Genomic DNA, 142,199 nt, shown 5'->3' on the forward strand with positions numbered 1-142,199 from the left:
ATAATGTGGATAAGCCTTGAGGACATTATGCTGAGTGAAAGAAGCCAGTCACAAAAAGACAAATACTGTGTGATCCCAGTTACCTGAGGCACCTCGAGTAGTCAGACTCATAGAGACAGGAAGGAGAATGGTGGTTGCCAGGGGGGTGGGGAGAGGGGCATGGGGAGTTATTGCCTTACGGGCGCAGGGTTTCAGTTTTACAAGATGAGAGAGTTCTGGAGGTGGATGGTGGTGACTGTTGCACCACGTCATGAAGGTATTTAACGTCACTGAACCGCACACTTAAAAATGGTTAAGATGGTAAATTTTATGTTATGTGCATTTCACCATAATAAAAAATATTGGGGGCAGGGGGTTAGGAGAAAGACCCCGGACCAGGACAGGAGTCATGGGGCTTGAGTTATAGTCCTAATTTTGTCTTTAACTAAGTGTGTGACCCTGTGCAAGACAGCGGCCTCTCTGGGGATGCTAAGAGGTCTGTCTGAGTCACACAGTGATGGAGGGGAAGTGACTGCAGTCACTGTGCAGGGGAGCGAGCTCCTGGGGCCTCAGCCACAGAGGCTGGAGCAAAGGCTGTCCCAGCAGTACCCCGGGACTCCTGCTGCCATCTGCCCCCAAATGTCCCTGGTTTCCTGGGACAACTCATTGACTGGGTTCCCAAAAGACCCATGTTCAAATTCCAGCTCGTTCCTTACCAGCTGGGTGCCTAACCTCCCTGAACCTCAGACCCCTCATCTGTGAAATGGGATAACACGCACATCTACAGCATGGGGCTGTTGAGGACCAGATGCGATAGAGCACGAGGCCGGCACACAGTAAGCACCCGGCCAGCCATCCGCATTCTCTTGCGGAGAGAAGAGCTCTCTTCCGGCCAGCTGGCTTTCCCTTTGGGGTCTGAAGCTGCAGCCCCTCCCCCACTCCACGTTCAGCCCCGAGGCTGCCAGGTGGTGTTGGGGACAGGGTGCCAGGGTGGGGTGGTGGAGCGGGTACAGCTGCTTGTTTATTCCCCTGCCTGGAACGCTGTGGTCTCCTTGCCGGACCATCTATCTCAGTGGAAACCTTTGCTAGGATTTATCATCCTGTTCCTGCTGGCTGCAGACTGTGAGAAGGTAAAAAATGTCCTTTTTGAGGCAATAAAATAGAAAATGGAACCCAATTTCTCTCCAGGGTAAGAATCATTATGTTTGACAATGGTTGTAAAGTGTGCCTCAGTGAGGGGTGGGGTTGGCAGCCAGGGGCCTGGGTGGAGGAGGGGCATGGTGTCACCGCTGCAAGACGGAGCAATTATGCAGTCACCAAAGTGGGCCTGGAAGGACGCCAGGGACCAGGGAAGCCGCCCATAGCCCACTTGATGCCTGGGAATGCTCGAGGTCCTCATCCTTTGAGGCCCCATGTGGATTCAGTCAACATTTATCAAGTGTCTTCACTGGGCAGGAAGAGCTAAGAAAGCCGCCCTGCTTGCTGTACCCAGCACTTTGGAGAGAAAAAAATAAACATGAAATTTTATAAACAATAAAATTTATTTATAAAAAATAAATTCAAGTCAACTGAGTGTTAAGGAGTTTGGATCTTATGCAGAGGGCACCAAGAAACCAAGTTTTAAGAGTTTGTGTGTGTGTGTTTACATTTTTTGAGATATAACTTATAAAGCGCTCAAGTCTTAAGTGTACAATTTAATAAATTTTTTCATATGAACATGTCCATGTGATTACCACCCAGATCAAGAGGGAGAACGTTTATAGGCTCCGGGAAGTTTCCTCATAAATGCTTCCCAAGAGAACCACTGTAGATGCATTTCCTCTCTTCTTGAATGTCATTTAATTGGAGACATACAGCAGGCACGCTTTTGAGTTTTCCCTTCTTTCACTCATCAGTAAGATTCATCCATGTTATTGTATGTGGCAGTTCATTCTTTTTTTTTTTTTAAGTTTTTAATTTTTTTTAGTTCATTCTTTTTTATCACTATTTATTATTCCACATTAGAAATATATCACAATTTATTCCTAATGATGATGTAAAGCGGCAGTGAACATTCTTGTACATGCGTTTCAGGGGATGTAGGGAAATTCTGAGCAAAGGAGTGACGTGATCGGATTGGCTGTTTTGCCTTTCGCCCCTTGTGATGGTTAATTTTATGTGTCACCTTGACTGGGTCATGAGGTGCCCAGATATTTGGTTAAACGTGATTCTGGGTGTGACTGTGAGGGTGTTTTGGATGAAATTAACCTTTGAATTGGAAGACTGAGTAAAGCAGATTGCTCTCCCCGAGGTGGCGGACTTCATCCAATCAGGTGAGGGCCTGACTAGAACAAAACCCACTGACCCTCCTGCAAGTAAGGGGACCCCTTCTGCCTGACTGCCTTGAGTTGGGACATTGGTTCTTTCCTGCCTTTGGATTCGAACTGAAGCATTGGCTCTTCCTGAGTCTTGAGCCTGCTGGCTTTTGGACTGGAGCTACGCTAGTAGCTCTCCTGGGTCTCCAGCTTCCTGACTGCAGATCCTGGGACTTTCAAGCCTCTCTAACTGTGAGAGTCGATTCCTTATTTTTTTTCTTTGCTATTTCCTCTAAACTGTTTTTTTTAAAAAATTGAGGTATAGTTGATTTACAATGTTGTGTTAGTTTCAGGTGTGCAGAAAGGTGATTCAGCTATATATATTCTATTTCAGATTCTTTTCCATTATAGGTTATTTCAAGATATTGAATATAGTTCCCTGTGCTCTACAGTAGGTCCTTGTTGTTTATCTATTTTATGCACAGTAGTGTGTATCTGTTAATCCCAAGCTCCTAGTTTATCCCTCCCCTGCGTTTCCCCTTTGGTAACCACAAGGTTGTTTTCTATGTCTGTGAGTCTGTTTCTGTTTCGTAAATAAGTTCATTTGTATCATTTTTTTTTAAGATTCCATATATAAGTGATATCATATGATATTTGTCTTTGACTTACTTCACTTAGTATGACAATCTCTAGGTCCAACCATGTTGTTGCACATGGTTTTCTTTCTTTTTTATGAGAGCCAATTCCTTATAATCTACCTCTCTCTCTGTCTCTGTCTGTCTGTCTGTCTCTCTCAATATATGTGTATCTCCTAAAGATTCTGCTTCTCTAGAGTACCCTAATACATCCCTCTAACTTTTTATTTGGAAAGATTTTAAATTTATTAAGAAGTTAAGATGGTAATACAGTTGTGGTGAATTGATTGCGTTAATGACACTTACCTCCCCACTTCACCCTCTTTGGAAGTGTCTTCCGGTGCTGACCCTGGGCTTGGCCATATGTCTTTCTTTGATCAATGGGCCAGCAGTACCACTGATGTGAGCAGCGGCTTGGAAGCATGTATTCCTTTTTCTCTTCCTCTCTTGGACTCCTGCCACCGCCATGAGGACACTCGTGGGCCAGCCTGCCTGCAGTACACGAGAGACTTGTGGAGGAGAGCTGAGCTGTGCAAACCCTCGACCAGCCAGCCCACAGCCCACTCCACAGCTGATGACAGACTCCTGAGCATGCCCAGCTGGGTCCGTGGAATTGCCTGGTCAATGACCCGTGGGCTGACAAGAAATCATAAGTAGCTATTGCTTTAAGTTTGGGGATGGTATGTTAACACAAACAACAGATATAACAACAAACATTTATCCTTTACCTGGATTTACCTATTACTAACATTTTGCCATATTTACGCTATTGTTTTTTTAATACTTCTTTTCAGGAAATATTTGAAAGTTGCCGACCTCATGACACTTTCACTCTACCTACTTCACATCTGTCTCCTAAGAACAAGGTCACCCTCCTGCGTAACCATCCATCCATGATCACACCAAGGCACACTTAATATTGTTACAATAATGTCATCTAACATAGAGCCCCTATTCAAATTTCCCCAATCACCCAAAAATGTCCTTTATAGCTAGTTTATTTATTGTTTTAGATCCAGGATCTAATTAAGATCGTCCCAGTACTGCCCACTTCCACAATCCAGTCACTGTACATGGATGACTGTAGGCCCGGCCCAGTGTCCAGCCATGAGAACTGAGGCAGGGCAGCCATGCTGTCTGGGTTCAAATCCCTGCATTGCTACTTCCCAGCTGTATGACCTTGGAAAGTTGCTTCATGTTCCTTGGCCTTGGGTGCCCGAATCTGCAAAACAAGAATGTTACTATCATCTACCTCACAGGGTTATTGTAAGTATCAAATAAATTACACACGGGGGGCGGGGGCTGATATGGTAAATCACTGTGCTTATTCCATTAATGGTCATGGTCCGCCCCCCCTTCCTTCCCTCCCTTCTTCTTTCTTCCTTCTTTCAGTTTAATTGATTGAAGGTATTTTTCCCCCCTCATTCCATTTTCTCCCTATTCATTTGGAAGTTATAATACATTGCTATTTCTAGTCTCTTGTAATTACCCTAGAAAATTTAACACGTGTGTTTAGGTTATAATTGTCATCTATAATTCCTATCTTCACTCTCTTCCCACACAATTCCAAGACCTTAAAAAGCTTTGACTCTGGTTGCCCTGTAGTTTGAGTCTCTCTTTTTTGTTTCTTTTAACCCCACAAATTAAACATCTTAAGTCGTCAATGTTTGTTTAAATTTACCCAGATGTTTGCCATTTCTTTTTTGCCCACTATTCTTTCTTGCATCTCAGACCTTCCTGCTGGGCTCCTTTTCCTTTGTTCCTGAAGTTTGTTCTTTAGAACTTCCCTTAGTGAGGCCCTTGGCTGTAAACGCTGACGGTTTTTGTCTGAAAATGTCCTTATTTTGTTCTCATTCTTGAAAAATAGTTTCAGAGGTTATAGAATTCTCAGATGACAGTTACCTTCTCTCCTTTTGGAAGGTGTTACTCTACTGTCTTCTGGCTTCCAGAGTTTCTTTGAGAACCCTGTCATCAGTCTATTTGATGTGCCTTTTTTGGGTAATCTCTTTTATCTCAGGCTGCTTTTAAAGTTTTCTCTTAGTCTGTGATATTCTGTAGTTTCCCTGAGGTGTGTTAGGTGGAGATCTCTATTTGTGCTGCTTGGGGTCCACTGAGCTGTCTGAATCTGAGGATTTGCATCTTTCACAGTTCTGGAACACTCTTAGCTATTTTCTCCCGGAATTTGACTTTCCACTTCTTTCTCTAACATCTCCTTCTGGAACTTTAATTAGACACATGTTATATCTTCTCATTTTATCCCCTCATGTTTCTTAATCTCTTTAACAATTATTTCCAGTTCTTTGTCTCTCTGCTGCCTTCTGGGAAAGTTAGTCTTATCCTTTTTCCAGTTTACCAATTCTCTTTTCAGCTGTGTCTCATCTTCTGTTTTACTCATTAATCAAGTCTCTAATTTCAATTATTATGCTTCTCATTTCTAGAGATTTTATTTGATTCTTTTTCACATCAGCCTGGTAGTTTTTCATGATCTTATTTTCCGTTTTCATACTTTTGGTATTTCCTTCTACATTTAAAAAAATTAATTAATTAATTTTTGCCTGTGTTGGGTCTTTGTTGCTGCGCACGGGCTTTTTCTAGTTGCGGAGAGCAGGGGCTACTCCTCGTTGCAGTGCACAGGCTTCTCATTGCGATGGCTTCCCTTGTTGTGGAGCACGGGCTCTAGGCACGCGGGCTTCAGTTGTTGTGGCTCGCGGGCTCTAGAGCGCAGGCTCAGTAGTTGTGGCGCACAGGCTTAGTTGCTCCGCGGCATGTGGGATCTTTCCAGACCAGGGCTCGAACCCATGTCCCCTGCATTGGCAGGCAGATTCTTAACTACTAAGCCACCAGGGAAGCCCCCTTCTACATTTTAAACATACTTATGTATTTATTTTATATTCTATATCTGATTATTCCAACATCTGCAGTCTTTGCGGGTCTGACTTGTAGCTGTTTTTGCTGACCCTTGCTAATAGTGGCCTACTTCCTTGCGTGTTTTGACCTTTTAAAAAATTGTGCACCCATATTTCTTAGGATTTTTTTCTATAGGAATTCTGTGAGGCCTGGGTTTAGAGGTATTTGTTCAGAGAAGATTTGCATATGCTGCTGCCAGGTGCCACTACCAATGGTGGGTCAATTTTCTGCTTGTGTTTTTTTAGGCCACGTGAGTAGAATGAACTCTGGCCCAAGCCCAAATTAGGGTGAGCTTGTGGGTAAGAATTCTCACACAGAGAGATTAGTTCCTCCGTGTTTTCCCCTTCCCACCAGAGCCAAGGCAAGCTTTACTTAGTTTATGTTGGGAAGACCCCACTTTATGCAGGGGTGGAAAGATTGAATTCCCACCTTGCCTTGTTCAGGCTCACACTTTCTCTCCTGTCCCCCTAACATAGTGTGTCAATGTGCAGGCTTGAGGTTGACCAGATGCCCCCAGGGAAACGCTCACTTGCTTCTCTGGAATCGCATTTCTTGTCCTCTCTGAGCTCTCAAGGTTTTCTTTACTTTCCCACAAATCCATCCGTGCATTAAAAATATTTTAAATAATTCATCCAGTAATTTTAAGTTTCCTGTTTGGGGAAGATTTCTTGAGATTAGAAGTCAGCCATACAGCCCAGTTTTATTTATTCTTCATTCATTCACTTATGCAACAAACATTTCCTTGAGCACCCAGCCAAGTCCTGGGTTAGACAAAGGGGACATGGATATCAATAAGACACGTTTCCTGCTCTTGGGAGCTCACCGTGACGCAAAGGCCCTTGAAAAGGTAATTGGATCGTGTTTGGAGAAATAATTCAAATTATACAAATAATTTTGCCATTTATGGAGCTCCTTGGCTGTCCAGGCGCTGTGCCAAGTACTCTACATGTATCATTTCATTGACTGCTCTTGACAACCCCCTAGGGGAGGCAGTATTATTAACCCAGTGATGGGGAAAACTGAGGCTCAGAGAGGTTAATTAACTTTCCTGAGGTCACATCATTGCAAGAGGGTAGAGCCATACTTGGAAATCAGGCTGTCTGGATTAGGAAGTGGACCTTAACCTTTGTGCTAAGGGATGGTTCCCCACCTTTCTACCCTCCTGCCTTGAAGACATCCCCTTGCCTCCCCCCTCAACCACCTGGCTCATCAGGGACTTCCTGGTCCTGCCATGAAATCTGGGCCAGATATGTGATAGGGCATGACTCCCTCCCAGGCAGTCCTTAGAAAAACATTCTTCCTGCCAAGAAGCAGCTCTATAAAAAGGATATGGTGAGGGCAGCCTCATTAATATTCTTTCCTTCTGTCATTTTGGCAGGAAGAAGTGTGATACCGGGGGAGGAGGGCTGTGCACTGGGCAAGAGGAAGGATCTGGTAGCTCATTTAGCTCAGCAGAGGGGTCAGGCTGGGTGGAGGGATGGGGGTGTCCTCAGGAGGGGTCCCCAAAGGATGGGGAGTGATGGCCTGGAATAGATGAAGGTTGGGGGGACTGGGTACTCACCCCAGGAGGTCAGAAACAGGGCCACCTCCCAGCTGGGGCTGACTTCTTTGGTCTTATAGGGGTGGGGCATATTCTTTATGGCCAGCCTGACCCGTCCTGCGCTATGTGTGTGCATGTCACACACACACACACACTGTGTGCACCCTAAGGAAGGGCCCAGCTTCCTGAGTCATGTCCCCAGCACACTTAGCTAAGAGCCTGGCTCCCAACCGTAAATACCTGTGAATGGATTCTGATGACAGGCATTTAAATAAAAAAAAATTACATATATTATATATGAATAAATGCTATTGTGTGATTTAAGCACGAAGGAAACATAATATGGGGAAAGAGGAAAATCCCACCCCCTTTCCTCCCCCTCAAAGGTAACCACTGATAGCAACTTAGTGTGTCTCCTGCCAGATGGTTTTCCAGGATGCATGAATTTGTTCTCTCTCTCTCTCTCTCTCTCTCTCACACACACACACACACGTATGCACACACATCACGTGTGTGTCCTCTCCACCCCACCTTTGCTGAGGCACCCATAGATCTTGAAGGACACCTCCCCCCTTTCCCGCTTCCTCCTGTTGCTAGGTCATGCTTTCTCCAAACCCCTCCAGGGTCCTGGGCTCGGTAGGGTCCCTGAGCAGGGTGGCAGGTGCTGCCCCCATTCCCAGCAGTCCTCCTCTGCCAGAAGGAGGGGATGGGGCAGGGGAGGCTGGGGAGTGGGGGAGGGGTCCCCAGGAGGGGATCCCTGAAGGGGAGGGAGAAAAATCAGCAGACCCCAGAGTGTCCTCATTTTCAGCAGAAACTTCTTCCCAGAGGTCTCCCCTCCTCTCCCTTCTCCCTCCTCCTTCTCATCAGCCCTCCCACCCTTCACCCCTACAGGGTCCCAGCCTCGCATCGCCTGCTCCGATCTGGAACCCTGCACGGAGGTCTCGGCTTGCTCTGCAGGCTTGTCATGTCTGCGTTTAATGAAGTTTAATTATCTTCCAAGATTCAATGAATAATTATAAATCTTTTCAAGATGCAATCACATGGGTTCATGCTTCATTAACGGTGGAAAATCAATTGTAATTCGCCTAATTCCTCTCTTCTGGAGATCAGTCTGTACACGCTCTGCCTTCTCATCCCGCTTTGTCTCCCCCAAGAAGTACATCAGATGCCTGGCTTTTTCCTTTAGAACTGATGATTCCTGGGGGTGTGGTGTGGAGGGTGAGGCCCAGGGGGAGGAGGACGGAGGAGGAGAGGGAAGGAAGAGAAAGGTGGTCCTAGTGGGGCACAAGGTAGCTATTTATAAGAGGCTGGGAGAAGGGAGGGGAAGAGAGAGAGGAGGTCTCTTCAAGTCCACCAGAAAGCAGAGTGTTTCTTAACCTTTCTGTTGGGAGGGGGTCATAAAAAGGTGAAAATCTGATGAAAGCCACTAACACCAACTGAAAGATACACAGCAGATGGGAGCGGGGCCCTATCTGGGTCTTCAGGGGCCGCGAGAACACAGGGCAGTCTGCATGAAGTCAGCCAGACCCATGGAGGGAGCCAAGGGAAGCCTTTTTGCAGAGATCTGGGCTCTTCAAAGTGAACAGAGGATGAGGACCCATGACCCTCCCCTGCTGGTCCACTTTCCTCCCCTGAGCGGTAGTTTGAAGTCTCTAGGCAGCACTGTTAACAGAACTTTCTGTAGTGATGGAAATGTCTCACTGTCCAAGACAGTAGCCACCAGCCATATGTGGCTGTTTAAGTCTAAATTAATTAAATAAGAGAAAATGAACAATTCCACTCCTCAGCTGCATCAGCCCCATTTCAAGTCCCATTATGCTCCATGGCGGGCATGATGGACAACACAGATGTAGAACGTTTCCATCATTGCAGAAAGTTCTACAGGACAGGCAGGGCTAGGGTCCTCATGCAGGATAGCACCCCAGCAAATATCACAAGCTGCCCCTAGACTTTGTGTTTAACATCTCCGATTTGGCCCTGTATTAGGTTCCTATTGCTGCTGTAACAAAATACCACAAATTAAGTGGCATTAAACAGCACAAATTTCTTACAGTTCTGTGTCTTATTCCTTTCTATATCTTCAGACACAGTGTCTTGCCCAGAATGGGTGCTCACTGAGTGTTTGTTAACTGACTGTTTGTGACCTTTGCTGGTCCCATGAGGTGTGTTCTATTATCCCCATTTACAGAGGAAGAAAGTGAGGTTGAGAAGGGAGTAAGACCCGGGACACAGCCTCATCCTGGAGACTCATTTTCCCAAGAAAAGATGCCCTGGCAGATTCCCAAACTCCAACAGGCTGAGGATGAGGGTGGAACTGCCCACAGCTGCTTGGATATCTGAGTTAGATGAACAGGAACTGCAGTTCCTGCCTAATGAATGATTCCTTTTCCACACATACGTTTCTGGTAATCAGTCGGCGTGTCGCTGGCCCACGGCAGCGGTCTCAAGTCCAAATGAAATGCAAATGGAATTGGTTTCCTTAGGTCTGCTGGGCAGGGCCTAGCCATGTGCAGGCTTCCCTCTCAGGAGGGGGCCAGGCCCCCTCTCCCAGACTTGAGGAGGCTCCAGACTGCAGGGCCTGCTCAGTGCACTGGCGGGAGGCTGGACCGGGTTTGGGAGAAGTGAAATAACCCACCCACACTCACCCAGTGGCTGGGGGCAAGGCCCGGACTCCAAGTTGGGGATTTGTGGGGTGGGGAGGCAGAGAGGACAGGGGTCCCCATTTGCTGCTGGCTTGGGCAGAGATGGGGCCAGCGGACCTCCAGTGCCTGAGGAAACTTTCCCTCCACCACAAGACTTGCTGAGACCACCATGTGGCCCATAGGGAGGCAACATGGGCCCATGGAGTCTGGGATCCTCTCCCATCACCACACCACTTGCCAGCTGTACCGCTCGGAGCCTCACTTTGTACAGGGGACGTGACATCACCTACCTTGCAGGGAGGTTACATGGATGATACGCGATGTGCCTGTGATGCCCTTTTCAGGGTTGGAGCTTAACAAACAGATGTTGTGATGTAATGATGATAATTTCTCAAATTTGTTAAGTGCTTACCTGTGCCAGGCTGTGTTCTGTTTTGCATCCATTATTTCATTCCATCCTTTTAAGGATACTGTAAAGTAGGTGCTATTATCCCCATTTTACAGATGAGGATACTGAAGCATGGAGCGATTAATTTACCCAAGGTCACACTGTAGCAGGTGGGGGAGTCAGGATTGAAGCCCAGGTTGTCTGTCTACACAGTCTGGGCTTGTCATCTTCACTAGACCACACTGTCTCTGACCACGCATCCTCCCCTAGGTCCTGGCTAAATGTCCTTGCTTTCCCCCTTACTCCCCGAGACCTGCCAGGCTGAAACTGTCTTCTCAGGTCTGTTAACTGCCCCTTGGGAAACAGGTGTGACCCTCCCTGCTTCTGGAGTCTGGTGAGCTGACCCCACAAGAGTAGTTTGTTGGTGGGTCACACGGTCTGAATATCAGTCATTTGATGGGCAGATCTTAATTTGTCCCCAGAACCCTAGCTGCAAGGGAGTCTGGAAAATACGGTTTAGGTTGTACAGCTTCTACAGTTCAGAAACCCACACTAGAAGGAGGTGGAACCTTGCTTTTGGTTCATCTTATGCAAAGGAACAAAGAATCTCTGCTCCCTCCAGCATCGTTGGCTCCTTGGCTCTCTCTGCCTCTTCCCTCCCCCAGCTCTTAGACTTTGATATTAAGTGTGGCAGAGCCAGAGCTCAGTTCTGGCTGGCTCTGCCTCTTTTTATCTGTGTGACGTTGAACGAGTCACCTGACCTCTCTGACCTCATTATTCTTATCTGTGAAATGGCAATAATAGTACCCTCCTGGAAGATGTTCGTGTGAGCATTAAATGAGATAATGTAACGCAAAGCACCCCCATCAGAGCCAGCCCAGAACTTGCACATGTGCCTTTTCCTCCCTCTGGTGGTTACTCCATGGGTTAAGTGGAGAGAGCTTTGAGCCGTTGCTGGAGCTGAATTATTAAATGTTTCCAAAGTGGTAGCTGTGGCTTGATTGAATTCTCTCTCTGCCCCAAGCCCCTTCCTCTGAGTGGCTCTATAGGGCAGGGGACAGTGACAGAGTCTGTGATGGTTTCCGGGAGGGTGAAGGTCAGAACTCTGGAACTGCTGGCAGTGTGGGTCCCTGAAGCAGCTAGGTCCCTGGGGAGGAGGAAGGTGGTTCTGGCTGGCTTAGCAGGTGGTAAAACAGGACAAATTCAATCAAATCCATCTGCTCAGCTATTTGCTAAGAAATAAACAGAATCACATGGTCCTTCCTCTCTAGCTGTCCAAAGACTTCCTGTCTTCAAGGGTCACCTGAGGGGCTGCCTCCTACAGGAAGCCCTCCTTGACTGCCCAAGCTCATCTCAGGTTTTTGATTTCTTTTGTTTTTCCTAACTAGCACCACAGTCTGTTTGCCACCTCGGGATGCAGTTTGGTTGTGCGTATGCGCAAGCAATGTGTCACTAACAACCATTGAAGTACCAACCCCGGTGAGTAATTTGCTTTTAAAGAAATATCAAACGGAGTAGATTTAATGTTATCTCTCTAATGAGTTCGCTGTCACTCATCCCATGTGCTTCCTTGAGGGGAGGAGAGCAGAGGCATTATATCTGGGAACTGCATGGCCCCCAGGGCTGCTCATCACTTTGGCAGCCTGACGGTCATAAACCGTCAGGGCAATTGTGAGTGATCGTGGGGCGTGTGCGTTGAGATTTCATAGCTACATCCATTTTCTTTTACATGCTGGATTTTATTAAACTCTGGATGAGCTCCGATGGGGGAATTATTGGACTGCTTATAATGAGTATAGTTAACCCCTCTGGAGCACTTTCCCACATCCCAGATACTGCGTTCAGAATTCTGTGTGCACAATTATCTTCTTAATCCTCCCACAAGCCTATAAAGCAAGTTCTATTATTCTTCTCATTTTAGAAAGGAAAACTGAAGCTCGGAGAAGTTGAGAAACTTGCTCAAGGTCACCCAGCTGGATGGTGGAGCAAGGGTTTGAACCTAGGTTTATCTGAGTCCAGAGCTTGCTTTTTAAAAATTCTTGCAAAATGTTTGTCCTTTGAGCCCCTTTGTATCCATTCATTCACCCACCAAGTGAAAATTGGGTATCGTGCTGGGTGCTCAGGAACAACAGGAGACAGGCTGAGGGGGCCAAGCCCAGCGGCCCCAGGGTTCCCTGCATCCCTGGGGAAAAGTTCCTACCCACCCAAAGCCCTGGTGACCCATCCTCTCTCCCCAATCAGTGCTCCACTGATTCTCTCCTCCCGCCCTCTCCTGCATCATCTATCTCCCCTCTCTATTGGGTCATTCCCGACACCATAAAGCATGCCATGATTTTTCCCATCTTAAGAGAAGAATCTTCCCTGCACCACACCTTTCTCTTTCCTGCCTCCCTATTTCTCTTTCCTTTTATAGTAAAACCCCTCGAAAGAGTTATCTTGCTGTATCCACTTCCTTCCCTTCAGTGCCTCTTGAATCCACCCCATCGGGCTCTCATCCCCGTCACTCCATCAGAACTGCTCTCATTACGCTCACCAGTGACCTCCTCGTTGCTAAATTCAATAGTCAATTCTTAATCCTCTTTGTACCTGTCCTATTTGCTGCCTTTGACCCCAGCAGTTCCCTCCTCCTTGAACCTGTTCTCTTGGCTTCCAGGATACCTCTTCTCCCAGCTCTCCTCCTATTTACCCCTGGTTGCTCCCTCTCTGTCCCTTTTGCTGGTCCTTCCTCATCAGCCTGACCTGAGTGCCCCGGCACTAGGTCTTCAGACTTCTCTCTATTTACACACACTCCCTAAATGTTCTCATCCAAGTTCCTAGTATCAAATGCCATGGAAAGGCTGATGATTCCCAAATGTCTATTTTTTTAAACTTTTTATTTTATATTGGAGTATAGCCTATTAACAATGTTGTGATAGTTTCAGGTGCACAGCAAAGCAACTCAACCATACATATCCATGTATCCATTCTCCCCCAGAATCCCCTCCCCCAAATGTCTATTTCCAGCCCCAATATGTCCCCTGAACTCCAGACTTATATATCCGACTGCCCACATGACATCTTCGCTCAGATGCTCAAAGACACTCAAACGTGTAACACACACAAAACTGAGCTTCTGATATTTCCCTCAAACCTACTCCATCTCCTTCCTCTCCACCCTGGATGATGTTAACTGCATGCTTCAAGCTGCCTAGGCCAAAAGTTTTGGAGTCACTCTTGACTCCTCTCTATCCCTCACCCTCCATATTCCAGCCCATCAGCAAATCTTGTCTGCCCTGCTTCCAAAATATATCCAGGATCTTGTCCCTTCTTACCACCTCCACGGTTACAACCCTGCAAGCACCCATCATCTTTCTCCTAGGTTATTGCAGTGGCTTCCTGACCAGTCTCTCTGCTTCTGCTCTTGCCCCCTTCACTGTATTCTCTACCCAACAACCAGAGGGTGTCCTGTTGAAACATAAATCAAACCATGTGACTTCTAAAAACCCCTCCCATGGCTTCTCATCTCACTCAGAATAAAAAAGTTTTATTATGACCTGTGAGGTTTCACATGATCTGGACCCCCCCTTTCCTCTCTGACCTCATCTCCTCCCATTTGACCTTTGATGGCTCCAGACCGACTTCCTTGCTTTTCCTCAAACAGCCTAGGCATGTTCCTGCCCCAGGACCTTTGCACTTGCTACTCCCAATTCCTGCTGTTCTCGTTCCCAGAAATCCACAGGTCTCGTTCCCTCCCTTCCTTCAGTATTTTACTAAATGATCCTCTTCAGTGAAGCCTTCCCTGGCCTCCTAAAACGTCCACCCCCACCATTACTCCTATCCCTTTTGTACACTCTACTTTTTCTCCTTTGCACTCATCGCTAACCCAACATACATTTTGTTGATTTGTGGGTTGATTGTATCTCTCACTGGAATATCAGCTTCATGAGAGCAGGGACTTTGGTGCTTTTTAAAAAAAACTGCTGCACCCCAAGTCTCTGGTACCCAGTGCTTGATATATATTTGTTTAATGAACGAGTGAATGAATATCCTCTCCCACCCAGCATGAATAGATCCAATTAACCACAGCGTCCATGCCACCCAGGTGTGGGGTGGGGTTGTAGAAGAGTATCCCTAGACGGCACATGGGCCCTGAATATAAGGGGATTCTCCACTTTCTCGAGGAGAACATTAAAAAATTTTGTTGGGCCAACTTGAATTTATATTTTCTTATGCCATTGGAAAAAAGTGATTAAAGATCTACTTATAATATTTAATTGACTAGTTTAGTGCCATACATCTACTTAAAAGCACGTATCTAAAATAAGGTGTGCTAATTCCGAAATGTGAGTGCATTTCATGAAATTAGTGGTCTTCAGCTCCTCTCCAGGGCCCCCCGTCAGGACTGGGGACTTGTCAGAGCCCTGATCCCAGGGGCCTTCAGAAGGCGGACTGCTTCGTCCATCTGGGGTGTCTGAGACCTGTCACCTTTTGAGGCCTTGTGTGTCGCTGCCACTGAAATTTCAGCCAAAGTTACAGGTGCCTGTTCACCTCAGAATAAGAAAGGTATTTTTGTCATTCATCCACTGGGTGACCACAGTCAGTGGTCTGTAAGAAGTTGACTGACTGTCCTGGCTTGCCTGGGTCTTTCAGTCCCGGGAAAACCAGCCCAAGTTGGTCACTACTAATAAAGGGCTAGTTCACAGCCTCGTCCTTGCAGTTCAGAGGTCACACACCCAGGAACAGGGAATACATTTGGGTCAGTTTACCTTCCTGCTTTTTATAAGTTGATCCGCCAGGAGACTGTAAGTATCCCAAGCTCACTTTGATTGAGACTAATGTGTTTTTCCTAAACAGTACTGCGTGGGCTGAGATAAAGAATTGAGAGAGGACTCCAAAAAGAGGCTGTTAGGACCCTAATATAACCCGAACGGCCAGGCCTTCTTCGGGTTGTTGTGAGGCTTCGATAGCGGGAATCTCCTCATCTCCCATCACCCTCCCTGCTGCCACTCATCCAGTGGGATTTAGAGTAAATCGCTCACTGCCCCAGACTCGCCACCCGAGAGGCAGGAATAACAGCTACTACGTGCCAGGTTCCGAACATGATTTCGGGTCCTTATCTCTGTTTCAGAGATGGGAAGACTGAGGCTCTGAGCCTTGGTCGAGGCCCTATATCTACTACCGTCCCTGCTCTGCGCCTCCAGGGTGGAACTCACATAAGAGACTATCCCCACCCACCTGGCCACTGTGTGGGTGACTCGAGGCTCATCTAGATTTACCCTCCAGCTGGAACAAAGGTAAGGTTTTTCCCGGCATTTGGCCCCCATTCCTGGTGTGCGGGCTGTGACCCAACCTCAGACCTTTTGCCTTTGGGGATCCAGTCCCTGAGGCCCCAGCTTCCAGAAGCCCCAGCTGGGGACAGGGTGGAATAAATGGTTTTTCATTCGGCTCCCAGGCCCCTGGGCCCACATGCCCCCCAGCATTCATGCTGAGTATACACAGAATTAAGTAAATTAGCCCCAGTTTTCTTAACTGGCTTTTTTTTTTAAATTAATTAATTTATTTTTGGCTGTGTTGGGTCTTCGTTGCTGTGCGCAGGCTCTCTCCAGTTGTGGCGAGCGGGGGCCACTCTTCATCGCGGTGCGCGGGCCTCTCACTGTCGCGGCCTCTCCTGTTGCGGAGCACAGGCTCCGGACGCTCAGGCTCAGTAGTTGTGGCACACTGGCTCGGTAGTTGTGGCTCACGGGCTCAGTTGCTCTGTGGCATGTGGGATCCCCCCAGACCAGGGCACGAACCCGTGTCCGCTGCATTGGCAGGCGGATTCTTAACCACTGCGCCATCAGGGAAGCCCCTTAACTGGCTTTTAAGTCGTAACTCTCAGCTCAGCCCTTCATACCCACAACTGACTGGCTCCCTCCTGCTTGGGAGGGGCTGAGAGGGGAGAGCCTGGCCCAGTAGCCAGGGGGAGGCAGGGTTGGGGGCTTGGGAACACAGGTGTGTCTGCAAGCATTTTTTTGAGCTCCTATTGTGTGCCCAGCAAGGCGTGCCCACCCCACTTCTCCCACACCCACCCTAGGCAGAAAGCAGGGCTGTGTGAGCTGGGAGGGGTGTTAGGACCTCCCTGCCCCTGCCCTCACCCGCCATCCCTGTCCCCCACAGTCCTGATCCTGTTTCCATGGCCTCTCCCTGCCTCTCTTCACTTAAACTCTTCCTGCATTTTAAATCCCACCTCCTCCGGAAGCCCTCCCTGACTGACCCAGCTCACAGCTCTCCTTCCTGGTGTCCCTACCACATGGTTGGGCAATGAGCCAGAGAAAGCAGGGGCTCCTGGAGGGTGGGGACCAGGTCGCTTGTTCCCTTTATCCCCAGAAGCAATAGCCCTAGGTCTCTGATTTCAATAAATTGGAGAATCAAAGAAGGTCCTAGATGGAGGGAAAAACTGAAGGTCAGAGAGGGGCAGTAACTTGCCTGAGGTCACACACAACAGGTTAGTGGCAGAACTAGGACTAAAACGCTTCTCTCTAGAGTCCTTCCCGCTCGTTTTGGTAATACCCAACCTTTCTTGTGCATTTTTATTTGTCTGGACCTGTCTAAGCACTAAGGCACATGGGCTCACCTAGCTTATCAACAAGATCTTCAAGGAAAGTATTAATATTATCATCCCCCTCTCCACTTACAAACACGCTACTTGAGGCCTGGAGAAGCTCCAGAACTGGCCTCCAGATCCCTCATAGTCAGTCAGTGACGGATCAACATTCCAACCCAGGGGAACGGCTCTCAAACCCATGCTCTTTACCACTGCATCACATCATGGATTCAAAGTTCATCCCGGGGAGCTGGATAGGCTTCGGGGGGCTGTGACCCCCTGAAATTGTGTGTGTGTGCATTTTGGGAGGAAGAGAATCTATGATTTTTTTTTATCAGATTCTCGAAAGAGTCTAACCCCCCGAAACTAAGATTCACTGTTCGATGTGACATTAATTGGATGGTTTACTCACAAGGCTGGCAATGGAGATGGGCTTAGGAGGTGTGAGAGGGTGTGTGTGTGTGTGCGTGTGTGTGTGAGCTGGGATGGAGGTGAGGGACAGGTGCCTGCTCTCTTCATTTTCCTGTCCTGCCCCCCCCGACGTTCCCTATCGACGGGCCCTCCCGTGCCGGCAGCCTGTGGACACCGCAGGGCCGGGCTGGGTACCCGCGTGTGCTCCCACATGCAGGGGCTGCACTCAGAGCCCGTTTCCACGCCATGTTTCATTTCTCTTCTGCCCATCAGCCGGACCTCCCCAGGGCCTAATCTCCATGGTTGTTTTATGGAAGGTGTCAGCACCCCGCTCTACTCTCTGGCCTAATGTAGTTATTAGGAACAGCGACAAGAAGAGACAAAACACCAGGCAAGAAGGTGGGGCCCAGGGTCCTGGAGCAGCTGCTGAGAACGTGTAAATCCCTCATTCCTCGTGTCACCGACACAAATTCTCCCGTCCTGCCATCGCCTCCTAGTTAGAACTGCATGATGATTAGGTTGCGTATTTGGAAACAATTACAAATAAGCTGCCAGCATGCGGCTAATTTCGCTCAGGCCGCGATGATCATATTAATCCAGAGGAAGGAGGGGGGGTGGGAGGCGGAGCCCATGTAAATCACCAGGAACCAGGCGGCTCTGGTTTGGCGGCTGGTCTTCATCCAAAGGCCCCCCAGCTACTCCCTGGCCTGGGTCCTGGGCCTGGTGGAGGCAGAGATGGCTCAGGCCACCAGCCAAGGACCCTGGTGGTCAGCTGGCAGGGCGGGCTGGACGGGAGGACTCACCTCTTCCACGTGTCCTCAAGAGCTGAGTCCCATGGACCCCCTCCACTCGCCCTTGGCCGGTTCCCCTGCTTCCGAATTCCCCAGGGTTCTGCTGCTCTGACAGGTGTCTGTTGTTCCGAGACATCATATACCCATGATGCTTTTATTCACCTTGTGCTTTGTGAACCATGGAGGTCCCGAGTTTGAGTCTTGCCTCTGCCTCCGATTTCCTGGGTGGCCTTGGCTGAATTCCTTTCCCTCTGTTCCCATCACTCTCCCTCTGCTGCTCCAGACACAAGAGGATCTCAGCTTTGACCCCAGACAGAGCTGGTTCAAAATCTAGCTCTGCGCCTCCCCAGCGCTATGATTTTGCGCAAGCCTCAGTTTCTTCATCTGCAAAATGGGGATAACAGTACCTACCTTCTATAGGTCATATGAGGATGAAACGAGACCACCCATGAAAAGTGCTTAGCGAAGAGCCCGGCTCGTGGTGAGTGTTCAGTAAATGTCAGATGCTATCATTACGCTGTTCGTTCGCCCCTCTTGTCAGAGTTTGGCCACTTGTGAGTCCTCCACACAAAGAGACTTGTCTCTGTAGTTCGCTCTCCCTGCTCTGTCCTGGGCAGTGAGCTCTGAGAGGGCAGGGACCAGGTCCTGGGGGCATTTTGTGTCCCCCCCATGCCCCACCCTCAACACTCAATGCATATTTACCAAGTGCCCTCCTGGATTTTTTTTTTTAAATATTTATTTATTTAATTTATTTGGCTGCGCCAGGTCTTAGTTGCACATATGAGATCTTTAGTTTTGACACACAGACTTCTTAGTTGCGGCATGCATGTGGGATCTAGTTCCCTGATCAGATATTGAACGTCGGCCCCCTGCATTGGGAGCACGGAGTCGTAGCCACCGGACCACCAGGGATGTCCCGCCCTCCTGGATTATTGCTGTGGTCTCGTAACCTCCTCTCTCATTCCAACCTTCCTCCCATCATCTGTGTTTGGTAAAGCAGACACCAGCTCACATCCCCCTGCTGTTCAGAGCCCTCACATTGGTTCCCGTTTCACAGTGAATGCTGGTGTCCTTACTGTGGCTTCCATTCTTGTTTCCTGTGGCTACAGTGATATATTATCACAAATGTGGTGGCTTTAAACAACAGAAATCTATTCTTTCAGAATTCTGAACCCCAGACATCCAAAATCAAGGTGTTGGCAAGGCTACACTCTCCATAGGGGCGAGTCCTTCCTTGCCTCTTCCGGCTCCTGGTGGCTGCCGGCACTCCTTGGCTTACGGCTGCATCCCTCTCCCCAGCTTCACATCGCCTTCTCCTCTGTATCTGTGTCCTGTCCTGTTCTGTCTCTCTGCCTGTCTCATGCAAGGACACTTGTCACTGGATTTAGGGCCCAGCCAGATAACCCAGGAGGATCTCCTCAAGATCCTTCATGTAGCTACACGCAAAGGCCCTTTTTCCACATAAGGTAACAGTCACACGTTCTGGGGATTGGGATGCGGGCATATCTTTTCGGGGGGCCACCATCGAAGCCACTCCACCCTGATAGAGATTCTTTCCCTCTCCTCCCCCCCATCTCCCCCTCGCTCACTCGCTCTCTCTGGCCACATCAGCCTGCATGCTGTTCCCGAAACATTCCTGCCTCAGGTAACCTCTGCCTTCCTACCTCCCAGGAGGTAGGAAGGCAGAGGTTACCTCGTTTCTTTCCAGCCTCTGCTCGGATGTCACCCTTTCAGGGAGGACTTCCCCGGCCGCTCTATTTAAGCCCTATTGCAACCCCTGCCCTCTTTCCTGTTTTATTTCTCTCCAGGGCACTTATTGCCTTTAAACATTTACAAACATTTTACTTATTTATTCGACGATTGTTTCTCTCTGCCTGGGAGAATGAGCCCCCGGGAGGACAGGGACTTTGTCTGTTATGTGTGTTGATCTATCCCCAGTGTCTAAAAGGCACTCAAAAGCCGTTTGTGGGATAAATGAATGAAAGGTCGAAGCACTGGGCGGGGCTGGGGACGCCAGGGGGACAGAACGAGCATGCCCCCCACCCTGCCCGTGCCCTCGGAGCTCACCACCTGGGGAGGGGTGGCTTCTCCACCGATGTTTACTCTGCTCCCCTCTCCCCAGGAGAAGGGGGTCAACTGTGAAGAAGATACATGGGCTGAGGGTGCAGAGAAGGATTTTCATCTTCTTTAGCTGTGGTGTCAGGGGCACCTCCTATCGCCCGGTCCTGAAGCTGCAGCCGGGTCTTCACAGGTGACGAGATGTGACCCAAGAGGGCAGCTGCCTTGTCTTGTTCCGCTGCGTCCTCGTGCTCAGCCCCTTCAGGTTCTCAGCAGAGACTTGCTAAGTGAATGAATGGCTTATCTCTGCCCTGACCTGAGACTACACGATTGGGCCAATCAACAGGAGGGTGGAGTATTGGCCCAGAATGCAAGTCCTCAGCCTGTAAAACCAGTGTGCCCGGGGCAGGGGTCTGGGGTCCACAGCAAGCCCTCTGCCCTAGGTGTAGGTTGGGGAGTGGGTTGCCGACAGGGACTCTGTCAATGTGGCTCAGCAGCAAATCCCCCTGAGAACTGGCTGATGTCCCCATTGGTCGTGGGACTGCCCAATGAGCAGCCCAGACCCTCAGGCTTGGTCGACCCCAGGGCAAGTTGCCCACGCCACCGTGGAGCTTGCCGTCCACATTGCATCAGCTGGCTGGTGAGTACCGCCCCTGCCGGGAGGCCCACCTGGCAGCTTTGGAACTCGTCTGCACAGGGGAGGATGCTCCGCTAATGACCGCTGGGCTGGGAGCTGCAGACTGAAGGGCCTGTCATCCACTAAGGGTCCAACCTCTCACTCAGGAACACACACATCACCACGTCATCTGTCACCCACTCCGCCACCTGCAACTGCTGGCTGCATCTGCTCCCCAGGGATCCTCTCCTACAGCTCACGGAGGGAGGTGTGAGGGGCCTGTTTCAGCCCCCAGTGAGCAGAGAGCAAATGGCTGGGACGGCACAATGGTGCTCCCTGCGGCTGCCCATCGAGGGTACTTCCTCCATCCCCACCCAGGCCCCCATCCAGCACTGGTGCCGGGGAGGACCGAGGCAGGCCCAGCCGCCTGAAGCACTGGGCCCAGAGGTCCAGAGCCAGACCACATGCCCCTCTGGGGAGCAGCTGGGCAGTGCATCCTGGTAACGCTTTCCTCCCAAACACCCCCAGGCTCAGATTCTGTCTCCCACTGGCTCGCAAGCAGCAGGCGGTCTTCCTCTGGGCAAGCAGGGCCTGGACGTCACCCGGGGCTCTCCCACCATCATCGCCCATCATCTGTCCTGCCCTCAAAGGGGGCCTGGCTCTGCGTCTCCCACAGACAGGATGTGAAGCTTCCCACCCACCATAGCCTGGCAGGCTCCTCAAAGGCAGTCATTGTAGGGAGAAATTTCCCAGCAGAGTGAAATAAAGGGCCTTGAAGGTATAAAGAGTTGGAGCTGCCGATAAGAAGCTGTTTCATATAGACTTTCATTCTCCAGATGAGAATAGAACACAGGGGTTTGTTTTTCTTCATCTGAGCCAAAGCCTTTATGCCCGAAGAGGCCAGTTTGGGTGCAAGAGAGATGGATGGTGGGGCAGACAGGGGCGGGGGAGCCCAGATGCCCAAAGTCCCCATGGTGGCTGGAGAGCTTCCTTCAGGGCCTCCTGTCCCCCTGCTGCCCGGGCCATACCCCTCCTTGTGTCCACCCCCTCCCACCCAGCTCCTGAACAAGGGGGCCAGGGCCAGGCAGGCCCAGGGACCCCGCTCCTGCTGCCCTCAACAGGACACAAGGGAGGGAGAGTGAAATTCTCTACTGATGCCCTGTGGTTCCCTCTCCTCCACCTTGAGGTCCCCCTCCTTTTATATAATTTGGTTGAAGTGACACATCTTTCCGGTAGAATCTTGAGAAAAAAGATGAGCACAAAGGGAAAAATGAAAATAGCCTGTGAATCCTGTCACTGTTTACCGTGTGCCGTGCCTTTCTGGGCCTTTCTCCTTGAGTGTTTACACACAGGGGCTCCTACTGTACACGTTCCTTCTGTGAGCTGCTCTCTCCCCCCATCCCCGCAACTAACAGTATATCATGAACACATTCTATGAAGCCTCTTGATTCAACCTCCATCTGGTCCACGGGGTCTGACCTGACGCTGGCTGTGCTTTCCCCCTCTTTGGTTGAGAGCATTCCATGTGACAACAAGCAACTATGAATCCTGCCAACACGCACACATGAATTTATCCTTAACAAATCAAGACAGCATCTTTATACGCTTGAAAACGGTCTTGCGTAGATGGGCAAAATACTATCTATTTAATCTGCAGGCAATCTGTGAATGTGTGTGTGGACTCTTGTAATCAGTCTTAGGGTCCATGGCTGGTTTGGGTGGGAAGGAGCCAGTGAGCATGCCCAGTGGTGTGTGTTGAAGTTCAGAGAGGGATGGTTTTGGACCTACCATGTGTCCCACGTGTAGACTGAGCCACTGGAGATGTAATTTGTGATTTGCTGTATTTGCTTCCCAATCCCCTCTCCCCTTAGAGTCACTTCCTTAGGTTAAGGTGGTGTCTCTGGACCTCTCCTGACCCTCCCCACCCTACGAATGACTGGGACAGGTAACCCATTAACCCCTTGAAATCCACCCACTTAGACATCAGCAGAGGTGAGCTGCGTAATCAGTCGGCTGGATATCAAGGAGGTGGCACACAGGAAATGTCAGTTTTGATGAGTGAGAGAGTTGGAAAGGATGTGGGGCACGGAGGACCTAGGAGGGTCGGCTGGGATGGGGCTCAGAGCAGGAGCTACAGTGGGGGCAGCAGGAGAAACTTTGAAGTGAAAGGAGGAGGCTCCCCAGGTGGAAGTAGCCAGAAATAGAGGTGTAAAGACACAGGGGTCCAGCCTTCTTCAATATTTGACCAGGAACCAGCAAGAATACAGAATCATAATGCTGGGCTCACCAATATCAACACTTTCCTAGAGAGAAATAAAAAACAACAACCCTTCTTTCGTGGCCCCAGCAGGGAACTGTCCAGCTGGTGATGAAGGATCTTTCTAAAACATAAATCAGACCCTGTCACTCCCCTCCAATGGCTTCTACTGCTCTTAGACTCAGATAAACTCCTGACAATGGTCCACAGGACCTGGTGAGATCTGCCCCGCCTGCCTCTTCCACTTCTTTCTGTACCTCTTTCACCTCCCTAGGCCCCAGCTGTCGGGCCTCCTGTTGTTCCTCTAACACATCAGTCTCCGCCCTGCCTCAGGGCCTTTGCACTGGCTGTTCCCTCTGCCAAGGATGCTCTTTCCCCAGACCTTTGCATGACCACCTCCTTCCCAGTATTCAGATTTCTCCTGACATGTCACCACCTCAAAGAAGCCCACCCTGTCTACCCAAGCTAAAGTAGCCAGCCAGTTCCTTTCTCACCCATCATTCTGCTTAATCATCTGCATCATTTTTCACCACCTGAGATATTCTTGCCTTTTAACTTGTTTATATCTTTACCATCCATCTCTCTCCTTACTATAAGAGCCACTAGGACTTCTGTCTCCCTAAAACTGTGCCTGGCATACAGTAGGTGCTCAATGAATATCTGTTGACCAAATGAACAAGGTTGGGATTCTTACTCCCAAGTGAGGCAGTCCATTGCATCTTGGGAAATTTATGTTTGTTAGAACCAACAAGAGATGGTCAGGAAAGGTTTCATTTCACATACCAGGGCCAATTAATTGGCAGGGCTGCCTGGAGCACTGGGTTGAGAAAAAGTTTGAAGTCACATTTGACCTCTATAGGAGAGAGTGACAGCCGTGATTGATTAGTAATGTCTGCCATGGTCCTAATGGCAGAACTAGTGGTATGTGTGCCACATATCAGCCACATCCGGATTAGACTAGAAGCCCCCTTGAAAGGAGGTAGGGCCTTCTTATTCTCCTTTACAGTCCCCCAGTATCTGGCGTATGCTAGGTGCTTGGTCATGACTGATGCTGGCTGGCCTGCCAACAAGGATCATTCAGCTTTGAGGCCCAGGCTCCTGAAGAGATAGGAGAAAACATCTAAGCCAATGGTTTTCTTTTTTTTTTTTTAAACTGCAGTGTTCTTTCTTCAAAGGACATCTTACATAAAGCCTGTTATATATTAACAGACAAAAGTAAAGCTGCTTTGGCTGAAGCTGGGTTTGGAGCTCAGAACCCCACCTGCCTGTACCCTCACCACCAGAGGGAATCCTGAGACACCCTTCAAGAACCTAGTGGTTCCCCAGAACCCAGTCTGAGAACCCTGGATGAGAAAACCTAGGTCCAGAGAGAGAAAGTGACTTACCCAAGGTCACGCAGCAACTTAGAGCTGACGATGGAGTATCAGCCTCAGGACTCCCAGTTCAGTGCTCTGTCTGCCACATCTCCAGGGTCTCCCATGGGGCAGGTGCCCTCAGCTCTAGGCTGGCCTTGAAGCCAGGATAGGACATTCTCCACCTCCGTGGGGGGCAGGGGGTAGACACCTGAGCAGCCGCCCCAGCGCAGACCCCGGGAGAGGAGCATCGCCCCTCCTGGCATCGGCACCAAGCGGCTGGCTTCTGCTTTGTTTATCTTGCCTCCGGAGCCCCGGGGCGCGGCGTCAAAAAACAGCTCCCTCTCCCTGACTGTGCTTTATTAATTAAAGCGTTTCCCCTCTTTGGTAGCAGCGGCTTCGAAAGAGCTCAGCGAATGTTTAATTCATCCGTTCAGAGCTTGTCCCCCCAACACCTCCTTCCTTCAAAGTGCTTTCCCGGGAAACCCTCCGGGCACGAGGGCTGTTTCCCTGCTTCTCCGCGGAGCTGCCTTTACCACCGCGCTGCTGCTCGCTAGGTGAAGGTGATCAGTTATTCGGCTCGAGAAATCTGTAAGGAGTGATCAAGGCCAGGTGCAAGCCCGCGCTCTCCTCCTTGAGATGGTTTAAAAGGCCACGATGTGTCGAATTACTACATGAGTATTTAATGATTATCTTCCTCAGCCATTTAGAGGCAAAAAATGAGGGTATTGATTACCCAGTGACGTTGATTAGAGGCCGTAGCTCCTCGTGTGTGTGTGTGTGTGTGTGTATGTGTGTGTGTGTGTGTGTGTGTGTGTGTGTGTGTGTGTGTGTGTGTGTGTGGTGCTGTCTCTGGGAGGAGGCTGGGGAAGAAGCATCTGGCAGACATTCCCCCCCCGCGGCCCCGCCCCATCCTCTTCACAGCTGTGGTCGGTAGAACAGAAGGGTCCTGTGGCCCAGGGTCTGACTGCAGGCTCACCTCCAACGGGGCCACACGGGACGCGAGTAGGGGCGGCTGTCTCCTGTGGGAGCTTTCCAGTCCCCAGCGATGGGCTTGTCTGCTCATCTGCACATGCACGGAGGCCCGCACCCCACCCCGGTTTCCTGAGCTCTCAAAGATCCCATGTGAGCTTGGTGGTCGGATGTATATGAACCCTCCTGAGACTGCGGGAAGTGAGCCCCTTTTCCTCCCGCCTGTTAGGCTTGAGAAGGGGAGAGATGTGTGTGGCCAGCCCTCTCCTCCTTTGGCCCCGCCTCGAGCCCCCCAAGGCTGTGGCGGCCTCCATGCACGACCCCTTCCATGGGTATGTCCCAGGGTTATGTCCAATTTCTCTTTCTCTTCCATCCAGGGAAGCACGACAGAATGTGGGAGCATCGTAATGCCAACCGAATTTATAATAAGAACTACATGCTGTGCAAACATGGGAACTTCAGGGTATCAGGAGCAGACTACCTGGGCCACGCCTCACCAAGGACAGGGACACAGCCGGGGCCTTCACCCTGGTATTGGGACCCTCTGAATCGGTGGGCCTGGCCCATAGTCCCATGGGCACCCCAATCACTACATTTGATCTACCCTGGTCCACCCAGCAGGTAGCCTGGCAGGGCGGCCCTGCCACCTTTGAAACACTGGGAATATTTATTAGACAAACGGCCATTTACTGAACGCTTGGCACACAGAGGTGCTGCGCGGCTAGAAGCGTTAGCTCACTGGATCCTGGCCCAGCTCTAGGAGGCAGGCCATTTCATGGATGAATAGACTAAGGCAAGTTGAGAATGCGTAAGGCTCAGACTCGCTCAGCATCAGGAGGTAAGTGTGGGTTTGCGCCCGGGCCTGATCCCTCACCCACACCACTAACAGAGATTGCTTCATCACATCCGGCAGCGCAGCTCTGCATCAACTCCAGCCAAACAGGGTGAGACCCAGGCTGGTCATTCCTGGGCAGCGTCAGACCGTGTCAGAGCGCAGATCTGGGGTCAGATCCCGGCATCTCACCTAACGCCTGTGTGGCCCTAGGCGGGATACTGGACGTCTTTCCTTCTGCCTCAGTTTCCTTGTCAGTAAAGTGAAGATAATGACAGGGCTTACCTCCTAAGGTTATTATGAAGATTCCTTTATGGAGACAATAAATATTCATGGAGCGCCTAATATACTTCCTGCCTCCATCTCGGGGTGGGAGATAGACAACACACATACCAGGCGAGTTCACGCTGTGGTATATTTAAAGGACAAGGGAAAGAAGGGCAGGACAAAGAGCCCCCGGAGGGTGGAGGAAGGTGTGTGTGTGTGTGTTCCCACGCGCGCGCACACACGCACACGCCCCATGCACCATGGAGCAGCGGGTTGCAGGATTAATGGGGGACGGGGGTCAGGGCAGGCTGCATGGAGAAGGGGATGGAGCAAAGTGGGCCGAGCAGGTGTCCAGGGAAGGAGCATTCCGACCAGAGCCAGCACAGCGCCGGCAGGGGCACACTTGGTGTTGGCTGAAGGTGAAGGGGGTCAGATTGGGGGTAACAGAGGCAGTGGGAGGGCGCGTCACGGGAGATGAGGGAAGACCCCGTGGCGTCTCAGGGGTCTTCGTAAGGACTCTGCCTTTCCTCCGAGTGGATCGGGGACCAGTGAGAAATCCAGGCGAAGCACTGAGCACAGGGCCTGGTGCAGGTAGTGTGCACTAAACAGAAGGTATTCTTTGTTATTCCTTAAAAAGAATTCTCTTTTTTGGTAATGGGGCTGAGTGGAGTCCTGGTGTGCCCTTGGAGAGAGGCTCCCCCTTGTTCCTGGAAATAAATAACCTAATCAGATGCTCGTCCCGTTGCAAGGGAGCTTCTTTTCCTGTCTGCACGATGGAGACCCGCTCCTGTGTCTGGCTTCCTACAGGGAATGAGTGGATTCAGCAAATTGAGGGGGGGCCTCGGGCAGGAGGGGGTGACAAGGAGGGGGAAGGGAGGAAAGAGAGAAAGAGGAGAAGGGGAAAGAAGAGGAGAGAGGGAGAGAAGGAGGAGGGGAGGAGAGAGGAGGAAGGGGAAGGAAGAGGGGGAGGACGGAGGGAGCCCCAGAGAAGGGTCAGCCAGGGGGATCCCCGAATGGCTCCCTCCCAGTGAGGCCCTGCCAGAGTCTCGAAGAGGTGGTTATTTTGGGTGGCAGCGTGATTGGGAGCTTGAAAAGCAGGAAATTGAGAGGTGATTAAGGTGGTAATAAGTTGACAACATCAAATATCATTACCCCCAGAACATGCAAATGATCCCATCTTTACCTGGGATTTGCCATGCAAATACCAATTAGCAGAGAAAGTATTTGCCTTGATGGTGGGGGGCTGGTTCTCCTTCCAATGCCTCCCTCACTGCCACAGAGGTTAAACAAACAGGGGGGGCACAGTGGCGAGGTGGAGGAGGGGCTGGGCTTGAACGTCACCAGCAGAGGAGAGGGGATCCACAGGGTGACCACTAATCTTGTGAAAGCCTGCCAGAAACTCTGGCCTAGACCAACCCACCACAGCCTCTGGCTCTTTCAGGCCTCAGGGGCTGCTAGAAGCTTCTTGAACCAGCCCCCGGGGCAGCTGGTCTCTGCCCCGCCTATGTCCCAGCCGGGAGCAGACCTGTGCAGTCTTGCAGCGTGGGCATCCTCACGCCATCCAAACCCATTTTCTGTGTCTGGGAGCCACATAGCTGACGACGCCCTGCAGAGGAGGGGTCTGCGATGAGCCACGCAGGGTGGGTTTCAGGCTGCGGCCCCAGAGCGCTGGCTCTGCTGTGTCTTAGGGATAGACCTCTGAAGGGTCCAGGGCAGATGGCTGAGAGTCATTGGGTAGTTTCCTTCTCCTGGCCAGATATTTACTCCCTGCTCCCAGGGCAGCTGGTACCGTGGAGGTACCATTGCTCATACTGAGATGAACATGGCATAGTGTCTGCCCTCAAAGAACTTCTGGTCCCATTAGGCAGGTGGAAGTCACTGTTACCAGAGACTGCAGACGATGAGGTGTAAGGAGAGCGGTCCCAACAGAAGCATCCTAGACTGTCCGCAGAGATGAACTCGCCTTTTGCTGTGATGGCATGAGAAGATGCTACTGAGTCTGGGCTGAGCCTTGAAGGAGGAGTAAGAGAAGCGGGGACTGGAGGGAGGCAGCTCTTGGTGGCAAGAGTGGCAAAGCCAGGGGCTGGAGGTTGGAAAATGCATGCTGTGCCCTGGGGTCCGTCAGTTTGCCATCCGCCCTATCAAACCACCCAGCTGCCAGCCCCCATCCACCCATCCACCCGACACAGCAACACCGCACCCAACGCCCAAGAGCCTCTCCACACACCGCTCAAGCCACCAGGCTGACTGCTCCAAGCCGCCAGCTCACCCACCCTCAAGTCCATCAACTCACCACCCAGCCTCCTCACCCGGAGCTCAATCCACTTCACTCTCATGAACGCACTTACCCACCCGCTACCCAACCCAGCAGCCCGGGTGAAAACCATAAGCTCTGGAGAAGAGGGCCAGACTTCTTTAAAAGGGGGTGACGGTTACATGTGGGTCGTTGTGAGGAGCTGACGCCACCTTGGGCTAAGGCGCATCGAAGGCTTGGCCCAGTGTCTGGATTTAACAAGCGCTCTGTATATGGCGGCACGTACCATTTAGGTTCATGTGACCTTTTCCAAAGCCGATAGGACCCACTAGGCAGGGGAGTACTGGGGTTGAGCTGAGATGGAGGAAGTTTAACCTGCAGGGAGTTATAAGTGGGATCGGGGTGGGGGCAGAGCCTGGAGCTGGGCGCCCAGTAGGCCGTTTGTGCGCTCCTCCATCCGCCTCAGAGGGGGACCCGGGTGGGAAGCTGGGCACCCCAGAGCTTGTCAGCAGGGCGTTTGTTATTTATTCTCAACCCTCATGTCTGAAGCTTCTGCTCATGGCCGCAGCCCCAGCAGGCTGACCCAAGCAGGGTGGCAGGGGACGGGCTGTAGAGCTGGAGATCTTGTGGCCCTCTGGAGTCCCCAACTGGCCCATCCCCTCGTCCGCCCTCCATCCCACCAGGCTCCTGCAGAGGGAAAGGAAGGCTTCCTGCAGCCCACATCCATCCAGAAGCTTCCAACGGCTTCCATACAACCACCTCCAGAAATGCTTTTGATCATCTAAATCCAGGTTGTATTAGTTCTCCAAATCCCTTAAATTCTCAGGGATTTTCTCTGATGTCTAACGGACGTCCCTTCCCCAGCTTCTTGGGCCGAGCATCCTGGGGCCACTCAGGGCCCAGGACATGGAGGAACTTGACAGGAGCTTCTCAGGCAGAAACCCGGCCGCTGTGGCCACCCCTCACCTCCCACTCCTACGCTGGGCCCAGCTGGGCAGTGCGGGGCCTGGGTTGCCCACCCTAGAGCGCCCAGGAGCGCCCGGGAGGGTCAGGGCTGACCCAGTGGCTTTTTAGCCCCTGGCCACTGGTTGGCAGAGCTATTACAAGGCACAGTGCAATTTCATGCCCTGTTTCCTCCTTCCTTGGTCTGCAGTTTCTGCTCTATTTGTCCAAAATGAACAGAGGTGAAGTGAAGTGAATTAGTCTCTCCCTCCCCTCGCCCCTGCCCCCTCCCCTCTTTTCCTCCTGGGCATTCCCCAGCCCTTCGACTCCGCACCAGCTCCTCTGTCTGTTTTCTCTCCTGCTCCTGATACCTTAGGCTCTGCCTCTCCGCTCTGTGCGCTCTCTCTCCCTGCTCTGTTAACATCTTCCACTCTCTCTTGCTCTTACCCACTCATTCGTGCAAACATTCACTGAGCACCGGCTATATACCAGAGAACGCACCCTGTGCCGTTTGTCTGGCTCCCACCCATCCTTTCCCTTCTGCCATCCTGCCTGGGCACAGAGCTACCTGGTCGATCTCCAGGAGCCCCCAGGAGCCCCGCTTACTCTCTTGGAGTAACCTGAGGGGGCAGCTTACACTCTTTCTAGCTCTGAGTGCTTCATCCCTACTTTAGCTCAGGTGGTTATAGCTGGACCTCTGGCCCTAGTATACCCCTAACTGTCAGGGTCACTGTCAGTACTAACCCCTCCCCTGGGTACTAACTTTGACGCCCAACCACAGCCTTACAAGGCCTTGGAGTAGGTGTGTCTTGGGAATGGTCCAGCCCAGCCCCTCTTCTCGGAGAACTGCACTGACACTTGAGAGCTAATCCTTGCGCTGCCCAGCTACCTGGGGTGGGGGAGGGGTAAACCCGGGGTATGGGTGATGGTCCAGACCGGGCCCCAAGCAGCCCCCTGGCAGAGGTTTGGAGTTGGGCCCCGGCCGATCGTGCTCAGTCTCTGAGAGGCAGACACTTGCACTGGATGTGATGCGGCCTCCGTGGGGCAAAGGGAGAGCTGGTCTGCAGAGCAGAAGGACCGAGCAGACCTGCAGAAAGGCGCCCGGGAGCTGGTGCTGCAAGCCAGGAGAGCGCAAGACAGACAGCCAGAGAGAAGAAAAAAAAGAGAGGGAGGAAGACAGAGTGCTGTCGGCAGAGAGAGGCCGGGGAGCAGAGAGAGAGGGACACACAGAGCGGAAAAAAGACAGGAACAAAGACAGACAGAGACACGGAGACTGAAAGAAAACTGTGAAGGACAGCGAAAGGGACAAAGAGAGACAGGTTGATATATACACAGAGAAAGACACAGGGGCAGCCCCTCGAGTCCTATCGTTCAGTGTCCACCCCCCACCCCTCCTGCCCTTGGCTACCAGGAGGCACCTTTCAGACTGTAGAGTAAATTCTCCTTTTTTTTTGCAATACGCGGGCCTCTCACTGTTGTGGCCTCCCCTGTTGCGGAGCACAGGCTCCGGACGCGCAGGCTCAGCGGCCATGGCTCACGGGCCCAGCCGCTCCGCGGCATGTGGGATCCTCCCGGACCGGGGCACGAACCCGTGTCCCCTGCATCGGCAGGCGAACTCTCAACCACTGCACCACCAGGGAAGCCCTAAATTCTCCTTTTTGTACAGGTCAGCATGAGCAGGTGTCTTGATGTGAACTTGATTCCTTCAGGCTCATACAGGGAACGCAGCCCAGCCCTGCTCCCGGGGCCCCTCTGCTGCTGTCCTCCTGTCTTGCTGCCCCTCCGTGGCCCCCCTCTTACTCCGGCTCCACCTCCATCCCCACTGCAGCCTCAGCCCTCTCCTCCCCTCCCCAGCGGTTCTCAGTTTCACGCAACACCCCTATTCTTCTAAATTCATTTCAACAGGTCCTGTCCAGCCTTTACTGAGCATCTGTATGGTGCGGAATATGCTGGGCCTGGGGCTTAATTTCTTCCTTCCATCATCCCTGTGAAGTCGGCATCATTCCTCTCATGTGCAGAAGAGGAAAACCAGTTCAGAAAGGTTACACGACTTGCCCGAGCTCATACGCTGGTAAGAGGAGAAGCGGCTTTGCTTGTTTTCCCGCTCCAAGTCCACAGCTTTTCTCTATTGTACTCCAGTTAAGCCCCCACTATAGGTGGCACACCGTGCAAGACACCACAGGGTCCCTTTCTCAGAAGAGCACTGAGTGACCCTCCCCCCAATCTGAGCTACCTCACCATGGCTGCCTCGGTCCTGGGTGGAGTTTGGGGCCATGGAGCCGAGCTAGAGCATTTGTCCAGATGAGCTGAAGTTCAGAAGGACCCAGGAGCTGCCCAAGGTCACCCAGCAGCTGCCCCATCCAGGGGCCACGGCTCCCGGCTCTCCCTCCTAGCTGGACATGGGGAGGGTTTGGGGATGATGGTAGTGGTGGCTAGTCAAGGACCAAATTACTCATGAAAGTGTCCAGCAAGACCCAAGACCCCCCCGCCCTCTCTCACAGCAGTCTCTGGTGCTAAGGCTTCATTTCTGGAACACGTGTGCTTTTGGAGTTAGCTAAAACATGATGGGTTGGGTCTTCCCCACCTAGGAGGTCGGTCTGTGGGCAGGACAGGGGAAGGTAGGAGCTACCCCTTACCCAGGCATCTCCCTTCTCCTCGATCAAGAGCTAGCCCCCTTCTGGACTTCTGCCTCCTCTTAGCTCTGCAATTCCAACCCTCTTCATCCCTACACTTTCCAAATTCTAACCCAAGAGCCGCAAACTCAATGCCTACAGTGCTCAGACAGGTGAAGCAAATGGGCGTGACATAATAGGGCATGGTGGGGACTGTGGTTAACTGGAGATGAATGCCTGTCTCCAGGGGACCACATCACTCAGCCCAGCCCACTGTTACCATGTGGGATTGTGGTCCCACACAGCCATGTTTCTCCACTGTTCAAGAAGAATTATAAAGCTGGGTTCTTCTTTTTTCTTTTTTAAAGATTGTTTGATATGGATGATTTTTAAAGTCTTTACTGAATTTGTTACACTATTGCTTCTGTTTTATGCTTTGGTTTTCTGTCCCTGAAGCATGTGGGATCTTAGCTCCCTGACCAGAGATCAAATTTGCGTCCCCTGCGTTGGAAGGTGAAGTCTTAACCACTGGACTGCCAAGGAAGTCCCCTTCTTTTTGTTTAAACACGATGCAGGCCAACTTTTTAAAAGAGGCTTGCAGGCCAGATTTGGCTCAAAGGCTGTCGATTTGTAGCTATTATTCCCAATGCCCTGAGTTCTAAATGTTCCAGAATTCTCCAGAATGCCAAACTCACCCCTGTGCATGTTGACATCCAGGATGGATGGATCCCGTTTGCTGGGCTGAAACTGTTTCCAAACTGCTGCCTTCGACAGCAGGGGTAGTAATTACACTCTGACATTAATACTTAAACCGCAAACAGAATTAGTGTGCTAATACCATCCCTGAAGGCTTTGGACTTGTTTAAGTTTTATCCTTGTGAGACCTAATTATTGTCAGCAATGAATCCTGTAAGGCTGCAGGATTGGAGCCAGGGAAGAGGAGCTAGGCAGATCCTTGGGAACTTTGGCTTATGGGACTGAGGTATATGGTGGGAGTGGGGGGGGCCCATGGACCTGAGTGGATGCCCACTGGTCATGTGGGCCATCGGAGAAGCCTAGGAGGGGGGCAAATGGCTCCTTGTGTCCTCCTGACTATCCCCATAACTAGGGAGTTTGCTCCTAAACCTTCCCCCGTGAGGATGGGGGCACATATGGCCCACACTCTGGGAAGGTCACAACAGTCTCTGACCTTTGACCTCTCGGCCCAACTGCTAGGTGACTGTGGTCAGTCACTTAACCTTGCTAGACTTAGTTTCCCCCTCTGTAAAATGGGATCATTTTTGGGATGGGGCTTGCGGGAAAGAGAATATACGCAGGGAGGGCTGGATGGGCGGTCCCTGTTAATCTTATTTTAATGCTAGTGGTTTCTCCCTTGGGGACCACGTGCTCTGCTGAGGACACTTTACGGGGAGCAGAGCAAATGGATTGGGGCCCTTCTCCTGTTGGTCCTTGTGCCCCATCACAGCACAGGATCCACCCACCCAGGCCTGAGCCCACAGCTGCTCCCCACATTGCCCTGGTGGTCTCTCTTTGCCTCCCTGCTCCCAGCTTGCCCCAGACGATGCTAGGCTGTGAATTTTCTCAGTTCATTTGGGGGAAAGAAAGGCCCAAGATAAATACCTTTGGTTGAATCTACTCAAGGAACGAATGGGGCTGTAACTTTGCCGAGACCTTCCCGGGAGGGGGAGGAAGAGGCCCAGGCTGTAGGCCGGGGGTGGCGGAGACTGAGTAACCCCGGGGGACTAACTAGAGAAGGGGCTGAGCCTCTCCCAGGCCTGGTTTTCTGGCTCAGGGGCAAGAGTAAGATCTTCCAGGGGCATCCATTCCAGCAAGGAGGACAGCAGCTGGGGAGTCACCACCTGCTCCTCTCACAGCCGTGGAGAAACTACAGGAGACCCTGGAGAAACTGAGTCTGGCTCAGCCCCTCAGCCGACATGCCCTCCCTGAAAGGTGGCACGTACCTGCCCTCAAAGCAGCATCCACCGTGGGCCAAGCCACCTCTTTGGAGGGTGACTAGAGGCATCTCTCAGGATTTAAAACGCACAAATCCTTTGATCCAGCAGTTCCAGTCCAAGAAATTCACCCTGCAGAGAGATTCACCGTGTGTCCAAAGGGCAGCATGTCAGAGAGACTGGAAATCACGCCACGCCCATAAACGGGGCTGGTCGGATAAAAGGTGGCTCAGCCACATAGCATCAAAGTGAAGTTCAAGACGCTGTGAGGCAGTGCTGATGTGCAGGCGGGGAATCACTGCCAAGATCTCCTGCTGACGGACTGAGGGATGGACACACGAAGAGCTGGGAAGCGTGGGCGCCCTAAGAAGTGGGGCGGTGTCACGGAAGGACAAATACTGTGTGATCCCACTTATTGGAGGCTCCTAGAGGAATCAAATTCATGGAGACAGAAAGTAGAATGGTGGGGCTTCCCTGGTGGTGCAGTGGTTAAGAATCCGCCTGCCAATGCAGGGGACACAGGTTCGATCCCTGATCCAGGAAGATCCCACATGCCGCGGAGCAACGAAGCCCATGTGCCACAAACTGAGCCCATGTGCCACAACTACTGAGCCTGCGTGCCTGGAGCCCGTGCTCCGCGACGAGAGAAGCCACTGCAATGAGAAGCCCGCGTACCGCAATGAAGAGTAGCCCCCGCTCACCACAACTACAGAAAGCCTGCGTGCAGCAACAAAGATCCAGCGCAGCCAAAGATAAAACAAATGAAATGAAATGAAATTTTAAAAAAGAAAGTAGAAAAGGTGGGTTCCGGGGCCTGTGGAGGGGGACAATGGGGAGTTAGTGTTCAGTGGGGACAGGGCTGCAGCTTGGGAAGATGAAAAAGGTCTGGAGACAGTGGTGGTGACGGCTGTCCAACAATGTGAATGTACTTAATGCCACCAAACTGTACACTTAAAAATGGTTGAAATGGTAAATTTTGTGTTTACAGATAGCTTACCATGAAAAAAAGAGAAGGAAAAGGAGGGAAGCAGGGCTATGGTTGAGGAGAAGCTTACTCTTCACTGTCTATTCTCTTTCATACCACTTGACTTTTTAAAAATCACATACCTGTATTATAAAATTTATTACCCAAAACATTAGTTATGCCACAGAGATGTCTCTTCTGCCCACACCGGCCATGCTCGGCACAGCCCGCCTAGGCCGTGGAGGTAGAGGTCGGCGTTGGAGCAACGGGTTTGGAACAGGACTAACGGTCCCAGCTCATGCAACACTTGCTGTGTGAGTTGGGAGAGACCAGCGCCCTCTCTGTGCCTCATCAATGCAAAGAGGAGGATCCAGGCAGCTTGGCTGGCAGAGCATACCCGGGAGGGCTGGATGAGAGGGCCTTGCACGTGGAGGCTGGCGGCAGCCCTCGGGGGGCGCTCTGAGAAGAAGGAACGGGCCTGAGCCACATACTGCCGCCGGCCCCGCCGGGCTTCATCCTTCTGAGCCTCGGGCTGAGTGCGAGCCCCGCCTGTGCCCCGCCCCCTACGACAGAGGAAGCGAGGCCCTCCGCCTTCCAGCTCCGTTTCTAGCCTTCCAGCGGCTCCTCAGGACTGGGCGACGCCGCCACCAGCGCACACGGACCTGAAACAGAGTGAAATAGAAACGGGTGCCCTTCCTGCAGACCAGGTGCTGCCGGGGTGTGAGTTTGCCCCTCTGTATGGGCGGGGCATCTATGGCTCCGGGAGTGGAGCCATCCGTCCTGGGTGGCCCGGCCCTGTGGCGATGACACTGAGCAGGGTCTGGGCTCCCGCCCCCATCCCCCAGGCCAGGTGGCTTCCACTCCACCAGGCCCAGACGCTGCTGAGCTGTGACTGCGTGGGGAGAGCGAGGAGGGGGTAATGGGGCAGAGTCATGGCACCTCCCGCCGGAGACGCCAAGCGCCTGGGCCTGGGCTGGGGGGTGGGAAGGGGGCGTGGTGGCAGGAAGATGACAAAGACTCATCACCTGGAGGGGGGAGGGGGCGAGAGCTGGAGATGCCGGTGCGCGGCTCCCGAGGGGCCAGCTCTGGAGCCAGGGGGCCTGGGTGCGAGTCCCCAGCTCTGCCTCAGAGTCCCTGCTCCTGTCTGGGCCTGTTTCCTCCCTGTAAACTGGCAGTACACTCACACCCACCACTTAGGGACTTGTGAGAAAGGAGATGAGCGTGCAAAGCACGGAGCCTCGTGCCTGTTCGTCACGGGAGCGGGAGCGCGAGGCGGAGGCTATTACGATCACTGTCATCATTGTTGTCCTTACCTGAGACGGTGGGTGGTTCCAGCACCTGGAGGGCTGTTTTTTGAGGTGCATTTGGAGAAAAAGGAAGTACAGAGGGCAAGAGCTAGGTAGGGGCTGGAACCGGATAAGGGTGATGGCAGGGCAAGGGTGGGCTGGGAGGAGGAGGAATTTGGCTCTCGACTCAAGGGCAGGATCTGAGAAATGGGACACGGGGACCCCTCACCCTCCTTAGGTGCCCTCCACTGGTCTTCCGGGCTGCACCCCCAGGCCCCCCGCCCTGCTTTTTGCGGGCTCCAATCTGCCCTCCTTTCCAGGATCCATCCATTCACAGGGCACCGGCTCAACATTCCCCAGGAGGGATTTGAATGGGAGCAGGAATTAATTGCGAGAGAGGTGGTACCCGGTGAGCCTTGGTCAGGAGCTGGACGGAGCTGGCACACTGGTTGACGGCAGGGTGTGGACCTCGTGCTCAGGACTCCCCCAGGCACCTGGCTTGCCTCTCACTTCCGCTCATCCCACCTCAACTGCAGGAGAGAGAAAACTGAGGTCTCGAGAGACCAAAGGTCTGGTTCAAGGTGGAGAGACAGACCGTGGTCTGCGTCCCTGGGCAGAGCAGGGCCGTGTGGCGTGAAGGAAGGAGGCAAGCTCTGGGCAGGCGACCCAAACGCTTAGCCGCAAGCTCCTTCCTTGGAGATCTCGGCGGTTGGGGACCGTTTGTTTAGGAGGGTGTTGATCAAATGTCTTATGAAAAAGAGAAGGGTTGGGCTGTGAACGGGTGGCTCCGCTAACATCCCAGACTCTGTTGAATGAATCATGAATTGAACTGAATCTCAGAAAATAGCTGAGGGGAGGGTGTGTCATCCTTACCCCCAGATAGGTACGTGACTGACCCCTCCTGCGCACTTGCTGTGTGCTTGGCCTGTGTGGGGGCTCTTCCCTGAACGTGGCGGGGAGTCGCAGGCTCGGACAGGCGCTGGGCAGACCTGAGTTCAGATGTCACTTCTCATGGATCTGGTGCCCTGATCAGCACCATTTGACAGAGAGGGAAACTTGAGTCTCTGAGAAGCTGCTGGCTTGTCCGAGGGCCCACGGTCAGTGGGGAAGCTGGGACTTGAACCCTGGTTAATCTGACTCCAGAGCTTGTTCCATTCGCCAGGGCACTGCCTGGTCAGCGTGGTCTAAAGGAAGCTGGTGACATCTTTGGCAGAGCACGGAAGGAGGGTGGGGGTCCCTGTGTCCCATTTCTCAGATCCTGTTCTTGAGTCCAGAACCAAATTCATTGTCCTATCCCCAGCCTGCCCCTGCGCTACCATCACCCCTGCCCTGTCCCAGCCCCTGGCTAGCCTCTAGCCCCTTCTGTGCTTCCTCTGATGTGGAACAAGTTTGATACGGGAGACAGCCAGGCATCCCGGGCTCCAGTCCAGGCTGCAACCGTGACCTTGAGTAAGGCGCTTCCTTTTCTGGTCTCAGTTTCCACATCTGTGAAGTGGGGTCTGCATTTGACTCAACTAGGTGGTTCAGACTCAACACTGTGGGAAGGAAACTGACCAAAAGATGCCTCCACCCATTATAAAGGGCCCAGAGACTCAAAGCAGAGGCTGCGGGGAGTGGGAGGGGAGGGGAGGCAGCTCTTCCTCCCCCCACCGCCAAGCTCCGTGGCCTTACAGGTAGCTCTTACCCCACGGGGTCTGGCACACGGACCAACCAACCCCAGACAGCCAATCATTCTAGCTGAGCCTGAGGATGCGTTCCACCGTCATTGCTAACACTTGAGTTACCCCCTAATCCTCCAGGCTCAGGAGGCTGTTCAGGTGAGCCTGCCTTCCCTGAGCGGTCAGGGGAAGAACTGGAAAAGAAGCAGAGGCTGCGGAGGTCAACGCAGGCTGACATCGGGCCCTGGGAGGGGGTTCTGCAGGCCGGGAGTGAAGAATGTGGACTCAGCCCCGTCTGACCACATGCTCCCTTGGGCAAGTCCCTTCCCATCTCTGCCGGGCCTCTGCCGAGGGCTCCCCCTGTTCCATCCAGCCTGGGCACATACCCAGCCCAAACCTGCATGCAGCAGCCGCCCTGCCCATCTAGCTCACTCCTGCAACCCCTGTACTCGGCTCTCGGAAGGGTGCCAGTCCACATCTGCCTCTGATGTTCTCTCTCTCCTCCCCCACCCCCCCATCCCATCCCTCACTTCCCACCTGAACCAGGGTGCCTGTGCATGCCTGGGTGGTCCGAGCAGAGGATGACATGCCCGCACTTTGCAGGACTCCATCCTTTGCTGGTGACCCAGGACCACCGGATGGTGTGAGCCCCAGGGCGGGGTGAGCCGTGTAGCTGGACAGTGACAGCGGGAGGACCAGACGACCTTACCCAGAGCATCCTGGGCTGCCGGGCTTTAATTTATTTAATCAATTCCAGCCCCCAGGCTGGGGAAGGGAAACTGCAGGATATTAAATCTGTCGCTCTCGCCAATCTGTCAGGGATGTCGGAGCACATTGATTCCCCTCTGCCCGCCTTTATTAACTATCTCCTCCAGGGGCCGCTGGCCCAGCCTGGACCCTGCCCGGGAGCAGGGAGCAGACTGCAGGTAGAAAGGAGGGGCGTGGGGGGTGGGGACACAAGAACCTTTCAGGGGACAGTTACAACAAGAAAATGTTGGGAATTGCGAGGCAGGGACCTTGAAGATCATCTGTAATCCAAATCCTTCTGTTTGCGGATAAGGAAACTGAGTCAGGAGAGCAGAGGGCGTCACCTCAAGTAGTATAGCTAGTTAGGGGCAGAATGGAGCCAGGATCTAAGACTCCTGGTGCCCAGGCCAGGGGTCTTTTTATTCATTGAATCAACATATTTTTCTTGGGTGACTGCTAAGTGGCGATAGTATCGATTGTTCAGTGGGCCCTGTATTGGGTTCTTATTACTGCCGTAACAAATCACCACAGCTTAGTGGCATAAAACAATACAAGTTTATTATCCTGCAGTTCTGGAGGTCAGAAGTCCGAAATGGGCCTCAAGGGCTAAAATCAAGGTGTTGGCTGGGCTGTGCTCCATCCCGGAGGCTCGAGGGCAGAAGCCACCTCTGTGCATTTTCCAGCTTCCGGAGGCTGCCTGCATTCCTTGGCTTGCAGTCTCCTTCCAGGTTCAAAGTCAGCAGTGGCTGGTCGAATCTTCCTCACATGGCATCACCTTGACATTGACGCTCCTGCCTCCCTCGTCCACTTCTAAGGACGCTTCTGATTACCTTGGGCCCACACGGATAATCCAGCTTAATCTCCACGTCTCAAGGGCAACTGATCAGCAGCCTTAATTTCATCAGCAGACTTGACACCCTCTTGCCACATGAGGTGCCACATTCACAGGTTCTGAGGATTCGAACGTGGACATCTTTGGAGGCCATTATTCTGCCGACCACAGGCACATCCTCATGGACCACGCACCAGGCTGAGCATTTTACATTCGGCAGCTCACTTCATGCTGACAACAACTTGATGAAATCGTTGCTAGCTTGCCCCCATTATACAGATGAGAAAACTGAGCCTCAGGGAAGTTGAGACTTGCTAAGCCACACAGCTGGTTGGTAGTGGATCTGGGATTCAGACTTGGGTCCAGTTGAACCCAGAGGCCAAACTCTCCCTCCCCAAACCATCCGGGGAGGGGTAGCTTGGAATCGCATGCTGTGAGTCTAGGCAAGGAGAGCAAGACGCAGCCTTGGCCCATAGCGCCAGGTGAAGGAGCACACTTTGAAAGAAGGGGGATGTGGACAGAGCCCCAGACTTTGGGAGACCCTTTCTGTCCTAGATAATTGAGTGCCCTGCCCTGCCTCCCTCTCACCAGCCCACTCTCTCTCATATGATTTATTTGCTCATAAAATTGAAGGCCTTCTTCTCTGGTACCATTTTCTATTTAGCTTAGACAAATATTTAGCATCCAGACCTGACTTTAATTTCCTTAAATATCAGGGACCCTGGAAGATGGAGAGCCTGCCCAGTGGGTGAGGACACCGGCGAATCTGGGGTGGGGAGAATCTACCCCTTCCCCAGGTAAGGACCACATCTCCCCGTGACCAACCAGATACATGGCTCCTCCCTCTTCCCCCCACCTATCAGAGCTCCCCACCCCTGAGGCTGCAAGAAGAGATGGGATGCATACGGCAGGGTCCCGGCCACTCTTGGTGCCTGTTGGAGCTCGCCTTCTGGACCAGGGTCTCTCTGCCCAGGGGGTGATGGGGAGCGTGGCTGCGGGGCTCCCTCCCCTGTAGGGTGTGGGCTGGCGGAAAGGGGAAGCAAGAGTGGCCAGAGGGAGGGTGGGGGCCTCATGCTGTGGTTGCTGGGGGGGGGGGGCGGGGGGGAGGGCTGGTGACTGTCATTTGCCCCCTTTCCCACACATGCATTCATTGACTTATTTCATTCATTGAGAAATGTTTCCCGTGCTGGGCCTGAGGATCAGAAATACAAGTCCAGTGCTGCTTTGCAGGGGCTCGTGTCCTGGAGGTTGGCCAGTGAAAGGAGGTGTATAGAGTCTTGTATGAAGTGGGGGTCGGGGGGAAGGGGAGAGGTCAGGCTGTCCTCATACAAGAGGAGTGACCAAGGTGAGTCCCGGAGAATGAGTTAAACAGGCTCCCTGCAAATGGCCGCATGTCTGAAGGGGGACGTGGGACGGACAGGACGCAGGGCTGGCGATGCTGGCGGGGCCTGGAGGGTGCAGCTGGGAAGCCACATGGCTGATGCCATGGGGGGGTAGGGGTCCTTGGGTCCTCTTCTCAGATCCTGCCTCTGAAGTCCGCTGCCAAGCCCTCGTCCTCCTGCCTGCCCCTGCCCTGAGCCCGTCCCTCCCTTCTCTTCTCCCCATTTGAGTAAATGGGGCCATTTGGGGAGCAAGGCCTCTACAGGCCAAGGAACACTGAGGATTGCCGGCCGTCTCGAGAAGCTAGGAGAGAAGCGTGGAGCAGACTCTCCCCCCAAAGCCTCCAGAAGGACCCAATTCTGCCAACACCTTGATTTTGGACTTCTAGCCTCTAGAATGGTAACAGAATGAATTCCTGTTGCCTTATGCCGCCCAGTTTGTGTTGATCTGCTACAGCAGCAACAGGAAACTAACGCACTGCTGTTATGATAGAGGAAAACCTCTGAACATGCGTCTGGGTACACACACTGGTGCTCAAGAACTCCAGCTCCCTTACGTCTCCTTGGTGCTGACCCTCTGCCTTTGCCATCTCCTCCTTCTCTTCTGGCACCTCCATGCCCTCCCTCTCTGGCTTCTCAGGCCAGGCCGGTCTGGGCTGGGGGTGACTCAGGCCCGAGCGGCTCCTGGTCCCACAGACACCTCATTATCAGGTAGAATGTAGCGCAGTTTCACCCATGGACAGCGTTGAAAGCCAGGCCTTTGCTGGGGTAATGGAGGGGCTGGAAGCTTCGATTGGCGCCCATCCCGGGCCTGGCAAATCTCTGAAGCACCCAAGAAGCTGGCACACATCACGCTTCACAGCTGAGGCGCACAGATAAACCTCAACAGAGCGCTGGGCTGTTTGGTCCCGGGCCTGGAGCAAACATCAGGAAATTAATGGGTCTTTCTGTGGGCAGTGCCTCTCACTCTGCTCGGCCCCTGCCCCCAGACCTCACTCCCGCCTGCCCATCTCCCCCCTCCAGCAGCTTTGTTTCCTCTTTGCGATAAACATGATTCATGCCAGCCCAGCAGGGCCCTGTCACCCTGCCCAAGGCCGGCTGTATATCTCATGATGAGCTGCTGTGGCTGCCGCCACGGTCGGTCTCGGGCACAGCAGTGAGGTCCCGACGGGAAGTGGCACTGGGGGCGAAGGCAGAGGTGATGGGGGCGCAACAAGCAGGCAGCAGGGCGCCAGGTCTCTGTGCAGCGCTGCTGAGCACCAGGCAGCAAGGGGGACACAGAGAAGTGGTTGTGGCCGGGCTCTTGGGGGTTAACCCTCTCCACCCTGAGAGCTGTGAGTAGTTTGGCTCCTGGGTTACTTCCTGTGGCTGCTGTAACGAAGGATCATCAGCTGGGGCTTATAACACCAGATGCTCTCGCAGCTCCGGAAGCCAGAAGCCCACTAGCGAGGTGTCCGTGGGGCCTCGCGCTCTCCGGATGCTCCGGGGAAAGCTGCTTGCTTGCTGCCTTCGGGGGTGGCCAGCGATCCTCTGCATCTGAGGCTGCATCACAGGCCTCTGGCTGCACCTGGCCTTTCCTCTCATGGGTCTGTGTCTGCACACGGCATTCTCCTCCCCGTGTCTCTCTTCTCTTCTTATGAAGACACCAGTCACATTAGAGTACCCATTAGAGGGCCCACCCTACTCCAATACGCCCCCATCGTAATTAATTACGTTGGCAACGATCCCATATCCAACTAAGGTCACATTCACAGGGACTGGGTGTTAGGACTTGAACATATCCACGTGACATGCGGGATCCTGGTTCCCTGACCAGGGGTCGAACCCGTGTCCCCTGCAGTGAAAGCGTGAAGTCCTAACCACTGGACCACCAGGGAAATCCCAGGACTTCAACATATCTTTTGGGGGGGACATGATTCCACCCATAACAGCTCCCAGGGCTCCCCGAGGTCTGGTCCCTGCCTCCCCCTATGTATCCGTCTCTCATCACAGCCGCTCACACACCTGACCTCGGCCATCCTGGGTCACTTGCCAGTCCCTAGATGGGCCACACCTCTCTATGTGTCATTCCTCTGCCTGGGTGCCTGCCTCGTGTTTAGCTGCCCACCTGACCCCCCAATACCAGCCAGTTGGTGAATGCCTCTTCATCCATCAAGATTAGCTGTGACCTCTCCAGGGAGCCCTCACTGACCCTCTGCCTCTAGGCTCCCTTAATGCCCTGTGCTTACCTGCACTGCAGCTCACGGCCCACAGGGTGGTCTTTACCCATCTGCCACTCCTCCTCAGGCCCTTAGCCTATAGGCTCTGAGTCGGCAGGATCTGCATCTCCCCTCTGCGTCCCCAGCACGTGCATGCCCAGTGAATTACTGCATGAAGAATCCTACCCACCGGCATTTTCTGAGCACTTATGAGGTCCTAATGCCAGACACTGTCCTGAGCCCTTTATTTGTATTAGCCCAGTTTACCCCCGCAATGACCCTACGAGGTAGGTGCTATTGTTATCCCCATTTTACAGATGAACACACTGAGCTCAGAGTGGTTAAGCAACTTGTCCAAGGTCTGATGATTATTAAAAAACTGCAGAGGTGGAGATTTGACTCTGGCAGCACGAGGGAGGACCCTACCCTTCCTTGAAGGGCCACGCAGATGAGCAGCAGGGAGGGAAGCACGTACTTCCGGGTCCAAGGAGACACCCAGGAGCATTGGTTTGTGATGTGTCCCTGGACTGAGGAGGTAGTATTCTCCCACATCACCAGGCTGGGGCCCTTCGTCTTATCCCTGAGATTGTGAGCTCCCTGGGGCAGGTCAGGGCAGTGATTCCTCCTGCACCTCCCCACCTGGTTCTTACAGAGCCCTGCCCACTTCACAGCAGGCAGAGCCTGGCATCTCAGGCGTGGTTCCTAACCAGCTGGGCCTCTGTGTCCTTCTCCATCACACCAGAGCGACCCACCAGTGAGGCTCAGAGAGAGGCAGCTGAAAAACGCCCCAGCTCCCCATGGGAGGGAGGAAAGCTTGGCTTTGGGGTCAGACTGACAGGTGTTTCAAGCCCAGCACTACCTCATATCAGCTGTGTGACCCTGGCCCAGTCACTTGAGCTCTCTGGGCTCTCGTTTCCTCAGGTGTGCAGTGGGGAAGACAATGAGGGAGGCTGTGACAGACAAGTAGGGAGCAGGCCCAGAAAGCCAGCAGGCAGCCGACGGCCGCCATTACCGCCTCCCGTGGTCTCTGCCTCCCGTGATGCCCAACACCATCCTCCACGGGGTGACGGATGCAGCTTCCATTGCCTTTGCATTTAACTTACTTACTTACATTTTAACAATTTTTTTTTAAGAAATGAAGCAAAACAGATAAACAGCCATTTAGAATCATGACTCCATAATTCAGGAATTCTCCTTCCAATGCAATCTGCTCAGCAATTATTTTGTGAGGTGGGAGGGAGAGCATCATGGGAAACAGCAATATGCAAATTCCCCGGGGGATGGGAGGAGGGGAATGTCCAACTTCTCCAGATTGGTCTTTTCTCCCCCAGAAACGTAAGGCTGTTTCTCAGTTTGGAAATATGACATCCTGAGTCTCCATGAGCTTCAGGGGAGAGGTGTCTGCATGCCAGGTGGGGAGTGGGTGAGGGGCAGCCACATCAGGACAAAGGCTTCAGTTTACTCTTATTAAAATGGCCAGTGGATGTCCTCGGGGACAGCCATGCACAGGGGCCCAGGAATTGGCCTGGGTCATTCATCCAGTGGCCTTGGAAACAGCTGGGCTTAGGGTCAGGCTCTGGCTCTGTCACTTGCTGGCTGTGCCGTGCTGGGCAAGTCCCTTAGCCTCTCAGGACCTCAGTTTCCTTGGCTGTACAATGGGTAACAGCAGTACTTACCTGGTAGCTGGGTGGTGAGGACTGAGAGAGGATGCACGGCAGTACTGGGCATCATTTCTGGCCCCCGGGAAGGGCTGAACACACAGCAGCCTGCTGTCAATAACCCCAGGCAGAGGAAAGAACCAAGAGTTCTGGCCGACAGAGCGGGAAAGGCTCCTCATACTAGACGGCATGTCCATAGCGTTCCCCTGGGAGATGGCATTTGAGCGGGGCCTTGGAAGAGGAAAAGCTGGATCCCTGTAGGGCAGGGAGGCACAGGATGCAAACCCAGGTCAGGAAGCTGCCTGCAAGGACCGTTGTAGGGTTAAATCCCCACACAGGGCTTGGTATGCAGTGGATGTTCAATGCACGTCGCCCTCACACAAGACTCGGTATTCGGCCATGTTCAGTACATGCCCGTGTCTCTCCCCTCTCATCCCTCTTTAAGAGCAGGGGCTGCATCTCCTCTTCACTGCCCTGCCCCGGTGCATCTCTCCCATGGCTGAACACACAGTAGGTGCTCAGTAAGTGTGCGCTGAATGGACCTCGCCCCTCCTCCCTCCCAGAGGGACAGAGCCCAGCGATGGGAGGTGTGCAGGTGAGCAGAGAGAGGGCAGCTTCTCCACCTCCTTGGAACTGGCCTTGATGTGTGGGCGTGACTGCAGTCCTGGTGCCTACTTCCCCAGCGCTCTGGGGTGAATAATCTGACTGCAGCCAGCGCCTCACTAACCTGCCCATTAGCTCCTTGCTGGAGACGCGGGGATGTCTCTGTGGCCTCGTTCCCTGCCTCCCACTTTCCTGGGAAGGAGCCAGGCCGGACGGGCTGGGCAGTGCCCCTCTCAGCACCGTGCCAGGGCCAGTGCTCAACTCTGAGTGACAGAGGATTGGCAGGTGGGAAGTCGGCCGATATGCGGTTAGAATGAGGCACAGAAGACACTGTGACTGGGAGCGCACTGGACCCATGCGGACACCCTGCCCCCGACACTGGGAATCTGGGCGCCTCATTCAGTCGCATTTGTCTTGAGCAGCTCTCCTTCCCAAGCTCAGGGCTGCGTGCTAGGGATCCTGATGCTCCCTGATTTCCAGGAGCTGCAGTCCACGGAGGGAGACAGATTGTAATGCCGAGGCGTAACGCAGGTGGGAAGTGCACCCATCTTCAAGGAAGCGCAGTTGTCCCTACCTGGAGACGTGGGGCGGGGGGGTGGGAGGGGGTGTCACTGAGGAGGTGACATTTGACCTGGGCCTTGGTGGCTGCAAAGATAAGTCCAGAAGAGGAGGAGGCAAAGAAGAGTGCGTGAGATGTGGCAAAAGACTCTGCAAAGCGTGGAGGTGTGACAGGGCATGAAGCTGGGGGCGGGTCACCTGCCTTCCAACACCCGCCTTCTGACCCATGCGGAGGCACCAGCTTCCACAGCTTTCTTAGAGCCGGCGGAGGAGAAGGGGGAGGACAGAAAAAGCACCAGTTCCAAGGTCTGAGGCCCACACTTGCCATTAACAGAGGTGGAGGCATTCTCAGAGATCAGGGAGCATCTGGGGTCGCAAAGAGAGTTTAATTTTGGTGCCAACCCTGACCACCTGGGAGGGCTGCACTCCCTGAGGGTGGCGGAGGCAGGGGAAGGATGTGCTGAGAAAAGCTCTCTGGTCAACCGAGGCTCAGTGGGAAGCAGTGCTGGGATGGATTAGCAATGTCTGTCAGGGGAACACTGTGTGGGCAGGGCAGCCCTGATCTGGTCCAGTCCCCTCGGTTTCCACATGTGGAGATGGAAACCCGAGGACGCACAGAGCTGGGGGAGATGCCAGATCTCCTCTCCCAGTCCAGGGCTCTCTCCATTATACCAGCAGTTCTCAAACTTGAGCACGTGTAGGAATCACCCGGAAAAGCCTGTTAAACCACAGGTTCTGGGTCCCACTCCTAGAGTTCTGATCCTGAAATTTACTTTTCTAATAAACTCCCAGGGGATGCTGCTGCGGCTGGTCTGGGGACCTCACTTGGAGAACCCCTGCTCCACACCCTCCTGCTGGGTTGAAAAATGAGAATAACCTCATTTCTGAAAAGTGGAGAGAACCATACCCTCCTGAGCTCCTAGGGTTACAGCAAAGAGCATAGGAGGTCAAGTTGGGGATGTCTCTGTAAAGTGAAAGCAATGGTCAACCTCAGCTGGACATTTGGGTCACCTGCTGGACATTAGAAAGTCCTGCTTGAAAAGAAATGGCATTGATGTGTTGTGATGAAGGTGTTAGCTAATGCTACCATGGTCATCACTTTGCAGGGTATAAGTGTGTCAAATCAACACGTTGTACACCTTAAACTTACACAATGTTAGATGTCAATTATATCTCAGTAAAGTCCTGCTGCCCAGGCCACAGCTCAGACCAATTAAGTCAGAATCCCCAGGGTATATGCAGGCATCAGGGTTTTCTAAACCTCCTCTGCTGATTCTAACATGAGGCCAGCCTTGGGAGAGAGTGGCGGACCTTGCTGAAGATGCAGCTTCGCGTTCAGTAGGTCCAGGATAGGACTGAGAGTCTGCATTTTTAGTACATGCCCAGGTGTTGCTGCTGCTGCTGCCTGGACCACGCTTTGAGAAACAAGGTCCAGAGGAGAGGAAGAACCTGCTCTTATCATCTGTGAGGCTGGGCACATTTCGGGATATTTTAACTAGGCAGTTAAGCGTTCATTCTCATGTCTGCATCCTCCCTTCCTGTTCCCAGTGTTACCAGCATGCCACGCTGAATGAACCGTTTCCATCCTCTCTGCAGCCCTGACTGGGGGGAACTGGGGACCACTCCAGAGCTCATTGCCAAGTGCAGCCCCTGCAGACCCCACGCTGCTTTGTCAGGCGGGAGCGAAGCACACCATTCGCCACCCCTCATTTCCATTCTGATCTTTAGCAAACGGCATCAGATATGATAGATTTTTTGTTTGCAAACCCAGTCTCGAGGCTGGAAATGGCCATCTCCCTTTCTCCTCTTGCATCCTTTGTATCCTACTGCCTTTTTGCCCATGATTCCTCCTTGTCAGTTGCCCACACGGTATTTCAGCCAATTCATGCATTGATTGAGCACCTACTGTGTGCAAAGGGGATGACAGTTCGCTCTCTGACCTTGAGCAAGTCTTTCACTCACCCTAACTGAGCAGCTTATGGGTCAGGACCTTATTTTAGTCACCTTAGTGTCCTCAGAGTCTAGTGTAGTGCCTGGCAAGGAGACTGCTCATCCATTTGGTAAATGGTGCTGCTGAATGAGTGAAGTCAGGACCTCTCAGACCTCGGTTTTTTGCCTGTAGAACGGGAGTGGTAAGGCCTGTTTCATAAGAGTGCAGCGAGGCTCATCATTAGTGGGGAGGCCTCCAGGTTACTGTCAAGAGACACAAGAAGCAAGTCGCTGGAGAGAGTGAAACTAGAACCCAGGTCTGTTACACCCAGGAAACTTCATTCAGAGCAAAAGAGCCATTTGCTCTCAAGGAACAGTGGCCAGACGGGAAGTGAAGCTGGATCCAGGAGCTGTGGCCAGGCAGGAGGCCCTGTGAGCTGGGCCAGTGGCAGCTTCAGCCCTGGCAGAGGGATATAGCCCAGGAGCCAGGTCAGCCGTTGGTACTTTTGAAAATTGTCTCAGCAGGTAAGGAAGCCAGAGTGGAGCGTGAGCCTTCATTTCCCTTCCTGAAATATCTGCTCAGAAAGGTTAGCCAGCAAGAGTGGGCACTGATGCCACGCTGGAGGCTGGCACACTGGGGCCAGGCCCCTGGCACAGAGGAGTCCAGTCTGGGGCAGGCTTCTCTGCCGGCCAAACGCAACCCTTCCAAGGGGCGTCCTCACTGTCTACCTCTCCCTCTGTGCCTCCCTTGTGCTCTCCAGTCCCTTGTCTGTGGCAGCCTGTCCTAGCAACACTGCTCTCATCGCCCCAGGTCAGCTCAGACCGCATCTTCTCCTTGAATGAAGGGCTGAGAGAGTGCCTTGTAGGAGCACAAACATGAAAGGCTATAAGTTGATGTCATTGCTGAGACCAGGAAGCTGGGATTATGCATCTCATTCCACCCAGCCCGCCCGGGCCAATCTATAGTCTAGTGTCTGGTGCTGCGGGAGATCCTGGTACAGGACAAATGTGCTGGCATCAGTGGGGTTGCCTAAAGATACCTTGGTTCCTCCCCTTCTCCACACCCATAGCTCCGGGACCCTCTCCATGTTCCTCTAAGTCATGCTTAAAGTCTAAGGACTTCAACTCCCTGGGATTCAACAAACTGATGATTCGAAGCATCCTTGGCTCTAGATGTCCAGTATTTTATGATTAAAGGAGTCCAAGTTTACTTGGACGCTTTCAGTTGTAAGTGACAGAAAAACTGTTCCACCTGGTCTCATAGCTGAAAAACCCAAAAGCAGTTTAGGACTTCAGGCATAGCTTGATCCAGGAGCTCAAGTCAAGTCTGTCTCTGTCGCTCAGTTCATGGTGATGTTGGCACACTTTATGCTTGGAATTGACATGGTGGCATTGCGGTTGCTGGTAACACAAAGCCTATATCCTCTAAGTTCCAAGTCCTGCAGGAAAAGCAGTTCCAAGTCCTGCAGGAAAAGCAGTCTCTTTCTGGCTTCCTCTAACTCCTCATATCAAGCCCAGCAGTTTGACAGAAAGCCCAGGACTGAATTCTCATTGGCCTTAATTTGCTGTGAGTCTGTCCCTGAATCAATCACTGTAGCCACGGGGTGATGGGATGCTCTGGCCTAGGCCTGGGTCACGTGTGCGTTGCCCTCACCGAAATCACATGGGCTGAACGGGAATGGTCGTTCTCTGTTGGAAACCGGTGGGTAGCTATCAAAAGGGTGGTGAACAGAGGCAGGAAGGCAAAAATTAAAAGAGGTTCTGAGGCTACGTAGATTAGAGATCCTATGAGAACTTGACTCAAAGCTTTGAGGGATCCCTAAAGCTCACCTTTCAGATTTGGGACAATGGGTGGGGCTGGAAGGTGAGGGTGGAGATAACTCCACTCTTCCAGGTTAAACAAACCACATGCCTCTTTACTCTTCTTTTACATTCAACTCGTGGAGACTGAGTGTTCTCTTTACATCTCTCCTCTGCTGTTATTTTGAAAATAGCATGGCTAAGTTGCTGATGGGGAAGGTGGAGAGTGAGCTGAAGGCTCTGTGATTAGTGGCTGTCAGGAAGGAAGCTGGGGGGCCTGTCTCGTGGCTTTGGGGGGCAGTCGGTTATCAATTTGAATCTGTAAGAGGAAAGGTAGAGGCACAAGCACAGCACAGAGGATTGAATCATTGGCCTCAATCCTTCACTCTCCTGGAGCAGTATTTCACATTCACACCCTTGCCAAGGCTACATGAGTCTACTTCCTCACCACTTGACCTTGGGCTTGACCAGGTGACTTGCTCTGGCCAACGGGATGGCAGCAGATGTAATGAGAGAAGAGGCTTGAGATGTGTTTATGTGGTTGTGCTTGCCCGCTTGCACTCCTGCCATGGCCAGAAAAGGAACTTAACCGGGATAGCCACGGCCCCCAACATGACACACGGAGCAGACGTGAGTGGGCTCACAAACCGAAGCAGAGCTCTCAGCCGCGTCTAGACCTGTGAGCAACATAGAAGTGTTAAGGTTAAAATGCCACTGAGACTTTGAAGTGGTTTGTTTTGCAGCATTATTGTGGGAATAGCTGACTGATAAAGGTAGCAAGGAGAACGGGAGGCTCTGGGTGACAGAGAAAGAGTGTGCGCCACAGCCCAGCCCTACAACTGGGACTTCGGGGACCCCACCGGACTTTGGGACTCCGGGGTCTACCGTTAGGTCATATGGAACTATCCCACAAAGTGCCATGTGATCATGGGAAAGTCATCCCTTCCTTCAGTGAGCCTCAATTGTCCCATCTCTAAAATGAGCAGAAGAATGCCTGACTCTGACTTCTGAGCTCAGCATCCAGGTCCCGGTAGAGATGGTCCCGGAACTCCAGGTTCTGCTGCTTCTCATGATCTGCCCCCGCCTGCCCCCAGCCTCAGCCTGGGAAGCGGCCCCCCTGCGGAGTCTTCACGCAACCTTGCACTCCGTGCGTGCTCACACAACACTCTATATAGAAAACAAGTCAGACTGTGACAAGTGCAGAAATAGATGTGTGAAATTGTTCTAGGAGCAAAGAAGAGAGAGCGTTGAAGACTCTTTGGGGGAAAGGGTGAGGGTCGGTTTGGGAGTGACCTCATCATGGAAGGGATGAGTTCGGCATTGAGTATGAGTGATGTTTCAGGCAGAGGGAGGGATGTGAGTCAAAGCTGAGAGACACAAAGGAGCCTGGTGTGCTTGAGTGATGAGGGGCTAACTCTTCAGCTAGGACCGAGTCAGGGCTGCTGCGGGGGAGGATTGGACGGCCAGTCGAGCAGGTTGGAGAGAGGCCACTGAGGAGAGAGGGCCTTGAGTGCATATTCAGGGCCAGGACTGTGTCGTGCAGGCAGTGGGGAAGCGTGGAGCAGCAGACTCTCCTGCAGGGAGTCGCAGGTGTCATCAGGGCTTCCTGGGAGCCCCGAGAGCTCTCCCGGCTTCCCCAGTCCTCCCGTACCAGGCCCAGTAGAGGGCAGGGCCCAGTAGAGGGCAGGGCCTAGAGTCAGGACCTTCATAGGCTGACCCTGGGCTGCCCAAATACACATTGGGAATAGAAGGATGAGAAGGTACAGAGAACGTCACAATTCAGGGAGGGAGATGAAATCAGCTTAGAGTTTTAAAGGAAAATCAAAAGGAAAAAAGCATTTGCCAATCAGTCCAGTCAATGTCAATCAATCAGCAGGTTGCACTGCATCTGGCCCGCTTGCCCTACATGTGATGAGGTGCTACTGTCCCCAGCAGAGCAGAAGGACAGGAGAATGTGGGCTCAGAAGCCAGCTGGGCCTTACAGACTCCGACCTCTCTGAGTCATATTTTCCTCAAAAGGGAAATAATTACTCTCCAAGGGCTATCATGAAGATGAAAGAATATGGTGCATGTAAAACACTTGGTATGGGCTTGTCACACAGTAAGTGCTCGATATATGTTTACTGTGGCCATTATCAAGGGAAGGAAGACATGTAAAGGAGGAAAGGTGGGGAGTTTGGGCGTGCTGGGGGAGAGATAGGAAAGAAAACAGGGAGGAAAAGGAGGAGGGGGGAGTAAGGGAACATGCCATCAGACTGCATCCCCAGACACACCCAGCCATGCCAGCCTGGCCCGGTCTACTCCCCAAGTGGCCATTAAGACCACTCACGCATTCCCCCTGCATCCTTCTGCCACATCTGTCAGATGCGGCCCTGGATGCCAGCAAGAACAGCTGTCCCCAGACGTGCCCAGCTGCAAAATGAGGACCCAGCGGTGTTGTGAAGGACACAGAGGCCTTGGAGGGGTGGCCAAGAGGACAGTTCTGTCAGGAGGCAACCACACCACTGCGATCACTGCACTGGACCTCAGTCTCCCCAGTGGTAAAGGAGAAGCTAGGAGATGACGCGGCATTTCGTATCAAGGGATGCCAATCCCATGACGTGTCCACAACCAGAGACCTTGGCCCCCACATCTTGTCCTGGAAGGTATAGGTATGACCCCGCCCTCCTGGGCCCTGGGAACTGTCTTGCCATTTTGCCGGATAGCCCTTCTAGTTTGCGTGGAAGAATCTCATCAGACAGAACAATTCGCAGATTGGAATGTAAGCTCTGTCTTAGGATTTTTTTTTTCTTTTTTCTTTTTGGTAGATTGGGGCTCACAGAGAGAGGCAGTGACCTCCCTAAGGATGAATAGGGAGGTGAGTTTTGTTGTGTTTTAGACCTAGGATAAGACCTAAGTGCCACAGCAGGGGTCTCTGAGAGTGGTATCTTAACAGGGACCAAGTTCATCGGGGAGCAGTAGAGTAGAGCAGATAAATGTAGTATCTTAGTTCGAATCCTCTCCATGGCTGCCTCTTTCTGTGACCTTAACCAAGTCCCTTATCCTCCCCAACTCTCAAGTTTTCCATTTGTAAGATGAGAATAAGAATGCGGTAAAGAACTTGAGCTATGGAATCAAACGGCCTAGGGTTGAGTCTTCAGTACTTACCTGCTGTGTGACCTAAAGGAGCTTATTCTCTGGGCCTCACTTTCCTCACCTGGAAATGACAATGGTAAGAGGGCTCACCTCATGGGGTGAGTTTAAATGAAGTGATGCACATACAAGGCCTGGTACTCAATAAATGGTAGCCACTCATTATTATTGGTGGTGATGTTGTTAGCAGAATCCCTTGGTGCCCAAAATGTATTTATTTATTTATTTATTTATTTTTGCAGTACGCGGGCCTCTCAGTGTTGTGGCCCCTCCTGTTGCGGAGCACAGGCTCCGGACACGCAGGCTCAGCGGCCATGGCTCACGGGCCCAGCCGCTCCGCGGCACGTGGGATCTTCCCGGACCGGGGCACGAACCCGTGTCCCCTGCATCGGCAGGTGGACTCTCAACCACTGCGCCACCAGGGAAGCTCCCCAAAATGTATTTTAATTGCCTGGGCACTGATGACCTGTCTACCAGCCCTTCATTCCAGCTCAAGGACCCTGGCCACAGAGTTCTCTGGCATGGAATGTTCCTTGCCCTGCCCACACTGGAGGCGCTGGAATAGGAGCTGGCACTGGGGCAGCCCATCAGAGCTGCACAGATTCCTGACTGGGAAAATGCCAGAAAAGCTCTTTCTTGCTGCCACTGCAGAGGCCCAGGTAGAGCCTGATGGTCAGTGTTAAAGCTGGCCCCAGCCAGGCTGGTAGGGGCAGGGGGAGCTGCTGACCAGCCTGTGCCAGGAAGCCGAGGCCAGAGGGATAAAAGGGCAGGAAACGGTGGGAAGATGGGGCTGGCATTCCATGCCGAGTCATGAAAGAGCTCACACACAGGCGGGAGCATCCGGAGCCTTAGGTATTCCTGGCGCACCTGCCTATACATGACCCCACCCTCTAATGCTCGCGCAGCCCCACTGGGTGCTCAGAAAGCTCCATCAGGTGTAACTGAGTTATTCCGGAGCCTCAGCACTGCTCACCCTGAGCATCACACCACCTCCAAGGGGCCAAAATGTCCTCATCCCTCTGCCCTTGCCTCAGCTACGGCTCGGGTGTTTGGAAGATGTCGTCAGCCACTAGCCGTTCTAAACATCCCCAAAGATAAGAACTGCACTGGGGACTTCTACTCAGCCTCTCCCAGGAGCTCTGCACCAGGCGGTGATCTTTTTTTCCCTGTGTTGATCGAAGGGATGTGGTTTCTTTTACTGATGCAGAACCAACAGACTCTAGGCTTAACTGTGTAACTGGTTTCATGTTCTTTTGGCAGTTCCATCACATTTACCATTGCTGCCATTCACCCTCTTGAAGAATTGGGGATTCCATACTCCCCACAGCTTCCTACCCACCCTACACTCATTCCCTCTACCCACACTCTCTTGGAAGATCATAGTTACAGGGGCTCTAGAGCTCATCTAGTCTCATGCCCTCATTTGTCAGGTTGGAACAAGAGGCCAGAGTGGAAAGGGCACCGAGATCACACTGTAAGTTGTAGCAAACCTGGGGTCAGCATCCGGGTGTCCTAACTCCCCAGCTACCTCCTCCCCCATTACCCCACACTTTCACTCCCCTGCCCAGGGACAGGGGACTCGCAGGAAGCATAGACTCTCCTTCCAGGGCTCCTTCCATATAGAACACAATAGCTGCCATTTATTTCCAGCTCCTCTGTGCCACTAGCTGTGCTACTATGTGCTACTGTGCAGTATCTCCCTCCTTGGGGAGGTGTGGCCGCTGTGGCAGGTTTATACGTAAGGAAACGAGCTCAGAGACATGAAAGAATTTTCCCAAAGCCACAGTGCTAGTATGTGACTGAGCTGGGATTTAAAGGAGAACTTTTTGGGTATTTCTGACCTCTCCCTTTCAAGCCAGTTCTAACAATAAACCCGCACGGAATCTACTTAAAACCCACAACCTGGAGGTTATACTTTCTCGCTCACAACGAGACAGCCTCTGGCTAGTGCCGCACTGTCCACACCTGTGGCAGGGTCCTGCCCTTCCCTGCTAGTGCCTTAGCCCCGCTGTGTGCAATGCCCCTTGGGGTCTAACCCCTCATTGACTTTCACTCTTGAAGGCCTCTGCTTGGTCTTCTCCAGAGGTTGAAGTCCGGGCAAAGCCCTCTAGAAACCTGGATGGGGAATGAGGCGACGGCGTGTTGGGAGAGGATTATGTGGCAGCGTGAACACTGATGATGCTGTAATTGGCTCCCTCTTTCCAAGCCGAGGTGTCAGCCGGCCCAGGCGCTGGGGCTAATTGTTGCAGGCAGCTAATAACTTGGATCGTATTCACTCTGGCATAAGTTGCCTGCTTCCTTGGAGGAGGCAGGCAAGGCTGGGAAAGGAGTGCAAAGCCTGCTGCTTGCGAAATTCTGGAGAGGCAGGAGTGAAGGACTGCCACCTGCCCAGCCTCCCCCAGGCCCTGTCTGCAGCATCCCCACCCCAGCCTGGCCCCATCACCTTTCCCCAGACCTCTTTTTCTTCTCTTGAATTATTGGCCCCTCTATCCTCTTCCCCCCATAAACTCACACTCACCTCCTGAACAGAACTTCAGGGAGAACGGGGCTGGGGAGAGGAAAGACGCTGTCTTTGGAGAAGCTCGAGACTGAAGGAGGCCTGGGTCCAACCCAAACTATTCCACTGACCTGCTACACGACCTGGAGTCAGAAATTCATTCACCATGAACTTGGGCAAGTTTCCTGAGCTCTTTTGCGTCCATTATATCACATGATGAGCATCGATCTTGAAAGTCATGGAAACAGGGATTGTTCATTCTACCTAGCATATGGCTCTCCGACTATATATAACTATATATATGACTAATTACCTAACTGTTTTACCTATAAATCTGTGCTCCACCTCAGCTGAAAAGATAATTGCAGGAGTATTATAGGCAGAGTTCATTATTACTCCCATTTTGCAGTTGAGGAAACTGAGTCTCAGAGAAATGAAGTGACTTGCCCAAGGTCATACAGTTAATAAACAACACGTAGAAAAATCAAACTCAGTTTCCTAAATCTAGAACTCTTTACAACACACCCCAGTTCACTTGCCTCTGGGCATCCTGGAGAAGGTGAGATTAGAGGGAAACCTCTAATCTCTTTGTGTTGGGACCAAACTCAGTGTGTTAGCAGACTGAAGAAGGAAACACCTATAAATATAGTTACTCTATTCCTTGATGGGGGCGATAATGGAGAAATTGCTTAATCTACTGCACTGTTAAAAATGAACACCCCATCCGTCACCATATACTCTTTCCCTTAGCTGCTTAAACATTTAGTGGGAGGACTTGATCTGCACACAGTCCCCCTCGCCAGGGGTGGGGCAAAGAAGTGAGAGGTATTATGGTCACCTGTAGGTCACTCTTGCCCAACAGGCAAGAAGAAGAAGGGGGAGGGGGAGAAGGAGGAGCAAAAGCAGCAGCTAATATTTATTTAGAGCTTTCCCATGGTCACATAGCTGCTAAGGAATGGAACAGAAATACGGCTTTACTGGGAGTAGTGGAATCAGATGCTGGGCTCAGAGGCTCTGCTTCAGACATGGTTGGAGAGAAAATAGAAATAAAGGGATAAGAGCTAAGGACAAAGCAGCCCTTTATAGCTCCAACTTCTTACAGAAGAAGGCCTTTCAATTAGTCGTGAAGACAGAGAACAGGGGAAGCAGCTTATCGGCACCAAGAGGCATTTAAATCAGACCCTGGAAGAACTTCCAACAGACATCACTAGAGTGGGGGGCCAGGGGAACGCAGAATCTCATTCTCGGCAGCCCTGCAGTTGGGTGGATCATTTGACTATCGGAGTCATCTTTAATTAACACCTGGAGGGAAAGAAGGCTTCAGGGAGGGGCCCCGAGGTTGGGCAGGGATCTCTGAGTCCAGCATTCCCAGGCCCCTGTAAACAGGCATTCTCTCCTGCAGGCAAAACGTGGAGTAGAGGGCAGGGGGGAGTCCAAGGATGAGGCTCTAGGAGGGGGATTCTTGTGACTTTCCACACCGGCGCCAGCTTCCGCTGCCACCACCAGTTCCACTTTATGGCAGGCATATTTCAAAGGCTTAGTTCCATTTGCATTTTTAAAACCCCGCTGATGGCCTGAGAAAATTGCATGCTTCCAGTGTTCCTGGGTACCACACTCCCACCTCCTCCTTTACTCCGCTGGGCCTCTGCCTCTGGACCTTCTGTTCCCAGAAGATCCCACATCAAGGGCTGACCAAACCCAGCCCCCGCTGGAGATCATCTGGAGGTCCCAGGAGGCCAGGGAGGACTCCAAGGAGGGTGTGGCCGAGGGGCCACAGCTATGACCTGCTAGACAGCATGAAGCTAGGACCCAAATCCACTAAAAATAGTTCCCAGGGAAGTGAGGGCTGTGTCCCCAGGCATGGGCTGAGGGTGACACACGGAGCACATCAGTATCGCTCCCTGTGGATTTGTCCAACTGGGAGGAACAGTGAATGAGCCCTGAAGAGCTTTGAGGAGGCTCCTGGAAGAGCCTTCAAACCAATGGAAAAGCGTAAGGCATTCGCCCGCAGAGAAAACCCTTTGCTCTCAGCTGGGCTTGGGAACACACTTTTGTGTCTCCCTTATAAACAGATCTTCTCCTGGTTCTCCTTCCTCCCACCCTCTCCCATGGTGCCACGTTCTCTGCCCTCCCTCTGGGATGTGGCAAGAGAGACTAGACGTTTGCAGGGCCATGCTGAGTCTGTTCCTCCGTGCGCATATGTCAGATTTGGCCTCTGATCTGGGGGCAGTCACACACGTGCTCTCCACTTCTCAGGAAAGGTCTCCTGTCTCTCTCTCCGCTCACAGCTCAGGGAGGCACCCTTCACACAGGAGCTGTCCTAAACCCTAATGTCTTCGAGGCCAGATGGGACCACTGCGAGTTCCCTGATAGATTTGGCCAGCCTGGCAGTCGTTCCCATGACGATCTTGAGTACATAGAGAGTGAATGCCAGGGTAGGGACACCGGCTCGGGCCATTCGCTTCTGCACAGATGAGCTCTCAGTGCATCCACAATCATAAACGTCCATGTGTCCGGGTGGCAGCCAGCCACTGGGAACAGCCCCCAGGGGCTGCACACCAGAGAGACAGAGCAGGGATGGAAGGTGAGGAGCAAACAGAAGCTCCACTCAGCCCTTCTATGTTAGAGGTGCTCCCAACTCAGTTTTCCTCTTTTTTTTTTTTTTTTGCGGTACGCGGGTCTCTCACTGTTGTGGCCTCTCCCATTGCAGAGCACAGGCTCCAGACGCGCAGGCTCAGCGGCCATGGCTCACGGGCCTAGCTGCTCTGCGGCATGTGGGATCTCACTGGACCGGGGCACGAACCCGTGTCCCCTGCATCGGCAGGTGGACTCTCAACCACCAGGGAAGCCCCAGTTTTCCTCTTTTAAAAAGAAAGGCTGCGGCATGGATTGAGCATCCGTGTGTGGGTATGGGGCCTGGTGTTTCATTTTAGAATTCAACCGTGTTTCTATCTGCCCTGTAAGCTGGGAACTTCCTAGAGACAGGGGTTGCATTTCGACCCCCTCTCTACTTCCTCTGTTCTGCTCTCAGCACACACTGAGGATGTATCGTAAACTCCCGGCTCACCCCTCACACAACAGTAGCAATGGCCTCCCTTCGTTCTGGCTTCTATAAGTAAAACCCCTCCATCCGGCTGCTGGGGGCTGGCAACCGGTCCTCTTTCAAGGCATCCCCCTTGGCTCTCCCTGGGTGACACCACTGCTAATGTCCTCTGAGTCTTTCTCTCCTGATGGAGAGAAATGAGCCAGGCAATAATAGCCTTGGCTCCCTGGCCCCTTCTCCTTGTGGCCCGCGAACCAGGGATATAGGCAGAGCGTGTACTAAGGCTGGAGGGATGCCCGGTCCCAGGCGCTGGCATGGCTCTGGGCTCTGGTGCCAGAGAGATGAATGGAGATGGGAGGAAGGGACGGCGCCAGGAACCTGGGCTTGGCAGCTCCCTCCGGAGAAGACCTGAGGATGCCCTCCAGTGTCCAAGAGGCTGGTGACCTGCCAAGGCCGGGCGGACGGGGAGAGGAGCGCGGGCTAGGAGAGAGGTGGGAATCTAGGAAAGGGGGGGGGCGGGGCAGGGGACCCTGTCAGGGCCGTTTGCAGAGGCGGGGACTGACCCACAGGAGTCGCTGCGCCCCTCGCAGTCCCCGCCCGCAGGCTTTGAGAGCCCGGCTATACCACAGCGCGGCTCTCGCAGGGGGTGCGGCGGCCACCGTGGCGCCTGGCGGCGGGCTTTGGAGACAGCAGCGAGCGGCGGAGCGCCAGCCTTCGCCGGCTACTGACTCAAAGCCGGGCGGCGCGGAGGCCGGCGGCGCCAGGGTCTGGGGGACGGTGTGGCCCCAGAGTCTGCCCTGCACACCCCCACGCCCCGTGGTAGGAGCCCGGGCCCAAACAAAGGCGGGCGGCGAATAAAAGGCGGCGGCGGCGCAGCGAGCTCCCGGTGCGCGCTGGGGAGCGAGACACACAGCTGGCTGCGCGCAGTCTGTGCGCTCTGGAGCGGAGCGGGCAACGCCGGCCTCCTGCAGCTCCGAAGAGCTTCTCCCTGCGACTCCCGCGAGGGGACAAGTCCGCACGGCAGGGTGGCCGCAGCCCTCGGCCCCCTACGGCGCGCCTCCCTCCCGCGCCCGCGGCTCAGCCAGCTCAGCTTGGCCGGCCGAGGTGAGTGCGACGGCCGCTGGGCGCCATCTGGGTCGGGGCAGGGGGATGCATTGCTCGGAGGAAGGGGGGCAAGCCCTCCGCGCCGCCCCCACCTCGGCCTGCGCGGCTCTGTATGTGAAGTTCTCCCGCTGTCCAGCCAGCCCGGGATGCGGGCCTCGGACCCTCCGGGAAAGCCGGCTGGTGGGGCGCAGAGCCCAGAGCTATAGTCCCCCGCGGCCGAGCTCCCTCCTCACCAACTCCCCGCGGGGCCCGAGCAGCCTGGGTCTGCACCAGCCTGTTTGATGCCCACAAACGGCGAGGCTTTCGACCTCTAGTCCCCTGCTAGTCCCTGCGGATGGATGACTGATTCCGGAAAAGTTGAGCATCAGTCTGAAGCCGCCCGGGATCAGTCTCTCACCCCAGCTGGAGCTCAGGGAGGGGACTGGAAAAGATAATGACCTCCTCTCCATCCACTTTCTACCTTAGCGCACTCATGCTCTCGACTGGACCTTCCCGGAGTGCTGGGGCCCAATTAACCTGGCAACCGGTCCAACCGGGCGCGCGGGAGCTCTGGGGCGGACCGGGTAGGCTCTGGAAGCTGAGCACGAGAGGGTCTCCGGGCCCTGCTGAGAACGCTAGTGAGTGTGGAGATGGGGTGGGCAGCCAGCAGTGGTGGCGCTGAGGGTGTGGGGAAGACTCTCGGCGCGAGTGGCGCCGACTCCTGGGAGCAACCCCGCCACTGGGAGAACTTTTCCAAACTCCCTGGGGGGCCCGCAGCTGGGCTAGGAAGGCGCCTCCTAGGAGGCGTCCTTGCCTCGGCCCCTCTTTGCTCCACAGTTGGCCCCAGGTTCCTCTTGAGACTGGGCGCAGGTGCCCGCCCGTCCACGCCCCGGGTCAGTTCCGCGGACAGCACCTGGAGGCGGCCTTGGAGACTCACAACCCCCGCGCACGTGCCCACGGACCCAAGAGCACACAGACCCACAGTCCATGCACACACTGACACGGGTCTACCCGCAAACCACAGACCCGCAAACAATCCCCACAGACTCATAGTCCACTCACGTGATATACATCCACCCACACTCCACACAATCGGCACATGGAGGGACGATCCACACGCACGTGAACAAACACAGATCTTCCCACAAGCACCAGCAAGCCAAGCAATACCTTCCCTCAGGTCTTGCTGTCTCTGGACACCTGACTGAGCCTCAGACTTCAGAGCTCCCCTCCGGGTGGTCACAGAGATGCCCAGTGACTCACAGAGCTGCTCAGGCTCCCTCCCTCAGCCTCAGCCCTCCCCTCCCCCATGCACACACACCCTTTGAGCCAAGCAGCGGGTCACAAAGAAAACCCTCCCCCCACCCCAGTGCAGACTTGGTCAGGAACCTGGGTATGTGCCAAATGGAAGGAGTAGCCTGGCCCAGTGGAAGCGGCAAACAGAACCCCAGCCTTACAGAATCTTGGTATTGGGCTCAGAGTCCATTTTTCTCAGCTCACCACCCTCATGCCTGCTCCCCTTTCTTACTTCAGACAAAGCTCCTGCAGCCAAGGTCCACATCCGTCTCTCTGCATATTCTTTGCTCGCACTTTCTGTCTCTTTGTTTCCCTGCTTGGTTCCCTCCCCCATGTTTATCTTACACACACACACACACACAGACACACACACACACACACACACACACACACACACACCTTTTGTCTTTCCCAATTCCTCTTTCCCAGCTGCCTTCACTCTCTCCCCAACTTTCCTGCAGCCGGGGTCTGATCCAGTCGGTCTTTGCTCCAGATCCCTCACAGTCTCTCCAAGGGGCCAGGATTCCTCAGTTCTGGAATCGGGGAAACTGAGCTGAGAGAGGAAGAGTCACAGAGTGATGTAGTGGAAGGAACGCTGGAGTGGAAGTGGGGAGCGGCGAGGCAGATCCTAGATTCAGCGTGGCCACAGGCTCCCAGTGTGTCCATGGGCAAATTCCCTTCTCTGAGCCTTAGGCTTCCCCATCTGTACAAGGACAGGGCTGGTGGAGGTGACCTTCAAGGGTCCCAGTTTGGCTCTAATAATGTGGGACACTGGCTTTCTCCCGAGTCTCCCGAGTCTCCTTTCTCCTGAGTGTGGGTGGGATTGAAAATTGTGATTCTAACCCCAGAGTTTATGGTACCTTTCCCCTTCCTCAGAGCACCCACCACCGGTGAAGGCATCCTGTCCCCTGAGCAATGGATGTTCAGATGATTTCCTTTATAGGACCAGAGATGTCGAGTAATTTTCTTGAGGTCACACCACTGAAGCACCACCTCCACTGGGGCATTGATGCTGCTGTCAGCATATCCTCTGCATGAACCACTGGTTGTGCTGGTGGCAGCTTGGTGAATGAATGAGTGAGTGGAAGGGTCAAGACTAAAACCTGGATCCCCTGACCCTCGGAATCTTCGAATTATGGTTTAAGCCCTTTTCTCTGATAGTTTAGACATGTTTCCCTTGTCTCCTCATTTCCCCTTCCACTCACCTGGTCATTCAAAGGCGGATGGAATTGTCTGAGTCCCTTCCCCCCGTTAAGGCAGACTCTGGGCTGGTTGCAAATGACCACAGAGAAGGGCTAGCTGAGAGCAGCCTTAGAGACCATGCCTGGCGGGTAGAGGCTTGGCAGTCAACTCCAAGTCCCGAAGACTCTACCGAGTAGGCTGTCCACGGGCAACTGGCCAGGATCTGCAGCCGGGTGGGAAGACGCTCATCGCTACCGTTTGGCTAAGCAACCACTTCTCACAACCCCACGAGCTGGGTACTGCGAAAATCACCTCTATCTACCGATGAGCGAAGCGAGATGCTGAAAGATGAGGTGCTTTCCCTGAGGGTAATCAGCCAGCCCGCTCTCAGTCATAACAATAGGTGCCCCAGGGCTTCCCTGGGTCATATACTATTTATATGTATACAAAAATACATATATTTTGGGGCTTCCCTGGTGGCGCAGTGGTTGAGAGTCCGCCTGCCGATGCAGGGGACGCGGGTTCGTGCCCCAGTCCGGGAGGATCCCATGTGCCCGGAGCGGCTGGGTGCGTGAGCCATGGCCGCTGAGCCTGCGCGTCCGGAGCCTGTGCTCCGCAATGGGAGAGGCCACGACAGTGAGAGGCCCGCGTACCACAAAAAAAAAGAAAAAAACAGGTGCCCCCCGAAGGGTGGTGGTGGCGGCAGCAGTGGTTGATAATGACGTTATTGGTATTGATCATGATGTGACCATTATGATGCTTGAAACTCAGTGATTTACCTCTTTGGTTCCCTTCCCCCTCGTTGAAATTGCTCCCCACCCGAACCTCTTATATTCTTCCCCCACCTATAGTTGGAGAAACCGAGAGCTTGGACAGTGAGGCAGGGGTGTCTGATCATCTGTCACTCTTAGCCAAGGAAGAGGGCTTGTCATCTGAAATCTTCCTTCTCTTGCCCACCCTTCCCACACCTGAGCACGTCTCCAGCCAGAGAAGCCTGGAGCAGCGTCAAAGTCTGTCAGAACACCCTAGCAAGCTGGGTTCCAGATGCAAAGCCCAGGGAAAATAAGTAAAGAGGGCAGGGTTGGCCCGAAATAGAAACACGCACCAACTCACAAATATGCATGTTTTCCAAAAGTTGCATTTCACGGGCAAGACAGCGTTGCTCACGCTCCAGCTGTTCGACTAAGGCCGGAAGCAAGTATGCTGCCAGGACTGGTCCAGGGAAAGTGGCAGAGCCTCCCCCACGAGCTCACTCCCTGCCTGGCCCTGGGAGACCAGACGGCGCTCTGTTCCTCGCCAGCTGGAAGGTACACAGGTGGGAGGACTGAGATCATGTGTCTCTGGCAGTCAGAGCTCTTTGGAAATGGGCACCAAGCAAGGCTGATGGCCTTGGTTCCTCTGCCTTACAATGGGGGCAGCAGGCTTGTAATTACAATCCTGATAGTAACAGCTGTCATTTGTTGAGCACCTACTATGTGCCAGGCACCAAGCATTTACACGTGTAAATGGAAGGGGTCACTTAACCTCGCAGCCATCTCATGGCATGTGGATTTAACATGAGGGGAAACCAAGGTCGGAGAAGTCAAGAGGTCTGCCCAAGGCCACACAGCTAGAAGGGGCCAAGTTGGGGTCAGATTTTCATCTGAATGAAGCAAGAGCCCCTATTTTGCCCAGTACTCTGCATTGTTTCTGCCATTCATTCATTCATTTATTCAATACTTTTTTTTTTTTTCAAGAAACCCACTTATGTGATGGTTTTCAAAAGAATGTAAATTCATCTGCCGGCTGGGCCAAGGGGAAAGGGCAGACTTTTCCATCCCAGGATCAATACTCCAGGCTTCCAGGCTGGGGCGGGAACTGGGTGTCTTACCTCTGCATCTTGGGCTGTGTCCCCAACCATGAGAGCCCAGACCTGTCTGCCTGGGGGTTGGGCTCAGACGGGAGTCCCGCTGTGATGCCTGGACTACGAAAAACAATTTAACTCCATAAGAGGTTAGGGCTGCGAGAGGCCTCCGCAGATGGGGAAGTTACTTCAGAGAGGGCAAGTGAGTTGCCCAGCATCACACAGCATGTTGGTGGCAGAGCCTGAATCTCAGAATCCCAGGCTGGCGTGCCATGTGGCCAGGCTGGCCTCCTTGAGTATGTGGGAAGTGTCCACATGGCCCCAGTGAAGGGGATTGAACGGGTGCAGGCAGTAAACCTAACACTTCCCTTCCAAGCACAGAGGTGAGATGCAGCTGGTTTTCACTGCCAAGCCCTCTCTTCCGCATCCCCTCTGATATCAAGACTGACCCTGCTGACCTGCCCAGGTCCCCCCCGTTTGTCACTGTGAACAACAGCACTAACAGATACAGAACATTTGCCATGTTCCAGGCACAGTGCTAGAAGCTTGACGTGGGCTAATTGATGTAATCCCCACAACGACCCTGCAAGGTGAGTGTGTACTTATTCCACTTTGCAATTGAAGGACCCGGGCTCGAGAGGTCGACTCACTTGCCCAAGGCCACACAGCTAGGAAAGAGGCATGTGGAGCCCCGCAGAGCCCCTGCTAGCAGGTTTACTCTGGGGGTGAGGAGGGAGAAGGTTTGGAACCAAAGCCAAGGGGACGGAGGAGCTCATGGGCAGCAGCAGCCTATTTATATCCCACCTTTAGGCCTCGTCACACTTGCTGGCATCGGTGCCAGCAGAGGCTGACCCTCTGCCAAAACCTGGAAGGAAGAAGCCCAGCGCAGGGTCCTGGGACCAGCCCCTGGGGGACGTTAGCGAAGCGTAGGGTCTGGGTATGTTTCTCCCTGAACTCAAGGGAAAGAACCCGCTAGGCATGTGGGACTCCCAGAGATGCCCTTAGTCCTGGCATCCTGCTTTCTCTTTGCTCCTCCCTCTGAGGGAACTAGACTGGGAATCTGGGCAGTTTGGAAAGGGCCGTTGGGTGGAAGATTTGAACTTGACCACTGGGAACGAGGAAGTAGTGGTGACAGTGGGAAGGACTGGCTTGGGTTTCGATACCAGCAGGTACCATCCGGGTCTCTTATAGGGAGCACTCCCTGCAACTAGGGAATGCGGTCCTGGGATACAGTGTCCAGAGGCTTAAATCTCCTCTACCAGAAAAAGCCTTCTCCTTAATCCCCCATCCCACGAGTGTCTGCCTAAGCAGCCCCACTGTGCGCCAGACATGCAGAAGTGGGAAAGCCTCAGTCTCCGTCCTTGTAGAGCTCCCCAGAGTCTCCCATCCCTGCCCCAGCACCGCCTACCTGGACCAGAGGTGATGGATGGTAAGTAATAGCTCACCCAGGTCCCCCACCAGAAGTAGAAGAGGGACCCAGGCGCCCTCTGGGGCAGGAGAACATGATCCAGGCCAGTGGTCATTTCACAGTGAGAAGGGAATTTCCTGTGGGTGGTGCCTGCAGTACCCTCGGGTGCCCTCCCCAGCTTGATGTCTTGGTGGGAGAAGGGGTACGGTAGGGAAGGCTCATTTCCACCCAGCCATCTGCTTGAGGCATCCAACACACATACTAGCACCTGGACGGTGCGTCCTTTGCCAAACCTTGTTAGTAGAGGAGACGTGACTGCCCGCTGGAAGCCACTCCTGTCATGAAGGAGAATGTGGTGTTCTTGTCTCGGAGGAAGGCAGCTTAAATGGGGTCGGAGTTGGAACAGCTGTGGCAAACTGGAGTTCCTGGGGTGTTTGGGGAGGAGTATGTGTTTCACCCCGCCCCCTTCCCACTGTATTGGCCTTTGCACTGTCCTGGAGGATTTCTCGTGTTCTTAGTCGAGAGGGTCTGCCGGGTGATCACCCCAATGATAACGATGATTATCATAGTGGCCAACGTATTTTGACTGTTTACTACCTGCTAGGCACTGGGCTTAGGGCTTTATAGGTATTATCTTATTGCATCTTCATACCTGCTCTGTGAGAGAGTTACCATTATTGTTCCATTTTAAGGATGAGAAATGTGAAACAGACTGAACAGCTTGCCAGTAAGCCGCGGAGACAGGACCCAAACCCAGGCAAGCTGGCCTCAGTGCACGGTCATGACCACTGTGTGATGACTGTGGCTCGTGCTTTGGCCTTTATATCAACTTGATTTGGGTCCTTACAGATGAGTATGATTGAAATCAAACGACCCTTTGGATCCTTCAGTAATCTGGGTAATTTGTACTTATGGGCTCGGTCTGCATCCTGGTTGACAGGGTGACGTGGATTGACCATTGGCTCCTTGACTACCAAGCCACCGAACAGATCACTTTTTGGATATCCAGATGTGGGCAACATCTGGCAGGGCTCTTCTGGCTTCATCCAGAAGTTTCCCCTTTTCATCCCATGTAGACACAGCTGGGACTTGCATACCTCTGGACACGATCGTATGTGAGAACTTTCTGTTTGAAATATTATTTGCTGGTTTTATAATATCATCTTGTGACTTCACAAAGGCAGGATGCTGGGTTTGGTTCCTCTCTGCAACCCAGGCCTGGGAGACATTCAGCTAAGCTAGAGAGAAATCAGGCTTTGATCTCTCAGCAGCCAGAAGAAAAGTAACCCCCTTCCCTTCTCCAACCGGAGAAGCTGGGAAGAGGCTGGCTGGCGAAGAGCCTTGTAGTTTAGTAGCTGCTGCATGTTCCCTGCAAGGGTTCCTGACTTGGTGACCTGGTCTTCCAGAGGCTTTGAGTGGATGATCCCAGAGTAACAGAGCCAGAAATTCGTGATAAACAGGGACGAGTCAGCCAAGAGGCACTCTTGGGCATTAATGCTCATGAGAATAGATCTGGGATGTGAAGGTTCATGGAGCCTTACAGAGGAAAGGAGCTCAAGACACCACAAAGTTAAGACAATGATGATTTAACAGAAAGTCCTTATTTTATATAGCAAGCACCAACAAGTGAATGAATGAAGACGATGAATGAATGAGTGAATGAATGCATAAACGCAGAATTGGTGAATGGGACCGAGAGACTTTGACAGCCAGGACCTGGCTTTGGCCACCACTGACACCAAGTACTGACAAGGGAAAGGATTCTGTTCTTGTCCGCCGGAACACCCTTCAGCTCAGAGTCAGGGAGACAGAGTCTGAATCCTTGAACCTTGCCCTCTCACTGCATGTCCCATCCCCACCCCGTTGTGCAGGGCCCTCTGGTCACCGGGCTCCTCTGGCTCCTGGCCGTGGCAGGGATTGGAACCCAGGAGACTGCAAAGCTGATGGAGGCTGCAGCCCCAACACCCTGAAAAATCTGCAACCCTCTTCACCTTCCCAGCTGCTTCCCTAGCCCTAAGCCACCCCGTCTTCTCTGTTATCACACTTCTGTGTCCTGGCTTTTTGAGGACTGAAGGACAGAGCTAGGAAATACGTGAGATCTCATTGAGTCCAGCCCTCCCATTTTACGGAAGGGCAAACTGAGGCCCGGGAAGGAAGAAAGACTAGCCCAAGGTCATGAGCAAATAGGAGACTGAGCCCTATCATCGTGGGAGGATTTGAGGGAAGCTCCTATGAGGCCTTGGAGAACACTGCATCACAGAGCAGGGTGGGGGTGGGACAGAGGGGCCCGACATTCTGGAGCCCAGGTGGCTTCATTGGGTCTTTCCTGGCCTCTGAAGCAGGGCCAGGAGCAACAGTTCTGAGTTCCTGGGGCCTTGAATCTCCCAAGCATTTCATGGGAAAGGAAGCAGAGTTGGGGAGGGGTGCTACTTGGGGTCTGATCTTCATCTTGGACCCTCTGCTCCGGCAGCTGAGCTCCAGCCCTCTGTTTCTGTCTCTGTAGGCAGCTACGCCACCATGGAGGGTGGGCTGAGGGCCAGGGTCAGACTCCCCACCCTGCCAGGGGCCTCTCTGCTGGCCCCGGCTGTGGTAGGGCTCTGAGTGCAACTCCTGGACTGACCCCTCCCTCCCAACTATACGCACCTGCACTGCCAATCAGCAGGGTAGCCAGGAAGCACTTCCCCGTGCAGGCACGGAAGGTGCGTTTCCACCCGGCCAACCAAGATGATGAAGTTGGATGTCACCCCCTGGTGCTTTTTCTCTCCTCCCTTCCCAGGAGCCAGGGTTGTTCCTGTGGCCAGAATGACTCCTGGGGGCAGAGGCTGGGCGGGGGGATGGGGGGCAACACGTGCACACACCAGTGGGGATGGGAAGGCAGACTCTAGTGAGAGTTTTCCAACACGTGAGACTCAAATAAAATCTAGTATAATGAGACGAGTACTGAGCTCATCAGAAGTCAGGTTCCAATAAATCCCTTTACTTCTTTTAGCCTCAGTTTTCTTGCTTGCAAATTGGAAATAATTCCTAAGACTAGAAAACCTATATGAAAATCACCTCCAAGCTGTAAGTTGCTACAGAGATGAAGCATCATTCAATCCCTCAGGATGAGAGGATCAAGCATAGGATCAAGGCTATGGCTTAGGGACACGAGAGCCCCAGCAGTCGCCAACGTCTCCTTGCTGAGCTGCTTCCATCTGGGGCTGGCCCCCTTGGCCTTCTACGAGCCCAGGCAGCAGGGGCTGGGGGAGCCCCAGGTTCTCAGAAGGGGAGATCTGTCCTAAGCCTTCTCACTTTCTTTCTGGGCAGTGAGGGTGGGGATACAGCCCTTTTCTACAGCTCCATCCCAAACCAGTCGTGGTGGCCCTTCGGTGTGTCTGAGCACTTTGCGTGTCTGCTTTCTATCTTTCAGCTTCCAATTAGCCCTCGAGCTTCGCTTTTGTGGTATGGGGCCAAGAAGAGTCTTGGAACGTCCCCAGACCCACAGATGTGGTCTGGGTGCGTGGGGGGAGAGGAGGGGTAGTGGTCTCCGAAGCTTTCCTCAGAGCTAAGGACTGGCAGGTTACCACCTGCTGTGTCCCAGCGAAGCCGATGGCACCCAGCCAGCACACTTTATTCGGCTGTTCCTGCTTCTTGGCTTGATGATACATCAGGATCCAGCCTAGGTGTCCCCACCCCCATCCAGTTATATGTTAGCTTCTGAATAGGGATGAAGGGGAACCCCTCCCCTTCCTCTGCCTCCCCTTCTTGGGCAGCAGCTAACAATCAGAGGTGGAGAGTTTACAGAGCATCTCTCCCAACCCACGGTCTGACAGATGGGGAACCACTCACCCAGAGATGTTAAGTGACTTGTTCTAGGTAACACAGCAGGCTGGTGGCAGGGCAGGTCCCTACTCCCAGCCTCCAGGGCCACTGCTGCTGCCCCAGGACCCTCCCCCACTGACGCCTCCTGTCTCGCCCCTGGTCTTGAGCTCGCAGGAGGAGCCGGCTGGGGCCGGAGAGGAGATGCAAGGGGAGTTGTTTTGGGTCTCAGAGAGAGAGAAGGGCTCTGAGCTCGTCAGCCAGGAAGGAATCCCATTTGGCTTTTATGGCCATTGTCTTTGGTTGTATTTTGTGGGGATCTTTTTATTTTTTATTAATCCAGCGGTCTGGGGGCTGGGGAGCTGACCGGCTGCTGGGCCCCGTGGGCCCTCCTGCTCCCACGAATTCCAGGCAGCAGCCAGGACTTGGGACTGGGGGTGGGGGAGAGGTGGTGGGAAGGGGTGGCCTGGACAGGTTGACCAAGGTATGCAGTGAGGATTTTCAGGAACCTTCTGATCCTTTGGGCGAGGAGTGTCTGGGGCCCTGGCTGAATTTCACAGGCTCTGTAAGTATCGCTGGGTTTATTAAGCTTTTTTTTTTAATATTAATTTATTTACTTTTGGCTGTGTTGGGTCTTCATTGCTGCGCACGGGCTTTCTCTAGTTGCGGTGAGCGGAGGCTACTCTTCGTTGTGGTGCGTGGGCTTCTCATTGCAGTGGCTTCTCTTGTTGCGGAGCACGGGCTCTAGGCACACGGGCTTCAGCAGGTGCGGCACGTGGGCTCAGTAGTTGTGGCTTGTGCTCTAGAGTGCAGGCTCAGTAGTTGTGGTGCACAGGCTTAGTTGCTCCGCGGCACGTGGGATCTTCCCGGACCAGGGCTTGAACCCGTGTCCCCTGCATTGGCAGGCGGATTCTTAACCACTGCGCCACCAGGGAAGTCCCCTTTTAAGCTTTTATTGACTTTTTCTCAGAAATGCAAGACTGCTTGGCGGGCAGGGCTGATGGGTCTGGGCTGTGAGGCCTGAGTTGTGCAGGCGGAACAAGGTGGGGAGGGAGGGGACAAGAGTGGGTCAGTGAGTGGAATTCCCTTGGGCAGTGGAGCACAGTGGCTAAAAGGATGGGCTCTGATTCAGGCCTGCAGAGGCTCAGATCCCAGCCCCACTCCTGCTGCCTTGTAGAGCTGAGGCTGGATCAGACAAGGCGTAAACAAGTAAAGCACCAGTGACGGCACACAGCAGTGCTCGGTGGATGGGAAGCCCCTTCCGTAGGGCCTTCTATTTTCTTTCGCTGCCTGTCCCACCAGAAAGAGCTGGGTGGCAGAGCTGGATGGCCTGTGTGTGTCCTTTCTCTGGACATAAAGTACTATTCCTGGCCCAAATGGCATCATTTCTCCCCTCCCCATGGCTGAAGGAAGGGGTGCTTGGAGGAGTGAGCCCTGGCCAGAAATCCAGGAGCCTGAGTCCATCCCTAGAGCCGGGGGTAGGACAAGCCTGAGGAGAGGCTAGTGTGAGCCCCAGCAAGGGGAAGGCCAAAGGCAAGGTCACCTGCTGGAGGAAGCCACTGGGAATAGGCGAGGGTGGCCAGGGCAGCAGGGTCTTTCACAGAATAGTCCTGGAGTACCTGCAAAGGAATCACCTGGGGAGGTGGTGTAAATAGATTCCTGGGCCCCATCCCCTGAGCATCTGATTGATGGGATCTAGTGTCTGGCCCAGGAGTTTGCCTTTTAACAAGTGCACCTGGTGACTGATCCGTATTAAAGTGTGAGGGCCGATGTAGCAGAGAATAGAAAAGTCAGCTCCAGCCGACTGGTAGACCTGGCCACGAGCAGGGGCCAGGTTTGGGGCTCTTCCCATCTTTGAAGCTCATCATGACCATACTAGCTGCTGTGACTCAGCTAGCAGGGTGTCACCACCCCATTTTTCAGATCAGGAAACTGAGACTTGCCCAAGGTACCCAGTTAGTGGCAGAGCCAGGGTTTGAACCCAGGGCTGTCTCTCCCCTTCCCCCCAAAATCAGGCCCTGGTGCTCTTAATACCTGACATCCCTCTTAGTGTTTGGGGACCAGTTCTGTTCCACTGAGCCCACCAGAGAGAGAACACACAGAAAGGGGGACGCTTAGGCCGTTGTGACCATTAATGTTGGGTTCCTCTGGTGCTGGCTGGGATGGTTCCCCGGGTGATATATTGATGAGATCAAAGCTGGTTTGCCTGATATATATCGAGCTGTTGGGCTTCCGAGTCAGTGCCCACAGTTTCCTGGCCGGCTGTCAACCTGGGGAGGCCAACCGTCCTTCCTGTGATCCGTCTCCGCAGCCTGCCCTTCTCTGAGAAATGAGGCGCCTGGACGGGCTCACCACAGAGCCCCTCTCCCAGATCCCTTCCCTCTCCCACCCGACCTGGGCTCCCAATAAATAAGCCCAGACTTTCTCTGGGGGGAGAAGTGGTCGTGTACATCCCTCTTCCTGCCTTCTGTTGGCAGATTTAGCCGACAGAATGGTATTTCTTAGGGGGCAGGAGGTCTAATGGGGAGTAGGTGCAGGTGTTTGCTTCAGCTGCGGCTGTGAAGCCAGATTTCTTCAGGGCTGGGGCAGGGAGGATGGGGGTGATAGATTTAGGGTCTTCTTGTTGGGGAAAAGGCTCAGAAAGCCACCCAGCCACACTCCTTCCTCTGTGGATTTGAAGGGCATTCCCTGTCTCTGTTGCCATTTTCATCTGAGATTCTGGATAGGACTTGGGGCTTCTTGAGAGAAGAGTCCAGGAGGATCCTAGGATCCAGCTGCTGGGATGGGACTCCCTGCTTCACCCCCACTTTCCCTCTGGGGAAATTATATTAGTGGGGGTCCTCCAGAGAAACAGAACCAATAGGATGTTGATTAGGTAGAGAAGAGAGAGAGAGAGAGAGAGAGAGAGAGATTGAGAAGAGTTGAGGCACCCCGACATCTGCAGCTGGCAAGCTGGGGCCCAGGAGAGCTAATGGTGTAGCTTCAGTCTGTGTCCAAGGGCCTGAGATTCAGGAGAGCTGATTATGTAAGTTCCTGTCTGAAAGCCAGCAGACTCGAGACCCAGGAAGAGCCAATGTTTCAGTCTGAGTCTGAAGATTGGAAAAGACCAATGTTCCAGCTCAGGCAGTCAGCAGAAAGCGTTCCCTCTTACTCAGCCTTTTTGTTCCATTCAGGTCTTCAACTGATTGGATGAGGCCCACCCACACTAGGGGAGGCCGTCTGCTTTGCTCAGTCTGCACATCCAGAATCATGTTTGGGCAAATGTCTGGCATCCCATGGGCCAGTCAAGCTGACACACACTATTAACCGTCACGTCCATGCTTTCCTTGAAGGGAAGGCCAAGCGTCCAAGGCTGGTGGAGACTTCCTTTGCATCACGCCCTGAGCTTCCTGTCACCTGCTAAAAGCAGAATTGCTGAGACCTGCGTGCTTTCAGGTCTTACGGGGATGCTACAGGCTTGCTAAAGGGCAGTGGGTTTCCTCAGTGAGTATTTACATCTCAACTCTCAAGGAACTCAAAGGCTGCTTGGAATGGTGAAAAGAACATAGGCTTCGGGCTTCGTAGACCTGAGGTTCAAACGCTAGTTCCATGCCTTATTAGCTGTGTGACCACAAGAGAGTCCCTTAACCTCTCTGATTGTTTATTACTCTGTAAGATGGGGATGCTTATAAAGCCTCCCTTGCAGGGCTGATATATGAGGGAAGGTGCTTGCACATGGTGGGTGCACAGCTAATTATTATGTTATGATTCTCTTCCTGGGTGTCAGTTTCTGCATTGAGCTAGTTGGGTTTCCGGCTTCATCCCATCTGTGTGATTTTGACCCAGTTTTGTTTTGTTTTGTTTTTTGCGGTACGTGGGCCTCTCACTATTGTGGCCTCTCCCGTTGTGGAGCACAAGCTCCGGACGTGCAGGCCCAGAGGCCATGGCTCACGGGCTCAGCCGCTCCGCGGCATGTGGCATCTTCCTGGACCGGGGCACGAACCTGTGTCCCCTGTGTCCCCTGCATCAGCAGGCGGACTCTCAACCACTGCGCCACCAGGGAAGCCCCTTGACCCAGTTTTATCACCATGTCTCCAATGTATCTGCATCCTCCTGGCCTGAGATGGAGTACTCAGGTATCCAAGAAGAATTTGGAATTCTGGATAGCAGGCACATAGCTGGGGCATACGGAGGCTGGCAGACTCTTAGAAGATGGGGTATTAGGATTTAGGACAGTGACGCCTAGTAGGGACGAAGCCCTCGTCTTTCCTTTCCTCTCTTCTGCACCTCTGATGAGCTAAATTCACCAGAGGGCTAGATCCATAACCAGAGAGTGGAGAAGGGCACAATGTCCCCACTGTAGCACATCAGGAGGAAATGGAGCTGTTTGACTCAAAATATCTCATTTTGAATTTCTGCCCAAATCTCTCAGCCCAAGAGTAGGAAAATCAAAGACCCCAAGATGTTTCCAAGAACCAGAGCTGAACCAGGGAGGCAAAATACCCCTAGACGGGAAGAAAACGCTGATTAGCTCCTAATTACCATTAAATTATATATACATATACGTGCTTTAAGCCGAATCTGCAAGGCTAATGCGATTCTTTTATTACATTTTAATAGTCTGGCTGGGATGGGGAAATGAAGAAGGAAGGGTTCTGTTACCCTTCGTCAGAAGGAGGGAAGTTGTAAACAGGGATACAGGCAGCTCAGGCATGGGGCCACATCCCTTGGAGGCCTTCTGGAGAGGCGCAGAGCCCCGTGAGGGGCTGAGGGTGTCTGAGACAATACCGCCTCCCGCCAAAGCGGAGGCGTAGTGGATGGGGAAGTCCATCTGGCTTGTGGATGGGGAAGTCCACAAGTCGGGAAGTCCTCCGCGGCATGTGGGATCCTCCTGGACTGGGGCACGAACCAGTGTCCACTGCGTCGGCAGGCGGACTCTCAACCACTGCGCCACCAGGGAAGCCCTATTAATGGGATTTTTTAATGCATATATATGTAGATTTTTTTTTCTGTTATAAAATTGGGATAATGCTGCAAATGTGGCCTTGGGTTGCCCCAAGCCTGGCCCTTGAAATTGGGCCAGGTTCTTTCTTCTGAGGCTCCTCAGGGTCTGCTCTTCTCTTGTAGGCTGCTGTCTCATTTGCTTTTCTCAAGAGGAGGGAAACCATGTTCCAAGGATGTGTGTCCACCTTGGTTCATGGGCCCCCGGGAGGCCCAGAGTTTTGACTGTCTCTGAGTGTGTGTGTGTGTGTGTGTCAGAGACAGATGGAGATGGAGGGAGAGAGCAAACCTGTCGGTCACTGAGCAGGGGCACCCTAAGGGGAGATCACGAGGCCAGGGTGACAGTCCCCCGTGATCACAGCCCTATTTTGGGCTCTTTGTCTGAGTCAATGAGAGGTATTGAAGGCACCATCAGCTTAGTGCAGAGCTCCAGCATGGTGCAGCTGGAGCTCTTCACTAAGCTAATCAATTCCCATAATTTGAGAAAGGCAAACACATTTGCAATTTGCTGCCCATCCTGGGAGGGGCTGCTGAGGATGGGGTTGCCAGCTGAGGCATTGGTGTCAGACCCCAGCTGCCAGCCGGGCATCCCTTGGTTTGGTGGAATCTCTCAGATTGCACCCACCCTCCCCTTGGCCTGCAGACTAGGGCTTCTCAGAGAGTCTGGAGGTGTCAAAGCTGGAGGGACCTGGGCTTTCACCATCCCACTGCCAGATGGCAGAGACAGGGTACCAGGAAGGGATGGGACACGCCCAGGGCCACACAGACAGCTGGAAGCTGAGCTGGGTCTGGAGCCATGTGTCATTTCCCACCTGGCAACTTTCCTTTTCAGGGGTAGACTGAGAAGGCGGGCATGGTGGTGGAGGCGGGGAGGGGCGTGCTAGACAGCTCATCAGGTCCACTTCCTCCTCTTCCATCTCATCCTCTCCAAGATCCTTCCCACCCCAGGCAGGAGAAACCATACTCTCTGCCCTATGCTTATACTGTTTGGTGTCTGACTGTCCTCTGTCCAGGGGAAAGTTCTACCTAATATCAAACCCAGCCTCTTCAGAGATTCCCTTTCCTTCCTTCATTTAACAAATATCTGCTAGGCACTAACGTCCCTCCCCAGAGTATTTTAGGCCACAGGAACACAGCAGGGAACATGACAGCCAAGTCCCTGCTCCCTTGGAGCTCATGTCCACCGAGCTGTGGGGCTCTCGCTGGGAGGCAGAATGGGTCACTTAAATCTAGCAAGTACAGCCTGCAGGGCACAGAGTCATACATATGCGACAGGGCTGCACTGCAACTGTCCAGTTACTGTTGCTATGGAGCAAACTATCCCAACACTTAGTGATGTGTGACAGCTGATATATTATGTTCGTGGATTCTGTGGGTTAGGATAGGGCAGGCACAGGAGAGGGTGGCTTAGCTCGACTCCACGGTACCTGGTCCTCAGCTGGGAAGACTAGAAGGCTGGGGGAAACTTGATGGCAGGGGGCCCAGAATCACAGGAGGCATTCATTCATATGCCTGGTGGTTGATGCTGGCTGGCAGCCAGGTTGTCAGCAGGAGCTCCCACATGTGGTCTCTCTGCAGGGGCTAATTTGGGCTTCCTCACAGCATGGTGGCGGGGTTCAAGGATGAGTGTCCCGAGACAGCCAGGTGGAAGCGGCATCTCCCTTTTTAGCTAGCCTCAGAAGTCACAGAGCATCACTCTGCTGTGGCCACAGCCCACCCAGATTCAAGGCAAGGAATGCAGACATTACTTCTTGATGGGAGAAGTCTTAAAGTCACAACATGAGAAGAACATGTGAGGTGGGAGATACTGTGGCCATCTTTGGCAAATACAATGGGCCCCGTGGGTGTTTTAGGAGTTCACAGCCTTTGGGGAGAAGCAGAGTGTTAAAGAATAGTAGCTGTCATTTCCTAAGCACTTATACCTACCAGGCACTGTGATCAGCCTGCTCTGTATATCATCTAGCAACCTCGATGGTGAGTACTGTTAGCCCCGTTTTGCAGATGGAAAAACTGAGGCTCAGAAATGCTACACTGTCTGCCCTAAGTCATACAGCTGGGATTTGCACCCAAATCTGTCTGCCTCCAAAACCATGGCCCTTAACAATCTGCTACACTGCCTCTCCCTCCCTGTCCCGCAAAGTGTGGTGAGAAGCTTAGACAAGTAGCTTGGGGGTGGGGGGTGCGGGGTGTTCAGATCTGGGAAGGCTTCTTGGCAGAGGTGACACTTGAGCAAGGCCTTGAAAGATGTTTTAAACTTGGACATCTGGGGAAGGGAGTAGCATTCCTGATGGAGTAGCAATGGGATAGAGGGATCACCCAGGGAGTGCTGACAAGACTCGGAATCCTGGTCTTAGACGCACTCACACACCAACACATTGTAAACTGTGCCCTGGGCAAGGCAGGCTGAGGCTGGCGGCCAGTGGATGAACTTAGTCCCCAGAAAAAAAATGCAAAATTGGCCCCTGTCCCTTTCCACCGTATTACCATCAGCTTCCTCCTTCAGCGGCTGGGAATGGGGTGGAGGTTCCCCCAATCCCCCACCTCCACATGCAGACCTGGGTTTGCCCTTTGGAGATGGGGTGAGTCTGAGCTGCCTCTGGTTCACTCGCACAAGTTTTTGCTAAAGCAAATTGGGCCTCAGTGCAGGTAGCGTCCCCTCGGCAGGCTTGTGTTAGGGCCTAAGAAATGGGAAGTTAAGTGTTTGCATCCGTAGGAATCTCGAATATTACAGAAGCAGTTCCCACCCCTTCCAGGCCTCTCTCCCTTTCAGGTCTTCCTCTCCTACCCACCCTCGGCACCCCCTCCCTCCTCTTCTGTCCCCTAACTCCACTCTCCTGTCCCTCTCCAGTTTTCATCTTTCTCTGTCTCGCATCTCTCCCAAGTCCTGTCTCTCAGTCTCTGTTTTCCTCCTTCTCCTTGCGCTCTCTCCTTCACTCTCTTTGGGCTGAGGGGAGCCCCCTCTCTTCCCGGACAGACAGTCTAATTGAAGTGGAGCATTCTAGAGAATGTTAATAGGAAAGACAGCATTAATTAGCCAGCGCTGGCATAATTAGCTTCCCCTTCTCACTGCCTGGCCTCTAACTGGATAATGAGTCTCTCTCCGTCCAAACAGAGGGCAGGCAGGACAAGGGGACGGGCCATGCCCGGGGATGCCGGAAGGCCTCTTGCCTTTGGACCACCCTGCTGGAGTCCTCAGGCTGCCCTCTCCTGCCAGGCCCTCCTGCTGCTTGTGCCCACGTCTTGGGGAGACAGATGCCCGGCCCCTGTCTGTGCCTAAAGGTTTGACGTCCCTGGAGCTGCATATTAAGTGGTCGGAGCCCGACAAACAGTGGCCACAGCTGCAGTGTCCCAGAGAGGGGGTGGGGAGCTATTGAGAGTTATTGAGCGGAACTATGACAGGCATCTAGCCCTGGAAGAGCCGCATGGGCACTGGCTGAGCACATTACAGTCCCCAGAGAGAAGCAAAGAAATCTGCTCAAGTGATAATATACTCCACAGACTGAACGTGCTTCCACCCTTGACACGCCCCACAGCCATGTGAGGCAGGAATGGCCACCTCTGTTTTACAGATGAAGACTGAGGTTCAGGATGCAAACTAGGGTCTGACTCCAAAGAGCATGCTCTTTCCCTTCTACCCTGATACTTTTGGATGCCTTTACAGTTGCTCGTTAAATAAAAGTGATTGCAGCAAAGTCACACCTCACATTGGCTTTGAGTTCTAAAATCAGAGGATGCAGCAAAAATTGGGAAATCATACATCTTCAAAATTCCCCTCGAATATCCCTTACACGGGGAGGAATTTCTCTTCTGTTTGCAACTGGGCTGTGATTCTCCTTTTTCTGTGACCTTGAAAGCCCTGATCTAGTTGGGAGATGTGATGGGCAAATAATAGGATTTTTCTTTCTGTTTTGTACACATGTGGTTGAATTCAGTTAAGTGCCTGCTTGATGCAATTCCATTGTAGTATTTGTCTTGGTTATGAGTGGGCAGGGTTAACGCTCAGGGTGGGCGACTGCAGCTACTGGGCACCATCCTCTCCTTCTCTGCAGCCTGCTGACCCTCTCCCTCTCCTGTAGGCTATGGACCCGGAGGATGACCCCTTGCTGCAGGATGTGTGGCTAGAGGAGGCGCAGGAAGAGGAGGAGGAAGCAACGGGTGAGGCCTTTAGGAGGGCCCAGAAGCCGGGGCCCCAAGCTGGGGCAGGGGGGCAGTGTTGCTGGCGGCACTGGACCTTGCCCTCCCGGCCCCCAGCGTCAGGCTTTTGGAATACACTGGGCTGGGCCTTCACCAATCCGTGCTGTGCGGGGCTGGTGCTCTTCCTCGGCTGCAGCATCCCCATGGCTCTTTCAGCCTTCATGTTCCTCTACTACCCGCCGCTGGACATTGACATCTCCTACAATGCCTTTGAGATCCGCAACCATGAGGCCTCCCAGCGTTTCGACGCCCTCGCGCTGGCGCTCAAATCCCAGTTTGGGTCCTGGGGCCGCAACCGGCGCGACCTGGCCGACTTCACTTCTGAGACGCTCCAACGCCTCATCACAGAGCAGTTGCAGCAGCTACATCCAGGCAATCGCTCACGGCCGGCCACCCGGGCCCCGTACCAGGTCCCTGCCGCGCTGCGGCTTGGCCCAGGACTGTGGGACACCTCCACCGCTCAGAAGCCAGCAGCCAATCGGAGCGGGCGTCTTCGGCGAGCGACTCCACCCCTGGGGAGCCTGGCAGCCAACCAGAGTGAAGCCCAGGTGAACCAGGGACTGGACAAGAATGGGCGGCGCCAACCCAGCGCCCCTCCCCCCACGGCGGCTGCGGCCAATCAGAGCCGTGCCCGCCGCGGCGCCTCGCGCTGGGACTACTCACGCTCCTATGTGAGCGCCAACACCCAGACGCACGCGCACTGGCGCATCGAGCTCATTTTCCTGGCGCGTGGCGACGCAGAGCGCAACATTTTCACGAGTGAGAGGCTGGTCACAATCCACGAGATTGAGCGCAAGATCATGGACCACCCGGGCTTCCGGGAGTTCTGCTGGAAGCCCCATGAAGTGCTGAAAGACCTGCCGCTCGGCTCCTACTCTTACTGCTCCCCGCCCAGCTCGCTCATGACCTACTTCTTTCCCACTGAGAGGGGTGGCAAGATTTACTATGATGGCATGGGCCAGGACCTGGCCGACATCCGGGGTGAGCAGCCCTGGGTGTGGGTGGGGTGGGGCCTGTAGGGACCAGGTCTGAAGGAGGCTGGAGGCGGGGCTTGTAAGGGGTGGGGACTGAGGGTAGGTGGGGCTTGTAAGGGAAGGGGGTGGTTAATGAGGCTGGGAGCGGGGCTTGGAGGTTAAGGGAAGGCTTGATTCTTGACTCAGTGCTTTACAGACTGGTCGGAGGATGGGGTCGGAGTTGGCTGTGAGGTGGAGTCAGGCTGGAGCTGAGTGCTGGGCAGGCCTGGGGGCCATCATTGAGGAAGGGCAGGGAGCTGGGGTTGGGTGTAAGATGGGATCTGAGGGAGTTAAGGAAGGTTTGTGTGCACACCTGGATTGAGGGAGACTGGGAGTTATGCTGTGGCCAGAGTTAGGCTTGGGGTGGGGCTTGGGCGTGAGGTTGGTTAGAGGGAAGGTGGGGTGTGGTTACAGAGAACTGGGCATCTGGAGAGAGGCTGGGGTTGCAGGAAGATCAAGGTGCATTAGTTTGAAGTACGTTAGGGATGGGACTTGAGAAAGGATGGGGAGGGGCCAGAGGTTGGCTGTGGAGGCGGGGCTTGGGTTTGCCTTTTAAGGGGCACATGGGCGGGGTTCTAAGCAGGTGGAGGTGGGACTGGGATGGGAAGGAGTTACAGGACTGCAGAGACTGAGCCTTTGAATTAGGTGAGGTTCAAGCTGAAATGAAGGTGTAAACTTAGTGGGAGCCGCCTGAGCATATCTGGGGGGCTGCTCCCCTTGGACAGCTGTGATTTCTCTAAACCATCCGTTCTATTAGAGACAGTTGGAGGTAGCCCAAGCTGGGACAGTTTTCCATTTCCTCAGAAAGGGGGTGAGGTGTTGAGGAAGGCAGGATGTTGGAGGGTTGTTGGGAGCTGACCCACTGAGCTCCTTGGACCCCTTGACCTGTGCCCCTGCAGGCTCCCTAGAGCTGGCCATGACTCACCCGGAGTTCTACTGGTATGTGGACGAAGGCCTCTCTGCAGAAAACCTCAAGAGCTCCCTCCTGCGCAGCGAGATCCTCTTTGGAGCGCCCCTGCCCAACTACTACTCGGTGGACGATCGCTGGGAGGAGCAGCGGGCTAAGTTTCAGAGCTTTGTGGTCACCTATGTGGCCATGCTGGCCAAGCAGTCCACTAGGTAGGCAGTCCAGCTGCACCCGGTGTGTGCCTGGCCTGTCCTTGTTTGTACCAGGAAAGGGCTGTATTAGCATAGGGAATTGGTTTCCAGGTGGTTCTTTTCTCATAAACCCCAGATCCCCTTACCTGCAACCTTTTCCCTAGGAGATCTTTCTTTTCAGATCACGGGCAGAGCCAGATACATCCTCATCATCACTCTGACAGATGAAAGGACGCTTTTCCTGATCAGTGCTGATAGTTTAGTGAACATGACAGCTTTGGAGGAACTTCTGCCCTCGAGGTCTTTGGTATTGATTTTCTCCTGAGGTGGTGCTAGAAGGCTTTGTGGAAAGAGTATTGACCAGGGCATAAGGAGTTCCTCTCTGCTTCTACTATCCAGGGAGATAGTGGGCAAGTCACTTCACTTCTCTGGGCCTCTGATACTGGTAAAACGGGGATGATGACTCCTGCTACCCTTCTGCAGTCATTAGGAGGAGACGAACTAAGAGATATGAAAGAGCTTTTGGGCAGTGGGTGCTTTGATCATCCTCCAGCCCTTGGGATGTGTGTCTGAGAATACAACTGGGCCTCTCGCCACCAGGAAAGACCATTGGACAGCTCATCTGTCAGTCCTGCAGGGCAGTAACTCTAGTGCCTCTTGGTCCTCTGCCCTGACAAGTCATCCCCCGGCACAGGAGGAATGAATCTGACTGAAATACCCTCGTTCCTTTATTGAGCAACTACTGTAATAATCAGAGCTAACATTTATTGTGTGCTTACCCTGTGCCACACACTGTTCTGAGCCCCTTATACACACCATAAGCATCTTAAGCATATTAAGTTATTAGGTTATTATGGATAACTTGTGGATTTGTTTCTTTGGTCTGTTCTTTCACTTGGTTTTTGGTCATGTAGTCCTGCCTGTGAGTATGCCTGGTAATTTTTACTGAGTGATGAACATTATATATAAAAACATAGAGGTCCAGATGATGTTATTTCTTCCAGAGAAAGTTTATCCTTCCCTCCACTAGGCAGATGGAGTTGTGACTGATCACCTTAAATAGTCAGCAGTTACACAAAGTCGAGGCAGGTTTGCAATACTGAAAATTCTCAGCCTACCTCTAGTTTGCCCTTGGTTCTCTAAGATGTTCAACTGAGAGCCTGGAGTATTCTGCAGAGCCCCTTCCCCTGACAGGTTTCAGACCCTAATCTTTGTCTCTCGAAACTGCTAAAAATATCTCTACTCTGGTTTTTCAGAGCCTTTCTGCTTAGCTTTGTAGCCTCATACTCCACACAGCCCCAGTATTTGGCAGAAGTGCTGAGGAAGAAACTGGCTTTATGCTATGCTGGTCTGCAAGACTCTGCCCAAAGCTCTGCTAGTTTTTCTGACTCCCCGCCTAGATTTTTACCCTCATGCCTGTGTTCACAATCAGCAAATACCTCTAGGGTAAATGCAGCTGTAGAAGGGAAGCTTACCTTTTGTAGGTTCTCTGCTTTCTGGAGTCTTAGCCCTCTAGTTCTCATTGCTTCAGGAAGTCTCTAATGTCATTAAACAGATGACTTCTCAATTTTATCTGACTTTTTAGTAGTTCTAGGCAAGAATATTGTTCTTGCATGAGCTATTCCTTTCTACTTGAGAGTAAAAGTTTGGGCCCATGTCTTTTTATAGCCAGTAACTAAGACAGGACCTGGAACCTAGAAGGCATTCTATAAAAGCTATACAAATGAATGAATGAATAAACAATTGATTGAACTTTCAGTTTTCTACTCTAATGAAAGATCAATTAATCCATTTAGTTCAACAAAGTAGATAATCCAAAGATCTTTTCTACTTGGTTTTTAAATGTCCTGTTTGGCTTTTTAAACAGCTTTATTGAGGTATAATTGATATACAACCAGTTGCATATACTTAAAGTTTACAATTTGATTAGTTTTGACCCATGTATACACCATGAAACCTTCACCACAATCAAGATAATGAAGAGACCCGTCACCCCCAGAAGTTTATTCATGTCCCCTTGATAATCACTCCATCCTGCCTCACCTTGCCTTCCCACTGCCACCCCAGGACCACTTTCTGTTTTTTATCACTGTATATTCATTTTCATTTTCTAGAGTTTTATATACATGGCACCATATAGTATGCACGCTTTTGATTGCTCTCTTTCACTCAGCCTAATTATTTTGAATTGTATCCATGTTGTTGCATGTGTAGATGGTTTATTCTTTGTAAATGCTGAGTAGTATCCATTGTGTGGAGGTGCCACCTTTTGTTCATCCACTCAGCTGTTTATGGGTATTTGGGTTGTTTCCAGGTTTGGCTATTGCAGATAGAGCTGCTATGAACAAGCCTTTGTGTGAACAAGTGCTTTCATATGTCTTAGATAAATACCTAGGAGTGAAATGACTAGATCATATGGTAGGTGTGTGTTTAACTTTTTAAGAAACTGTCAAGTTGTTTTCCAGATTGGTTGTACCATTTTGCATTCCCACCCAGCGTATAAGAACTCCAGTTCCTCCACAACCTCTCTAACACTTGGTATGGTCAGTGTAAAAAATGTTAGCCATTCTACTAGGTGTGTGGTGATATCTCATTGCAGTTTGAATTTGAATTTCCCTAATTACCAGTGATGTTCACATGCTTATTTGACATCCATTTATCTTCATTGGTGACTATTTAGATCTTTTGATCACTTTAAAACTGGTTTTACATTTAGATCTGTGATATTCCATTTTTAATTAATCTTTGTATATGTGCAAGGCATACACTATAAACACTCTGTATATATTGTAACATGCCGATATTTATTTATTCTTTTTATATGACTATCCAGTTGTTCCAGCATCATTTGTTGAAAAGATCATTCTTTCTTCACTGAATTGCCTTTGCATCTTGGACAAAAATCTTTTGTCCGTATATACGTGAGTCTGTTTCTGGATGCTCTGCTCTGTTCCATTGATCTATTTTTTATTTGCACACCAGTATTACACTGTCTTGATTATGGTGGCTTTATACCATGTCTTGTCCAAGTGTTAGTCTTCCAGCTTTGTTGTTCTTTTTCAAAGTTGTTTTAGTTATTCTAGGTCCTTTGCATTTCCCTATGAATTTTAGAATCAGCTCGTCCATTTCTCCAAATAAAAGTCTGCTGGGATCTTGATTATGATTGTGTCAAATGTCAGTTTGAGGGGAACTGACATCTTAACAATATTAGTCTTATGACTAATGAATGTGGTGTATGTGATGTCTTTTGTCAGATTTATCCCTATTTCATATTCTTATGCTATTGTAAATGGTATTTTTTTAAAAATTTCATTTGAAAAGTGTTAGTTGCTAGCATATAGAAATATAATTGACTTTGGGTCCTGCAACCTTGCTAAGCTCCCTTATAAGTTCTAGAAGATTTTTGGTAGATTACATTTGATTTTCTACATAGTTAATTATGTCTTTTGCTAATAAAGACAGTTTTACTTCTTGCTTTCCAATTTGGATGCCTTTTATTTCTTTCTCTTGCCTGAATGCACTGGCTAGAACATCCAGTACAATGTTGAATAAGTGATGAGAATGGAGAACCCTGTATTATCCCTGACCGGATTATGTAGGTTTTTTTGTACATGTCCTTTGTCAGGTTAAGGAAGTTCCCTTCTATTCCTAATTTGCTGGTGTCTTTTTTTTTTAATCAGTAAGGAATATTCAGTTTTCTCAAATGTTTTTTCTGCATCTAGAGGGAGATCATACAGTATTTCTTTTTTAGTTTAATATGGTGAATTACATTGATTGAGTTTTTAATTTTAAGCCATCCTTGCATTCTTAGGGTAAATCCCCCTTGGTCATGATCTATCATCCTTTTTATATAGTGTTAGATTCTATTTGTATTCTTTGTTCATTGGTATATGTTCATGACGGATACTAGGCTGTAGTTTTCTTGTAATATCTCTGTTTGATTTTGGTATCAAAATGTTTTACAGAATGAGGTGGAAAGTATTCTCCTCTCTTCAGCTGTCTGGAGAGTTTGTATAGAACTGGTATTATTCTTCCTTAAACGTTTGATAGAATTCACCAATGAAACTGTCTGGATCTGGAGTTTTCTTTATGGGAAGGTTTTAACTACAAATTCAATTCTTAAGTATACATATAGGGCTATTAAAGTTATTTCTATATTCTTGTACAAGCTTTGGTAGTCTATTTCATGAAATTTGTCCATTTTATTGAAATTGTCAAATGAACTTGTCAAATGACATTTCATTAAAATGTCAAAGTGATTCACAATATTCCCTTATTATCTTTGAATATTTATAAAAACTGTAGTGATGTCCCTTCTTTCATGTGTGTTTTATCTCCTTTTTTCGTGATCAGTCTGGCTAAAAGTTTATCAATCTCATTGATCTTCTCAAAGAACTAGCTTTTGGTTTCATTGATTTTTCTTTAGTATCATTCTGTTTGTTTATTTATATATTTATATATTTATGCTCTGATCTTCATTATTTCCTTTCTTACACCTACTTTATGTATAATTTCCTCTTGTTCTTCTTTCTTGCAGTAGAAGCTGAGGTCATTGATTTGAAAGCTTTCTCCTTTTCTAATATGGGTGTTTATTGCTATAGAATTACCTTTGAGCATTGTTTTAGCTCATCTCACACTTTTTGACATATGCTTTCATTTTCATTCAATTCAGAATACTTCCAATTTTCCCTTTTGATCTGTTCTTTGGCCCTTGTATTATTTAAAAATGTGTTAGTCTCCAAATATTTATGAATTTCCCAGATAGTGTTTTGTTGCTCATTTTGAATTTAATTCTATCATGGTCAGAGAACATGCTTTGTATGACTTAGGTTATTCTAAATTTATTGAGTTTTGTTTTATGGTCCAGAGTATGGTCTGTCTTGCTAAATGTTCCCTGTGCACTTGAAAAGAATGTATATTTTGCTGTTGTTCGGTGGGGTATTCTATAAATGTCAATTAAGTCAAGTTGGTTGATTATGTAGTTCAAGTCTTCTATATCCTTACTGATCTTCTGTCTAATTGTTCTAGCAATCATTGAGAAAAGGGGTTTTGAACTGTTCAACTATAATTGCAGGTTTGTCTATTTCTTTTTTTATTTCTATCAGTTTTTGCTTCATGTATTTTAAAGCTCTGTTGTGAGGTCCAAAGCACGTAGTATTGTTGTATTCTTTTAATGAACTGAGCCCTTTATCCTTTTTAAATTACTTTCTTTATCCCTAGTAATATTCTTTGCTCTGAAATTGATTTCATTTGTTATTAATGTAACCACTCCAGCTTTCTTTTGATTCATGTCAGCGTGGCATATTTTTTTCTGCACTTTTGTTTTTAACCATTTGTGTCTATATTTAAAGTGAGTTTCTTGTAGGCAGCTGTGTCTTGATTTTTTAAAATCTAATCTGACTGTCTCTGCCTTTTAATTGGGGTGTTTAGACCATTTACAGTTAATGCATTGTTAATATGGTTAGACCTAAGACTATTTTATTTTATTCTCTTTGTCCCATATATTCTCAGTTCCCTTTTTCCTCTCTTCTGCCTTCTTTTAGACTGAGAATTTTTTATTATTCCATTTTATTTCCTTTGTTGTTTTTTTAGCTCTAAATATTTAGTTTAGTGGTTGCTTTAAGGTTTATAGTATACATCCTTAAATTATCAGTGTATCTTCAAATGATGTTAAACCACTTCATGTATAGTGTGTACTATATATGAATAGTATACCACCATTTCCTTCTTCCTGGCCTTTATGCTATTGTTGTCATATATTTTATGTTCATATATGTTATAAACCCCATGCCACATTATTATTATTTCTGTTTAAACAGTCAGTTATCTTTTTAAAAGATTTACATAAGAATAAGAAAATTTTGTACATTTATTCATGTTGTTATCATTTCCAGTCCTTTTTATTCCTTTGTGTAGATGTATATTTCCATCTGTAATCATTTTCCTTCTGCCTGAAGGACTTCCTTTAATATCTCTTGTAGTGCAGGTGTACTGGAGATGAATTCTTTCAGCTTTTTAAAAAATTTATTTATTTTTGGCTGCGTTGGGTCTTAGTTGCTGTGTGCGGGCTTTCTCTAGTTGTGGCAAGTGAGGGCTATTCTTCATTGCGGTGCGCAGGCTTCTCATTGCGGTGGCTTCTCTTGTTGCAGAGCACAGGCTCTAGGTGTGCAGGCTTCAGTAGTTGTGGCATGCAGGCTCAGTAGTTGTGGCTCCCGGGCTCTAGAGTGCGGGCTCAGTAGTTGTGGCGCACGGGCTTAGTTGCTCCACGGCATGTGGGATCTTCCAGGACCAGGGCCCGAACCTGTGTCCCCTGCATCGACAGGCAGATTCTTAACCACTGTGCCACCAGGGAAGCCCCCTTTCAGCTTTTGTATACTGAAAAAGTCTTTATTTTGCCTTTGTTTTTGAAATATATTTTTCAAGATATAGAATTCTGGGTATAGAATTCTGGGTTGACTTTTTCCCCAGTTGGTAAAGGACCTTGCTCCATCGTCTTCTCACTTGCATTGTTTCTGAAGAGAAATCTGCTGTTATCCTTACTTTTGTTCCTCTGTGTGTAATGCATCTTTTTCCTCAGGCTGCTTTTAAGATTTTATCTTGGTCACTGATTTTGAGCAATTTGATTATGATGTGCATTGTTGTTTTATTCATGGTTTTGGGGGGCTTGGGGTCCATTGCTTGAGCCTTTTGAATCAATGGGTTTATAGTTTTCATCAAGTTTGGAAAACTTTCAGCCTCTTTCGAGAAGTCACTAACCCATATATTAGGCTGCAGTGAAGCCTGGAAACTCTCTCAAGCCAGTAAGTCAGGGTAAGCATAGGGTCCATTTTGCTTCTCACCTCTCAGCGATCACCATTCTTTGTTATCTCATGTCTCATGTATTTTCTTATGGTTTTCACTAGTTTCACTGGGAAGGTAAATCTAGATTTCACCTTGTTACTCCATCTTGGCCAGAAGCAGATCTCACTCCTGTTTGTATTTTAAAACCCAACTTGACCGGCTTGGTGAAGTTTTTCTTATTAAGAACAACTGCTGTTAAATGCACACTAGCGGTGTAAAACAGTATCTGAAAGCTGGTTTGAATTTAGAATTTTGCTGTGGATAATTGAGAATTGGGAGGTGACATAGAATTTGGCTATAATTGATGATTATTTGTGTAGAGCAGTGGCCTCAACCTCACTGATAATTCAGTCCCACCCCAGACATTCTGATTTCATTTGTCTAGAGTATGGCTTGGACATCAGGATTTTTGGAAGTCCCTCAGGTGATCTTAATGTACAGCCAAGGTAAAGAGACACTGGTGAGGTGGATGGCTCCCAGACCTCCTCTATCTCTGATCCACTCCGTCTTTCCTCTCTCTGTGTCCTCCCTCCTTCAGCAAAGTGCAGGTTCTGTATGGGGGGACGGACCTCTTTGATTACGAGGTTCGCAGAACCTTCAACAATGACATGCTCCTGGCCTTCATCAGCAGCAGCTGCATTGCCGCCCTCGTCTACATTCTCACCTCCTGCTCAGGTAGGGTTTCTTCAAAACCCCACGTGGAGCCAGCCCCTTCTCTTCTTCCAGTGTGCTTCTCTCTGGACAAAGTCTTCCTGCTCAGGAATGCCAGAAATGGTCTTGAATCCACTATGTCAGAACTGGTGGGGGGAGGGGTGCTCAGACATCACCTTCTAACCCCAGGCAGGTAGACTGAGGTTCAGAGGCAGGTTGGGCCATGCCCAAGGGCCCCCATCCCCATGACCTCCCACAGTTGAACGTGTTTCCCTTTGACCATCTTTTTCTTGCCGATAAACTTGCTGGTAAGTTTTGGGGAGTCTGGAGTATCGGACACCTTATGAATTATTCTGTAGCCTGTTCTATAGTCCCAGTCAGCTGCCCTTGGTCCCCCAGTTTACTTTTCCACCACCATCTCCCCATATACCCTAGCTGCTTCTTTCTGCATATACAGTAGGTACTCCCGGTTGCTCAAGTGAATGAGAGATTGGTCATACCTTCAAAAATGGAAAAGACATTCATTCATCCATGTAACAGATATTGATTGGGCACCAACTATGTACCAGATGCTCTAAGGTGCCAGGGATCCAGACACATGGTGAACATCACAGACACACTTCCCACCCCCATGGAACCTCTAGTCTACTGGGGGGACAGATGTAAATATGTAACAATTCCCCACTAGCACTTGAGACAAGTTCTGCAAAGATGAACCTACTCAAAAATGGCTTCATTTGCGCCTCAGGCCTCCTGCCCAGCCCTTTCTCTGGGTGCAGAAAACTGTGCTGGGCTCAGATGGGGTGGTAGAGGTACTCCCTGGGGTTGGGGGTGTGTGAGGCAGGACCCAGCAGGGGCCAGGGACACTGAAGAGGTGCGTTCCTCTGGGTCCACCCACTCCATCCGTCCCCTGTGCCTCTTGCCCTGCCCAGTGTTCCTGTCCTTCTTCGGAATTGCCAGCATCGGCCTCAGCTGCCTGGTGGCACTCTTCCTGTACCATGTGGTCTTTGGTATCCAGTACCTGGGCATCCTCAATGGGGTGGCTGCCTTCGTGATAGTGGGCATTGGTGAGTTGCCTCTGTTGCCATGGTAATGGGCCTTGGGAACTTGGGAACTCTGTCCCCAAAAGGGCCTTCTTCCAGGAGGCAAAGCCTGGCTTCCATGGGGGCTCCAGAAAGTCCCCTTCCAGACCTCGGAGCCTTGGAATTGGGGTGGTGGGTGGGTAGAATATGAGTGGTGGGGGATCCTTGGCATATGATAGGTGGAGCCCCCACGGGCTGGAAGGAATGGGTAGCTCTTCTGGGTGGAGGTTAAGAATGGTGGGAAAGGTGGGAAGGGGGCTGAGGTTTGGAGGAAAGGGCCTGGTGCTGGTGGGGACGGGGGTGAGGAGCCAGGAGCATGGAGGGTGGGGCTTGGGTTCCTGGCCCAGGCTGGGTCTGACCGTGGACACAGCAGAGTGACCCTGAGCCCTGCTGGCCCGGGGCTCCCTCCCACAGGCGTGGACGACGTCTTTGTATTCATCAACACCTACCGCCAGGCCACCCACCTGGAAGACCCGCAGCTGCGGATGACCCATACCATTCAGACGGCGGGGAAGGCCACCTTCTTCACCTCCCTGACCACGGCCGCCGCCTATGCAGCTAACGTCTTCTCCCAGGTGGGAGCCCGCCCTGCCCCCGCCCTGACCTCCCCGTCCCTCCCGTGCACGCCTGGCCCCTGGTCTCTGCTCTTCCTACCCGCCCCTTCTCTTGGGGCCACGCAGCCTCTGCCTCAAGGCTCCTGCCACGTCCCTCGAGTCCATTCTTTTCTCATTTTTAAAACAAATTTTAATGGAGTATAGTTGATTTAGAGTGTTGTGTTAGTTGCTGGTGTACAGCAAAGTGAATCAGTTATACATTTACATATATCCACTCTTTTTCAGATTCTTTTCCCATATAGGCCATTACAGAGTATTCAGTAGAGTTCCCTGTGCTCTACAGTGGGTCCTTATTAGTTATCTATTTTATATATAGTGGTGTGTATATGTCAATCCCAGTCTCCCAATTTACCCCTGCCCCGCTTAGAGTCCATGTTTGCTACTAGTCGTCATTACCAGAACTTAACCAATGGGAGAATTATAATAATACAAATAGTGTTTCTTACTGATGCTCATTAATGATAATCCAACCTCCGTCCTCAAGGGCGTTTGGCGGTTTCCAGAGGCCCCCGGCTGGTAAGTGGTGAGCCTGCCCATGTCTCCTGAGCGGGGTCCAGGGCCCTCTCCACCCACTGGCTTCACGCCACAGGGTCATGCCTCACACTCACTTTTCTCTCGCTGACCCCGCGCTCCTTCACGTCTGAGTTGGGTTCAGGAGAAGGATCTTCGGCCAGGTCCTTGGTGCCAACAGAGCCTAGAGGACAGTGAGCCTGCCTGAATCTGAGAGGTTTTGTGACCTGGGCTGAGGATCCTGTCTAGAAACCACTAGGTGCTTTGGGATTCTCCAGGCCTGCCTAGAGAACCACATCCAGAAAACAGGCAGAGCTGGGTTCACATCCCACCTCTGCCATTTTCTGGCTGTGTGACCTTCAGCAGGTTGTTTAACCTCTCTGAGCCTCGCTTTCCTCATGTGTGGATCATCAGGGACTGACATGAGATGACTGTGAAAGTGTTTCACAAACAGTGAAGGCCTGTCTGCTTGTGGGCTACAGTTTCCTTCTGACTGCCACGCCCTGTGCAGGTCCCTGTGACCCTGGGCAGGGAGCACACCCAACCTCCCTATTCCCATCACAGCAGCTTTCCCTCCCTTCCCCCTCGCTGAGCCGTGGCCTGCTCCAACAGGGCACGTCTTCCTCTGTCCTTCATGTAATCACAGTTATGGAGCGCTTGCTCTGTGCTGAGCACTGTTCCGGGCAGAGGGCTGCAGTGTGGACCAAAGGTGGGACTCTTCCTCCCCTGCCCTGCCCCTGGCACCAGCCTGGCCCTCTGACCACCTCCTAGGCCAGTGCCTCTGGTCCAGCAGCCCCGGCCTCCTCATCCTGCCTCAGTCTGAGGGTGGTCGGGGGTCCTGAGTGCCTCGCTGCAGAGCCCCCAGGCCCCCTGGGCTCCAGGCCTGGTGGTCCCACATCCCCCCTCTACTTCCCCATTGCCAGATCCCGGCCGTCCACGACTTCGGCCTGTTCATGTCTCTCATCGTGTCCTGCTGCTGGCTGGCTGTGCTCTTCACCATGCCTGCTGCCCTGGGCATCTGGAGCCTTTATATGGCGCCGCTGGAGACTGCCTGCCAGACCAGGTGAGCCAGGCAGGGGGGCGCGTCCTCCTCTCACAGAATATCCGTAGCAGGCCCTTGGGGGGCCATTCAGCACACCCTCCTGTCTCCCAAGAGCCTCGTGATTCACCATTGAGCACCTTCCGTATGCCCAGTCCTATGCTGGGCACTACTGGGGGAGCAGAGGAAGAAGAGAATCCTGTCCAGTAGTTACACCTGACCACCTCCTATGTGCCAGGAAGTGGGCAATGAGCTTTCGTACGAGATCTTACTGCCACCCTCCCCAAGGACCCTGGCAGCTGGGTCCTCTTAGTTCACCCATTTTATGGACAAGCAAACAGAGGCTTGGAGCAGTTGGGCAACTTTCTCAAGGTTGCCCACTTAATAGGCGTGGAGCTGAGATTTAGGTGCAGTGAGTGGTGTGCAGAGTTGAATGGATCAGCCCGGAGCCGCTGCTGAAGGTCTAAGGGTTGGGGGTCTCGTGGGCCAGGTGGTCAGTGGCGGGGGGTGCGGGGGCGGGGACAGTGACCAAATGGAATCCAGCCTGGGTGGCTGCCTGGGTTGGGAGTCCTGAGGAAGGATGGAGGGTCTGGGCTTGGGGCAGGGCATGCATGGGCAGGACTGTCAGGGGTCCACGACAGCATCCACCTGACCATGGTGAGCCAAGGAGGGGCAGCGAGGAGCTCAGACTCGGGCCTGGGACACGCTCAGCTCTCCCCCACACACCTCCTGCTTCAGGGCCACCAGGTATGGTGGTACGGGTTGGGCACTGGACAAGGGCACTCTGGCCGAGGCACAGCGGTCTGCACTATAGACGTTCAGCTTTGACTATTTCTATGACAGTTTTGTGACATAGAAGCAAAGTGTCTCGGGTAGAGGGCTCCTTGTTTATAATCTCTACAGAGACCCCAACTAAGCCCGCCCTGTCCCGCCCCCCAGTCTGGGGGCAGTGGGCGCAGCAGTCTTCCCAGTCCTGGGCTCCAGCCTCAGCCTCTTTGCCTGGCGGCTGCGGACCCTTGGACATGTTACCTAACCTCTCTGCATCTCAGCTTCCTGTTCTATAAAATGGGTACATGTCACCCCGTGAGGATTCATGAGAGAATCTTACTCACCGCCTGGCACGTAGTATTCCTGGCACATTCACCGCGTGCATTGTTCTTGTCCCCAGTCCCTAGGGTGAGCCTTGTCTCCCTCACATTCACTCCAGCCGAGGCCTCAGCTACGTCCTCAGCCCAGCCCCGCTTCCCCGTCCTCCTGGTGTCAGGGCCCTGGGCACACGATGTGGGAGACATGATTCCCCTGCTTTGGTCACCTTGATGCTTGGGCTGCGAGTCATCGTCCCCTCTCCCTGGGTAATGGCTGCTGTCACCATTTGTGTCCCCAGAGGAAGAGTGGCACCCAAGGGCCCCAGGGCTAGAGAGGACTCAGGTGCAGGCTCCTGGAAACCTGTGATGAGTGTCCTATGTGAGCTGTCGGCAGCAGTGTGATACCTGGGTTCACATGTAGCCGGGACCTTCGCCCCCTTCCCTGGACACCCAGGACTCACCCCCTCCTCCCACTGTCTCCACAGCTGCCACCAGAAGTGCGGCTGCAGGAGCTCCCTGCACTTCCCCGGGGACGTGTTTGCTGCTGCTGAGCGGGCTGGGGGCAGCCCTGCTCAGGGCCCCATGCCCTACCTGGATGATGACATCCCCTTGCTCAATGTGGAGGAGGAGCCAGGTGAGAGCTGGTGCGGGCCTCCCGCTGAGCCTGCCGGGACCCAGGGGCTGCCTCGGCCAGGGGAAGTAGCCCTTGGCGAGCTGGTATGAGGACAGGCTGGTCCTGAGGGGAGGGCAGGACGAGATCCCCATCGAGCGTTTGGGCTTCCCTGGAGAGGGCAGGGACCAAGGTGGGCTCTGACCCACTTCTGGGCCGGCCCTCTGACAGGCCGCTGCTCTGCCCTGGCAGTGTCGCTGGAGCTGGGAGACGCGTCCCTGGTGTCTGTGCCCCCCAAGGGCCTGCAGCCAGCCCCCGATGCGGGCAGCCGGGGGCAGCTCATCGCCCAGCTGCAGGAGCTGCTGCACCACTGGGTCCTGTGGTCGGCCGTCAAGAGCCGTTGGGTGATTGTGGGTAAGTGGGCTCTCCACTCTCCTTTCCCCCATCTTGCAGCTTCTCCCAGTGCCTAAGGCGTGGGGGACAGACCCCACCCCATGCAAAGAACGTGCAGCCATTGGGAGCCCACTCCTGTTCCCCAGATGAGCTAGAGGTCAGAAACCTGGGCTGGTGTCCCTCACTCTCGGAGCTTTACCCCACTTCCTGTGTAGAATAAAGCTGCTTCCACGATAGCTGTTGCTTATTGAGCACCTACTATGTGCCAGTCGTGAGGCTGGGCAGCAGAGCAGAGCGCCCAGTGCTTGGGCTCTGGATTTAGACCAGCTTGGCTAAGTTGGAATCCTAATTCTGCTGTGTACTAGCAGTGTCACCTTGACTGTGCCAGTTAGGCTGAGCCTCCGTTCCCTGTCCTATGAGTGAGGATAAGAATAGTATCTATCTACTAAGGCAGTTGTGAGGAAAGCCACAGTGTGTGTAAAAACTGAGCCCAGTGCAAGGCATGTAGTAAGTGCTCAACGAAAGTTAAGTGCTGCTATTGCTATTATTAGCATTATTATCATCACTGACTGTATTCAGGTCTGTGTAAGATCGAGTGGATATGCTGGCTGTTTACAAACTGTTAAGGGCTCTAAGGTGGTGGCTGGTTCTTGTCCAGGAATGTGAGCTTATAGCTTACAGTCTGACCACCAATGACACATGTAACAACCAGCCCCTACCTCCAAGGGACGGACCCCTAGCAGCCTCACCCACAGGCTGGCACGCTGGGCCTTTGCCTACTCCCTTGGGATACTTGCCCCCCCCTTCCCCATCCTGTCCCCATAGAGGGAGCAGCTCTTTCCCAGGGCTCTGGAAGCCCCAGCTGCGAATGCCTCCACCCCGCCCCACCCCTGGCCCCAGCCCTGCCTAGCGCAGCATCCTTTCCTCGCAGGGCTCTTTGTCTCCATCCTCATCCTGTCCCTGGTGTTCGCCAGCCGGCTCCGCCCCGCCAGCCGGGCCCCGCTGCTCTTCCGGCCGGATACCAACATCCAGGTGCTGCTAGACCTCAAGTACAACTTGAGCGCCGAGGGCATCTCCTGCATCACCTGTTCAGGTGAGGGTTTCCTGCCAGGGTGTCCCCTGTGGGCCCCTGCTCCTTTTGGAGTCCACGTCTCCAAGATGAGAGATGTGAGATCCAGGCTCCCCATCACAGTATGACCTCAGGCAAATCACCCCACCTCTAAGCCTCAGTGTTTTCACGTTTCATTAAACGAATACTTACTGGGTGCCAGCTGTGCTGGTGCTGGGGAGGCCGCAGTGGGCAGGACAGACTTCTCGAGCTCAGGGAGTTCATTCCACTGCTGGGGCAGGCCATATAATAGTAGATCTGAGCTGTGGTGGACTAAAAGGAGGGTGACTGGGGAGCTCAGCATCATGGAAGGCTTCTTCCTGGAGGAGGGAATGTCTAAGGCAAGACTGAGCCTGCCTGGGTGGCAGGGAGGGAGGGAAGGAGTTGACCAAGCTGGGAGAGGAGGGGAGAGAAGCGGTCTAGGCAGAGGCGATCACCAGAGTGGGAGAGACCAGGGCCAAGTCTGATGGAGGTAGTTGCAGGAGCTAAGGCTAGCCAGGCGGGCTGGGCCAGGGCCTGCTGGGGTACAGTGAGGAGTCTGGATTGTATCGTAATTGGCACTGGAAGCTAGTGGAGGGCTTTAAGCAGAGAAGGGCCAGCTGCTGTGTGGTCGGAGGGCCAGCGTGGAGCGTGGCTGGGAGCCCAGGTGGGAGTCTCGTGCAGTCATCTAGACAAGAGACAGTGGGGGCTGGAGCCGGTGTGGCCGATGGTGACAGTGAAGACACGAGGTTTTTAGGAGGTGACCCACAGGACTTGGTGATGGAGCGCGTGCCGGGGATGAGCTAAGAGGTGAGATAAAGATGTCTGCTTGCCTTAGAGTTAGTCTGATCCAGGCTCTCGTCTTACAGAGGGGAGCCTGAGGTTGGAGTTGGGGCGGGGGAAGTCGACCCAAGGTCATACAGCTTTGCCGGGTGGTTAGAAATCAAATGAGAAGACGCTTGGGTGACTGCTTCCAGCTCCCGCGGGAAGACCCGCTGACTGCTGTAATTGCCTTCATGTAATTAGGGTGGTGTTCAGATTAACCTGGCCTTCCCCTTGGTAAATGGCATTAGCCGAATGCATGATAATTGGCTGCAGCTCAGAGAGGTGCCTGAGGAGCCCCTCCTAAATTGGCCACATCCCCGCTCCTCTCCCACCTGCCTGGGCATCGAATTTCGCTCCAATGGCACTGCCGCTGCAAGGCCTCCCACCGTCCCTCAGGGCCTGTCTGCTCCCACTTCACAGATGGACAAACCCTGGGATGGTCCCGAAGTTCCTGGAAACATCTGGAGAAGGGCCAGGACCCCAGCCCCAGCCCCTTGTATCTCTTAGCCTCTGAACTGCCCCTTAAAGGGGCCCTTCAGGCTGTAGCAAAAAGATTTTCGGCTTTAGGGGCAGACAAGACCCATCCTGATGGGGCTGTGCCTCTCACTTCCCCTGAAGGCCATGTAACCTCCCTGAACCTCTGCTTGCTTGGGGCAAAACAGGAGGTCTCCCCTGTCTCTGCTAGTTGATAACATGCCGTTTCTAATTATTCCTGTTTATCAAGCATTCATCGCAAGCCAGACACGTTGCTAAGCGCCTGAGACGCAGCATCCCCTTTTGTCCCTCACCCACCCTCTGGAGGTACCCTCTGGGTGTCATCCCACCTGACAGAGGAGGGAAGTGAGGCGTGGCGAGGATGAGCAGGGTGGGCTGCGAGTGTCCTTCTCTGGATGGGGCTGGCAGGTTCCTTTCCTTTGCCTCAAGATTCTTGTAAATTCAGCATTTGGCCTTTCTTCAGTTCCATCTAGTTTCTTTCAGACCCTTGACACCACCCGCTTCCCAAGCTGAGGGCCCTGGGGCCCACGTCCCTCAGGTCATCTCTCTCCCAGCCTTGGCCGGGCCCAGCCAGGGAGGCCCTGCTGTCTGACACGGTGCGGGGGTTGGGGGGGGGTGGGTAGGTCTGTTCCAGGAGAAGCCCCACAGCCTGCAGAACATCCGGACGTCCCTGGAGAAGAAGCGGGGCTCGGGGGTGTCCTGGGCCGGCTGGCCTGAGGCCACTCTACAGGGTCAGTGGGGAGTGTGCACTGGCTGGGTGGGGCAGTGGGAGGTCCTTGTACAAGGGTGCAGGGGCCCTGTGGGGAGAGCACATTAAATCCATGGTTTGATTCTCCTTCGGGAACAAAAGCCTGTGTTCTTGGGTCACCGTGGAAGGGTCGGTGCGGGGGTGAACCTGAGGCCCTTTTCCTTCGTCCCACCAGCTCTCTTCAGCCAGAACAGGGCGGTCCCTTCTTGCCGCCACCGCAGCCTGGCTTGTGGTGCACTGTGAACCGCCTTGTGTGGCAGATCCATCCTGAGTGTCTGGGGGCGGGCGGGGCGTCCTAAACACTGGAGGCGGGCTTATCCCTGCTGGGGTCTCCATCAGATGTGGGATGCCAGGATGCACGTGGGAATAAACCCCCCACATGGGGCAGTTCTGCGTGTCCTTGTCATCACACGCCATCGTCCCCCCTCTGTGCCCACCATCCTCACCAGCAACACACCCGCACCGTTCACGCCAGGCCTGGGACATCGATGTTGGCGTCACCTCCACTACCCTAGTTCCTACTGGCACACCACCCCATGGCTCCCACCATCTCTGTCACTCCCTCTACCCATGCTGCCACCCCATCCAGTGTCCACCACCACCTCCCCTCCATCTATACCTGCACCCCATCCAGTGTCCACCACCACCTCCCCTCCATCTATACCTCCACCCCATCCAGTGTCCACCACCACCTCCCCTCCATCTATACCTGCACCCCATCCAGTGTCCACCACCACTTCCCCTCCATCTATACCTCCACCCCATCCAGTGTCCACCACCACTTCCCCTCCATCTATACCTGCACCCCATCCAGTGTCCACCACCACCTCCCCTCCATCTATACCTCCACCCCATCCAGTGTCCACCACCACCTCCCCTCCATCTATACCTGCACCCCATCCAGTGTCCACCACCACCGCCCCTCCATCTATACCTCCACCCCATCCAGTGTCCACCACCACCTCCCCTCCATCTATACCTCCACCCCATCCAGTGTCCACCACCACCTCCCCTCCATCTATACCTGCACCCCATCCAGTGTCCACCACCACCTCCCCTCCATCTATACCTCCACCCCATCCAGTGCCCACCACCACCTCCCCTCCATCTATACCTGCACCCCATCCAGTGTCCACCACCACCGCCCCTCCATCTATACCTGCACCCCATCCAGTGTCCACCACCAACAACTAGTCCCCCATCATTGCCATGAGCTCGGTCCGGTAGAGAGGAACAGAGCCACCATTCAGAGATGACCCCAAGGTCAGGCTCAGCTCCTCAGTCAGCAGAGCAGAGGCTGGGCTGTTGCAGGGTTAGGGGAAGCCAGTCGAGGTGATTGTCCCTCCTCCTCCCCTCATTTGTCCCTAGACTCCCCGGGCACTGTGTACGTCTCCAAGGTGAAGAGCAAAGGCCACCCAGCTGTCTACAGGTTCTCCCTCAACGCCAGCCTGCCTGGCCCTTGGCAGACCGTGTCCTCTGGGGACGGGGAGGTGCCCTCCTTCCAGGTGAGCCTGGCTGTTGTTAAGTGAGCTGCCACTACCAGGGGAGGGGGCCCTCAGTGCCACACTGGTGGGCACTGGCCACATGGGGGTGGGGGCAGGGCCTGCGAGGATGGAGCTGCTCCAGGCAGGTGAGGACCCTCTCCCACCGTCAGCCAGGCCTGCGGCAGGGACCTGCAGAGTGGTGAGAGCACGGGCTGCCGAGTCAGCCAGGCCTGGGTTCGAGTCCTGGCTCTGCCATTTATAACCTGTATGTCTTTGGGAAGATTATGTAGTCTCTCTGAGCCTCAGTTTCCTCATCTGTGATACGGGGACATGAAAGGTACCAGCCAGGGATGTTGGAGGTACGTGAGGCAAGGCCTGTGCGTTCTGTAACATCTGGAACATAGGAAGTGCCCAGTAAAATGGGAGCTGTTAGTTAGGTTGTTGTTCTCAGCCGTCTGTTCTAGCGCCCCAGAAAAGGGGCTCCCAGGGCCAACCCAGGCCTCTGATTTTTCCTCTCAGGAATGATTTGTGTTTCTTTAACATGTTACACCTCCTGGGTGACAGTTCCACATGTCAACTCATTTGTTCGGGGTTTATATTTCCATTCGAAAGATGGGGTGTGTGAGGCGTTCCCTGGCTGTGACCTTTGCACTGCGGTTCTCGCTGCCTGGAGGGCTTTCCTTCCAGCTTCATGCGTGGCTGGCTCCCCATTCAGCCCAAATGTCACCTCCTCCTAGGACCCTATCCTGACCATCCTTGCCAGTTTGGCCTCCTCTTCCACTGCCCCATTCGTCCTGTGCCTTATCGGCCTCATAGTTAATTCAAGGCCCTTCAAAGAATCTGAAGCCATCATAATTGGCAGCTCCAGGAGGGCAGGGACCAAGCCTGTCTGGCTCACAGCCACATCCTCAGAGCCCAGCTCAGGGCCTGGCTTGGAGTAGATCCTCAGTTGTAGGAAGGACTGAGGCTCAGAGAGGTAGGGAAGGATTTGCTCCATCTTTAAACTTGAACCCAGGCCTCCTGCGCCTCTGCCCAGGTCTCTACCCCCCCACTCTGGGGGCTGGAATGGGGGCAGGGGGCGGCGAGCGCTCCGAGGAGGGAGGGGACCGAGCCTGAGGCTGGGCCCAGGCCAAGGCAGCCTCCCAGAGTCACCTGTCTTGTCTCTGTCAATCCACTGCTTAGGTGTATAGAGCGCCTTTTGGTAACTTCACCAAGAAGCTGACCGCTTGTATGTCTACAGTAGGGCTGCTCCAGGCGGCGAGCCCCTCCGGCAGGTGGATGGTGACGACCTTGGCCTGCGACACCAAGCGGGGCTGGAAGTTTGACTTTAGCTTCTACGTGGCCGCCAAGGAGCACCAGCACACCCGGTAACAGCCTCGCAGATAAGTTGGTTTCCACCAGCCCGGCCCACTCGTTTGCCCCTCCCACGACACCTTTCGGAAACCCCAGTCCATTTCTACCCATCTGTTCAGATGCTTCTCGCCCAGGACTGGGGATCCGGGACGCCAAGACGCCAGGCCCGCAGTTCGCTCCCCCACCTGCAGCCTTCACTCTGCATGGCTCCCGCGGGAGGCGCAGCGGCTGTCTGGCCCCTCAGCACGCCAAGCAGTTCCCAACGCAGAGCCTTTGCGTTTGCTATTCCCTGGGCCTAGGCTGCTTGCCCCTAGCTCCTCCCGGGATTGACTTGTTCTCAAGATTCAGGTCCTTACCCAGATGCCTACCCACCCCCAACAAGGTTTCCCTCCGTGGGGAAAATAGCCGCACCCGCCTCTCCCCATACATCACCCCGCTGCTCTCATTCTGGCTTCTACCACCACCTGGAATCATACTGACCTACTGGTTTAGTACCTGTCCTTGCTCAGGAGCGCGCAGGCATCCTGCGTGAGCAGCTTACCATTCTGTGCTGTGTCCCCTCACCCGGTGCTAGGTAGCGGGTGCTCAGGAAACACTTGCTGAGTAAATGAAGGAATGAATGAGTACACTCTGCATTCCTCTCCAAGGCACTACCCACGCTCTCAATACCTACAGTTAATTCAGAAAACAATTATTGAATGTTCCCCCTCCCTCGGACTGTAAGGTGATGGGAGAGAGCCCGTGTCTGTTGTCTTTACCTACTGAATACGCACGCCCTACCTGGTGCCTGGCATGAAGTAAGTCCCCGTGAACACCTAATGATCAACTGCACTCCGTGCCCCGGGGGTCTCTGAGCCAGCTGGGGCCATCTTTTCCCAGGTTCCCCCCGCCACGTTCTGACCACTGAGGCTGTGTCAGCCGAGGGCCTGTCTCTCATCCATTCATTCATTTAACACTGAGCACCGACTGTGAACGGGCACGGGGCTAGTGCTGGGGATGGGAAACAAGACAGATGTGACTCCTGCCCTCGGGAGACAGCACAGTGTCATTGCAAATTACAATACGGGCTCTGAAAGGAAGAGCGCACTGCTGCTGTGGTCCAGGGAACAGCAGCGCGGGGCCTGCACTGGTGACACCAGGGACCCATGGTCTCTGACAGGGCCTGGCCTCAGGACATTGAACGCCCACACGAGGCTGATGCCTGGGGCAGGGGGATGACCAAGATGGGCTCACTGGGCCCTTCTGGCCTGGCACACCTCGGCTCGGGGCATGAGGGGGTCCCTCTGCCTCCCCTCCATGGTCGGGCTCACGCTGCACATACAGTAGCCACTGGGGTCAGGCTGCCTGGCTGAGCTTAGAACATTCTAGAAAGAGCCTTGAGCTACATCAAGTCCAGTGGTGAATAAGCTAACCGTGGAATCCTTTCTTCAAACAGAATCTTGAGGCTCTGTCACTGTTCAGATTAAAGTGGGGCAGGGGGCTTCTGAGCACCGACCCCCAAGGCTAGCCCTGGGGCCCCTTGAGGACCGTTTGGAAGCTGCTGGTCTCTTCCGCCCCTCCTGCCACAGGCGAGGAGACACATGCAGAGAGGGGAAGTGACTTGAGCAGGACCACAGGGCGGGCCTTGGCAGGGGCGGGACTAGAACAGGTGTCCAAACCCCAGGCCTGAACCTAAGATTAAATCCCTGTGCTGGGGGAGCCCGAGTCTGTCCCCTGCACTCTTCCAGCCCCTGCTCACAGCCGCCTGTGCCTCCCCACCCCCACTGCTCCTGGCCTTCCTGGCCTCAGTCCTGGCCTCGCCTCCTTTGCCTCCACAGGAAGCTGTACTTTGCCCAGTCCCACAAGCCCCCTTTCCACGGCCGTGTGTGTGCGGCCCCTCCTGGCTGCCTGCTCGGCTCCAGCCCCGATGGGCCGACCAAAGGCTTCTTCTACGTGCCCAGCGAGAAAGGTACACGCGGGGAGGCCGCGGCGGGGCCTTGGGAGGCTGGGCCCCGCCTTCCCATACAGCTGTGACTCCCTCCGCAGCGCCCAAGGCCCGCCCCTCTGCCACCTTCGGCTTCAACCCCTGCGTGAACACGGGCTGCGGGAAGCCGGCGGTGCGGCCGCTCGTGGACACGGGGGCCATGGTCTTCGTAGTCTTTGGCATCGTTGGCATCAACCGCACGCGGCAGGTGGACAACCATGTCATCGGAGACCCGGTACGCGTGCCCACGTTGGGCAGATGCCAGAGGGCCCAGCCACACCAGACTTGCAAGCTAGCGCCAGCCCAGGGCCCGCCGGCCCGGCTCCGCACACCCCCTCTCGGCTCCCTGGCTGCTCACCTGGCCCACAGGCTCCGCTACGCGGCACCATTTCTCTTGAGGACTGAGCAGCGTTGAGCTCTCAGAATTGCCCAGGAATCTGGGTACAGTGGGGCCTGAGCCAGCGGCCCCGCATCATTAGGGGTGGCACGGAGGTGAGGGCAGTACAGGTGTGCAAAGCCTCCCTGCCCTCCTCCTCCTGCACGGGGCCCTCCCTGTGCCCACAGCCCTTGCTGCGTGCCTCGGCCATGGTGCCCTCGCTCGGGGTGGTCTCCCTACCTTGTACGTGTTTGTGCCAGGGTTGGGCTCTAGGGCGTTGGACGGGAGAGGAACTGACACGGAGGTATGACTAGGTCTGTGCCTGGCACTTGGTGGGTACTGAGACATGGTGGGAAGGACCGTGGACGTCGGTACTCTTGGTCATGACCCTTGCCTTGGGAAGTCAGCCTGGCTGGGTGTACAGGGTTTCAGACAGAAAGTAATTCGGGAGCCAGGTGGGGTCAGAGGAGATCTGTCCAGTCTGGATCGGGAGTCCGCAGGTGTTCAGAGGAGGGTTGGGGAGGCAGGGAGGAGAGGAGGCCCGCGCTGGAGGACAGGTGGGACTCGGCTGTGCCGAGGGAGAGGGGAAGGCAGGGAGCCCAGGTGAGCGCGTGGTGAGTAAGATCAAGGAGGGGAGGCTGAGGGGGCCCGTGCGGGTGGGCAGCAGTGGCAGCAGAGGTGCTGCCAGGGGCAGGGCAGAGCAGGCTCCGGCAGGACCGCGGGTGACCAGGCAGAGGGCTCCAAGTGCTGGCGACGATGGTAGCAGGAGCTGCCGGAGGTTCCTCCCCGGGGGTGGGGCCCAGGATTGAGTTCCCGACTCACTGAGTAGTCGCACTGGCTTGTGTCTCCTTGGGAAAGGGCAGCGTCATCTACGACAGCAGCTTTGACCTCTTCAAAGAAATCGGGCACCTGTGTCGCCTCTGCAAGGCCATCGCGGGGAACTCGGAGCTGGTGAAGCCGGGCGGGGCCCAGTGCCTGCCCTCAGGTGCGTGTGGGGGACCCGAGGGTGGACAGCCCCGAGGGCGCATGTGCCTGGCGTGAGGGCATCTGCAGACATGTGTCCAAGCTTATGTGTGTCCACGCTAGGGTGGGGGGCGTGCGAATCTTCCAGATGAGAGCGGGCTCGTGCCTAAAGGTGAACTGGTGCAGAGCCACACGGGCGTTGGCGGGGGTGTGGTGTGCAGGGCACACCTGCAGGAGGAGCTTTTCCAGAACTGGGAGCGAGGCCGGGAGCCGGCACAGACAATGACCTGGGTCTGGCCAGGGCTCTTCCTGAGAAGGCACAAGATGTCAGTTTCTGCCCTGACGGCTAATAGGTGTTGTAGGTTTCCCGATGGCATTGCCAGTGGTTCCAGACACTTTTTAAACTAGGAGGTTGGGGGAAGGGTGCGTGCCCCTGTGCATACACACCCAGATGGGTAAGTACACATGCGCAGGCAGGATCGGGGGAAGAGGTGCTCCCTTCCCGGGTCCCCCCCCGACCCACCTCTCCCCTCTCCCCGCAGGCTACAGCATCTCCTCCTTCCTGCAGATGTTGCACCCCGAGTGCAAGGAGCTGCCTGAGCCCCACCTGCTCCCAGGGCAGCTGTCACACGGGGCCGTGGGCGTCAAGGATGGCCGAGTGCAGTGGATCTCCATGGCCTTCGAGTCGGTGAGCCCCGGGTGGGCCACCGGGTGCAGGGCAGTGTGCTGACCTCACAGAGTGCAGTGTCACCGCGGGTCCCTGGACCTCATCCCAGATCAGAGCAGAGTGGCTGTTCTTCAGAGGGGAGGCTGAGGCCAAGAGGGGTGAAATTGCTTGTCCAAGGCCACGGGGTTGGTGAGCGCCAGCACCAAGTGCTAAACCAGCCGTCTGACCGCCAAGCTCGGCCTTTCTGCCACACGGGATGCCACCCACCCCCCAGCACCCTCCCTCCCCGACAGCCCGAGGTCCACATCGTTTTCCAGGGGCAGGTGACAGTCCAGGACACTCCCCTCTGCCACTGTGAGGGGGCAGGTTTGGGACCACAGAGCCCCCGTGCTGGGCCCCCCCAGGAGAGATCGGAAGACAGGGGACCAGCCATTCGACACTTCACTGCCTCCTCTCTCACCCCCTAGGCTCTGCCAAGGAGACATCCATGCACACACACCCATGCACACACATGTGCACACACATATGCACACTTGCACACACGCACATCCCTGACCTGGGCATTGCGGGCCTGGCCCTAGCACTTGGCACTGTGAGACTTGCCAGGTCTGCCCCTGTTGCCTCCGTGCTGAGCCCCGGGGTCCAGTCCTGGCTCTGATCCTGCTGCGCTCTGTGTCCTTGAGCAAAACACGCATCCCCTCTAGCCTCCAGTTCCTCCTCTAAAGATTAGGGTTACGCCTCCCTGCCCGCCCTCTGGCAGTCATCGAGAAGCTAGGGTAGGTCAGTCACGTGAAGGTGTTGGGGAACAAGAATTCATGTGACAAGGGCGATTCTTGTTCTTCGGCCCCAGCCCTACTTTCTGTCCCACCACCTGTGCCACTCACTGCACGAGCAGCCAAACCCCTGGCCACCACGAGGAGAACCCAGACCCCCTCCAAGCCCTCAGTGAGCCCCAGGCTAACGCAGACACCACTTCAAAGCCCCACGTAGCTTTTTAAAATTGTGGTAAAATATACATAATAAAATTGGCCATTTAAACCATTTTTAAGTGTATAGTTCAGTAATATTAAGCATAGTCACAGCGTTGTGCAGCTATCACCACCATCCATCTATAAAACTTCTTATCTTGCAACACTGAAAACTGTCCCCATGAAACACGGACCCCCAGGCACCCCCTCCCCCCACCACTGCTTTCTGCCCCCATGGATTTGACTACAGAGGCGGAATCCCACAGCGCTGTTCTTTTCGTGCTTGGCTCGTTTCACGTAGCACAGCATTCTTCACATCCATCCATGTTGTAGCCGGCGTCTGAATTTCCCTCCTTTTTCAAAAAGGCCGAAGCCGCAGACAGTTGGAGGAGAGAATCCCTGCTCAGCCTCCCCCACCAGCACGCAGACACACACGTGCGCACAGACACGCTGTACACTGGTTTGTGCTCAGGGAGAGCAGGATTGGACCAGCGAGGTAACATATATAAACGTTCCAGAGCTGGGCGCCGTGAACCAGACAGGTCACCTGCCCTCCCGGACTCACAGTCTAGCCAGGAGAGGAGGGGCAGGTTGCCGGGCAGTGACGAGAACTGTGATGGGGAAGCACTGAGGACTCGCAGAGCCCAGAAGATGACCATCTTGGGGCATCAAGGAAGGCTTCCTAGAGGAGACGGAAACCTCACGAGGCTTGAAGGAGGGGTGGGAGCAAGCTCTGCAGAGGGCAGAGGGACAGCATGGGCCGAGGGTGGGACGCGGAGCTGGGGGGCTCTGGAAGTTGGAGGTGGTTCTGTTGGAAAGGGACGGGGACTTTGCTTGAATGGGGACCTGCCGCTGCTGTGAGAGTCACACGTGCACCCAGAGGCTGGTGGGAAGTGATCTCAGGTGGGCTCACCCTTCACACAGCGCACTCTCTTTGCAAGAGGCCAGAGGCCAGCTGCAGCTGGCACAGAGCAGACCAGCTATCACCAGGGCAGCAGCGTGGGCCACAGCTGCCCGCCTGTCTCACTGGCTCATGTCCCCGCAGACCACGTACAAGGGCAAGTCCTCCTTCCAGACCTACTCGGACTACCTGCGCTGGGAGAGCTTCCTGCAGCAGCAGCTGAAGACGGTCCCCGAGGGCTCAGCCCTGCACCGCGGCTTCCAGACCTGTGAGCACTGGAAGCGGATCTTCATGGAGATCATAGGCAAGCGGCAGCCCAGCCCGCACCCCACAGGGTCCCGGTGGGGTGGGCGCTGGCAGCAGGGACACGGGGTGGTGACCTAGAGCAGGAAGGGCACGACCTGGCCTGTCTGAGCCACACTTGTCTTCTCAATTCTGGCCGAGAGCCCTGGAGAAACTGGGATGACACAGTGGCCGGGAACACTGATCAGAGACCAGAGTTTGGGTCCCCTCCTGCTTGGGGGGCCACATTCTCTGATCCTGAATTTGGCCACCTAAAAAGTAATGGTAATGACCCTCACGGCAGTGGTCTCTCATTTGGAGCCCTTCTTGATGCCAAGCCCTGGCTGAGGCCTGACCTATGTCATCTCTTTAAACTCCAAACGAGGCCTAGGGAGTAGGTACTATCATTACCCCATTTTACAGATGAAGAAATGGGGGCTCAGAGAAGTCAAGCGGCTCACCCAGAGTGGCACAGCTAGCTGTGACGGTGCCCGTCTGCATAACCCCAGTACCTCTGGTCCATGAGGGTGAGGGGACTGTGGGTGCCCCCCGGTGCAGCCCAGCTGAGGGCCCCCTCCTCTCCCTTCCAGGGGTGCAGAGCGCCCTGTACGGCCTGGCCCTCTCCTTGCTCATCTGCGTGGCTGCGGTGACCGTGTTCACCACCCACGTGCTGCTCCTGTTGCCCGTGCTCCTGAGCATCTTGGGTAAGTGGCCCGGGTGTCAGGAGCGGGCAGGGGTCTCGCTGGTGGCTTCCGGTCAGGAGGTTTCTCTCCACCCTTAACTGTCCCGTCTTTTCAGTGAAGGTTTCCCGACTCCCCACCCCAAGCAAAAAGAGCCTCTGTGACAGTCATTCATAGGACCATGTGCTCCCCGAGGGGAGCCAGGTGTCACCAGGGGGTAGCTCTCGTCCCAGGGACATGTTGCTGCACTTGTCCCCTCTTTCAGCAGCCCCCCCCAACCCAGCTCTCTCTGGCCCTGTCCCTACTCATCGCACCTGTCACCAGAGCTGGGGGCTCCACTGTAGACTTTACCACCTTCCCCAGGGGCCCTTAGAATTTGTCCAGCAATCCTCCAGGACTGTATGGGTGGTACCAGGTCCAAGCTGCCTCCCTGCCGCCTCCCGCGCCCCGTAGGCAGCGTCTGCCTCGTGGTGACCGTCATGTACTGGAGCGGCTGGGAGATGGGCGCCGTGGAAGCCATCTCCCTGTCCATCCTCGTCGGCTCCTCCGTGGATTACTGCGTGCATCTGGTCGAGGGCTATCTGCTGGCCGGAGAGAACCTGCCCCCGCACCAGGCCGAGGTGAGCACCCTGCCTGCCCCACCGCTCCCCAGCAAATCTTCTCCCCCCTCGGTGCCAATGAGGACCCCCAAGGGTAGCTGGACACCCCTGGTACCCAATGCCCAGCCAGGATGTATTCCAGGAGGCTCAGTTTCCAGGGCCATTCTCCACATCCAGGGGACCCAAGTTCTAAAGCAGCCCCACCCAAGCATCGCTATGGGTGGTGGGTGGTGGGCAGGCCCACTCCCCCCAGCCTCTGTCTCCCTGAGTGAGTATGAGGGGTTGAACCAGGCGATGTCCAAGGGCCCTTCCTGCTTCTCGGTTCCCTGAGTCTAAGTCTCACTCTGGAGCCCGGGAAGCAAGTCTGAGCCCTTCTAGTCGTGACCCTGAGGCCACCAACCCCTGCCCCCACTGGACCCTGTGGCTTAGGGAGGACATGCCCGTGTACCAGTGCCAAAACTAGCTCTGGGTCTCGTAAAGTTTTTGGCTTTTCTTAGTTTGGAATTGTGTTGGTGTGAAACATTCATAAATATGTAAATTAAATCGGTTATACATTTAGCTGCTCTTGGTCAGAAGAAGGAAATCAGTTCCAATCACGGCTCACATGTTTGAGGACCTCCTGTGCAGATCATCAATGCTCTGGTTGTCATAGCCACATTTAACACGCCCTACTGTGTGCTGTGCACCGTGAGCTGCTGCAGGGGAACCGCTTCAGCTTCACGCCAACCCCAGGGAGCAGGTGCTGTTATCACCCCCGTTCACGGAGGTGGAATGGGGAGCCCGTGAGGGCAAGGCTGGCCTTGGACAGCGATGCGTGTTCATCCCGGGTCCAAGCCCCCATTCCAAAGCCCCAGGCAGGGAGGCACCCCCTCCTGCTTCTGGGCCCCCAGCTTTCTCTCACCCACACCCAGGATGCCCACTCGCAGCGCCAGTGGCGGACGCTGGAGGCTGTGCGGCATGTGGGCGTGGCCATCGTCTCCAGCGCCCTCACCACAGTCATCGCCACGGTGCCCCTCTTCTTCTGCATCATCGCCCCGTTTGCCAAGTTTGGCAAGATCGTCGCACTCAACACTGGAGTCTCCATCCTCTACACGCTCACGGTCAGCACAGCCCTGCTCGGCATCATGGCGCCCGGCTCCTTCACCCGGACCAGGACTTCCTTCCTCAAAGCCCTGGGTGCCGTGCTCCTGGCAGGGGCCCTGGGGCTGGGCGCCTGCCTGCTGCTCCTCCAGAGCGGCTATAAGATCCCCCTGCCCGATGGGACCTCCCTATAGCCCTGGCACTACGTCCGGCTTTGCACACCTTTGGTCCAGTGGGTTGGGGACGAGATGCTCGTTCTCTGACCCCAGGGGCACTTTGTTCCCAGCTTGGCTACAGCTAGTTACGTTCCCAGGCCTGGGCCAGGCGACACTCACCTGTGTGACGCACACTGCCTTCATCTCAGTGCCAGCCACCGCTGGGTGGTCAAGCTGGCAGCTGCCCTGGACTATGCCTGGCGGCGGAAGAGACCAGCCATCCCCCTGTGCCTGGTCACCGTGAGGGTCAGGTGATTTTTTCAGGGGGCTTCCCTCGCACACTGCCTCAGTGCTCACAAGAACTTTCTGATGTGGGTGTTACAGTTCCCCCATTCTACAGATGTGAAAACCGAGGCATCAGGAGGCAAAGTGACTGACCTGTGGTGGCACAGCCAGAGCTGCCTCCTTCGGGGACTTTGCAGGAAGAGCACAGTGGGCGCAAGGGCAGGGCCTCGCACTCCCTGCCCCCGCCTCCCCATCAGTTTTACAGCGGCCAGTGCTGGGTGGTCCTGTGATCTTCCCCAGGGCTTTTAGTCCTGGCCGGGGAGCACGGAGGGACCGGCCTGGGGTACTGCATGTCCCACCCCTGGCCCCAGCCTCAAGGGGCTCCTGCTCTTTGGAAGCCATGGGGCCCCAGCACAGCCTTCCTTACAGATCTGAGCCCCTACCTCCCCCACCTGACTCTGGGGTTGGAATTTGGGGGAGGGGGGCAGCCCCTGGGAGGGGGAGCTGGCCGTGCCTGCCGCCTGCTCACAGCAGATGGTTCTTATTAAAGTGAAATGAAACTGCAGACTGCTGCCATTAACACGAGCATTTTAAGCATCGCTGGCTCCATCGTATTCTTAAAATTGAAATAACTAAGTGTTTGCATGCCGCCCAGCCGGAACCTGGCACGAGGGGTGGGGCCGGGCCTGGAAGGAGATAGAGGTGGGGTGGAAGGTGCCAGACCCTCTGGGGAGCAGGGTCACAGAGTGCTGTGCAGGCTCAGGAGGCTGGATACCACTGGGGGAGCACCGTGGGAGGGGGCCCGCCTGGCTCCCCACAGGGACGTCCGTCGGCCCCTTCAGCGCGTCTGGTATTGTGCTGTGACCTTCTTCCTCGGGACAGACGTTGGCCCCTGGGCTTTCGGAAGCTGGGCACAGACTGAGCTGGGACTAAACCCTTAGGGCGGGGTAGACAACCCTGAGGGTTGTCTCCAGATCAGCTCACCTGGTCATCTGTGAATATTGACCGGGGTCGGGGGGTGCTGGGCATGCACGACAGACACACAGCACCGTGTCCCCGCCCAGTGCATGCCTGGCGCTCAGCAGGTGCTCGGTATTTGCTGAGGGAGCATCAGACAGACACCAAACGCGATTAATGGTACAAGTTGACACAGCACTTACTGTGCCAGTCGCCCTTCTCAGGGTTTGTATCAGTCTGCCTGGGCTGTCATAACAGAGTGCCCTGAACTGGGTGGCTTCTAACAGGAATTTATCCTCTCACACTGCTGGAGGCTGGAATTCCTAAGCAAGGTGTTGGCAGCATGGGTCCTTCTGGAGGATGGGCCTTTCTTTCTTTCTTCCTTCCTTCCTTCCTTCCTTTCTTTCTCTTTCTTTCTTCATTTATTCATTTATGGCTGGGTTGGGTCTTCGTTGCTGCGCGTGGGCTTTCTCTAGTTGTGGTGAGCAGGGGCTACTCTTCGTTGCGGTGCGCGGGCTTCTCATTGCGGTGACTTCTCTTGTTGCGGAGCACGGGCTCTAGGCACGCGGGCTCAGTAGTTGTGGCTGCGGGCTCTAGAGCGCGGGCTCAGAAGTTGTGGCACACAGGCTTAGTTGCTCCATGGCGTGTGGGATCTTCCCGAACCAGGGCTCAAACCCACGTCCCCTGCAGTGGCAGGCGGATTCTTAACCACTGCGCCACCAGGGAAGTCCACAGCTCATGGTCTTAGTGAGCTTTTGCCAAGCATTAATGAGATGCCCTTCATTAGCTCAGGCACAGCAGTTAGCTTGGGGTCTGTGAGGGTGTGCAGGCATTTGGTGGGCTAAGGAGGGGTAGAGGACGATGAGGGGAGCCCATGGAGAGGGACCCCTGTCACCTACAAAGGTTCCCTGAGCCCTTGCTTCTTTCTCCTTCACTTGGAAGCCAGGAAATCACTGAGAGCCGGGTGCTTTGAAGTGCTGGCCATGTCCAGGCCCCATCCATGCATTCTTGGGAATTCTCGCAGGGAGTGTTTCTGTCCCATTTCACTGCTAACAAAACTGAAGCCCAGAGACGTGGAGTAGCTGGCCTGAGGTCACACAGCTTGTGCGAGATAGAGTTGGAATTCCCACCCAAGGCTGATGGCTCCTGAGTATGTGCTCGCTCTCTGATACAGCCTCTCCTGCAAGCAGATTTGACTCACAGAAGCAGCCAGCCCCAGGCCAACTGGGCAACCAGGGTCCTCCCTCCTTCACGGTCACCCACCTGTGTGCTACTTGGAGAAGGGAGAGTCCAGGCCTAGAGGGGAGAGTCCAGCATCCAAGTCTAGGTTCCAGCCCTGCCTGGGTGACCTAGAGCAAGCCACTGCACACTGATTCAACGCCCTTCAAAGTGGGGCAGGGGACAGCGTGATGTCCGGGGCTCTGCCTCCTTCCAGTGCTATGCTGCCAGGATTTGAGTCTCCTTAAATCAAGCTGCCCCAGCGCCCGCCATCGGTGGCCGTCTTCTCCTGTGAGTCTCTCCTGTTCTCGTCATGTTCACATCCAATAAGCAGGAGGATGCCCACTGGAGCTGTCGTCTGCTCAACAACAATTTATTGAACACCTACTATGTGCCAGTCACTGTTCCAGGCCTCAGCCATCCAAGAAAACGCAAAAACAGACCCAGACCTGACCACGTGGACCTTACAGTCGAGGTGGGGAAAATCTTTAATAAAAGAACCCCTCAGATATTTAACCACAAACCAGAGAGCTGTGAGGGAGAAGAGTGAGGGGTGGGGGCACAAAGCCCTGTGTCTGGGGCTGGCAGGGGGGTCCTTGCCCTGGATTGAAGGGATGGGGACCACGTACATGTAGAACTGATTCACTTTGTTGTACAGCAGAAACTAACACAACATTGTAAAGCAATTATACTCCAATAAAGATGTATAAAAAAATAAACAGAAGGTTAATGCCTTAAAATAAATAAATAAAATAAAGGATAAGGGCCAGTTCCCTTGCCTCTGGGGGTTGGTTCCACCAGACACAGGCCTTCTTGAGCCACAGGACAGCCTACCGCAGGCCGATGCTAAGGCATAAAAGGAGGGATTCCGTTGTATCTTAGGGGACAAGGCTGGAGCTTCTGGGGGCAGCGGACAGGGAAAGCGGCAACACACTGGGTCAGGAGAGAACATCTGGCTGTTCTAGAAGCTCAGAGTCACACACACACCCCACCCGGTGACCCGAGAGAGAGGCATGGAATGGCCTGCACAGTTCTCAGTCCTGCCTTGGTCACTGCAGAGAAAGTTGCCCAGATAGAACCGAGTCTCCTTTTCCTCCTGGGGCCTCCAGAGGAGTTCAGAGTGGCATGCATGTCCTCTCCAGCAGGCTAAATACCACTGCCTTTGGCATTCAAGGCTCAGTGGAGTCATGTGAAAACCCAGCCACTCCAAACGGACTTAAAATAGGAGCCCAGCATCTGGAGGCCCTGGGTCCACACACCACCGTGCTTGGAGGTCTCGGGCTGGCATAGGGCCTGATGTCTTTGCCCAGCCCTGCCCGCCAAGGCTGCCTGGCTCTGCCTGAGACTAGCTCTGCAGTTTTCACCTTGGGACCCGGTTGCAGCAGCGGGTGGGGTGCGCCTCCCGGCCACAAGGAGGCGCTCAGGGCCCCGCACCACACCTCCAAGGGAGGAGCTCAAAAGGAACCTCTTCTAGTTCCCTCATCCTCTTCCTGAGCTCTACAGCCTCTGCTTGGGTTTCCCCACCTTTAATTGTCTCCGACATACGCCCATCCTTCCCTTTTCTGGACACTGCACCTTGCTTTTTCTTTGGGAATCCTCCCCCAATCCAGACCTTGTGATGCGGGTGAAGCTGAGGCAAACTCGCCATACACACTCCTCCCGTTACCCCCTTACATTATCCCTCCCCGCCTCCTCCACCAGGTGGGTAGGTATGTGACCCAGACCCAGCCAATCAGTGCATTCCATCCTCCTGGCCATAGTGATTGGTTGAGGAATTGACACCTGACCCAAATCAGTCCCAGGAGCATCTTCTTGGGAAAGATACACTCTCTTTTGACCTATATTTCCAGGCTGTGGGAGGAAAGACTGGAGCCTGCCTGGGAACGAGGCAACACAGAGGAAAGCAGAACCAGGGGTGAAAGACAGATTTCTGATGACATCACTTAAGCCCCTAGATACAGCCATGCCTGAAGCTAATGTATCCCTAGATTATTTTCATAAATAAGGCAATAAATTCCCCTTCTCCTTAAGCCACTTTGAGTAATATTCTCTCTGACTTTAAGTCGAAAGTCCTAGCTAAACACTCCCTCCACCCACCCACTTCACACACCCTCTCAAAAGCCTTCATTGTGCTCCTATCACTTACAGGTTAAATCCCCAACTCTCTCTCACATGACATTCAAGGTCCATCGTGACCTGTCCCCGACCCCTCTCCAGGCTCATCTCCTTCTAGGTCCTCCAGCCATCCTGGGCTCTTCACCCTCCCCAGACATTCCCCATCTCCCTTGTGGTCTACACCCACACAGTCCCCCTCTCTTTTCCCCCACTGACACCTGTCAAACTCTGACCTGTCCCTAAAGGCTCAGCTTAGATGCTACCTCCTCCCTGAAGCCTCCGTCTTTTTTCTCACTGCTCTTTGACTGGAACACCGAGTCCCGTGCTCTGGTTGAGCTGTGTCTACATCCATCTCCCTGGCTGGGAAAGAGCCCTCGAGAAAGGACAGGGCTGAGCTCACCGCTACACTGTCCAAGGAAGCTGGACTCTATGCAAGGGGGATGGGGATACAGTGAAGGGTTTTTAAAGCAGAAGACCATCTTATGCCTGTTCAGTGGTAAAAATCTAAACGTTTGGTAACACACTCTGTTGACAAGGCTACATAGGCAAACAGGCTCTCCTATGCATTGCTGGTAGGAGCTTAAACTGGTTCAACCATCGTGGAGGGGAATTTGGCAGTAAATATCACAATGGCATGATCCTTTTGATTCAGCAGTGCCACTGCTGGGAATTTATCCTGCGGATAAAGTTCCACAGGGCAAGTTATTCCCTGAAGCCTTGTCTAGTATATCAAAGGATTGGGAGCTCCTAAACGTCCATCAGCGCAGTGACAAATGAAATAAGTTATGATCAGTCCGTTCAGACAATAGGATACTCTGTGGCTATAAACGAAAAATAAGGAAGCTCTCTAGGTGCTGATATGCGAAAAACCACCAAGCTATATTAAAAGAGAGGAAAGTTGCAAAAGTGTGTGTAAAGTATGTTGAAAAAATGGGTGGAAGAGAGAATGTATGCTCATTTTGCTTGTATACGCATAAAGAAACTGAAGAGAATGCAAGAAAAACTAAGGCAGTAGTTACCTGTGGGAATTAGGGGTGGGGCGGGGGCGACTAGGCGGATGGCAGACAGCCAGGGGAGGAAGACTTTTATTACAAATCTTCTCACACTCTTGCATTTTTTGACAGCAGGAATATATTATCTGGATGTTTTTTTTTTTTTTTTAAAGCAGAAACGAGACATGGTTTTTGTTTACTACTTAGAAGGTTCACTCTGGCTGCGGGCAGAGGATGCACTCAGGAGGATATGGAGTGGGGCAGGGACAGCAGTGAGGAAGGAAGGAAGGTGTGCCCCCACCCCGAGAAGGCATCAACAAACATCAGCTGAAGTGCTCTAAACCCAGGCGCTGCCAGCGTCCTGTGGGGCTAGCAACAGCCTCCCTGCCACCGTGTCTGAGTAGAGATGTGGACCATCACCCGCTCTGGAGCCAAAGAGACCAAGAGCCTTTGGAGTGATCAGGAGTGTGGCATTGCTCGATGCGGCTCCCTCGCCTCTTTGTAGTTGAGCAAGCAGAGGGCACGCTTGGAAGAGGGCAGCACAGGGTAATAGAAAGAGGCTGCAGGGCTTCCCTGGTGGCGCAGTGGTTGGGAGTCCGCCTGCCGATGCAGGGGGCGCGGGTTCGTGCCCCGGTCCGGGAGGGTCCCACGTGCCGCGGAGCGGCTGCGCCCGTGAGCCATGGCCGCTGGGCCTGCGCGTCCGGAGCCTGTGCTCCGCGGCGGGAGGGGCCATGGCAGTGAGAGGCCCGCGTACCAAAAAAAAAAAAAAACAACAAAAACAACCAACAAAGAAAGAGGCTGCAGTTGGGGTCTGTGACCCTCCTGGTGTGGAGTTCCAGAAACTGGGGGTTAGCCTCCTTACTCTGCCTCCATTAACTGTGAATTAGGGCAAGTCATTTCCTCTATTTTAACCCGTTTTCTCATCTGTTAAATAGAATAACAATATCTATCATGAATGGTTGTTGTGGATTTTTGTTTGTTGGCTTTTTTGTTTTGTTTTTTCGGCCGCACCGCGCGGCCTGCGGGATCTTAGTTCTCTGACCAGGGATCGAACCCGCACCCCCTACGGTGGAAGCGCGGCGTCTTAACCACTGGACTGCCAGGGAAGTCCCTGGTTTTGTGTTTTATTAATAAATGAGGTAATATAGGCCAAGGGCTTGGCCATAGCGAGAGCTGCTAAACCATCATAATTTCTGTTATCATTGTTATTAAAACAGAGTTCTCCTAACTCAGGATAGCATTTAGGTGCTTGGAGTAGCAAAGCGCTTCAATAGATAGGAACTACTCCCTCTCTGACTAGTTTCTCTCTGACCACGGGTGGCATATGTCTTCGTGTCCCATCGATGTTGGGTCTCGCCATGTGACTTGCGTTGTCCATTGGGATGGCAGCAAGAGTGCAGCAAACAAAGGCTTGAAATGTGCCTGTCCAAGGGGACTTGCCCTCTGAGCTTCTTCCGCTCCATGGGAAGAGCATGCCCCAGGGAGCCCACTGGTTCCAGGAGGTTGAGAGACACATGGAGCAGACTTGACCCACACGGTATCCTGGACCAAGCTCAGGTGGTCTTGGTCTAGCACTGAACTCTCAGCTGACATCGTTAATGATTGTTTTAAGCCACTGAGTTTGGGGAGATTCGTTATGCAGCATTATTGCAGCAATAGCTGATGGAAGCATTGTTCATTACATCCTGTGCCCTGTATGTTTAATGACCTCCTACTTGTCTCTCTCCCCACGAGGGCACACCCCGTGAAGGCAAAGCCCGGGTATCCCCAGTTCCTGGCGTACAGTGTGTTCATTGTAAATGCTTATTGACTGAATGGACTTCCTACCCCTTCAAGTCTCGATCTGCCCCCCTGTTAAATGGGGATAATCACATCAGAACTGGGGCAGAGCGATGCCTGTGCCTTGTTTCACTGCAGGGAAGGAGTTAGCAGGTACCTCATACTCTCCAGCCACCTGCATCCCCTCCTTGCTTTTAAACTCTTCCCCTGCCTCTTCTCAAAGGGACTCGAGGTGAAAGACATGTTTTGTCAGCGGAAGATCAATGCAGCCTTTGTTTTGCACAAGTCTATCTACCTGACAGAGATGCTGCCTGTACTCACTTGGCTTGCTCAGGGAGGGGAGATGGGTTTCTGACTGGGCTGTGCCCACTCACTCCCTTCTGCCTGCTTGAGCGCCTTCAGGACTGACCTGCCTTGTCCTGGTGAGGGCAGGCAGAAACGGGGCAGGGGAGGGAAGGATGGAGGGAAGGAAGCTGAGATGTAACTGGGTCTCTTCCACATGCTTTCTCTCCACCCATGAGCTCACTTCAACTCCACCACCCACCTTGGAAGGAAGGTGTATCCCCATTTCTCAGAAGAGAAAGTGACTCGCCCACCTTCACCCGGCATTGGGAGTCTAACCCAGGCTGGCTGTCTCCCAAGGTCAATTTCTACTACTTGTAACTGCCTCCCCAGGGAGCAATGATCCCAAGCACCTCGGTGTTGCAGGTGGTATCAGAGGGGACAGAGAGCATCGATGACATTATTACAGTAAAAAGAGAGACCCCCCAAAATGTGTACAACCCTATGCAACTCACAGAATCTCATGGGTTCCTCGCAACTTGCAAGGCAGGCTTATTCCCACCACATTTTACAGAGTAGAAAACCGAGGCTCAGCAGGGTGAAGTGACTTCTCCCAGGGTCTCAAAGCAAATGGTGTAGCTGATGTAAGACTCCTCCCACCTTGTCTCCTGGGTCACTGAATTCCAGAGGTCCCACCTAGTGGGCCCCTTGTCCCAGGGAGACTTTGAGGAATCTGACACCTTGGGACACATCCTTTCCCCGTGGTGTGGTAATCAGACCATCAGCCTGCCTGGGTGCCACCTACAGCTGCTGCACGACCTTGTGCAAGCCGCACGATCTCTCTGAGCCTCAATATACCAGTTATTTTTTGCAATCTAATAAACCACTTCAAAATCTAGTGGCAATTTATTTAGCAATTTATTTAGCTCATGATTGTGTGAGCTAATTAAATTAAGCTGGGCTCAGCTGGGTGGTTCTTCTGATCCTAGAGGGCTACGACATGTGTGTGCAGTCAACTGTGGGTTAGCTGAGTGATTTTGCTTTGGGGGCTGGGCTGGCTGTCAGGCTGAGGGAACAAGGGTCACAGGGCCATGTGTCACTCACCAGGCTTGTTCACAAGGCAGCGTCAGCTTCCTGGAGGATGAGTGGTCATGCACAAGGCCTCCTGTTATGACTTGAATTGTGTTCAACCCTCCTGCTATGGGTCGAATCCCAGAAGACAGGATTGTTAAGCTTTGTTTTAGAAAAAGAGAGGAAGCAAGGGGGGGAGGGAGGAGGAAGGATACACACATTTGCCAACCCCAAAATGCAATTTATAAAATGAAAATCTAGTGTGACATTCAACTAAATTAACAATTTATAGATAATTCACAGTGCTCACACCATTAAGCAAATGCACCTTAAACTGATTTCAAATTAGTAGGCTAATGATTTCCCCCAGGTCCAGTCTCTGCCAGCCCCCAGTGCAGTGTTTTTAATAAGAGGTAGGTGTGCAGTAACAGCCTCTTTATTCCATAACTGAAGCCATAATTGAACTTGAGGTCATATTCAAGTGCCCTATTGATCTACATAAAGAAGGAAAGTGCTGACAGTGACCATCTTCAGGCCAGAAGGGAGGAGTGGGCCACGGCAAAATCCTGCAGCTGTGGCAGATTTGGAGATCCCTTCCTGTATGACTTGCAGGTAGCCTAGATGGCTGATGGGAATGTTAAGTAAACTTGAGACAGACAGAGCTCTCAATCCCAGTCCTGCAGGGACTCCCTAAAGTCATGTGAAGGATCTATGTGACCCTCCAAGATTCCTAGAGCCCCAAGGTGAACACTGCACCCTCTCTTGTCCCACCATATGCCTATCTGACTCCCAACTCTTCAGGCCACGGGAATTCAAGCGAAGGTGCAACCAGAAATGTGTTCCACTTTCCCTCTTCATTCCACGTATCAAGTCCTTTAACCCTCAGCCCAACCCAGAGCTCCCCAACCCCAACGCAGAAAGGCAGTGTGGAGGGTCTTCAATTCTTGTTGGCATAGCCCTGACTGCTGTCATTTCATGAGGCACAAACCGTTACCCATCTCTACTGCTGTCTCTAAAGGGGCCATGAGAAGCTTTGACTCCATCTCCAAAGAACACTGTTCTGAATCCAGAGACCTTGTCTCCAAAGAGTATGCCAAACAAGTAGAGGTTGGAGGAGAAAGAGACAGAGAGAGAGAGAGAGAAATTGATTTTACAGGGGAGTAAGTGTGGATTGGGAAATCTCATGACCCCAGAGTCAGCGAGAACAGTCAGGAGGGTGAACAGACTGTGGACACTTAGTCTACTAATGGATGGATCAATGTTTAGAACAATCTGTAAAGTGCTCCATGTGTGCCCTCGAGGTTGTTGAGCTGTCTATAATACAGTTCAAATGTGAACCCTAAATTATCTAAACACTGTATATTAGCAGTAGATATAATGCTCCAAAATCTCATAAAAACTCATAAAATTGGGAAAAGGCAAGAGGGGAGAGGAACAAAGGATAAGGAGCCTGCTCTTTTCCCTGCTCCCTGTCCCCCTCCTATTCTTGGAGCACAAAGCTCCTTGCAGATTTTCAACTGGGCTTTGAATGTGTGGAGCTCCCAGGATTCCTCCACTGGCACTGAGGGTAAACACCATGCTCCTAGCTCTCCTTGGCCATATTCTTCTCTCAGACCTGTTGCAGCCTGGGGTGTGGAGGAAGGGAAGATTATTCATTGTAAACTCTGCATCATCTCATTCAGATTCCATTACAGGAATCAGTCATGGTGATAATCAAAAAGAAGAAAGGTCTGAGGGAAGAATGTCTCTCGTTTCTAGAAAGAGATTAGTTGGGAATAGTCATCTAATCAATATTGATCAGTAAAGTGTCCCAGAAAAATCTAAAGCCACATTACTTAAACAGACCCTCCTCAGAACGTCTCTGTTGATCCAGAGAATGCAGAAAAGGCAAAAACAGGAAGGAAGGATTAATTTTTTTAAAAAATGACTGTAAAGTGGAACAACCACTTTGGAAACATGTGCATACATTATGGCCAGCAGTTCCACTCCTGGGTGCATACTCAACACACTGAGTGCTTTGTCCTCAAAGGACGTGCACAAGAAAATTCATGGCTTTATTCATAACAGCCTCAAACTGGAAACAATCCAAATGTCCATCAGCAGTAGAATGGATCAATAAGTGGTGTTTTATTCACACAAAAGATTACTATAAGCAATAAAGAAGAATGAACTACTGACACGCAACAACATGGATGAATCCCAAGACACAATGCTGAATGAAAGAAGCCAGACACAGTAGAGTGCCTACTGAATGATTCAATTTATATGAAGTTCAAGAACAAGAAAAACTGGTCTATGCTGACAGCTGTCAGAAAAGTGGTTACCCTTGGTGGGAGGTGGCACAGGAGGTGGTGCTGGAAATGTTATGTATTTTCACCTGGATGGTGGTTACACACACACACGTGCGTGCACACACACACGCACGCACACACACACTTTTAAGTTGTATACTTCAGATTTGTGTACTTTATATGATATAACTCAAAATTTTTAACAAATATTTTTAACCTGTCACTCCAAAATTTAAATCATCACGTGTCATTCACTTTTTGAGGGCCATGATATGCACAGAGTTTGTGCTTTACTTTCTGTCTTGAGGAAAATGGAAACATACCTGCCTATAGCACAAATGAGGATACTGAGGTATGGAATGTCCAGGTAGAGGCACCATTACAGACCATGCTGTCTAAGGTTGGACGGACAGGTGTCATGGTGGGTGCAGACTGTTATCCGTGATCTGTGGCACCCCTATCATTTCTCGTGGCATTATTGATGTGGTTCGCAACGCCTGAAGCTGGACACGCCCCTCCAAGTTACCAAAAGGGCTCATCATCCCATAGCCCTGCCACTCTCCCTAGAGCAGAATAGGATGGTTATTGCAGCAGCTCCAGGATGAACTTCAAGAGATGTCAAGTGAAAATTGAATTAGAGACCAGCCTTGTGGTTTCCAGCAGCTGTTATTGCAGTGTGACCCAACTATGGCAGGACATGGTGACCACATGCTGCCGGGCAGCTCCCAGAGGTTGTTTCAACACCTCGGACAGAGATGCCCCTGCGTGAAGCTCAGGCTCCTGGCTGATTCTATTGTTTCAGCACCAGGGACAGCGGCTCATGCATTAAATGGGCATAGAAATAGACTGGAAGAGCAAAACGTATTTGTGGAAAACAATCTTCCCACGGTTTGCTCTTTACACACAACACTATTGCTTCCAGCTTTGTATAACAAATTAAATTCTGACAGCATTAAAAACGTATGTGTGATGAGAAGATTGTTTTGGAAAACACGCAACATTTACCTCCTTTCTACCTCCACCTCCTTCCTCCGATCCAGGCGTTCCCCAACGGACCTGAACTTCAGGGAATGCCCAGGTAAATGGGGTTTCTCCTATTTAGAATTGTCAGTGGAGTGCCAGAGTAGAACAGAACCCCTGGGACCCAGCTTATTTTCCTCTGAAACCTAGATGCAAGAATACCATCCACTCTGAGAGAGTGAAAAGGGAGGTTAGTTAGAAATCTTTTCTTCAAAATACGGGCACCCTGAGCTCATTCTTGTGGAAATGCTAATACTTGTGGAAAGCCTACTGTGTGCCAGGCCTTGTGTTAAGCGCTGGAAATACAATGATGAACCGAATAAATTCCCTGCCCTTGTGGAGTCTACATTCTAGTGTGAGGGAACAACAATAGACACATAAACATATCAATAACTAGGATAATTTCACTTTGTGGTAAGTTCTACGAAGAAAGCAAGTAGAGTAACAGGCTGTATAGTGAGTGGGTGAGAACTACTTTAGCGAGAAGGGCCAGGAAAGGCCGCTTTGAAGAGACGGTGTTTGAGCTGAAACTTGAACAATTAGGAGGAGCCAGACTTGTGCAGATCTAACAGAAATGCATTCCAGGAAAACGGTGTGGCATCTGCAAAGTGCTGAGGTGGAAACAAATGGGACGTGTTCAAAGGATGGAAAGGAGGCCAGTGTGGCTGGGGTATAGAGCACGAGGGGAAGACGTGGAGGAAATAAGCCTGGGGAAGTAGGAGGGGACCAGATCACGTGGGCCTTGTAGGTCTAATAAGGAGTTTGGGTTTCAAGCAAAGGAGTGATATGATATGATTTATGTTTAAAACAACCTGGTTTTTTAGCTGCCATGTGGAGAATGGACTAGCGAGAGACTGGGAGGAGAAGCTGGAAGACCAAGCTAAGCTGCTACAACGGTCCCCTGAGAGATGATGGTGAGGGTAGCCTCTCCTTACCTCCCTCCACATGTAATTTTATCTCCCAACTTAAGGATGCATTTCTCTGAGTCATCCATGCTCCCTTCCTCTGGTCCCTCCTCTAACCAATGCCATACATTTGTGAGATATTATGAGAGAATATGCACAGGGTCACATGTTATGTCCTATTTACTTCTGAAAGAATGAATGAAATGATGACTTCAGAGCCACTTGGCTCATCTAGAAATGGCTCATCTAGAAACGGAGTCTATTGCCTCTTTTATGCCAATTCTTCTCAAACTCTTTCAATTAATGGGCTACCACTTGGGGAGGAATGGCACGCAGAGCACTTAATCCACTCCTCATGGCTCATCATCCCAGAAACAAACATCACCTGATGGGATGCCAATGGGGGAGACTATACACTATGAATTATGCAGTGAACAAAAGCATCAACGTGTATGATATTTAAGGCATTACTACAACAGGGACACCCCTTCCCAGACTAGCCGGAAGACCCAAAGAGACCACAAATGCATAGTGGGCAAGACCATTTGCTACCCAACTAGGCTCACTAGCCATAAGTGCCTTGGGAATTTGTACCTATGTGACCTGGATGAAAAGTGAGGGAAAAAGCAAAGGTCACTTGGCTTAGCACCATAGCCCCTGGTACTCGGTCTCATCTCCTTCATTAACTCACTCAAGGATGTCAGGCAAATCTCTTCCTCTCCCTGGGTCTCGTTTTTCTCAACTGTAAAATGAGGGGGTTTGTTTGAACTCCATGATCCTCTGGCTCTAGCAGTCTGTAAATCTGTAAATGGCCTAGGACCTGCATTTCCCACGTTTTCTGTATCTCCTTTGGTCCTCCCAAAACCCCCCAAAAGTATAGAAAATACATATCATTGTGCCCACTTTTCAGATGAGATCGGGCACACTCAGGGTGGTATGGCCATAGACTGTGCCCACTTTTCAGGATGGGAAAACTGAGACCTCAAGATCACAAGGACTAATCACAAATTTACAAATTGAGCTAGAGGGGGTCAGATTCCATTACAACTCACTCAGGTAAATCCTAACTCTTCCAGAAACGTATTCTGCAAGGGCTTACTCCCCCATTCTCCAGATACCCCCTTACCCCCCCACACAGCCCCTTCAAGCCCCTGTTAGGCCCTGGCTCTCCTGCAATCTCTCCGGTCATCATCAGGAGGTGTGCTGGGACTACAAAGATGCCTGTGCATCAAAGATGCCTGTGCATGCCTGTGCACATGCCTGTGCTCTCTGTATGTATTGCTATTTCAATTTCGAGGCCATCGGCAAATCCCATCATGGCCAAGCCCTTCCACTGGACCATAACTGTAATCTGTCAGCTCATTAGCACGGGGAAGGGGAGGAAGACACACTCAGCTTTATCCACCAGTCCTGATTTAGTAGGTGTTCCCTTTGCAGCTCCAGAGCCTTGGAGGAATCTCTGTGTGCCTGTGTTTGTTATGGAAATTACCACACACCCATACATATAAATCTGCAAGAGAGCCTCTTGTCATTTCTAATAGTTCCACAGGCTGCACTGAGAGAAGCCTGGGCAGAGCTGAGGCTATTTTGGAGATTTTGAGACCTCCATCCTTATACTAACGTCAGAGAAATCTTGACCACCCAAAGAGCTCCTAGCTCATGTCACAGTTTTCAGTCATCAAGAGTTTGCAACGTGCCCAGCGCTGCGCTCAGGGTTTCCCATGTACCATTTCATTTAATCCTCACAATAATCACAATAATATGATCACAATAATCACAATAATATGATCTCCATATTTTAGTTGAGAATACTGAGGCTAGGAGAGATCTAAGTGGCTTGTTTTAAAAATCACAGGAATGGAAAGGAACTACGTTTAATTACCCAACTTCTAGGTCATCTCCATGATTCTTGGATTCTTTGGGATAAAATCATGGTGGAAGGAGAGGAAGGAATGGAGGTGATATACTCCATGGAGGGTGGGGACCCCCCAAAGCAGTCTCCCAGTCTCCCACTATTTCTTCCCTGGAAGATGACTGCCCCTCTCTGGAGGAAGTTTCTCCCCCACAGAATGAGACTGGGGGCTCAAAATCTTGGCCACTATACCTTTGGGGTACAGTCATCCCTCTCCCCGTTTCTCTATTATTAAGAATTCTTTTAGTTGTGTCAGATACATGAAAATCCTGGACAAGACCTGGTTGGGGGCACGACTCTACTCATAGCTCAGGCAATGTTGTGAGAACTCTGTCTCTCTCCAGCTCTAAGCTCTGCAGGTGTGTTCTTGGAATCATTCTGCAAGTAGGCTTGCCCCAGCTGGCAGCAGACAAGGTCAGCACAGGCCTAGAATCTCATCCTTCCAGAAAATTCCTCTCCCAAATCCATGAATCAACACCTGGGAGAACTCTAATGGCTCTGCTTGGGTCACATATTAACCCCTGAACATTTCACTGTTGCCAGAGGGATGGGATATCTGATTGACCAGCATAGACATGGTGACCACTCCTGGGGGACAAAAGGGACACCATAATCGGCACATGAAGACTGAGTGTATATGTATTGTGTTTTTCTATATACGGCCCTTGCAATGTCTCCAATCCCACACACTCTTTTAGAATGTGATATTGACACTCTTTCTATCTTAGGGTCGGGTTTATGTCCCTTCCCCTTGAATCTGGGCATACTTTGTGGCTGCCTTGACCAGTAGAATATGGCAAAAGTGACACTGTCCTCATTTCCAGGTCCACCCCTTAGAGACTGGCAGCTTCCACTTCTTGCCTCTTGAGACACTCACCTCTGAAGCCCTAGACCCCCATTTGAGAAGTTCAAGGCCACCATGTTATGAGGAAGCCCAGGTCATGTGGAGAGGCCAAGAGCAGGTGTTCTGACTGCCCCAGGAGGGGTCTAAGTGGACAGCCAACAACAACCAGAGACACGTGAGTGGTGAGGCTTGGAGAAGATTCCTGCCCCTAGTCTGAGTCCTCCTACGTGAGATCCCAGACATCACGTAAGCAGAGACAAGCCATCCTCCTGTGCCCTTTCCCAATTTCTGACCCAAAGAATCTGTAATCATAATAAAACAATTGTTTTAAGGTTGCTTATTGCTGATCTTTTTTTTTTTTTTTGTGGTACGTGGGCCTCTCACTGTTGTGGCCTCTCCCGTTGTGGAGCACAGGCTCCGGACGCGCAGGCTCAGCGGCCATGGCCCACGGGCCCAGCCGCTCCGCGGCACGTGGGATCTTCCCAGACCGGGGCATGAACCCATGTCCCCTGCATCGGCAGGTGGACTCTCAACCACTGCGCCACCAGGGAAGCCCCATTGCTGATCTTAAATAGGGAGTATATCCTGGATTATCTGGGTGGGCCCAGTGTAATCACAAGTGTCCTTAAAAGAGGAAGAGAGAGGCAGAAGACGACTCAGAGGGAAACGTGACTCTGGAGGGTCCGCGTGTGGTGACGAGAAGGACTCAACTGGCCTTGGCTGACTTTGAAGATGGAGGAAAGGGTCACCGCCTAAGGAATGTGGCTGCCCTCTAGAGGTTGCAAAAGGCAAGGAAATGGATTCTCCAGTACAGTTTTCAGGAAAGAATGCCACCTGGAGGACTCCTTGATTTTAGCTCAGTAAGACCTATGTGGAACTTCTAACCTCCTAAATTGTAAGATAAAAATATGTGTTATTTTAACCAGCTAAGAAAAACAAAAAACGATTGTTTTAAGTCACTAAGCCTGGGGGTAATGGGTTATGCAGAAAAAGATAACTAGAACACGTGTGTGTGTGTGTGTGTGTGTGCGCGCGCGCCTGTTGAGGAGGTTGTTTCTCACAGGAATTAGAATAAGGGGGATGGGCAAGCATGGTAGACAAACAGGCAGTATATCTAACACCTGCAGGACTGCCCATGGTGCCCACCATTTTTAACAGACACAGGCAATGCGCAAGTTGGTGCATTCCAGGTACTGAGCCTCACATTGCCCAGTTAGCTTGACAGAGTGTTAAAGCATTCATTAGGCTCTTCTGTATATCCTCTTGCCTTTTTCTGTCCAGTGAATTGGCTGCTCCTCTAAGCAAAGTGTCCCCAAGCAGGGTCTCCATGCTGCCCAAGTCCAGGGTTTACCACTCACCTCATCTTTCTTGTATATGGTGCCCCTGAGTTACGCCACATCAGTGGCATTGACCTTGTGGTCCCTTTCCCTTTCACCCCTTCACTTTGCTGTACAGCAGAAATTAACACAACGTTGTAAATCAACTATACTTCAATAAATAAATAGATAGAGAAAAACTGTTTACCATGGAGTATTACAACCATCTCGGAAGTCAGGGTGCCACATAAAACTCTTTGGTTAGAAGTAACATTTGCAAGGATGGGCTTCTGATGCAGACGAGAGTCTGCTTTCCTATAGCTGCAGGGAAAGTGGAAAGGTTTTTGTGTTGTTTTTTTTTTTTTACATCTTACCTTGCTGAGATTTCTTTCACCAGTAGTTATAAGACATACAGTTTCAAGACCCAATATTGGAATTCTATTAGTCAACATGGAGGGGGAAAAAAAGCAGGCTTGAGGAGGTCAAAACTTTGAATATGAAAGAGAAAAAGAATAGTGTTATTAAATGAAATGCAGCACTTGGTAATTTTTATTCATACATAGCACATAATAACCTTCGGTACATGTTAGGTATTATGTTTTCTTTGTCCTTATGACACGTACCCTACTCAAGCTCTCATCCAAACGGTTAGTGTCACCATGATGAAGACACACAGTCCAGCAACCAAAAATTGTTTTAAATTATTTAAAATTCTTCAGTTGCATATCTCAGGCCTTTTGAAGTGGACGTATGTCAGAAAGAGTTCCCTGTTTCCTTGTCTCTCCCACCTACACCCCTCCGTCCCTAGTGCCTTTGATTCCCCTTGCGCCTCCTTCCTCCCAAATCCCCCCGGACCTGCCCCCAACTCCAGAGCTGCAGATTTTCTAGCTACTCCTCCCTATTCTCCATGATTCTATATCGCCAAAAGCCAACGAGCCAGTCTGATAACACTAGGGCCTTCCCCAGAGTGGGGACTAACTGGGGTAGAAAAAACCAGTAGACGACGACAGAACCCTCTTTAGCGAGCAGGGCAGGGACAAGCTGAGGACACTCCCAGGTGAATCCTTTCTGTCCTGTCACATCCCTATTCGTGTGATAAGGCCCCTCAGTGGCTAGTATCTCTCTTCTTTCTAGCAGCATCAGCATTACTGACTTGACGTTTGTTATACATCACCCCAATTCCAATCCTCCAGGGACTGCAGCAAATCACAGAGTTGGAGGTGGGGTAAGTAAGAAGAAAAAGGGTTTGCTTCTCCCAGCCCAGGCTGTTTGCAGCACCAGGCCTAGAACATTGGGAAACAGCCTGGTGATGCTTTTCATCTCAACTCAACAGTCGGGGCGCTGGCCCTGCAGCCAACTCCAAGTGCAGATTGGAATGAGTCACTGGGGTCTCATCAGCCAGCCCTGCCTGGTCCAGATCCAGGTGAGGCTCAAACAAGGTAGCACTTTGGAAGTCTCTCTTCCCCCTTCCTCAGCTAGAGATCTCTTCCCCACCCACCTACCTCAGCATCTAACACACTCCACTTGCTTCCACTCCACTAGTTTCTTTGCTTTAAGAAATCGCCTCCAGGGACTTCCCTGGTGGTCCAGTGGTTAAGAACCCGCCTTCCAATGCAGGAGATGTGTGTTCGATCCCTGGCTGGGGAACTAAGATCCCACATGTCGCAACTACTAAGCCTGCGCACTCTGGAGCCTGCACGCCACAACTAGAGAGAAGCCCACGCATCGCAACAAAAGATCCCGCATGCCGCAACTAAGACCCAATGCGGCCAATTAAGTAAGTAAGTAAATAAATAATTTTTTTTTTAAAAAAAAGAAATTGGCTCTGAAACATCCCCTGTGAGCAGTGAACCTTCAGCACCGGGGTGTGAGCTTTTGACCGCAGAAATTTTGCCTGGTACATAGTGGTACAGGCTTTGCCTGGTACAGGCTGATTGAATTAAACTGGCGCCCACTAATACAAATGGATAGGGTAAGTTAGATCCTGGCAGAGAGCAAGTTTTTTAAGAAATCATGTTTAACGGTTACTCATTCTTCCACTTGGCAAATCCTGGTTGAGCCTGCATGCCAGGCACTGTGATGGGCACCAGGATACAGGTAAACAGGGCAGGAACTGTCCCCGTCCTTCCCTGGTCTGACGTCAGGACACCCCTGCCAAACCTCCGAGCAGAACTTACTCGCCCCCAGGCCTCTTCTCCAGGGACCCAGCTGTCTTCAGGGCCTCTACCCCATCCCCCCGCCTCCTTGCAGGAACCTCACAAAATGAAAGACCAGAGGTGACGGAGAGAGTGTCACTGAAAATGGCCATTATCAGATTGGACAAACCCTGTGGCCTCCAGCCAGCACCACCCTCAACGCCAGCTACCGAGTTACTAGAATGAAAAGGCTCGTTCATATTTCATTTCAGGCCCTCAGCCCCCTAAGCTGCCACCCCTTCCTTCCCTAGGCCCGCTTCACGCCTCTCTGCTTTGAGAAGGCCCCGGACCAAAGGCCCTGGACACACGGACCCTGAGCTGACAGCCTCTTTGCCCAAAGTCCTCCCCCACCCCACCCCTGCACATGCCATGCACGTTCTGTGACGGGCTCTGGGCCCTCTGTGAGCCAAGCCCACACCTTCAATCCCTTCTCACGGGCCACAGAAGGACCATCCACCCCCTCACCAGGAAGGGCACCCCTTGCTCCTTCATGCCCCCCAGTCCGGTGTCCCCACCTCCCCCGAGGGACCTGGTCTTGTGCCTGCCAGAAACCTGATGGCGTCAGCAAATCAGCACAGGGGTGGGGGAGCCCATCTTGAATCCCAGCAGGCGGATCTAGGACAAGATCAGGGATTTTCGAGCATGAAAAAGACCTCAGAGACGAGAGCTGCTATTCATTTTCTCCCTTCATCAGCAGAGTGATCAGCATTTGCCTTTTTCCTGCCTCCTCGCAGAACCAAGAAGAAACTAAAGCAGCCAGAGGGCTTGGCGGGACCCAACCGTCTATGGAAAGTGCAGGATTTTATTAGCTTGGCTGTGGATAGACAAGGGGACGGGGGAGTCAACTGAACAGTGCGGGAGGTGGGAAGAAGCGGGGGGCTCCCTCCATCTCCGTCCTGAAACACAGCCCAACTAGGGCTGGAGCAGCAGCAAATAGGACTGGAGGTCATGAGCCTCCAGGGACACGGGGCCATGAATTAGGGGATGGGGGAGCCGTGTTCTAGTTCAGCTCCACCCTAGTGACCTTGGACGAGTCCCTTCCTCTCACTGGACTAAGCTCACTGAGTTGTAAAGTGAAGGAATTGGATCAGATCAGTCGTTTTCAAGACAGAGCGTGGAGGACACACGTCTCCCAGAGGGGAGTGATGTCAGGGCAGGAGACAAGGACAGAGCTGGTGAGCAGAGCTTTGGGGGGTGGTCCCAGCCTAACCCAGCAGTTCCCAAAGCAGCCTGATCATCCAATCAAGGGGAGCCCACCCTACCTGCTGAGTTCCAGTCCTTAGGGTGGGGAGCCTGGGAATCTGCATTTTCCATAAGCCCTCCTGGTGAGTCATGAGCCAGGTTTGGAGACAGCTGAGCTGGGGATGGGGAGAGGTGGGGCAGGGACCCCCTGAAGTTTCCAAAGCAACGAGCAAAAGAGCGGGAGGGCCGAGGCTGTCTGGGGAGCCCCTCCACTGTCCCCCAGGGGAGGGCACAGGCAGGGACACGGGCTCCTGGGCTCGAGGGGGGCTGATGCGGGATGGTATTATCTGCCTTCCCGAAACCTTCTTTGCTGCACAGACACAGCGCCTGTGACCTCCTTCGAGGGCTCCCCTGGAGCACTGGAGTGTCTGTTTACAGTCCATTAGCTACTTGACAGAGAGGCTCCAGGAGTGACAGACATGAAGAGGAAGTGTCAGGACCCGGGCCCGCCACAGATCTGTCAGAAACGAAGGTAAAGATGCTGGGAGATGAGGAGGTCTGATGGTGGTGACAGGGGCTCCAGCCCTGTGCCTGGGCTCCCAGTTGGCCTGCGAATGCAGTTCAGGCCGCCTTTCAGAGGCACCGCCCCTCAACCCGCCCAGCTGGCCTGAGACCTTGTGCCTGGAGGCCCCAGAGAAACCAGTGGTCCCCAGCCTTTTTGGCACCAGGGACCGGTTTCGTGGAAGACGGTTTTTCCACGGACCAGGGTGGGGTGGGGGGAATAGCTTTGAGATGATTCAAGCACATTACGTTTATTGTGCACTTTATTTCTATTATTATTATGTTGTAATATATAATGAAATAATTATACCACTCACCATAATGCTGATAGGAGGCGGAGCTCAGGTGGTAATGCGAGCGATGGGGAGCGGCTGTAAATACAGACGAAGCTTCGCTCGCCCGCCCCGCCGCTCACCTCCTGCTGTGCGGCCTGGTTCCTAACAGGCCCTTTCATGGGCTGTAGTGGGGTTGAATGGTGGCCTCCCAAAAATATGTCCACCCGGAACCCATGAATATGAACTTACTTGGAAAAAGGTTCTTGACTGATGTAACTAAAGTAAGAAGCTTGAGATGTCACGGTCCCAGCTTAACTGGGTGGCCCGACATCCAATGACACGTGTCCTCATAAGAGATAGAAGAGATGCACGGGCACTCGGAGGTGAAGGTGATGTGAGGCTGGAGGTCGAGATCCAGGCCACGTTTCTACAAGCCCAGGAACACGAGGATAGCCGGCAGCCACCAGAAGCTAGGACAGAAGCACAGAACAGATTGTCCCTCAGAGCCTCCAGAAGGAACCAACCCTGCTGACACCTCGATTCCAAACTCCTGGACTTCAGAGCTGTAAGACAATACATTTCTACCGTTTAAGCCACCCAGTTAGTGGTCATTTGTTTTGGCAGCCCTAGGAAACTAATACGTGGCTAAGCCCTTTTTACCCATCACTTGTCTGATGAGATAGTCTCTACAATCATCCCCATCTAACAGATAGGGAAAATGAGGTTCAGAGTGGTTAAGTAACTTTCCTAAGGTCACACAGCCGTGAGTGGAGAGGCTGGGACTGGGGCCCAGGTCTATCATACTTCTGAGTCCCTAACAGTGCCAAGAACTGCGCTAAGGCTTTACACTTCTGGTCCCCAGCTCTGGACTCAGGCCCTAGCTATATCACCTACGGGCTGTGTGATCCCATACAAGTTACTTAATGTCTCTGATCCTCAGTTTCCTCACTTGCAAATTGGAGGGACTATCAGAAGCTATCCCCAAGGCTGTCATAAGGATCTGAAAACTAGTGTGAAGTTTTGCACCAGGTAACCTCCCCAGGTTGGGGATATCCTCGGGACCCTGTCTGCTCCCAAGAAACCTCCCCCCCCCCGCACCATCCCCCCACCGCCCTGTTGTCAGTGGGAGCCCAGCATCCCCCTGCTAGTGCACTCCAGATGCTCACAGCTTCCAACAAGCCAGGGCAGCTCTGCTCTAATGGCAAAAGCAAATTATGCTCGTAAATTAGGGTTCGGCTAATTGAGACTTTATAATAGGCGTTCCTTTAAACTCCCATCTGTAAACACACAACGGCCCTGCTGCCTAGCCATATAAAAACTCCTTTAGGCAGGAATATATGGGGGTGTGGTAGTGAGTCTCCAGGACGGCATTCCAATCGTGATTTTCTCTTCCTCCTCCCTGTGCTAAATGGCGCCGCACGCAGCTAGTCCATGAGCCCGGCTCCCCCTCACTCCGCCCCATAAGTCCTTGTGTTGCAGGTGCCCCGAGCACACCCACCTGCCAACGGCCCAATGACACAGCGGCAACTGGGTGGGGACTGCCCCTTGCCTGGTTCCTCCGTCTCAGAAAGCGGAAGGTCCCGCCAGACTAAAGGAGTCACCTGGAGAAGGGGGGTGGGCAGTGTGGGAAAACATACTATGGCCTGGGAGGCAAGACCCGGATACTTTTTAGTACAGACCCCAGCCGCACTCCCCATGCCGCATCCTCACCAAGAGAAATCAGAGATGAGCTAGAGGGTTCAACAGAAGCACATACACTTCTGGAGACGAATTGCATGTGAGTTGAGGGTGGAGGTCATTGAGGGCAGGTCCCTGGGGGAGGGGGCTGAGGGGAGTGACCTGGAGGCTGGGGGTGAGTCTCCTGCTTTGCTCCCCCACCTCCTACCTCCTTTAGGAGCCAGTGACCAGGAAGTCCCTCCAAGCTGGACAGGAGCTTCTTCAAGGGGGCAGTGAGGCAGGGCTGCTGCCCCACCCATCTGCAGGAAGAAGAGCTCTGGCTTTGCAGTCGGACTGCCCGGGCTCAAACCCGGGAGGGTCGGAGAGTGCCAACTACATGCCAGACGTTGCTGGCCTTGCTCATTCCACACTCACTCGTTCTGTGTGGCGGGTATGATGGACATCCTCCCCATTCTGCAGATGAAGAAACTGAGGCACAAAGAAGTTCTGAAACCTGCCCAGGGTCAGCTGATAAGTGGGGGAGACAGGAGTCAAATCCAAGTGCCAATCTCCTTGTTCTTTTGCACCATAATGTTTCCTCCGTTAAACCTGAAGATGGCAAGTCAGTCATCCTGAACATTCATGCGTCAAACCTAACCCGACGCCTGTTCTTGTAAATAAAGTTTGACCGGAACACAGTCGTGCCCATCTGTTTACACATCATCTATGACCGTTTTCACTGTACAAGGGACAGAGTCGAGCAGTTGCCTGCAAAGCCTAAACTATTTACTATCTGACTCTTCTTAGAAAAGGTTTGTTAAGCTTCTCCTGAGCCTCAGTTTTCTCTTCTGATCAGTGGCGGCAGCACAAGCCTCCTCGGGGCTGCTGCGTGGATGAGATGAGATCGCCCGCACTCAGGTCCAGACAGCGCCCCGAACACAGCCAGGCTCGGGAGAGGTCACTCCCTTTCTTCTCCCTGGTCTCTCCATCTTCACCCCACATATGCATCCTCGGCTGCCACTGCCCCCAATGAAACCGGGCACCAGGGCTCCCCGATCTCCTTCCCGCAGGGCCTGGATACAAGCCAGGGGAGGCTGGGCTGAGTTTAGCAAGTCCAAATCACAAGGGAACCCAGACCAAGGCTTCTCCTGTCCCCCTTCTTGCCCACACTACACCAGCAAGCCAATTATTCCTCGCCCCAGCCTCGGCTCAGTGGAAAATACTTTAAAAATCGAAAGCCATTTTTAAAAAGAAATGTTGTTATTCTATTGAAACTAAATCTCCAAATGAGTTGTCTCCAACCTTGCAGCCGTACACCATGGAGAAAAGCCTCTAAATAAACAGTCGCTCATTTGCATAGGCTCTAGGCCTGACCCACTTCTGGGTCTTGCCTTTCTAGGGTGCCTCTTTATGGTTATCTATTTATCACCAACCCAGTTTCCTTCCCTGTGTTCCAAAGGTTGGGCTCACTTCAGCTCCAAGCAGGCACTCAATTTGTTATTTAAAGTACGTAGTTTACATATATGAGCATAAGAATTCCATTTTATTTACAACTATAGTCATTTACCAAATATATGGGGCACCGAGGTTGCCATGTACAGCTGTATAGGCTGTGCACTGCCCAAGTCTACAAGGCTCATGCTTTATGTTCTAATTTGTTTGTGAATTAGGATGACTGTCTTCTCAGATGGCAGTAGATATCTTGAGGAAGGGGCTCCTTTTTTGAATCTGCCCAAATATCCTGAGCTAGGAATCAGCTAGGTGACGGTGGGGGAGGAGAGGGTGAGAGAATGTTCCAGGCAGAGAACATCATGTGAAAAGGCAGTAGAGAGCAGGACCTCCCTCTAAAGGAGAGTCCTAGCTGACTCACTTCCTCAGCGCAGCTAGTTTTCTGCCTCCTTAAAGGAGCGTTTTGTACTCTCTCCTGAACATCCACCCTGAGTGAAGGAGCTGCGTGTCCCGCCTTGGTGAAAGGAAAAGGGAGAACATTTCGGCTTGTTTGTGGTAATGACTTGCAAGGTAGAACAGGACCAGTTGGTAAGTACACGTGGTGCTCCAGGCTCAATCACAGGCACCTATGACCCAGAACACACTGTGTCTGAAGGATGGCCACGGGAAGCAGGCGTGGCTCCACAGGCAGCTCGGCCACGCAGCCAGATGTGGACTGAACCAGACCCAGTCCAGGATCCTGGCCTCAGCAGGCTGTGCCCCCCTCCCCTCCCTGCATCCGTAGGAGCTGGGGCAGGGGCCCCAGGATTCAGCCTCATCTCGTCCTGGGCCTCTTCCCGGCTATGCAGCAGACCCGGCCAGCACTTAAGAGCAGAGGCTGCCTGTGTCTGCTTCGTTTCTCCCATCTCTGAGCTGTGTGACCCTGGGCAAGTTACTAAACCTCTCTGAGCCTCTGTTTCCTCATCTGTCAAATAAGAGTACCCACTTCACAGAGTTGTTCATTCTTGCAGCAATTATTAATAGAGTGCAAGGTAACAGGAATCTGCCCTCCCTGAGCTCAGGTGTCTTGTGAAAATCCAGTAAGAAAGCCCACATTCCGAGTGCAACACAAGGCCTGGCTCATAGGAAGCCTTGTGATCTACTTGGCCATGTTCCTCTTCTATCACGTTATTGCCCAAAGTCAGGGGTGACAGCAAATCTGGGCACAGCCAGTGTGAGCAGAAAGGAAGTTCCAGTGAATCATGGCCTCGAGGCATAGGGCTCGGGTGTCCTGTGCTGGGATTCTGAGGGTCTTAGGGAGGGCTGAATGATGTCAGGACCTCGGTTCCTGATGGGAGTGGAGACAACTCACTCCCTGCCTCAACTATCAGGTTGACAGGATAATGCATTAGCATGCTGAGCTGTGTGTGTGAGACACACACACACACACACACACACACACACACACACACACACGTGGCTGGGTTTAATTTTTCCTTGCCTGGGCTAGGCAGTGGGTTTGCAGAGGAGAATACAGAAGCCCTCACACGGGGGAAAGCCTCAGCCCTTTGAAGAGGTGATGCCCCTGAGGAAACGGGAGCTAGGGCCTTTGAGGCCAAAAAGAGAGAGGCTGGAGTGAGATGTCCCAGAGGGGAAAGGGATGGAGATTCCGGAAGATCAATCTCGTATTAAAAATAAATAAATAAAAATAAAGGAGGAGATGGGAGCACAGATGCCACACATGGGTCACCCCTGGCTTGTAGGCACCAGGCAGAAGCAATGAGCCCCTGGGCAACGACAGAGATGAAACTCGAGGTTGAGAAATAACCAGAGATGAGTGTCCTGGCGGTGTGTGTAAGTGTCTAGCCCGCAGGGTCCAGAACCAGGCTCTCAGTAGGTTCAGATCGCAGTTCTGCCTTTTACCAGGGGTGGAACCCTGGGCAATTCACTGCATTGTCCTGTGCCTCAGTTTACCCATTTGTAGAATGGGGTTAAAGAAAAGCACCTACCTTATTAGAGTTTTGGAGAGGAACTCATAGCGTGTTCTCAGTAAGTGTTAAATTCGTTAAGCATTAGATTCATGCAGTTAGTGTTAGTTGAATTTATCAGGATATAAACCCCTGCTTTCTCTCCCATACACACACACACACACACACACACACACTCGACCTCTTCCTGGCCTCCTCTCTAGACACAGCGGAGAATCGCTGCAGTGGTGGTGGTGGACATGCCTCGGAGAGACCATGCTCTTCAGAACCACCAACAGTGGTCGCAGGGTCTCGCCGTGAGCCCCTGAGAGCGCCTTTTAGCCTGATCTAGGCGGCCCCAGCAGAGGCTCCATTCACCCTGGAGCTGAAGCCAGGGCCACACAGGACCAAAAAAATCGTTAAAAAGAGCCCGCCTGCAATGCAGGTTAACGGGGTGGCTTTGGTTCCCGTGGAGACAAAGGGAAATTACAAGCTTGAAAAGATTAGGCGGCTGCAGGTTGGCAGGAGCAGGGAAGAAACAGCTTTCTTCTGGAAGATCCAGAGCTAAGCGGCCACCCCCGCACACTCTGCAGCTCTGACCAAGGCAGGGAGCAGCAGCCTTGCCCTCCTACACTTGTCACCTCCAATTTAGGGGCGTGGGTTTAGGGCTTTTCATGTCAAGGAACCAAGGGCCTCTGAACCCATCACCTGAGAAGCTCTAGTTGTTCTTTGGGGCACATCTCACAATTAAAAAAGCAAATCAATTGTTCTATTAGTGTAGGATAATGCAGTTTAAATTTTTTCTCCATTTGCAACATTTAGTTCTTTTGTGCTGCTTTGAAAAGAATCATAGCTAACACTTAACGTAGTTCTTACCATGCTGCAGGCACTTTACAAATATTAATCCTTGAAATGCTCACAACAGATCTCCGAGGGAAAAGCACAGAGAAGGGCTCCGAGGCTCAGAGAGGTTGAGTAACTTGCCCAGGGTCACACAGCTAGGAAGTGAGAGAGACTGGCTATAGAGTCCGTGCCCCTGACCTCTCTTCCACACTGCCTTGCAAAAATGTGACAGCCTGTCTTTGGGCTTTACAAGGGATTTGTCACTGTTTCAGCCCCATGCCCACGTACCACATCTGAAGACACAGGGAGAAGATGACCAGCTCAAGCCAAGGAGAGAGGCCTCAGAAAGAGCCAACCCTGCCAACACCCTGATCTTGGACTTCCAGACTCCAAACCGTGAGAGAATAAATTTCTGTTGTTTAAGCTACCCAGCCCGTGGTCCTTTGTTACTGCAGCCCCAGGACACTAATGCAATGCCTGAACCACAACCCTAAAAGGCAATCTTCCTAACTCATACATCTGACCGTGGGGTCAGAGTCAGAAAGAGCAGGGGCACAAGACCCCTTATTTTTCTTTCTTCATCCTTCCCACCATCCTCCCCTTAGAAAGGAAGTTATCTTCTTCCACTCCCCCTCAAAAGTGGGTTGTTTAAAAAAAAAAAAAGTCCTCCCCAAATGAGGCATTTAATAGGCAAACAGATTGTACCTAAACACTTTCTTATAGGAGAGAGTCAACTTCGCAGGCCCAGTCACGTCTGGATTTTTCCCTCCTTGGACCTCCTAACCTCCATGCAGTTCACCCTGGGCCCCAGCTTCCCGCCACCCAGAGTGAGTTCAGCACCCCAACCCTGGTGCCCGGCTACCTCTAACACTATCTGGGAGCTCTGAGATGGGGAGGGGTCTCAGGAATCAGAGCCTACCCAGGGTGAGCTCAGGATGGGCTGAGGGCTGTCTGAGATTCTTTTTTTTTTTTTCTTTGATAAACTTTTTCTTTGAGTTTAAAATACGTATGGAAACGTGCCTGTCCTAAGTGTTCAGCTCAATGAATTGTCTTAGTGACAGACCCAGAGAAACAGAAGACCAGCAGCATGCCAGAGGTCCCCCTCATGATCCTTTCTCATCACAACACCCCCAGAGGGAGACCTGGCAGCAAGCAGGAAGGACCCAGGAAGGGTCCTGTGCCTTGGAAAGCCCACACTTCGGAGAACTTCCCTTGAAATTCCTTAGCCTCCTCATGGTGGCTGGGATGGCCAGGGCAGGCAGTACTTTCTGGACAGGGCACCCCGAGAACCCAGACCAAGATCCGCATGGATCTGGGTCTCTGTTTCTCCTTTGATGTTCTCTCTGGCCTCCTGTCCTGCACGTGGTGTCCAGTGGATGCCCCAAGAGGCTCTGGAGCTCACACCAATGGATTGTCCTGGGGCTCCACGGCGAGGCCCTGGTTCTAGGAGAGTGGCCCAGCCTGCAGTCCACGCCTGCTGGTCAGCGTGATTTTTTCTTTGTGAGACTGTGCAGGGTTGGGCCACTAGAAGGATGTTGGCGCGCTGATTCAGGATGACTCACTCACCCTGGCACAGAACGAGCTCAGAGCTCTAGGCTACCGTTGGTCCACTGCCCACCCGTGGGCTTGAGCTGTGCATTAGCTTTTGCCCATCTGTCCCCTGGCTGTAGTGCTTCTTCTGGTCTGCAGCACCCAGCGTGGCAGGGCTGGCAGCAAGTGTCCTTGACCCTGTGTCCCTCCAGCCCCTGGCACCCAGTTTGGTCTTCCATCCCCCTCCAAAGGGCTCCATGTGTCAGGCAGTCCTCTGGGGGTGGCTGTGCTCATCTTCTCCAAGGGCTTCTGAGACCATTGCTCCATGAGGCCAATGGCCCCCTCTTGCTGGTGTCCTCTCCTTGTCTATCAAGGTGGTGACACTGGGGACCCCTCCTCTTTCTTGGCCCCCGGGTCCCTGTCTTTCTCCCTGCTGGTGGTGGTGTGGAAGGCAGGGGTCCCATCAACAATGAAAAAGATTGCATTCCAGGAATGCAATGATTATGGCCCCCAAATTCCAGAGAAGACAGGTTTGAAAAGTGTGCTGCTGCATACGTATGCTGTCAAAGTCCAAACAGTAGGCTTAACCTTTCCCCCAGATGCATTCTCACTCACACACGGGGTGAGACTTGCATCATCACCGAAGCTCAGTGACAACCTCCGAGAGAGTCATCAGAAGTCAGGATTCAGAGGTAGCACGATAGATGATGCAGCATCATGAGTGATGCTATAAGCAGCGCCATGTAAATGGCATCGGGGACTGCAGGGATGGGAAGATGTATACTGTTTCAATAACAGCTTCCAGAGAGCCATAGCGCTGTGAATCACTACAGCACTGCTACATTTTCCTCCTGGTGGAGAAATGAAATTAGCCAGGAATGGCACATATGACGGTAAAGAACTTGAAGAGAAGGTTTCTGGATCTAAACGGAAGAGATGGTGCCTGGACACTACAAAGAAACTTCACCAGACAACAAAGAAACTGACCATGCAATAAACAAATACAGAAGTAACTCTTTTCTCTCCATTATTCTAAATCTTCATCAATAAATCACCATGCCTCATGTGAGCCCATGAGTTTCATTTTATATATATATATATTTTATATATATATATTTTTTAATTGGGGTATAGTTGCTTTACCGTGTGGTGTTAGTTTCTGCTGTACAATGAAGTGAATCAGCTATGTGTATACATATATCTCCTAATTGTTTATATAAACAAGAGTCCTGCAAAACAATATTTCCCCACTGTCCTGCACATGATAGGGGTGGCCTGGCACCTCAAAGTAGAATTGCCAAGTCACATAATTTCGGTTTCAGGAGAGTTTGCCGATTTTCCTAAGTAGTTCTACCAATCTGCCCTCCTCCCAGCAGTGTAGGAGAGTTCCTGTTGCTCCACATCCTTGTCAGCACTCGGTATTGTCTTGTTTTCATGTTAGTCATTGCGGTTGGGGTATTGTAGGATCTTCGTATGGTTTTAATTGCATTTCCTTGAAAATTCATCAAGTGGAGCACCTTGTTGTGTTTTCATTAGCCATTGTGATAGCCTCTCTCTCTTCATACTGATGTGTAGGTGTTTTCATATATTCTGGATTAAGCTCTCAGTCAGATACATGTATTATAGATATCTTCTCCCATCCTGTGGTTTTCAAGGTCAAGAGTCCTAGGGCTCATATTCACCAGTCACGTTTGGATCTGCATAAGAATGGGAGATCTCACCCCTACCCAGGGACTCCTAGGACTGCAGGTGGAGGAGAAAGTGGTGTTTCGGCGGGCGGCGCGTGGGAGACGTTGACTGCTAATGATGTTGGAGACGGCCTAAGGGAGGTTCGGAACACAGACTCAGCAGACCTGGGTGCAGCTGGGGCTCCTCCAGCTATCAACCGTGTGACCCTGGGCAGAGATATCCATCTCAGTTGCTGGATCTTTCAGCATCAGAGGGCTCTCTAGACCTCAGAGGGTTGGATCCCTCTCCATGTGAGAATTCGCATTTCCAGCGAGGGATGCTAGCATTGCCGCTCCAGAGGCCCCACTTTCGGTGCCATTTGCTCTAAGCCTGGTGGCCTGCATACCCCCTGCCTCAGAGCCAGAAGGGAAGGAGAAGCCCAGTCCCTGACGCACCTGTCACCTCCCGGTCTGACCTTCTGAGAGGTGCATGTAGGTGCTTCTCCAGCAGAGACCACAGAGCCCGCTGAGATCCCACTGTCAGCCAGCGGGACCTGCGGTCAGCCAGACCCTGGCATCTCACTCACCTGGGGGCGACCTGGGGCAAGTAACTTCATTGTCTATAACCTCCTGTCTATAAAAATGGCCATAACGTCAGGACCTGCTGGGAGACACGAATGAGGCGATACACACACAGTGCTCAGCACAGCGCCTGGCGCTGAGGAATCGCTGCATAAGTGGCGGCCGCCACCACCGTCGACAGCAGGACCATCCGAAGCAGCAGTGGCAGCATCAGTTCCTGTGTTCTGGCTCTAAAGCAGAGGGGGCAGAAGCAACCCAAAGGAATGGTCAGACGGTGCTTTTTCTCTGGAAAACAGTAACCTCTGGTGCAATAGACAGGAGAATCCAATATTCAAATCTGCTCCAGGCCCCCTCTGCCCCCTCCAGTGTGTGCCCAAACACATACACACACGCAAATGCACACACCAACAGACAGGCACAGAGAAATACACCCTCCCACATACACACAGATCCAAGCACACTCACCCACACACCTGCTGCCTCACAGTAAAGCTGAGACCCTTTGTGGCTGAGTCATCAACAGTCCGACTCCCTTCTCAAACAGGACAAATGCAGCATGCTGTTGCATAAGCACGCCTGCAGGGGAGCCCTGCGCGACACAGCCATCCACTGGCAGTGACAGGCCACCACACGCACACACACACACACACACACGCACACTCGCGCTCCTGCCGACACACCTCCAGTCCCCCCTCCCATTCCTTCTCTTCCTGCCCCCACACTCCCCACCCATCCTAGTTCCATCTGAGATGCAGGAACGTGTGGAAAGAGGGCTGAGGGCATCAGAAGGGACAAGAACAGAGAGGAAAGGCTTCCACTGGGTGCCAGGTGCTCTTCGTCTCTTGTCTTAATTGACGCCAGAGGCAGGGAGAGAAGGCAGGAAAGAGGGCAGTTTCTGGAGCCAGACTGCCTGGGTCTGAGCCGAGCCTCTGACACTCACTTCCTGTGTGACCTTGGGCAAGCTACTTAACCTCTCTGTGCCTCCATTTCATTGGTAAAGTAAAGAAATGTCCTCCATTTCATTGGTAAAGTAGGGATGAAATTTATGCTTCCCCATAAGGTTGTTGTGAAGAGTAAGTGAGTTAAGGCGCATAAAGTGTGTCTGGCACACAGTAGGCCCGTGATAGATGTTAGTTGTTATTATTGTTCTCATGACAACCCAGGTGGAAGAGACTAGTGCCCTTTTGATCTGGTGAGGAGCTGTGCTGGGAGAGTTCAACACAGTTAGCAAAGTAGCAGGATGGGGGTTCAGGCCCAGGCCGTCTCATCACCCACCAGAATCTTTTCCTCCTTTACCTGAGTGGGCCCTTCTCCTCCCCAAACCTGCAGCTCCCGCACCTGCCCCGTCTCAGTCCACACCAACTCCATCCTTCCAGATGCTCAAGCTAAAAACCATAGTGTCATCCCTGATCTTTCTCTCTCATCCCTCAACCAACCCATCAGCAAGTCCCATCAGCACCAGCCTCGAAAGGTATCCAGAATCTGACGCCCCCATCACCCCCTCCCAGGCCGACCCAAGCCTGGAGTGTGGCTGGGTCTCCCCACTGCTCTCCAGCCTCCGTCCTTCCAGCCCCTGCACACGTCTCTCCAGAAACAGCAAGCCAGAGGGATCCTGTTAAATTTAAGTCAGGTCACGCCCCCGCTCTGCTTAAAACCTTCCAATGGCTCCCATCTCACTCAGGTCAAGGTCAAAGTCCTTATGGTGGCCCCAAGTTCCTGCATGGTCTGCTGCCCAGTCACTCTCACCTGACCTCGCTCCTGCCCTCACTCCTCCTGCCCCAGCTATATCGGATTCCCGATGTCCCTCAAACACACTGCCTCATCCATTGCTCCTACCTGGAATGCTCTCCCCCTGCAGACCCACATGGCTCACACCTACCCCTGCTTCAGGTCCTGGCTCAGAGGTCACCTCCTCAGAGGGACTTTCCCTGACCACTTTGTTTAAACTTGCATCGCCCCAAAAAGCCCCACCTCTTGCTTTACTTTGTCCCTACTTCACAAACCATAATTATTTCCCACTTATTTATCTCGTTCTATTTTCTTTTTTCTGCACTGGAATCTAAGCTTCACAAATGCAGGAAGACTTGCTTGCTGTATCGCCAGTGCCTAAAACCGTGCCTGCAGCGTAGCAGGTACTCAGTGGATGTTTGTTGAATGAGTGAATGACCCAGCAGAGCTTGGAAGGAGAGAAGCTGTGCTCAGCTCAGTTCCTGGACGATGTCAGGAATGTGCCCGCATGAGTCTGCCCATGGCGGGAGCTCAGTAAGTGGACGTGGGATCTGGGTCTCCCTTCCTTTTATTTCACGGCTGGTTAGCGGTTTAGAACATCTTTTCTGAACCATTTTCATTTAGATTTTCTTGGAGCACCTGTCAACTAGGGGAGAGGGAGCCACAGTCCCCAAACGCAGCCATGTTGAGGGGGTGGGGAGACGCTCCATGCCACTGCTGGGGCCAGTGAAAGGTCATTCATGTCCAAGACAAGCCATAGGCGGAGAAAGGGTGGAAGAGATACAGCCCAGAGAGAGAACAGAGGAAGAGAAGATAAATGCCTCTGTTACTTACTTTTCCTCGAACCTACACTGCAGCAAGGATAACGGAAATCGAAACAGAAGGTGAAAAAAAAGTGCCCACAGTCTTGACACCCTCCACAAATCGTGCTCTGACATATTTATTTGTGATGAGACGCCGTGGGCAGAGGCTGCAGGCAGTGGTTCCAGGGACACAGAGCAGGGGATTGGGTTGCACGGCTGCTCCCCAAGTTCCCAGTCTCACTGCCAAGGTGCCAGATGAGCCAAAGCAGAAGCTTTCACTTAGGTCCCGTCTGGAAAATGGGACAGAATAACTGGAACCTGAAAAACACAGAGGTGGCGCACTCAGGAAGAGGTGGATGCTGGAGTCGGGGGGAGAGGGAGGCACACTGGGCAGAGGGTAGAGGCTGGGGCTCTGGCACCAGACGGAGTCAAGTTCAGCTCCACCTCTTCATGGCTGAGTGAACTCGAGCAGGTTACTTAACCTCTCTGAGTCTCCGCTTCAGCCTCTGCAAAACAGAGATACACTTACCCTGCAAGGTTACCGTGGAGATTAAATAATATATCTATATAATAGTCATATAATAGTATACCTAAATATATATTTATACTATATATCTATATATAAATATATCTATCTATATATCTCTCTCTATATATATAGTTTAGCACATATACATTGGGTTGGCCAAAAGATTTGTTTGGTTTTTTCCATAAGATGGCTCTCGTAGCACTTAATTGTCTTTAACTTCATTCGAAACAATTTTGTTAGATTTTATGTGACAGCTGTCATATCAGCGTGCATTTTTTAAAAAAACTTAACAAAATTGGTGAATTTTGGGGTAGCCATATTAATATTGACGATGGAAGAAAAAAAGCAACATTTTCGGCATATTATGCTTTATT

General features: G+C 52.6%; 1 protein-coding gene across 2 annotated transcripts; it reads left to right on the forward strand.

Moving 5' to 3' along the window:
• The first annotated feature begins 59,389 nt into the window (after positions 1-59,389).
• On the forward strand, positions 59,390-111,027 carry DISP3 (dispatched RND transporter family member 3). 2 transcript variants are annotated; one of them, XM_067720441.1, is made up of 21 exons: positions 59,390-59,651; positions 78,214-79,312; positions 80,244-80,463; positions 87,821-87,957; positions 88,866-89,000; positions 89,430-89,590; positions 91,063-91,202; positions 92,749-92,897; positions 93,126-93,287; positions 94,198-94,359; positions 96,297-96,404; positions 97,790-97,926; positions 99,088-99,272; positions 101,076-101,206; positions 101,266-101,456; positions 102,456-102,582; positions 103,103-103,248; positions 105,241-105,400; positions 105,969-106,082; positions 106,512-106,678; positions 107,569-111,027. In XM_067720441.1, the coding sequence occupies exons 2-21, from the start codon at positions 78,217-78,219 to the stop codon at positions 107,929-107,931; spliced, it is 4,191 nt and encodes a 1,396-aa protein (XP_067576542.1). In that variant the 5' UTR covers positions 59,390-59,651; positions 78,214-78,216; the 3' UTR covers positions 107,932-111,027. The 2 variants fall into 2 exon arrangements, with proteins under 2 accessions (XP_067576542.1, XP_067576553.1); XM_067720452.1 differs by having other exon boundaries at positions 101,284-101,456; positions 107,569-111,026.
• Positions 111,028-142,199: the final 31,172 nt, after the last annotated feature.

This window comes from Pseudorca crassidens, chromosome 2 (assembly GCF_039906515.1).
Source record: "Pseudorca crassidens isolate mPseCra1 chromosome 2, mPseCra1.hap1, whole genome shotgun sequence".
Lineage (NCBI taxonomy): Eukaryota > Metazoa > Chordata > Mammalia > Artiodactyla > Delphinidae > Pseudorca > Pseudorca crassidens.

Excerpts from the sequence above, each read along its gene's own strand:
- DISP3 (XM_067720441.1), top strand. The coding sequence starts at position 78,217 with ATGGACCCGGAGGATGACCCCTTGCTGCAGGATGTGTGGCTAGAGGAG. Across the intron at positions 89,001-89,429 it reads CTTCGTGATAGTGGGCATTG|GCGTGGACGACGTCTTTGTA; the intron begins GTGAGTTGCCTC and ends TCCCTCCCACAG. Across the intron at positions 101,207-101,265 it reads CTACGTGCCCAGCGAGAAAG|CTGTGACTCCCTCCGCAGCG; the intron begins GTACACGCGGGG and ends CTTCCCATACAG.